Genomic DNA, 144179 nt, shown 5'->3' on the forward strand with positions numbered 1-144179 from the left:
AAATAACTTGAGAATCACTGCTGTAAGTCATGAAACAGTCCAATCTATGCTCAGCTCGGGACTGTTCCCCAGAGGTAACCGTTAAGCCAACATCAATATTGGGTCTTCATTAATAGTGCTATTCATGTACTGCAGGTTACAAGTCAGTAAGGTCGTGATGGAAGTGAGGATTACGTTCCAGGTAGAAAGTTGCCAGGGAACAGATTCAGAAATTTGAGGTCAAAGGAAAGCTCTGAAGTCCTCTCCTCAGAAATCTGTCAGGACAAAGGGAAGTGACATGGGTGAACACAGTTGTCAATGGTTCAGAAGGGGTTTCAAGGTTAGATCAAAAGCTGGAGTGCACCTAAGCCTTCAGGTGAGGCATTCTTTTCTAGTGACTTTGAAAACATTTGTGCAGTTAATATTCATAGTTTCTGAGATCTCCAGGATACATGAAAAAAATGTTAAGAACTTGTGGACTGAGCAGGGTAGATCGTCAGTTCCAACTATGAAGATCCCAGGAAAGATAGGCAAGTTGGCAGGAAATAGATGCCACATGTTGCCCAGTCAATTTAATTCCTTCAGATCAGCAATAAAAGTAAGTTGGAATCATCTGCCAAAACCCAAACACGGCTTTTTCAGTGAACAGTGCAGGGGGCGGGGTAGAATGATCCAGTCCAAGGTGCAGAACCTCTGATCACGTGTTATTTGGGGAAGAGAAAAATTCTGAGGGCAAAGAGGCAAAAGAGATGTTAACTTTCAAGCAGCACTTCAAGGTTACAAGGAAAGTTTTGCATGTTAACACAAGCTGCCATTACTCTAGCTTTCTGAATGGAAAGGATTTTTAAAGTTCCAACACACAAGAAATAATTAATTTGCACAAATACCAAATATCCAACATTCCATAAAAATCTATTTCCAGCCCCCATTGAGGAATTAACAAAATAGGGAAATTGTATTGGATTACATGAAAACTATTACTCATCATTTCAAAGTGTAGTGATAATAGACAAAACTTAGCCACGATAATAGTGTAGTAGTCCAGATAAAGTCTAGGTAAAGAGGTGGGAGTAACAGGAACCATGTTTCTAACACAGAGTTACTCCAGAAACTGCTTCCACCATCGTTCCTCGAGTGGTTTCCCTTTCCCTGCCTGATTTCTCCATTTTCTTTTTCCTTTGTTACTCTTGTCCTCTATGCATTCTGCAAACTCTTTTGTTAATCCTTTAACTCTCTATATCCATAACTTTCTGACTTCTCTTCATTCACCTTTCCATTCTCAACATAACTTGATTCCCTTTCTACTTAATCGTTCTCCTTTAAATAACCATATTATAAAACTAAAAGTGTCTTTTTCCCTCTTACTCTCTCATATAATTGCTTAATCTCTAGATCATTGTTCTAAATGTCTAATTCTGGAAACTTAAATTTCTTTAAATACATTTTGAAAATGTCTTAATTGAAATAACTATGATTCTTTTCCCTACCACCTCCTCCCTCTCCAAGAAGATTTAGATGTTGAATGAAGCCAAATTTTTCCTATCGCTTCCAATTTTCCTTTCACTTAATTTCCCTCATATACTCCAAATCTGATACAAAACTGAATAAGGTCATTTGGGTAAGTGAGCCACCAAATTAATTAGCATGGAAATAATTTCTAGGAATGATCAATTTTATTAACATCACTAAAATAAACCATATTAAGAATCAGAATTGTTTGGCTGATATTCCAAGGGGGTATTTGAACAAATCTCCATCTTTAAAAATGCATCTCTCTGGCAGTCTACTTTGTTTTTCCTATTTGAATCATCATCTTGTAAGTTGCATATAGGAAAAAATAATATACTGTATAATTTATGATATTTCTCTTCCTATTTAACTGACACATTTCCTTACAAAAGACTCCTTGGATTGTTACTCTGTTTTGGATTTGTGCAAATTAAATCTAGATGAGATTAGAATGAAGGCAATGTTCGAAAAACACTTACTAAGGTATTTTAATGCAATTTTATAAAAATAATTTTGCTTCTTCTACTCTTCTGTTTGATTTACTGAAATGGGCCAGATGTCTAAAAATGTGAGTTATTTTCCCAGTATTTTTATACTGATCATCTTGGAAAATATTCAAGCATTGTATAAATAAGACTGGTGGTTATAAGTGAATTCATGTTTCATATTCAGACACATTTCAAAATCTGACATATTTGATATTTTTATGAGCACAAAAATTCATTTTCCAACATGCAAAAGTGCAAATCATGAATTCAGAACAGACAAGCAATTTTTAATTCAGAGTGGTCCAGGTCAGGCCCTATATTTTCATCTCTTTAAGTATCTGGGCTAAGGTTTTGGCACAAAAAAAAATTAAATCAAATTTTTTTTTTTGGTAGTATGAAAAAATAACATGAAAGTATTTTATGGTGAAGAGTTGTAGGATATTTCCCTTTTTTAATAAAAGTTGGTTTATTTGTATTTTTAATTATATTTCCTGCTGCAAAATTTGATATGATAATTTACTCATTTTTTATAGACATGGCTTTCTATGTGCAGAAACATAATGCTAGTCTGTGGATCAAATATTTTTGAGCTATTCCTGGCCAATAACTAATTAAAACACCAATTTTGCAAAGTTTTTCTCAGTGGAATCTTCCATGCTTTTATTGCTCAGATAAAAATATGCTATGCTTAGGAAAATGCATACTGTCACACCCAATTCATTGTTCTCAGGTTTTATTAAACTTTTGTCTTTTGTTCCCTAAGTGAGAGAATTCAACCCAAAGAAAATAATGTATTTTTCTTCTTCTTTTATTTAATTCAAAGAAAGCAATACTAAGTTTATCATATTTACAGTGAAGCCTCTTCCTAGGAAGCCTTCAGGGCCAGCAACAGCAAAACTAGCAGAGGAGAAAAGTCATATTGCTCTAGTAAGAGCCCTTTTGATGTCAGAAAACATTTGGTTGCGTGTACTGACATTTGGTTAAGTAGGTGACTTGCTTTGGCCACTGGAATGTGAGGAGGTTGTTGGTCTTTTATTCTAGACCCAGAATGAAAGACATGGCATGTGAATTAGATTTGAAGTTGATGCACACTCTGGAGCAAAGCTACCACATCAGACCCACAGCCTCTGCTATCATTTATTGCAAGCCACAGATTTGGGGATTTTAATTCATTGCAACATTATGGAAATGGAAGCTGACTACCCAGGCTGAAGCTCTGAGGACACCCTAACTTTTGCACCACAATCTGCTTTACTCTTTGTGTGCTATGAACAGAGTTTTCTATCACTACATATTGGGAATGTTTTCTAACTCAGAACTAAATAATAAAGAATACGATTGGGTCTGCATATTACTAATCCTTGGTACTTCCTTTTAATGTTGGTACAGAATCTGGTCTGACATTAGTAATAAAGGGATAGAAGTTACAGTGGTATCTTTGCCACCACTGTAAGTTATTATGGCAAGTCACTTAGCCCAATATCTCTTGTTTTTATTTTCTTTGCTAGAAAGGGGGTTAAGTTAATGAAATCCTACATCAATGAATTGTGCCCTTTGTATAGTTCAGCCATTCTACTAGACTATTGATAAAATGAAAGGAAATAACTGCATGTCCTGGATGTTCACAGATTAGTTTACAGATTAGTTCACTAGATGCGATAACAGGACAGTTATAAATCTATAAAGGAAGAATTGTGGAACTCTGTAAAAGAAATCTGGAACTATCTATGGAGACGGATGGAGTAAAAGACCCACTTTGCTGAAGCATAGGGAATTGCATCAGCTATCTGGTGGCATTTCTGGGGGAATCAAATGATGACAGAGGAGCTATGTACAAAACCCTGAATTTAAGACAGTCTTTGAACATTTTGGGGACATATATGTAACTGGTTGCTTTTAAAACTGGAAGATATAAGAGGAACTTGAAAGTGATACTGTATGAGACTTCAAGGAAGAGCATCAATTTGTAAAGGGGTTTGTTTTCCTGACAAATGAGGAAATAGGCAAATCAGAGCTATGAAGGCAAAACAATGTTTATTAAAACATGGGGCCAAAATTGAAGAGAGTTTCATTTCACAACAATGATTATGGTGGTGTTTTGAAAGATGATGTAGAGTTGGTGTATATTTGTGTCATCTGTGAAGTTGTCAGGGTAAGTTGTAGCCTGACACTGAAAGTGGAAAAAGGATATAGGAACAGAGAGTGGGAGAACCTAGAGACTCTTCAGAGATGGAGTCAGGAGTACTTCGTAACTAATGAGATGAGGTGCATGAAGAAATACCTGACTCATTGGAGATAATGGCAAGGTTTGTCTCAATGGATGGTAGAATTTGTCTCAATGGATGGTAGAATCACTTAGTACACCCAAAAATAATTAGTCATTACAATATATTAAAATATACTGTGATTCAGGACTCTTTAGTTACACAAATAAAGGTTTCAGATATAACTGGTAGACTGCTATGTACAGCTCTGAAGATCAGGAGCATGGTATGACCTGGGAATAGAGTGGTGTGAGCCATCACCCTAGGTAACTGGGATCTATGGGAATAAAGGCCAATGTCTCATATGAGGGCATCACAGTGCGGCAGGCAGAGAAATTTCAACCACACAGATATGGAATCTGGTTGATACTAAGTTTGGTATGCAGAAAAATTTAGCTGTCAGTAAGCAGCTACAGAATCATTTTTAGAAGGAAAGTGGCTTCATGCTCTATTTTGCATAAGCCATGTCACTTCGATTTCATTATTTTTAATTTGGGATATCACACATTAAGGAGGACACAGAGAGCTTGATAATTTATCTTAAGAATGACATAAAGATGCAAAACACTAATATATTCATTTTCATTCAATCAATAATTATCTAATGTCATTAAAATGATATTTGTACCATGCACTATATTAAGCAGCCAAGTATAATAACTCCAGTTCTCCTGGAGGTTATCATCTAATAGTAGAAGAGTCATTAATCAGAGAGTCCCATACTAAATGTGAAATTATATTGTAAGAAAAACTATGAATATGAAATAGATACAAAGAAAACCTGTAATAGAGGGGTTTATCCTATACAGGGAGATCAGAGAAGGCTTTCCCAAAGAAATGAGAATGGTGCATATATCCTTTATAAGGCATATTGAAGTGAATTAAGGATGTTTCATTTCTGAAGAGACTATTACAAGACACATATAAATTCTGCCTTTAAACAATTGACAAACCCTCCTGAAAGAGGCTTTCTATTTGTTAGTCATATTTCCAAAGGTAAGCTTGATGGCAATTATATGAAAGATGTGAAGAAAGTGCACCTCAATACAATTGGAAAAAGGGCTCCCAAATCTAAAGAGATGGATTTAAGGGCCAAAAACAGAAGGAAAGTATATAGAGAAGCTCATATAAAAAGGGGAGAATTGTCCTAATCCATCAAAAGCTGTAATGCCCTCATTTTTCTGAGATATTCCATTTGTTGTAAAGAAAGGTGACTCTGAGGCATTCTGATGCTTACTTTTTTTCCTGACTTGGATTGGTGAAATATTCTTGATCTTTTCTGAAAACTGTTGGAACCAAACAATCCATGGAAGTTGAATTAAAATGCTAAAAATTAAAAAAATAAAACAAATCTCTGATTGAAAGCATCAGCATTATATCATGTATTTTTCAAAATAAAAGTATGAGCTGTCTGCAATTACTGACAACAGAATCTGCAGTATGTATTGGTGAATGGAATAACATTCTACAGTGTCCTCCCTCTGACATTTTATCAAATGGAGGAAATCTGATTCTTTGGGTTAAAAGAAAAGAGAGGCAAGGAACAGAGGACAACCAGCAAGATGGTGGCAGAGTAGGGTGCTCCTAGAGTAAGCTTGTGCTACAGGGCAGTTAGTAATCACCCAAGCTATTTAAAGCACCTGTTTGGGGGCTCCAGGAGACCAGAAGAGCATCCTGCAACATCCTTGTAAGAATGGAAGGAGGAGTCTGCCCATGTGCAGAGAAGATTCATAAGCACTCCACTCCCCAGAGGACGTGCCCACCCTCCACTGGTGGCATAAGCCTCCTCAGGAGCTCTTCTGCGGTTGAAATTGGAAACTCTGCTTCCCAAAAATGGGGGAGGAAGAGGAGGAAGTTGGATAACAACTTCACCTACTGATTAGTAAATTCAGCTGGCTATTGTATAATCCTAAGTACAGCTTAAGTTTGAACCTATTCAAGTCAAAAAGATGCCAGTAGCTGCCAATTTAGCTCTGGCCCTGGCACAAGGGGAAATGGGGTGGACTGAAAATCACAGGGTTGGTAGGGACTTGCTTCTTCCCATCCAGATCAGACTGCAGCTCTAGCACAAGCCCCATCCCCACCTCTGGCAGGGACCAGCGCCAGCTTCTCTGGGAAAATATAGGCCATGCTGCAGAGACTGGTGATCATCCTATTCTGGTAACACAAGCTGCCTCAGGAGCTATTCTGTGGCTGGGAGTAAAAGCTCCATTTTGCAAGAACAGGGGAGAGAGTGATGGTTGGCCACTGACTTCAGCTACTGATTAGTAAATTTGACTGGCTAAAGTATAACCCTAAGAATAGCTAAAGTTTGAAATTGTCCAAGTTGAAAAGAGGCTGGTAGCCACCATTTTGACTCTGTCCCAGCATGAGGGGAAGCCAGGCTCAATGAAAATCACTGTGACTGTAGAGACAGATTTCTTTCTCCCAGATTGGACTACAGCACTAGCCTAGGCTTCAGTCCCACATCTAGCAGAGAAGAAACTGGTGAACCCTACACCAGCCTATCTAGGTAACTGCAGACTCATGTGGCTGGCATGGACTGAATATACCTGGGCAACAGCAGTCATTTTGGACATGCATGGCATAGATTACTGCCCATACCTGCAGCTCCATCCCCATCCCAAGCAAGGGAGAAGTGGGGAGAAGCTTTGTCAGTCTCTCTGGACAACTACAGTCTAGGACTTCACAACTTGGATTATTCCACACATCTGTGCCTCTGTCCCTAACCCTGACACAGGAGAAAGTTGGGAGAAGCTTTACTGGTCCCTGGGGCAATAAGGGCAGCTTGAGTCTCCACAGCTTATAAAACCAACTTCATCCTTGACTCCACTGTACAACCAGCAGGGGAGAAAAGGCAGGAAGTGCTAAACTAAAAAGGAAACCTGCACCCAGAATAAACATTCTGGAAGTCAGATGCCAAGGTACCAAAAAAAAAATAACAATTCACACAAGAAACAGGAAGATATGGCCCTGGAAAGGAAGAAGATAAGCCTCCAGATGCCATAAAGGAGTTGAGACAGCTAATCATAGATGTTCAAACATATTTCCTCAATATATTCAATGAGATGGCTAAAAGATTAAGGGTATTAAGAAGACATTGTATGAATAGAAAGAAGAATTTGAAAGCATGCATAGAAAAATAGATCTTATGGGAATGAAAGGTGCAATAAATGAAATAAAAAATACATTGAAATCATATAATAGCAGATTTGAGAAGGCAGAAGACAGGATTGTGAACTTGAAGAAATGACCTCTAAAAGTGAACATACAAAAGAACCGATGAAGAAAAGAGTGGAAAAAAATTGAACCAGATCTCAGGGTAGTAAATGATAGTCAGAGACATACAAACATACATGTCATGGGTTTCCCAGAAGGAGAAAAGAAGGGGAAAGGGGCAGAAAGATTATATGAAGAAATAATGGTAGAAAATTTCCCAACCCTATTGAAGGACATAGATATTCAAGTCCAAGAAACACAAAGTACTCCAATCTGAAAAAATTCAAATAGACCTACTCTGAGACACATACTAATCAGAATGTCAAAAGCCAAATACAAAGAGTATTCTGAGAGCAGAAAGAGAAAAGCAATGCATAACATATTAGGGATATCCAATAAGAATAAGTGCTGATTTCTCACCAGAAACCATGGAGGCAAGAAGACAGTGGTATGAGATATTTAAGATACTGCAAGAGAAAAACTTCCAGGCAAGAATATGACATTCAGAAAGATTGTCTTTCAAAAATGAGGGTGAGTTTAGAATATTTACAGATAAGCAGAAATTGAGAAGGTGTGTAACCAAGAGAATGGATTTGCAGGAAATACTAAAGGGTGTGCTACAATCTGAAAAGAAAAGGCAGGAGAAAGAGGCCTGGAAGAAAGTCTAGAAATGAAGATTATATCAACAAATGTAACTGAAAGGGTCAAAAGAGTGGTGAAAATAAAATATGACAGATAAAAGCCAAATATTCAAGAATAAACTTAAGCAATGATGTAAAGCACTTATATTCAGAAAACTACAACTCAAGGTTAAAAAAAATCAACAAAACCCTAAATAATTGGAAGAATATTCCATGCTCATTGTTTGGAAGGCTAAATATAATTAAGATGCCCATTCTACTCAAATTGATATACAGATTCAATGCAATCCTGATAAAAATTCCACCAGCAATTTTTGAATAAGTGGAAAACGCAATTATCAAATTTATTTGGAAGGGTGAGGGGTCCTGAATAGCCAGAAACATCTTTAAAAGGAAAAGCAAAGTTGGAGGACTCTCATTTCTGGATTTTAAATCATATTACCTAGGTAGAGTGGTAAAAACAGCATGGTACTGACATAAAGACAGACACGTAGGCCAATGGAACTGAATTGATAGTTCAGAAGCGGACCTCACATATATGGTCAAATGATTTTTGACTAGTCTGTCAAGTTCACACAGCTTTGGCAGAATAGTTCATTCAACAAATTGTGCTGAGAGAACTGGATATCCATAGCCAAAAGAAAGAAAGAGGACCCCTATCTCACACCTTATCCAAGAATTAACTCAAAATGAATCAAAACCTAAATATAAAAGCAAGAACCATAAATCTTCTAGATGAAAATGTAGGAAAATATCTTCAAGGCCTGGTGGTAGGTAGGGAATTCTTAAAGGAGATAAGAGGAGGACTGAGATGGACTACTGATGTTTGATGTATGTAGAAGTTTTAATTAGCTTTATTGTAAAAGTGTGGAAATACACAGAGTTGATGGTAACACATTATAGTAAGTAATAGCTGGTTTATAAATGGGAATTTGGCTGAAAATGGTAGTCTAGGGATATAAATTCCAGTTGGCAGAAAGCTAGAGAATAATCTAGCAATTGAATAGCACAGTAAACCCAGAGGTGGATGAGAATTTTAGTAGATGGTACAGATCAAGAGTGTCCTTTGTGAGGACATGTATATCACTATTGCAGGATGGTGGGAATGTGGAGAAGCGTGGGAAAAATACAACTGGAGTGACATATTGACTGTGGTTAGCAATAATAATGTAATATTCTTGCATCTATGCCAAAGATGTACTGTGTTGATGATGGAGGAGTATGGAAAATGTGTGCCAACTGTACATGATGGACCTGGTAATAATTGGATGATATTATCTCATAATCTGTAACAAATGTTCCATCACAGTGCAGTGTGTTGATAGATAGGTGTTGTTTGGGAATTCTTTACATGTGCATGATTGTTTTGTAAGTTTACAACTTCTGTCATGAAAGTATATTTTAAAAATAGTAATAGGATGGGTTGGGGGGAAAATACACCAAATGTAAGATAAAGACTATAATTAGTAGGAAGATTTTGACAATATTCTTTCATAATTTGTAAAAAATGTCTCATGACAATGCAAGGTGTTGGTGGAGGGTTGATGTATGGGATCCCTGTATGATGTTATGCATGTTTGCTTTGTAAGTTCACAACTTTTACTATACACTTATTGTTTAACTATATTCATATATAAATGATATAAAACTAATAATAATAAGGTAGATTGAGAGAAAAATACTTTGGTTAGTAGTAATATTTTAAGGATGCTCTTCAACCATTAGTTAAAAATATTCAACAGTGCAAAGTGTTGGTGGTAGGGTGAGGTATGAGAGCGCAGTATGATGTTATGCATGTTTGTTTTAGAAGTTCACAACTATTACTATACAGTTATTGTTCATGTATGTTCATGTATGAGTAATATGCTTCAAAATTTTTTTAAAGAAGAAAAAATGAGAGTTCAAGCCTTTTTTAATAAGGTGCTACTTGTAACTATATGTTACAGATTTTATTAATATAGATATGTATGATGCTTCTATAGATTATACTAATCCATAATTAGAATATAAGATTGTAAAATTTAAGTATTGTTTTCTTTAAAAGACAAATTTTGCTTAAAATTTTCAAAATATTTCGTATATAGTGTATGGAAATCAGGTAAACTGTTTTCATGTTTTCATGACTTCAGGTTAACTTCTGGAGAGGGAGAAGACACCTTAGACTAATTCTGAATCCTAACAAGAACACTACCTGAAATAAAAATTCCATTTTCTTTTCTAATTCTCAACCTTTCACTCATCACTCCAATCCTATAGAATACAACTTTCCTGAAGGGCTCTTGGGTAGCAATGCACACTGAAAACCATTGTATTTGAGATCAAATCTCCTAAGGGCATACTTATCAAAGGAAAACGACTTTGGATCTTTAATAAAACAACTCTTTTTTAATCTGTATGAACACAGTATATTTACAATAGAAACTTAGCTGCTGTCTGGAAAAAGGTTTAGAATATTGAACTAAATACGGTTATAATATCCACTGTTTATTGACAGTTATTAATGATTTCTCAAGTGCCAAAGAACTTTAGATACGTAATGTCTTAGTTTACCAGGACTGCTATGAAAAATATTACACAATGGGTTGGTTTAAATAATAGAAATGTAATGTCTTTTAGTTTTAGAAGCTAGAAGTCCAAAATCAGGTATTGGCAGGATTGCATTTCTCCTGGAATCTGTAGTATTTTGGTCAGGGCAGTCCTCTTTTGCAAACCATATCTTTCTGGCTTCTCCTACTTCTGGTTTCTCTTCACTTCTGACTTCTACTTGATTTCCATTTGGCTTCTTTTGAATGACAACATCCAAATTTCCTTTGTTTAGAAGGACTCCAGTCATATGGATTAAGGCCCAACCTGATTCAATTTGACCTCACCTAACTACAACCTCTGAAAATCCTATTCACAAATGAGTCCAAACTTTAGACAATAATATCTTAGAAGGATTTATTTACAAATGAATTTACACCCACAGGATGCAAGGTTACGGCTTACATAGACCTTTTATGGAGCACATGATTCAATCACAAGCATATAAGAAACTGGCATGTTGACTAACACAATGAACACAATACAATATGAAAACAATAATCTGACCAACTATTTATAAAAATTAAATTATATCTGCTTTTGTTTTACCAATGTGTAATGCACCTTAAGATAATCTTTAGAATGTGAGATTAGATCCACACATTGAGAAAGTACATCTATGGATTAGTTAAAGCCCATGGTGTCCACATATATTCCCTTGCACTGGTATGAGCTAAGGAGAACATGGATGGGTGGAGGTAATAATTTCTTCCAGTGCCTTTCAACTTGATTAGAGAGATAAAACTAATTCTTATAAAAAGATACCATATTTTCATTTTCTCATGCTGTGCTGCAGGGAAATTATTATTCCCATTTTATAGATAACAGTCCTGGGTCTCAGAAAGTTTGAGTAGATAAGCATAAAAATGGAGAATGAAGTTGAAAGCAAAAAGGTAGGTCCAGATAGACCAAACTTTCTATTTTCTACCTGGGATGTAACAGCTATTATAACCATCCCACATGGTGCTATATGCTCAGCATTTAGAAATGAGAGAGAAAGATGGGGAGGGACACTCCACATGCAAAGAAATGGATGTCCTCTTTATTTTTCTCTCTCTATGTGTTCCTTTAATATTTATGACCACGGCCAACATCCTATCCAGCATCCTAGAAGCAGAGCACTGAAATTTCAGGAGAGCTCCATCAGTTTCACTGGAGAAGGCCTAGTGGCTAAGATAGAATTTTTATCCCTGAATTCACCAAAGAGAGACTAAGAGGGAGAAAATAAAACACTAAAGTTAGGAGATAAAACCATGGGTATGAGTTAGAGTACACAAAGTATAAAAAGTGACACAGAGTGGAAACAAAACCGAATTCAAGAGAATGAGTTTTTTTTTTTTTTTTTGCTACAAGGTTCTGGGAACTTTTACTTGCATTTTATTATACTTCTACTTGGCTAGCAATGTCATATAAAATTCTCAGTTCCTACCAATAAAATGTGGAGAGACCCCATTTGTTTTATAGACTTCCTTTAAGAAAGTAAAGAAACTGATATTATCAGGCAATGTACTCAATAGTATAAGAAAGGAAGATGCACAAAAACACACATCATAAATGGTTCTGAAAGTATTTAACATACAATCCCCTAGATTGAAATTGTATCAAAATTTCAGATATAAAAGTTCTGGAAACTTCAATGACTTACTCCTACTTCCTTTCTTCCTGGCAAGTGGCCTCTACTTTTCTGTCATCTCAACTTCTTAGCCTCAAGAGGATAATCTGGTTTTCCAATTTATATTGTACTTTAAAGATGCAGGGAAACTTGGGTAAAATGTTGACTGATTCAAAAAACCTAAACACCTTGACAAGCATAGTTCTTTACTTCTCCTCATGATCTGGATAGCTATACCTTGTTTCCAGGTGGCAATGATGCACAGTATCCTAATTTTCCAGGCTAAGATCATCTTTAGCACAATCAGATTATCAAATATCTTAATACCTAATCAGTACCAGTCTATCAAAAATAATAACTAATATTCTTATTCTGCAAATAAGGCCAATGCCTCATTCCCTGGACACTCTATCTTATGCAGAAATCCCGCCTCCTCAACAGAACAAATTACATCTGAGGAAAAAGGAAAAACAAGGCATTTACTCTCATGACCATCTAGAACAGAGATGCTCATACTAATGTGTCTTTAATGAATACATCTTGTTCTGTTACTAATTGTAATAATTAACTTTTCACACTGATTTCCTGATTTCCAGATATCATTTGTCACAAGGGAGACTATTATTTAATGCCTCAATAATTCTATAAATTGCTTTATTTCTTTTTCTATACAACTCTATGAAAACTCTTTGTTCCCTTTCTAAATACAAGATTTGGGTGTGGAAAAGTTAAGAAATAAAAATAAATGCATTTTCTGGTAAACCTGATAAAAGGTACGAGATATGGGACTCAAAACATACTTTATCAAAGAAATTAGGTTCTACTGAGATATATATGTAATTGTATACTGAAGCTATGCTATACAATACATTATGATGCAAGCCAAATTTGGAATTTTCTAATAGCAATATTTTAAAAAATGATAGCTGATGAAATTAATCCTGGTAATATATTTTATTCATCTAATATATCCAAAGCATTGTCATAACAATAAGTAACCAATATAAAATAATTAGTGAAGACATTAAATTGAAAATGTTCTTTTTTTTTCATACATCCAAATTTCAAGTGCTCAATAGCCCATGTTGCAATTGATTACCATAGTGTTACAACCCACCTCCTGAAGGGCACGAGGTGGTGTGGCCACAAGACCAAAGAATACACTTGGCATTTAGTCAGGCATAAGATTATTGGGACTTACAGATAGGAGAGAATCTCTGACGGTGGCATTTCAGAGAATAAAGATAGAGATAACACTCTACAAAGATATGAGAAAATGATTGTGACATATGAAGAGACTTCAGAGCAAGGACATTCTATAGGGTGTGAGAACAGAGTTCCTGCTAGGGTTAAGTGAAGCGTACACATGGGGTGTGGAGATGTTTTCACTACACTCCTAGGAAGGACATTTACTGCTTTGGAAAGACTGTAGTTTATGATACCATCTATGCATTCTCTCTCCTCTGGGGAGGGTTGTTTAACTTATGTCTAGGTCACGCAGTTGACTATGTGCTGAAGACTTAGGATCCCACATGTAGTGAATAAACCAAAAGAATATGAGACATCCTTTAAAGCAGAAAATATGAAATAGTGGAGAAGGGAGAATAATACCAATTCAAGCAGAGGTCTAATGGAAAAAATAAGCTATTGTCAAGGAATAGAATGAAGGTTATGTTTTTAATATCATTTAAATGGGATAGGTGTGTATTTATCAGATATACTAAGTAGAGATACTAACATGAAAAAATACACACAAAATAAGATGAAATAAATAATATTAACAAGAATTTAAGATCAGTTGAACATGATATCACAAACTTTACAAATAAGATCCTGGTTTTATTTTCTAAACTCTCCTACTGACTAGATAAAGACAATTCAACTGATTAAACCTCATTTTGTTTTCATTTTGAAAATGGTAATTGCTGTATTTACTTCATAAACATAGTGTCTGTGAGAAGAATTTATATAAGATTTTAATTGCATAAAAGCCTAAGGACTTATTTTAATTAATCATTTATAAAAACTTGGTCATAGTGCATAGTAACTTACACTAGGAAACACTATAATGAGATGATTTGTTTAAAAGTCATCTACTATACAAAAATATTAAAGAAATAAAATAATTTATGCTCTTAGATTTGTTAGTTTCTTTTTCTGGAAGCTATATAATTAGAATATTTATATTCAAGCTTGATACATATTCCTCTTAAGTTGTTTTTTTTAAAATAATTAACTCTTTGCCCTAATAATGTTGTTTTCCTTAAATTCTCTTTGCCTGATATTAATATTGCAATCCCAGTTTTATTTTTAAAATTTTTATTAATATCTAAAGCCCATGGTTTATTCTGATTTCCTTAGCATCTAACTAATTCCTTTTTTCTGTTTTGGGATCACAGCCAGGGTGAAAATTTACAGGTAGTTATCATGTCTCCTCAGGCTTCCCTTTAGCTGTGACATTTTCTCAGATTTTTCTTGTTTTCAATGATATTGACTGTTTTGAGTTGTATGGGTCAGGTATTTTGTAAACTTTCCCCCAACTGGGATGTATATGATGTTTCTCTCTGATTAGACTGAAATTCTAGGTTGGGGGAGGAAGATCATAGAGGTAAAGAGCCGTATGTTCAGGTGCTATCGAAGTATATAATATCAAAAGGCAGATCACCGTCGAGGTTGACCTTGATTCCTTGACTGAGGTGGTGTCTGTCAAGCTTCTCCACCATGAAGTTGTCCCACCTCCTTTGCATACTGTATTTTTTGGAAAGAAGTCACTATCTTCAGGAATGGGGAATGGGGAATCATGCATGATATAAAAATATGATTAGCTTAATTTCTCTGTCTTATAAAAACTGAGCTAAATCTCTATTATTTATTTTGATTTTTGATACATTAGGTATTATTCCTGAAACACTGTTTTGTCTCATATTTAGTAAATTTGTCTTTCCTTCTACCCTTTCCCTTTTTGCTGCTTTTCTGTTTTCAATCTTTTTACCTGTTTCTTCTTAGATTGAATTTTCTTTATACCCCTCCCTTTTCCCTTACTGATTTGGAGCTTAAGCAATCCATTTCTACTCTTTTTTTTTGAGGAGGGAGGAAGTAACTCCCACATGCATATTGACTTAAAATGACTAAAAATAAATTGGACCTTAACTTTCACCCTTCAGAGGGAATACATAGCACAAAGATTGGAATCCTGTGGGGGAAGAGACATTATTGGGGATCATCCTGGACATCTGCCTCCCACGTATGCCTAATGGGGTTTTTTAATAGTAACAAACTCATACAATTATGAGAAATAAGTGCATTTACTTCTCTTATATGTTTCTTTTTAAACAGATAGCTGAATCCCTTAAGCTTTGTGGCCACTCATTGGATATTAGTTGTTTACCATTTTTAATTTATTGAGCTTTTCTAAGCCTTTCATGGTATTTCATGTTCCTGGGGCTCCTTGATTTAGATGATTTCTATGCTCCAGTTCCTACTGTGAATGACAACCTCATGGTAAAAATGCCATCACTCGACACAGCAAAGCTGTGACTCCTGCTTCTTTTGGAAATAGACACAGCTCCTCATAATGCATGACTAGCACATGCTGTTCATTTACTATTTGACAATGTATTTGTACTACAATGAAACAGAACAGTTTCTTACTCTCAGCTATTTCAAGTCTTCAACAACAGAGTTTTGGCGGGCTATGTTTGTATATTTACATATGTTTATGCCTTTTACATATTAGGTGAGCATCTTAAAACAGTTAGAATGTGGAGAAACTTTTTCCATTCCTGTTAGCTGTTGAAGAGCAGTCCCATTTCTGTTCTGGGAGGGGCAGCTGGGTTGCACAGGAACTAAAAACATTCTATATTGTTAAAATATACTGGTCACTAATATAGTCTTATAAAGTTCAGCTTACAGCACGCAAATTATGACAAGAAGTTGTAAGGGCACTGGAACATGGGTAGAGAAATGAAGTTTAAAACTTCTGTCAGTGTATTTATTACAAACAAGCTATTTCAGAGGTTTATATCTTAGCTGTAAAATTTGCAGTCAGTTGAATCGTTGCCCCAGGGCTCAGTTCAGAGGTGAATTAATTTTCCAGGACTTTTTTTTAGTTGTAGTAACACAACATGCCATAAATTTTCCAGTTTGCAATGTTTATATTTTTTAAAAAGGCATTAGAACTTTCCATTTTAGAAAATTAAGGTCCATTTTCCTGACACCTTTTGATAAAATTCTCTTAAAGGAAATAGCACCGTTGATCATTCTGAAAATTGCAAATGGAAGTGCTCAAATGGTTGATGAATTGTTCTATTCTAAAACCTTCTTATCACTTTTCAGAAATTATCCAACGAAGCTGAATTAATGGAGCTGTCACGAGAAGAAACACAAGAAAACTCCACAGCTTATTTATCTTTCTAGCTTAAAATAAATTCACAGCATTTTAGAGTTGAAAGAAACTTCAGAGAAAATCCTATTCTCTTCTGTAATTTATAGATGAGGAAACTGAAGTTCTGATATGTAAATTGATGTTCTGTGACAGAGGGATTAATGTGGAAAGATATTACTTCCAACATCTCATTCCTAGGTTTCTGTCCATGCTATCTTCTAGTGTCCACATAGTTCTTTCTGTAGAGAACACAGAGATAAAGTGTCATTTTTACCACAGCATCTAAAGTGTTGACACAATCAACATTATTTATGACTCTTGCTGTTGGTCCTGATCACCTGGTTGAAGTGGAGTTTAAGTTTCTTCCCTCTGAAGTTATCCTTGCCCCCCCTTTTTTAGTTGTACACTTTAGGAAGAAGTCAAGATGTGCAGCCATTACTTATGGAGTAGATAGCTATGCCTCCCTTCTTAAGGGTTGAGTATTTATATAATTTTTTGGAAATTCTTTTGCATGTGAGATTTGTCTCTTCTCCTTTAGTCATTAAACTATTCAGTCATTTATTTATATCAGTATGTACACACGGATTTTTATGTTATAGTTTCGATTATAATTCAATCCTACTTTATTTTGTTCATTCAAATTGTTCTGGCTGTGATCACAGGGAGGTTTTTCAATGAGTTCCTGTGTTCTTTGATATAACCTCATCATTATGTATGCATTTGTGGGGGGTGTTTGTGTATGTCGAGCATTTTCTTACTTTTCTGGCACATTGAAATGCTCCAAGCTCATCTTGTGTATTTCCAGACCTAGTCCTGGAATCAACCATTTATCCCAAAAGCCTGCAATCCTTTTATTTGAAAATAATAGAAACCAATATCTGGGATTTAGGTGTGCTTGTTGCTATTGGTGTGTTGTTTCTTGTAGGCCCTCCTACCTGGTGGGAGAAAAGATATATGTCCTCATATTAGCACATGTATATACATATATTTTATTAAACAGTTTTTATGTAAATAATGTAACTACCTGCATCTATATTAAGCTAAACATGAATTCACACTTATGTTTCTAGCTCTGATCCATTATCACCTGGAATATTCTTGCTCTCCCTTGTTTGAAAACTTGTACTTTAACAATAAGAAACCTGAGTTTCAACCCCAGACATTCATTTTCTTAATTGTTCCAGTCCAGTACACATACATAGCTATACTGGAATTGTCAGCATATAATGCCATGAGAAACAACTTTATCAATTAGAGTACAATATCTACGGTCAGTTCTTTTGCTTTTGGTCTTACAGTATCTACTCATTTAAAAAAATAATTGGGTCAGCACTTTACCCCACTCTCTTCAGAAAGGTTTTTGCATACCTTTTTAATACAGTTAAATACTCTTTTCATAGTCTGCATTCCTTGCTGGAATCCCCCTAAATCCTAAATGAATTTTTTTAAATTTTGCAAGATTAAGGTTCATTCCTTCTGCTGTACAATTCTGTTGGTTTTGACAAATGCGTAATATGTTATATCCATCATTAAAGTATCTTACAGAATAATTTTACTGTATTAAAAATTCCTATGCCTCACTTATTCTTCTCTCATAACTTCCTAAAACCTCTAGAAATCACTGATCATTTTTTCTTTCTCTACAATTTTGTAATTTCTAGAATGTTACATAGTTGGAATCAAAATGTTTATAGCTTTGTCAGGCAGACCTCTTAGCTTAAAATTTCTCCTTGTCTTTTTGTGACTTGATAGCTTATTTCTTTTTATTGCTGAGTAGTATACCAGTGCATGTATGTACAAGTTTGTCCATTCAGCTATTGTAAGACATCTTGATTGCTCCCAATTTTGGAAGTGAAAAATAAAGCTGCTATACACATTCATGTGCAGATTTTTGTTTGAACATAGGTTTTCAAGTCATTTTCATAAATACTTAGGAGCATGGTAGTTGGACATAATATGAAAACATTATATTTAGCTTTGTAAGAGGTTGCCAATTTGCCTTCAAAAGTGATTGCCTATGACAACAGGAATGAACCTTGAAGACATTATGTTGAGTGAAATAAGCCAAACACAAAAGAACGAATACAGTATGGTTTCACTGATATGAATTAAATACAGTGAGTAAACGTATGGAGTTGGACTTCAGAGTATAGGTTAGTAGGTTACAGAATATGGACTAAGAAGGGGGAGCTGATGTTGAATGTATGTAGAAACTTTAATAAATTTAATTGTAAATATTTGGTATATGGATGTAGTTGATAGTAGCACATTATACTGAGTAAAACAAATACTGTTGATTAATAAATGTGATTGTGGTTGAAAGGGGGTAGTCCAGGGAGGTTAATATTAATGGAAATACAAGTAGAGAATAATCTAGGGACTATATAACATAGTGATTTTGATAGTAGATAAGGATTGTGGTTAGTAATATAAATACAAGAATGTTCTTTTACTACAGAGTGCTAAGAAACATGATGATCATGGAAAAAATACCACTAATATAACTTTTAGAATATAGTTAATAATAGCATAATATTTTGCAGCAAAGGCAAAGGAGGTACAATATAAAAAAAGAATATGGGGTTTAGTTTCATGATATGTGAATATGATTAAGCATTTTTTCGTCATTTTCGTCATAAACAAAGAGACCTTGGGCATGTTATTTTACCAGTCTATACTCATCTGCATATCTTTCTGAAGACTAAAGTAGTTTGTTGTCAGGATTAAAGGAGATAAATGTGCTTGTCAGACTTGTCTGGGATAATATGTTAAACTGCCTTTTGTCTATTATCTTTTTTTGAAGTTAAAATAAATTTTACTTTATAAAAAATGTGATTGTGCTGATTGACTTCCAACCATGACAGTAAGAAGAACTTTGATGGCCTGCTTTCCAAGGAAACTGATGAAAAGTATAAGAAAGCAACCATTTAAAGTCTCTGGAAATTATTCAGTTGGTAAATAGCAAATGAAGAGATATCTATTCAAGCACGTCAACTAAAATTAGGTGAGAAAGGTCAAACTTGTGGCATTTGAACCAAGGCTATTCATTTCCTCCCCATTTCTCAGGTTTGTGAGATGGAGAATCCACAAGTGAACTCTATAACCAAGAACACAGAGATCCATCTCTCCCTAGCTCCCAGAGCATTTCTCACTGTGACTCCAGATATCTGTTGATGAAGGTTGATAGCTTGAAATCCTGGATGAGTATAGTTGATAGGGAATATTCCTTCTTCTTTTCAGCCCTGACTCATGGAAGAAGCTTCTACCTTCAAACATGTCACTGCTGAGAATACTGGAGCCCTGTGTCACTTTGCCACATCTTGTGAGGGGATGGTTACATATCAGGAAAAGAGAAGCAAGAGAATCCTGCTCTTATTCTTTTCACTGAAGTCTTTGCTTCTAGATCCGAAGTCACTCAGAGAGAAACTTTTCATTGACCTTAACCCTATCTCCAGAGTCCTGCTTCTAATAGTTTGCCTAAGAGAAGAAACCAGTTATAAAAACAGATATCTCCTAATCTCTTACCAAAGGAACTGACTTCATTTGCAACAAAGAGTGTTGCACAAATAAATAAATAAATAAGGAATAAAACAAAGAGAAAAAAAGAATGAAGAGAAAGGAAATGAACTTCAGAGATTAATGGGACATAAACACACATACATGAATTGGGAGTAGCAGAAGAAGAGAAAAGAGAGAAAGGATCAGTAAAAACATTCCAAGAATTAATAGCTTTAAATGTCCCCAAATTTATTTAAAAAACAATAACCTACACATTCACCACACTCAAAGTGCTTCAAATAGAAAAGTGCAAAGAGATTCACAAACAAGGACACCAAAGAAAAAGTTATGAATGTCAAATGTTTAAGGAAAATATCTTGAAAGGAGCAAGAGTAAATGGTATTGTGTTTTCAAGGGAACTACAATGATATTAACAGCTGAATTCTTAGAAGAATTAAAGCAGGTCAAAGGCAGTGGGATAACATATTCAATGTACTCAATAAGGAAGAAATTATCAACCCAAAAGTCTATATCGGCAGTGGACTTGACCCAATGGTTAGGGCATCCATCTACCATATGGGAGGTCTGCATTTCAAAACCCGGGCCTCCTTGTCCCGTGTGGAGCTGGCCCATGTGCAGTGCTGACGTGCACAAGGAGTGCGGTGCCACGTAGGGGTGTCCCCAGCATAGGGAAGCCCCACACACAAGGAGTGTGCCCCATAAGGAGAGCCACCCAGCGGGAAAGAAAGTGCAGCCTGCCCATAAACAGTGCCCCACACACGGAGAGCTGACACAACAAGATGATGCAACAAAAAGAAATACAGTTTCCTGTGTTGCTGACAACAACAGAAGCAGACAAAGAAGAAGACACAACAAATAGACAGAGAGAACAGACAACCAGGGTTCGGGGGGAAGGGGAGAGAAATAAATAAATAAATAAATCTTTAAAAAAATAAAAAAAAATTATAAAAGCCTATATCTATTAAAGTTATTGTTCAAAAATGAAGGAGAAATAAAGACTTTCCCAGAGAGACAAAAACAGAAAATCTGTTGCTGGCAGACCTACCTTACAAAAAATATTAAATGAAATTCTTCTGCCTGAATGCAAATGATCCTACATGGCAATTCAGAGCCACATGAAAAAACAAAAGTACCAACAATACATATTTCCCCTTTATTCTCTTAATTGATTTAACATCATTGTACAAAATATGTGTATAATATATACGGTCATACAAACACAGAAATTGATATGTGTTCCGAATATATGCTGTTTATAGGGAATACACTTCAGATTCAAACTTAAGAAAATCTTTAAAGTAAAAGTATAGAAAAAGAAATATTATACAAATAGCAACTACAAAAAGCTGGAGTAGCAACACTAATACCAGATGAAATCTATTCTAAAACAAAAGGTGCAGAGAGGTATAGCTCAGTGGTCGAGTGCTTGCTTTGGATTTACTAGTTCTTGGGTTCGTTCCCTGGGGGGGTACTTCCTAAAAATTAATAAACAAATAAACAACTAAAAAGGAAAAATAATAATAAATGGTACCAGAGAAAATGAGGGACATTTTTATAAAATAAAATATAATATAAAATTTTATAAAGGGGTAAATCCATAAGGAAGATATAAATGTGTAAAAACGTATGCATATTGTAGCAGTTTGAAATTGTTTATAAATTCCAAAAATAGACATTGGATTATGTTTTTAAAATGGTCTGTTCTTCTGGGCATATTAGATTATATTGGATTCAGAAGTTTCACTTTTACTTGATTAAATAATTAAGGCTTTGTTTGGGCCACATCAGTAGGATGATGACTCATAGAGAAACCCACCACAGAAAAGGGAGAGAGTTTTGATCCTGCAGCCCAGGAAGTAAACACACAGAGAAGTAAATAAGTGAGAAAGGAAGAAGTCTCGATTAAGCGCAGCAGAGGCCCCAGAAAGAGAGATGGCCTTGTGAGACAGCAGAGAAACTGAGCCAGGAGAAAGGCAAGCCCTGGGAAGAAAGGAACCCAGGAAGCCTGAACCCTGCAGACATGGGCAGCTATCTTGCTCAAATACATGGCAACAGACTTTGATGAGGAAGGTAACTTATGCTTTATGGCCCGTTAACTGTAAGTTGCTATCCCAAATAAAAAGCCAACAGATTAACCGTATTTTGAATCAGCACCCCTTTGAATGACTAATACCCACCTTATAACAGATATAAAAAAATATGTGAAGCCAAACCTGGCAGAAATGAAGTGAGAATCAGAATTCCACAAATATTGTTAGAGATATCAATAACCACTTTCGGTGATGGATAGAAAAACTAGACAGGAGATCAACAAGGAAATAGAAGACTTGAATAACACTATAAATGAACTAGACTTAATGGACATCTGTAAAACACTCTCTACCCAATCACAACAAAACACACATTCTTCTCAAATGCGCATGGAAAAATCTCCAGAATAAGACATATGCTAAGGAAAAACACAAGGCTCAATAAATTTAAAATGATAGAAATAACACTAAGTATATTCTCCATCCAAATTGGAATTAAATTAGAAAAGTAGTAGGAGAAAAATTTGTAAAACTCACAAATATGTTGAAATTAAACCACACACTCCTAAATAACAAATGAATTACAGAAGAAATCTCAGAGATACTTCAAGAGTTATGGAAATTAAGACACAAAGTATTAAAAAAATTTGAATTAGAGCTAATGCAGTGCTTACAGGTAAATTTATAGCTGTAAAATCTACATTAAAAAAGACAGAGGATCACATATTATTAACCTATTCTTCCAACTTTAGACAATGGAAAAGGAAGAGTATACTAAACCAAAACTAGCAGAAGGAAGGGAATAATAAATATTAGAGCAGGAATAATAAGTATTAGAGCAGGAATGAATGAAATAGAGAATAGAAAAAGCAATAGAAACCATAATCAGGAAGAACAAATGAAATAAAAACCTGGCTCTTCAGAAAGATAAATAAAATGGACAAATCTTTAGCTAAATTGACAAAGAAGTAAAGAAAGGAAACTTGATTGATTGGAATAAGCTGAAAGTATGGACATTAAAAATGACTCTACAGAATTAAAAAGATTATAAAGAAATACTGGGAACAATTGTATATCAGAAAATTAGATAATTTAGATGAAATGGAAGAATTCCTAGACACACACTAACAAGCAAAACTGACTCAAAAAAAAAAAAAAAAAATCAACCAAAAACACCCATGAAGTAAAAGTTAGGCATAGATGGCTGGACTGCTGACTTCTACCAAACATTTAAAGATCTAGAATCAATTCTCCACTGATTTGTACAAAAATAGATATGGAAAGAGTACTTCTGAACTCATTTTGTGAGGTCAATGTTACGCTGGTATCAAAAAAGAGAAAAAAAATAATCACAAGGAATGAAAACTATAGACTAAATTCTCCTATCATTATGGGTACAACAATTTTCAACAAAATACCAGCAAATAAGATCCAGCAAAATATAAAAAGAATTTTACACTCTTACCAAATGGAATTTATCCCAGGGGTGCAAGTTGGGGTCAACATCTAAAAATTCAATTAATGTAATGAATAATATCGATGAAATTTAAATATCATGTAAATCATCTCAATAGATGCAGCTGAAAGTTGATAAACGCCAACACTGTTTCATGATTAAAAGAAACATTTAATACACACATTGTATTGTTAAGAACAACACAATGCATTTATGAAGTCAAATTCCTCAACTTCATAAAAAGCATCTACACAAATCCCACAAAAAAAATTATAATTGATTGAGAAAGACTGGATGTTTCACCACAAAGATGAGGAAAATGACAAGGATGTTTGCTCTTGAAACTTCTCTTCAGTGTTGCCCTGGAGGTTCTATCTAGGGCAATAAGAGATGAAAATAATAAAAGACATTTAAACTGAAAAATAAAAATAAAATTATATTTGCATATGATATGGTTTGTTCGTAGAAATTTCTAAGTATGAACTAAAATACTATTGGATTTAACAAAATTTAGCAAGATTGCAGGATAAAAGATGGTTATATAAAGATAAGAATGAAACATTATGTTCATGTTCCTTCATGGAATAGCTAATAGGCCTTATATTAGTAGCTATGTTGATACATTATTTCTGTAAGGATGGCCATTAATGTTCAATGCGGTCACCCCTCGGGCTGAAGCGTGGTTTGCTGGCCTGGCGGGGGAGCAGCCGCGGCAGGCCAAGCCGCTGCCCCCATAATAGGGTGGCTGGTCGAACTCACCGCCACCCCTGAAGGAAGCTTGGCATGGGCGCAGAGTGCCCTCAGGTCTCCCCTTCTCGGCAGCCATGCTTCCGCGGCCGCCCCTCCTCCCGGATGGCGCCACACGATGCCTTCTTTCTCCCTGCGCAGGCGCAGGGCGGAAAAATCCCGTCTGCCCTTTTCCCCTCCCCCGACAGCAGCAACAGCCAGGTGTGGGCGGAAAAATCCAGCCCGCCCTTTTCCCTTCCCCCGACAGCAGCAACAGCCAGGCGTGGGCGGGAAACTCAAGTCTGCCCTCCACCCCAGCAACAGCAGCCACCAATCCCTAAACCCTGTCCCTTCCCCCAGCAACAGCGACAGCCAATCCCTAACCACCACCCCTCCCCCGTCCAGTACCGCCCACTGACCTTTCGCCGGCAACCAATCAGAACGGGGCGTGGCTTCGACCAATCAGCCTTCCCCAGCCCCTATAAAACTGTTGCCTCTCCCTCAATAAAGTGGACTTGCGTGTTTACCTTGTCTCCGCGGTAGTTCTTCTGCCATGCGCCCTCCAGTCCTGAGAGCCCCCGACAAGGGCCTGGCCTCCCTTGTCCCCAGTTCGTCGCCGGCTTCGCCGGGCGACCCCGTCAGCCAAACCGCGCAACCCCTTGTGAGACCGATCCCTCGTCTGCTGCCGGACCGATCCCTCGTCCCAGGTGGGACCGACCCTTTGTCCCAAGCGGGACCGACCCCTCGTCCAGAGCTGGACCGACCCCTCGTCCGCAGCCAGACCCCACCTCTACCGACCGAGCAAACCGTCGCAGTTCAACTCATAAGTAAGTTTTAAACAATTATTTGTGGTTGTCAAAAGAATTATGATGAGTACTATTTTATCCCATTCAGTCAAGCCTACTGTTTTTCTTAAATCACCTTTTGTGTTAAGTGCAGTTTCTTATTGCTATAATACTGTACTACATCTAAAGATTTCATGCTCTTTTGGTTGCTTGCCATTTCTTTTGACTCCCACTGTTCTGAGCTTAGAATGTGCACTCTTTGTTTTCACTGGTTTATTGGTTGGTTGATTTTGTAGGCATATGGGGGCCTACAGTGTGTTTTGGGACATTTATTGAATGTCAAAGAAAAACATTTTTCATTAATTTTACAATTTTCCTTTTGTTGTATGACTCTTACTTTTAATGGTTTGAGGGAAATTACAAGGTATTATTTTAGAATAAATTAGTAAAAGAATTTATATTGAATAAATACATTAGTTTCCTTCATCAAACAACTATTCTAATCAGCTTCTCTCAATTTGGAATAAAATCGGTTGCCTATTTTAGTACCATGTATTTCCTTATTTTGTCTTTACAATATACTTTTAAACATACTTTCTTTTTGTCTAACAATAACTTAGTAAACTAGATAAATAAATTAATGTTCTTATTTTATAAAGGAGCTAGCTGATTATGCATGAGGGTCAAGGGGCTTTTTCAGGACAGTTAAGTTAGTGAACAGCAGATCTAAGTCTTAACGTTAAATCTCACATTTTGCCCCTATCTGTGTGTATGTGTGTGCTTGTGTGTGTGTATGTCAAAAGGAGTAATGGTGATGGTAGTGAAGGAATCCTCTAAAAATCCTCTGAATTAATGCTATAGTTTCTCAATGTGGAAAGCTTACTTTAAATGCCACCAAATATCCAACACTTATAATTTAGAAATGCAAAAACTGAGCCTCAGAAAGAAACACAGATTATATGAGTGTTTAAAGGGTTCTAGTTTTGAATAAGGCAGATCTAGTTTCAGTTTGTTCACACACTATGAGTGTGAGGAAAAGCTGTTTCCTTTAACTTGCTGAGCCTTACTTGTTGCATATGTAAACTGAGGTTAATGAAATAGATCTCACAGTGTTGCTTGTAGGCAATATGTGAGCTAAAGCACAGGGAGGCTTAGCTGGTGCCAGGCTGAAAGTGACAGTCAATGGTATTTGCAGTTATAGCAGTAGGAGTTTCAGTGGCCACTTCTCTCCCTCTTTTCTCTTCTACTCCAGGTCTGCAGTCAGTGCCTAGAGGAACTGATATTTGAATGCAGGTTTTGCTATGAAGACATCTTGCTGCATAGGCTCTCAGGGAGAAAGACACTCCCATAAGAGCGCCAATAAAATGTACTTTTAATAAAACCAAAGCTTTTAATATTGAATGAGCATATTGATCTGTTATGATTCATATTTTGTTCTTGAGGTAAATAGACATGTATCTAAAAAGTTAAAGACTTCCATCATCATGCTCAAAAAAGGCATTAGGGGAAGAAAATAAAATAAAAAATAAAGGGGAAAATATTTACTGTGACTGTCACTGACTTTCTGAAAAATTCCAATTACATATCAGGAGAATTTCCCCCCTTCGGCAAGAAACTGAAATTTCTTTTGCTGAGAAAGCCTTTATCAAGCAGTTGAATAACTCATCTATAAGAAGTGCACCCAAGAGGAAAGCTGCCTGTTTCATTCTATTCATTGTGTTAAAAAAAGACGGAAAGAAAGAAAGCAAAGGGGGAAAAAAACAAAATATTAGTATATTTCGTTACTGTAATGTATTAGATTTGTATTCTTAACTATAGCTTTCCCAGTTTGGAAAATTGCCAAAGTACGGATGTCCTCCCAATGCCAATGCCAGGGAGATGATAACAAGATAGTGACTCTTTTTTAGCCATTCAGCCAAAATCAATAGTGTTTTAGTGGAGCTTCAGTGAGAAAACAGCTTGTCATGCTAGCAGCTAAGCAATATGTGTCAACAGAAAGAAACCACTGCTTAGAGCCGGCAGGCCAGGAGATGACAATTGTAGGCATGATTGCTTATTGCTGGTGGTTTCAGGTCACTGAAGCACAGCATAAACTCTGATTAAAAGAGAAGCCTGCAATGATGGGAAAGCAATGTTTTATTCTGAAAGTTAGAGTTCCTTTGGGTTTGCAATGTGACCAGAGCAAGGCAAGATATACATAATGCTGCTGGGTTTTCGGGACAACAAAACACATACTCAGTTAATATTTTTCACATGATGTCAAATATCCAGATGATTCTGGCTAATGGATAAATGGGTAAATGAATTTTCTGCCAGCTAAGTCACCATAGTGTAAAAAATTAAAGGTGTGACCTTGCTCTGCAGACTGCTGGGGTACAGTTGCAGAACTCTACCAATTCCTAGACATGTGGCCAGAGAGCAAGTCATTAACCTCTCTGTGCCTCCTTTCTTCAATGGTCTAAAGGAGTAATAGTACATATTTCTTTGGGTTATAATAGAAATTAAATAATGAATATATTTCAAGAACTCAGAACACTTCCTGACTCAAAAGATGCAAATAGTATACAATTTACTCATTTAAAGTCTACAGTTTGATGGCCTTTGGTATGTTCACACATACCTTCACCACAATCAATTAAAAATTTTTATATTATCTCAAAAAAAAAACACCCCACATCATGCAGCCATTATGCTCCTAGCCCAAGGCAGCCACTAATCTACTTTCTGTCTCTGTAAATGGAATTGTCCACTATGTGGTCTTTGGCGACTGTTTTTTTTTTACAGGAAGCATAATGTTTTCAAGGTTCACCCATGTTTTAGCCTATATCAGTACCTCATTCTTTTATATTGCTAGATAATATTCCATTGCATGGATATACCACATTCTATTTATCCACTCACCATTTGATGGACATTTGGATTGTTTCCACTTTATGGCTCTTATGAATAATGCTGCAATGAACTTTCATATACAAGTTTTTTATGTGGACTCATAAATTTTTGATAGGTTCCCTTATTTTTTAACTAATTATCCAAAATCCTAAATGTCTGCAAATCAGGCTATATATTCCACTTCATTTTAACCATATTGTTGCAGTAAGGCTGCAATGTGTAGTTTCAATCCTACCTTCCATTACTCCTCTCCAATCCTTTCCATTACAATTATTCAATTGTTTCTTCATTCATAACCTGATGAAAATTATTTTGCTTTCGTTGGTCCTTGTTTTATTCTGATTAAGGATACAGGTACTTGCACACCCTCTCCACCACACCTAAAAGAAGAAAAACATCTCCAGAGTCTGGATTAAAGTAAGAAGCACTTTCAGCTATGAAATTCATCTCTTTAAGATTTAAAAATATACATATGTGTGTGTGTATATATATATATTTATGTCTTATATGTAATATACATACATTAGTGTTTATTATATATAACTGTGTGAGTATATACATATGTATATATTAGTATTTATGCATATGTATACACATTTATACATGTGTGTGTGTCTATATATATGTATATGTGTGTGTGCCAAAATAGAGGCAATTGGTTCATTTAGACAGTTTGAGACAATTTTTAAAGCATTCTTCACAAATAGTCCTTGAAAGAAGATGTGGAATCCTTCTTTTTATTGGACTTATTGACAGAAATGCCAATGAGAACATTTCAAGGTGAGATTCAGATGCAAGTAAATGGCAGGAACTGATACTAAAAAACTTCTCCTCAACATTTCTGGATGCCATTAACTTTGATGAATAAAACCTTCAATTTAAAATAACTATTTGATCACAGAATGAGATGGCAACCCCTCATTTTATTTTTAGATAAAGGCAAGAGTGGAAAATATATTGGTTCTATAAAATAAGTTATGAACATTGTCAATGTAGAAGCTGATTATGCATTGAATCTGCATCCCCACAATACCCATGGAAAGTTTTCATAAAATAAACAAGTCTTTGGTCACCACTATTTTGTGGAGTGCATAAAAAATATTTAATGTTTGCAAGGCTAACCTGGCTGTAAGGGGGAAGACCTACAGTGGTTGCCATATTGTAAGCTCTGTCTCCTGAATGTATGGGACTGGATACAATAAAGATTTTGGTAACTCTAAAGAAAACTGGAGTCAATGGCAAATAAATGCATACCTGTGCTAACATTCTCAGTCAATGTGGCTGAAAGTTGGGAAGAATTGAAAGTTAAAGAACCACCTGTCCCCATCTCTACCCCAATGATGCAAGATACCCCAATTAATTATACAACTATATATTTGCCTTAATTTTTTTCACATTCTGGTGTTCCTTTTCACTCATTTGTTTCTCTTCAGAAAGTCCTGTGACTATGAAAGGCAGTATTTATTCTTCTTCTTTTACAAATGTGAAACCTGGCTCTGGAGTGTCAGTTCATTTGCCTAAAGATACAGGCAGGTCAATGAGTTCATCAATGCCTAGGTTAACTTTATAAAGCCTACTGTATACAGTCTGACCAATTTGGTCTTGAGCACCTGTGGGACTGAATGAAAAATACCACCCCTTTTTCCTTAAATTGTTCTGAAATTCTATTAGTACACAGGTTTGTTTTGTTTTTTTTTCCATAAGAAATAATCACTTAGAATGTAATTTTTTAAAATGATACCAAAATTTAAGATTGCGTTATAATTATACTATCCTGCTAACCTTTTTGCAGTTCTCTCAGATAGTGAATGTGATAGGTAGGAAAATGTTCTCTTGAAAATGCCTGTGTCCTAATCTCCATAATCTATGAACATGTGAGATTACATGACAAAGGGGAATTAAGATTGCTAATCAGATGATCTTGGGATGAAGAAGTTATCCTGGGTTATCTGAGTCTGTTCAATGCAATCAAAGTAACAGTGATGCAATATACAAAGGAAACAATGCACTTTGAAAATTAGAGGAAGAAGGCTGTGAGCTAAGGAATGGAATGAAATAGTCTTCTAGAAGCTGGAAAATGTACAGAAATGGGTTCTTTCAGAATTTTGCCCTGACAACACCGTGATTTTAGCTCAGCAAGTCTTCTGAACTACAGAACTATAAGAAAACAAATTTCTATTGTTTAAGTCAGTAAGTTTGTGGCAGTAATAGGAAACAAATGCAGTGGACTGAATAATTTGCTCTATTGTTTCATTGGTGGCTTCTATTGATTTTAGCAACAAATAGTGGATGAAGGTCCACGACAGGAAATGTCTGCTGTTTCTTTGAGTCAGCATCCTCCTGCCAGCTACACAGTTTTCCATTATATATAATGTACACTGCTCTTGTTAGTAAATATAAAATATTAACTCCCTGGAGCCTAACATAGGTTGCACTGATCCATTTCCACGTCATGGACGTAACCGTATCAAGGATCTCTTGTTTCAGCTAATGGGAGGAGACTGTCCTTTGAAATACCAACAACAGTAGCAGGAGAAACAGCTAATATTTATTGAGTCCTTATTGAATTAGGCCCTTTATATGCCGGATGTACTTAACCTTTGTAGAAACCTCTTCAATTAGCTCTTAGTGCACCTTCCTTTTACACTGGAGAAAGCTGACTTGCATAAGGTAAAGTTACTTCTCCAATGTCATGGAAGTAATAAGAGGTAGAGCCAGGACTCCAGACAAGGTAAACTGCTTAATTCGAGAGCATTTGGTTTAACCACTGCCTTACCAGGCTCCCAAGGACAACATCACAAACACACTTGAGAATAATGTCATCAATAAAGATGATAAAGCTAAGTATATAATGGAGGAAACCACATACCTGGATACAGGACATACACAGATTTGTCATAGTTGAAGTAAATCCAAATTATGATATCAATATGAGTTTTTAGAAAGGTTCACATTATTGCAAAGATTCTTCAATTTTGTTAAACATTTTACTTAGGCCTGGGAAGGGGGAATTAAATGCTCAGTGTCGCTACTCCACATGCTAGCTCATTTAAATCAAAAGCACCTTTATGTTGGTAAATATTATTCTTCAAATATCAAAAATGATAGAAAGTGTGAAATTAGGAATAGCCATTTTAAAGCTAATTGCCCATGTGGTTAGTGAGCATTAGCCCTAAATTCAATTACAGCTATCTTGCAGTCCAAAGGTCATGACTTTTTTCGTTATTATCCTACAAAGAGCTTCCTCTCAACAGTAGCTTGCTTTCTCAATTCCTTGATGTACCATTATCTTGATAGAGAAGTGAGAAGTGGATATGTAAATGCATGGCTTAGCAAACTTAAAATGTGAGACATCTAATGATCATTAACAAATATAGATTTATATAATTATGAATTTTAAAAATATTTACATGATGTTATGCATTTGCATCATTGCATATCATGTATATTTTATGTGTATTGTCTATAAATACACATTTTAAAAGAAAATTCAAATAAATTCAAGTCTTTTGACATTTGACTTTCAAATGTCTAAACAGGTGGCATATACTCTTGAATAATAACTGAATGTGGTTTTTGCACCACCAGGATATCCCTTTTCAGGCTTTAAGTTTAAGCAAAAATGCCACCTCTCAATTCCATGCCTCTTAGGGGCAGATGTTTTATTGACTGTTTTGGGTAGACTGAAGCAATTACTCCTCTGCGCACTTTCTGACTTCATAACCTCCTGATTATATAGTGCCTGTGAAACCGGGTGGATTTTGTTTCCCTGCTCAATGAGAAACAATTCAGGGAAACAAAATATTCTTAAGTAAAGTGGTCAATAATTCATGCTAAAGTACGTTTCAATGTATTTGCATTTGAACCATTCCTTTTCTTCTTATCCTAGTATAACACCTGTGCGGCAAATCCTACCAATTTCTTCTGAGGCATTGATGCATTAATTAGGAAACTTATCCTTTATCTTTCATATGATTTCATCACCTGGCATTTTTCACCCCAGCATCTCGAGATCCAGGCACTAGTAGATTGTATGTTTTGGGGGTCTATTTTGGATAATTATTCTAAGGTGTAGAGTGTGGATTGAAGATACAAATCATATTAGTGTAATGGAAAAGGTGAGATGAAACTGAAAGCAAAGAAACCAGTTTAGGCACTATTGCTAAAGCTCCAGTGAGAAACACTGAATCAGCATTAGGCCTAGTTAGGCAGTGAACACTTTAAGAGGAAGTGGTTTGGCAACAATGAGTGACCAATTAAATGGATAATAGAGTAAGAGTGAAGGAGAAATCTAGAATGACATTAAATTGATCAGTCAAGCAAATGTTCTAATTTAATGTTTTATTAGTAAAAACTCTCTAGAAATATTTACTATTTGCCAATTGTAAAGAACGTTTGCTATCTATGAAGACTTCCTGTTTCGCACTCCGAATTTCTACATATGTTTTTCCTTGCTGGAACCAGCATCACGGGAGAGTTGAAATCCTACAAAGGTCAACTTTTTCTTGCATGTATTTGCGTCAATGTAAATACGACATTTTTTAAAAATTCTCCAATAATAGTAGTCTTACAAGAGCTTTTAAGACCTTTTTGATGTAATTTGAGTCAACATTCAATTTGCATTTCTATGTTTTTGATGAAAGTGATTTGAGTTTTATAAAATGTTCATCTATAATAATTCACATACTATAATAATTTTGATGTTGCAGCACTTCATAAAACATTATACATTTAAAGAATTACATTATCTCAGTTGGATATTGTCCAGAAGGATGAAATCTGATGAGGCTAGGCAAACTTAGCATGACTGATATAAAATCTATTTCAATAAACCAAGTTTTATTTTATTTTTGGGAAAAGGTATTATCTTTTATAGAAAGTTTCCAATAAAATAATATCTCACAACTTATAATTTTATAATGTATACTTTATTTTTCTTTTCACATTTTACAGGATAGATAAATTAGTTTATTCCAATAACAACAGTTGTTCCAGGAATTCTAATTCCAGATACCAGATCCAAAATGTCTATGTCCAATGAATTATTTTTCACCATTACTCTCCTTTTTTTTATAAGAGAAGATCTCACATAAATAAGGAAGTATAAACAGTTAATAGAAATGTCCTATGGAGCTATTTATCTCCCCAAGTTGAACTTTTTGTTGCACATTTCCTTTCCATCTTGTACCTATGCATCTCAAACATATTCACGAAGGCTTATTGCATAGAAAGCCATATTGCATATTGCATATTGCATTTCAATGCAAAGTTTCATTTAACACTATTTTAGACACACATACTAAGCAACAAAATTTGGTGATGAGAAATTAACTTGAACATACTTAGGTCAGTGCAACTTGGATAAATAAACAGAAAAGTCCCGGATGTTTTCTTATTGTGATGACTGTTTCATCATGTTAAAACATGGAATGGTGTCACAGCAAGTCAAAATAACATTCCAAATATCTTCATAAAGTGGGGTAACTTTTTTTTTTCTGTGCAAGACACAATGCAATGATGATGAAGAGAGCCAGAACTGTGGCATGCCTGAAAGTTTCCATGAAAAAATAATTGCTTTCCTTGTCCAAACAAAAATTTATCCTAAGTACTTCCCAGAGGGATGGGAGAGCAGGCTTACCAGAAAAACCGTGAGCAACAATTAATACTTCACATTTACAGTGTTATTTATATTAACAACAATTTAGCAGATTTTTACCCTTGTATGGTAACACAACTAATCTGTAGTGCTCTTTGGGGTTCCTGATAACCTGATCAGAATCAGACATTTCTTCTGCTAGTTGGCCTTACTACATATCTAATACATTTATTTGCTTATTTGTTTATTTGTGTTTTTAGTTATTTATTTACAAAACAGACTTTTCACTGTATTAGGATGAAATACGGTTGGATGCATTAGAGTGGAAACCACTGAGTGACACTTCCATTCCAGATCCCATAACTCTCTGGTTCTTCTGGTTATTATAACCTGATCCTTTTGGTAATAAAAACTTACCTTTGTTCATTTTAAAGCTTCCCTCTCAAGCTTAGTGTAAAATTTTTCTCCACTTCTCTCTAAGTGTGATCTAGATATCCATGAAGTCTTCCTAGCCCAACGTGGCTCCCTCAACTCTGGTCTCCCAGGGAATATATAATATTCATTATCTTTATTTTAAACATTTTATTTTTTTATTTTTAAAGAGGCTTTAGAGTAATGAATGTTGTATCAAGAATGTAGGGGATTCCCCTATATGCCACCACTCCCCTTCCCACCATTTTCCACATTAACAGCATCCTTCATTAGTGCAGTACATTTGCTACAATTGATGAACACATATTGAAGCATTGCCACTAACCATGGTCTCTAGTTTAATTATAGTTTTTACTTTGCCCCACACAATTTTACAGGTTTTCACAAAATATGTAATGGTCTGTATCCACCATTATAATGTCATGCAGGACAATACCAATGTCCCAAAATTTTCTGTCATTTTCAATTAATTTGACTTATAATATCTCATCTCGTTGAACTGAATAGTTATTTTGTAAAAAATTATAATTTATCATGCCCTTGTATTGTTATAAAATTTCCTGAGTCGATTAGATGAATATTATAGAAATTTTCTGCATTGTGTTTTTATTATTCACCAGATACACTTTTTCTTTAAATAAGTCAATTTGTGAGCTTATAAATTGTAAAAGAACTCTTGAATATCTCTTTGTTCTTTGATACTTGACATTTTTTTAAAGTACAATCTTTCAAAGAGAAGGTTGGCAACTACTATTTAAATCCTAGAATAAGAATCAAGTGTAACATGAAAAATATAATTTGCTCTTTTGAAATCTGAAGGCTTGGAGAATAACATTTACCAAAATGAGAGAATTTCATTATCATTAAAAAATAAAACAAATTTCCATAAACAGGGAGATATATTAAAGAACCCACAGGCAAGAGTTAAAATGTGTCTACCAAAAGATAAGCTGTGGTAACTGTTATGTCAGTAGCTTTGTTATTTTCTTCATTTCACCAAGTCATATGGATCTTTAGGGGTTTTTCTCTCATAAGATACTTCATTATTTTGATTTTAGGTTTCTTTTGTCTCTTTTATCTTTGCTTTACATAATTTCTCAGTGTAATAGCTAAACTGAGACTGTGCAGCTATTTTATTGTAATTCCAAAGCTGCAATAAAGAGAACCTTCTTTATAAAGTTTATACTGTGTCTCATTCCCTCTTCCATAGAACTTGGTTTGGGATATGAAATTTTTAAATTTGCTTCCACACAGCATAGACTATGGGATAAGCTTCTTTAAGAAGAAAAGTGGCATAGACAAATTATCCAGGAATTTGTTGCATCCATGGAGGAAAAGAAAAAAATATTTACATCCACATAAAATAAAGAACTTCTAATTAAGATTTAAAAAGACTCTTCCCTTTCACTTTCTTTTAATTGTTGCATTGTATTAGTTGTTTGCTATGTTACTAAAACATGGATCTGATTCCCAGTGATGTCTTTCCCTTTTTCTATTTTCAAGTAAGGTTTTCTAGGCTATCCCAAGTAGACACTCAGTCTTTCTTTAACTGTTATTTTAGAATCAGTCTTTTTTACTTTCTACTCTAAGCTCTCTAAGACCCTCCCTCTGTATCTCTACCTCTCATATTGAAACATTGTTACCAACCTACATACCCACTTAAAAGCATATACTTCACGTTATTGGAGTAATGGTATTATTTCTCCTATCAATAAAAATGTTACAGCTAGTCTTTGCAGAATGCATAATGTTGCACACAAAGCATTTTCCACATCCTGCTCATGGGGAAAAAAAAGAATGGCATGTACTTTTCACTATTTCTTTCATGAATTAGAGCAAAAAGTTGGAGTTATTATATATAAAACAAATATCAAAAGAATATTGAAGATGGAGAGAAGAAGCAGATTTACTAGAGACCTCAGAACCTCAAGAAGAGCACAGTGCCATGTGTTATTTTTGTTGTTGTTGTTGTTTTTATGCCTCTTATATATCCCAGAATAATTATCAGAGAAACCAGCAGGGTAGAAAGATCAACAGGTGAAAAAAAATTAAATTAAAAGCCCCAAGAAAAATGACAGCCTAGCAAAATGGAGAAACCGTACCTAATGTCTATAGAAAAAAAAATTAACCACAACCTTCCCATTACACCCCAATATCAAACAAAGGTCTAACAGATGACTTAGTCTTTCATACACTCCTGGCTCTACGGAGCTGCCCCTAAACCCCAGCTCAGAGTGCTGTCAAAGACGGTTGAGAGAGGAGCTGGGACTTTCATTCTCACTCAAAAATAACAAGCTCCACACCATGCAGTCCAGTGTAGCTGTATGGGGCAACCTCTACTTTCACCCTACCCAGGGGTAATAATATTCCCTTCCCTTTTCCACTAAGGAGCTTTCAGGCAAGGTCTAGAGGAGTTTGGGCATTTTCATGACCAATCTGAACTAGCACAGACACCTCCCACAATATAAGGGGGGCAGTAGCAAAGTTTCTCCCTCCATTCCAGCATAAGAGGGATGAGTGGGGGACCCAAGCAGTAACAGAGAACCCCTCCTTCTCCCAGGGGTCAGCAAACGCCAAGGGGAGATCCTGGAAGGAATTCCTCCCTCACATGCCAGTAACTAGGCAATGCCCTCCATCTCCTGCAAAAATGATATCTAAAGAAGCCTGTTAAGATACAAGATTCAATAAGATACAGAGTCTCCTAACTTTAATACCACAAATGTCCAGGTTTGAAAAAAATCACTTATCATGCCAAGAAGATCTTACTTTCAATAATAACAGGCAGTAAACAGAGGCCCAAACCCAAATAATCCAGATGTTAAACTTATATGACAGAATTTGAAAGCAGACATAAATCAATAGATGATATAAAAGATACAGATGGATATTTTAGAGATAAAAAAACAATATTCTGTGAATAATAATATTCTGCAATAAGAAACTCAATTATGGGAAACAGACTTGGCCCAGTGGTTAGGGCGTCCGTCTACCACATGTGAGGTCCGTGGTTCAAACCCCGGGCCTCCTTGACCCATGTGGAGCTGGCCCATGTGCAGTGCTTATGCGCGCAAGGAGTGCCCTCCACGCAGGGGTGTCCCCTGTATAGGGGAGCCCCACGCACAAGGAGTGCACCCATAAGGAAAGCCGCCCAGGGCTAAAGAAAGTGCAGCCTGCCCAGGAATGGCGCCACCCACACTTCCCGTGCCGCTGATGACAAAACAAGACGTAGCAAATAGACACAGAGAACAGACAACTGGGGGAGGGGGGGATTTAAATAAATAAATAAATCTTTAAAAAAAATTTTAAAAAAAGAAACTCAGTTATGGATCAACAGCAGAATGGAAAGAACAGAGAGAAGTACCAGTGAAATTGAAGATAGAACAATAGAAATTAACCAATCTGAACAAAAAAACGAAAAAAGGAAAAAAAATAATGGCATTTCAGGAACATATTGAACTCTATTATATCAAATATTCAAGCATTCATATTATTGGGGAGGTAGGCCTAAAAAAGTATTTCAAGAAATAGTAGCTGAAAATTTCCCAAATTTGGTAGAAGACGCAGAAACTTACAAATCCGAAAAAGCTGAATAAAGAACTCCAAACAGAATAAACTGAAACGAATCTATGCCATGACACATCATAACTAAAATTCTTGAAACTAAAGAGAAAGAAAGAAATTTCGAAGGTGATGAAAAAGAACCAACACATTATCTAGAGGAGAAAGACAATTGGAATGGTAGCCAGATTACTCATCAGAAACCTTGGATGCTAGAATAAAATAGCACAATATTTTTGAAGTGAAGGAAGAATTGTAAACTCAGAATTCTATATTAAAATATATCTTCTGAAGAAATGAGGGGGAAATCCAGATATTTTCATGTGAAGGAAAACCTAGAGAATTTTTATACGCAAGTGTAGTCTAAAAGAATAGCTAAAGAATGATCCCTAATGATAAAGAAAATAGAAAAGAAAGAATCTTGAGATGTCAGGAAGGAAGAAAGTACAATGGAAAGAGCAAATTTATACGTCAATAAAAACAGACTGTCCTTTTACTTTCAGTTCTTTAAATTATTGATGCCTGATGCAAAAATCATAATATTGTCTGATGTGTTATCAATGTATAGAGAATTATAGCCTCCAAAGGAGGAGTAAAAACATAATGGGAGGTTAGTTTTCTACACTTCACTTGAACTGATATAATATTTGACACTGAAAGACTGATAGTAAGTGATGTTTGAATAATAAATACCTGCAGAAGCCACTAAAAATTCTATATATAGACATAACACTCAAAAACATTATGGATAAATCAAAACAGAATTCTAAAAAAAAATGTTCAAATATCCCACAGGAATGCAGAAAAAGAAAAGAGATAATGATAGAGAAAGATCAAGCAGAAAACAAAAAACAAAGCCATGGCAAAATCATTCCCTAACATATCAATAACTACATTGCATGTAAATATTATAAATGCAACAATTAAAATACAGAAATTGTCAGAATGGACTTTTAAAGCAATTACACAAATACATCCTGCCTACAAGAACCTCAATTCAAATATAACTATATAAGTGGTTAAAAATAAAAGGATGGAAAAAAGTACCACACAAACAATCAAAAGAAAGTAGGAAAGGCTATATTAATATCAGATAAAGCAGACTTCACAACAAATCTCCATGGATCAAGTGGTTTCACTGGAGAATTCTATGACATATTTAAAGAAGAATTAACATCAATTCTATACTGTCTCTTTCAGAAAATAGAAGAGGAAGGAACACTTCCCAATTCATTTTCCTGGTACCAAAATCAGACAAAGGTAATACCAAGAAATAGAAATAATAAAGAAAGAAGGAAAAAAAGAAAAAGAAAATAAATTTAAAGACCAAAAGTCATCATTAATGTAGAAGCAAAATATCTTAACAAAATATTATCAAATAGAGTTCAGAAATATAAAGAATTATATATCACAGAAAAATGGGGTTTATTCAATGTCTGAAATAAAGTCTGTGTAATCCACCATAAAAACAGAGCAATTAAGAAAAATTATATGGTCATATCAATTGTTGCACAAAAATTATTTGACAAAATTCAATATCCATTCATGATAAAATAAAACTCACAAAACTAGAAATGGAGGCAAACTTGTTCAACTTTATTAAAAAAATTTACAAAAAAACTTAAAGATGACATAAAAATTAATGGTGAACTACTGAAACTTTTTCCCCTTAGACTGATAACAAGGCGATGAGGTCTGCTCTCATCACTGTTATCCAACATTACACTGGATGTTCTAGACACTACAAGAAGGAAAGAAAAGTAAAGAAAAGGCAGATGGATTGTAAAGAGAAAAATAAATCCATCCCCATTTGCAGATGATATTGTGGTCTATAGTATAAAATTCCATGGAATGTACAAGAAAAGAATTCCTGAGATTAATAAATGAGAAACAAGGCCAGAGTACACGAAATCAAACCACTTGACATAGATGTGCAATGGACACCACCAATCCAATGTCCACAGAGAAAATGTGGAATGGGTGTGGGAAGGGTAGCCATGGTGGCTGCTGGGTTTGGGGAATGGGAGGAAGAGTTGAGATGTGGAGGCGTTTTCGGGACGAGGAGATGTCCTGGGTGGTGCTTCATGGACAATTACGGGACATTGTAGATCCCCCCAGGGCCCACTGAATGGAACGTGGGAGAGTGTGGGCTATGATGTGGACCATTGACTACGGGGTGCAGTGATGCTCAGAGATGTACTTACCGGGTGCAATGGATGTGTCACGATGATGGGAGAGAGTGTTGCTGTGGGGGGAGCGGGGGGTGGGGGCGGTGGGGTTGAATGGGACTTCATATATTTTGAATGTAATTTTTAAAAATAAATAAATAATTAAAAAATACAATGTCAATTTTATTTCTATGAAAAGCAATGAATATGCAGATATCATATCTCAAAATGCATCATCATTTATAACACCCCCCAAAAAAAGAAACATTTAGGTCTAATTCTAGGAAAATTAGTATAACAATTTTATACTGAAAACTACAAAATTCTGATAAACAATCATAGAAGACCTTAATAAATCAAGGCATACCATGCTTATGGATTGCAAGTCTCAACAAAATACCAAATTTAGTAATTTGCAATTGATATACAGACTGAACACACTTCCTAACAAAGCCCAACACAATTTTGTGGATATGGATATGTTTTTCCACAATGTACATGGTTAGTTAAAATGTCAAGGACATCTAAGATTGAAGTAGAAGAATAAAGTGTAAGGAATCATCTATATTATATCAATATTTACATTTATTATGAAGCTACAATAATTAAAATACATAGTTTTGAGGGAGGGATATACACATCAATCAATGAAATAATGAACCCAGAAATAGACCAATACAAATATGTTCAACTAATATATGAAAGTAAAATAGCAATTACATTAAAAAGACTTTTTTTTTCAAAAAGTGGGCTAAAGCAATGGGACATAAGCATCAAATAAGAGGAAAAAGGAAGAGGAGGAGGAAAAGGAAGAGGAAGAGGTAGAGGAGGAGACCTAAATCCCACACCTTATGCAAAGATTAACTCAAAATAAGTAAAAAATTAAATGCAAAATGCAAAATATAAAACTTTGGGGGGGGGGAAAGGCAACATTCAAGATGTATGCCTCAGAAAATAGTTGTTAGACTTTACAACAAAAACATGGTCTCTAAACGGAAAAATTCACAAATAAAAGGGCATGAAGGCCATTGCTAATAAAAGTAAATATAGCTCTGGAAGACAGAAATAAATGATCATCTCTGATGAGGAATTATAATTATTTGTGAAAAAAATATACAATATGCATTCATGAACCTTTCTAAAACACAAGATGTGAAGTAATTTTTACTTGCTGCACAAATTAACAAACAACAATTAGAATGGAAATACTTCTCTTCAACCTTAATGAATAAGCACTTACCTATTTTTAAAAAAGGTTAATAAGAAAAGGGAAATATTAATTAAAGGATAGATTTACATATATCTCCTAAATAATTGATTGATTAGAGAGAGTATACAATTCAATGAAAAAAATGACATCACAGAAATCCCAAGATAAATCCTATTAAGTTTTTTTTCTTGAAATACAATAGGTATACAGCACCATATAAGCAAGAAATTGTGAAATATGTAATTCATGCCACCTATTGATTCTCTAGATACAGAAAAATGAAAAATCCACAAATTTAAACCTTTTTCACAAAATATTTGTCAGAGCATATTTAATATAGCTGAAAAGAGTCTTCAGTTTAAATAGTAAAGTTGACTTGTGTGATTATGGCAATAAAGAAGAAAATATGAGTTAGAGTTATCAAAAATATGCAATAAGATATCTAATGAAAGAAAAACTAGAATTGTTTTTCCCAGAGTAAATTCATTAACAAAAATAATGCTGGGGGAGTGGGGTAGACAGAGAATAAGACTATGAATAAATTCAATAATTTATCTTTTATATGGAGTACCCAATTACAATATTTCACTTTTGAGGTTGACTAATTTAGAAGGCTAGAATTAAAGTATATAAGCATCTGGGGAGCAGATGTCACTCAGTATATGAATGCCAGCTTCCTACATACCTAAAACAAAAAACAAACAAACAAACAAAAGTATGTAAGACTAGATTAGGGTGTATACAATATACACTGTTGCAGCAAACCCAGGAGTACTAAACCGTAGAAGAAACTCAAGACCGGCACTCCAGAGAGTTAGAGAAACAGTTTTATTACACATGGGCCCAGAGGAGAGTCAATCTCCAAATTCTGAGCCCCTTTTTTTCAGTTTTCATAGGTTTATATAGGATTTCAGGTGGGATCAGCATAACTTTTGCTCATTGGCTAAAATGTTGCAAGGTGAAATTTTGCAAACAGTGTTACAGAAGCAGAATGCAGCTGCAAGGTTGTGCTTTTGCAGGCTGATTTACAGACCAGGGGCAGGAGTTAATTGTTAGATATCTTCCTGCTCAGCCAAGTTTTCACAGGCTAATTTACAGAAGCAGGGGCAGGAGTGATTTTTCGGATATTTTGGTAAGGTTATGCTTTTTTTATTTCTCAACATCACCAGACTCATAAATGAAGTATATAAAGGTAAATATATAGGTTAAGGCATATTATGTGAAGCTCTAAAGTTTAGTACCAGGACAAAAACTCAAAATAACTTTCAAACTATTTGAGAAGGAACAAAATCTAAGTAAACACTGACTATACTACAAAGATAGAAAACATTAGGAATTTTGCAAAAATAACATAACATGGGAAATGAAATCAGCACCTATACATGTAAACAGAATATATATAGAGAACTTTCCAAAGAAATACAATCCCAAAGTTAATCAAAAACAAAAAGAAAGCCATAATTACATACCACGGTTTTCCTTGACCAACCATGGCTCTTCTAGGGCTAGGCTCTATGACATGCCCATCTATAAAATTCTGAATATTATACAGAATAGCTATTTTGCCATTATTGCCAAATAGCAGGAAATATCTTATTGACTGACCATAGATGAGGAATGCATCTCTTCCTCAAAATCTTCCTATGTATTTCCTTCACTAATTATTATTGCCTTAATGCTACAGAATGTGAAGTGTTTCTCAAGCATTGCAATATATTTATTTGGGGAGTAGGCCATAATGTTGCTCTAGTATATTATAAACAGTGATTAAAACGTCATGTACGGTACCCTGAATCAAAGTTGATAGACTGGCAGAACATTATTTAAGTCCAAAGTAACTCCTGGGCACTGATCTAACTGGAAAGCAATTTTAAGGACTAGCCACCTTCCCTGAAATTGATTAGACTGTAGTTTCTGGAAAGCTAATCTAATAACATCTATAATCTATGAGACCAGTCCAGAGCGATCAATAATAATACTAACAAATAGTTATAACAGTAATGACAGTTCAGAAATAACAGAACCAAAGAACTAAAGCACTTGCTATGATCCAGACACTCCTCTAATAACATTACTTGTTACCTTATTTAATGCTTTCAACAGCCCTCCACTGGTTGTCATGTTGGTGGTTCCAACAGAATTACGGTTGTCCATTCTTTGGGCAGAATCAAGAATCTCTCATGTGGGAGCCTGTCTTTGATTGTGAATAGATGCCAGGATATAAATTTCTTCCTTTAGTGCAAGTGCAACTCTTCCCCTACCAGCTACCAAAGATGACAACTCTGAATTATTTCAAAGGGGAAATTGGTAGCCAAGAAGTTCTGTGTAGTAGAGGGTGTGCAGCTCTTTAGTAATTAGCTGGGTTAAGAGCTCCATGCAGGTCAGGGGCCCAGGTAACACAAATAGCATGTGCATTAATCTTACGTGATTTGCTTCTTATACATATTTCTCTCCTCCTGGATGATTTCAGTGTCATTCAATCTGGTGAGTTTGGAGTTAGTAAAAGTTGGTGGGAGGCATGGATGGGTATATAGCTCTAATACCTCATCTTGAAGAAATTTCCTGAGCTTTTTCCCAAACTGGGATTGTAAAAATCAGTGATTCTATTTCAGCTCTTAGGTAAAGAGTCAGAATTATATAGAAGGGCATGTCATAGAGCCTAACCCTGCAAGAGCCTGCAGAAGGCAGGGTTAGACACCCATGGAAGTTAGAGTCAGTCAACATGTGGTATAGAGAAGTTTTGAGGCTCAGGTAATTTTTAAACCATGGGCTTCAAGTCCTCAAGAAATGAACTGATTTCTTCTTTGCTTCTGTTATCAAATATGCAATTCTGAACATGATTAAAACCTCGATGTTTAGTGTGTCCTAATGCAAGTCATTCTAATAGAAGGATGATGCAATGTCTCTGGAGGAGGAATTGTTTCTGGAGCATTGCTATTTTTCTAGTATCTTACAATTCTTTTCTTTTGTGTAACATAAACACCTATTAAATGTTTGGAAGATTTTATGGGTGGTGCCCTGGAATTCACCTTCATCTTTTCCTTTATGACCAACAGTGACTTCTGGAGGAAATGATTCAGTGAAATTACAGAGGTAGGAGAAAAATACTGAAAGTCCCCAACCTGCCGAGCCAGCTACCGAGAACGGCAACCTGCTTGAGAAAGAGCGTGCCCAGGGACACAATGTTAAAATATGGTTCAGGATGCACAAGTATTCTAGGCCTGGATGCTTGGACTCAAGTCATAACTGCCTAATGTCTTTCCCTAGGCAAAGGGCCCCCACAGGCATAGCCACATAGGCCAAGGGCTCATTACAGAAAATCCTGAAGGGAAGAGAATAATACATTTATCACCTTACACTATAGGGATAATCCTGATTAAGCCAAAACAGTGACTAAATCCAACATTAGTGACTTCAATCTTCACATAAGGACAAGTAAATTAGCTGTTCCCTAAGCTTGCTAATTGTAAAATGTTCTTAATACTTAGTTTCAAGGAATCTTCTAGCAGACTGGTGAAACTTATAGAGTCCTACCCAAAATAATATTTTCTAATGCTTCAACTCAAGTACAGAGGCACACAAGAGAAAACAGGTATGTTAAGAAGATATATGTATATTTCCAAATTTAGAGACTAAGCTACCTAAATCAACTAGGGAATAGATAAAGAAGTAGGGGACCTATTAAGAGTCCCCAAAGGGTTCACACATTGTATCAGAGTTGAATACCAGACTAAGACATTTAGAATTCCACTTGTGGGTAAAAGTACAATGATTTAGCAAAAGAAAGTAACTTTTCTTTCTATAAAAGGAAACAAGCTAACTTGGTCTTAACATAAAAAATCCATGTGTTATTAATGGTATTGTGGATATTGTGAGATTTACAACCTATAAGAAAACTTAAAGCATATGAATGAATTAAAATTTTGACATATTTTGGATAAAATATATATTTATATTAAAAGTAACCCTTGGTTTTTAATTTACAAAATCTCGATTCTGACAAAGTGATATATGTAACCTAGAATCACTATACTATGACAAACATTTTTGCAAAAGTGCATGAAAGTTATAAAACTCAATTTCTAAGCAATAAACTAAAGAGAGAATTTTTTCACCAAGTTAGATTAAAATTTTTGACTAAATGAATTCTCTTGCCAAAGGGGTTTGCAGTACTTCATAGAATCTATTTTCTTGACAGAATAAATCATCGCATGTGACAAAATGCAGTACCTTAAAGGATTTAGCTTTTCCCCCCAATCCATTTCCTTTGTAGAAATATATTTTGCAAGACAGCAGCCATTCTAAATCTCAGATTTCTTGAAGAGAAATGTATTTTTACTCAGCAGTCTATGTGTTTATATGTCAGTTTTTACCTTTAGTTAGGATTTAGTGTGTCAGCACTTAAAATGCTAGTGTTGAACCAGAATTTTCTCCTCTCCTGAATAACCAAATGTTAACTAAAAGTGCACACTGACACGTATTTTAAAGCCTATACTCCCATACCTTCCCCAATCTATATTTCTTCACCACAGCTATGACTCTCTAGAACGTTAATGACATTGACAACTATGATGATGAAGATGATGATGAGAATGATGAGGATGATGAGGATGATGTCATTCAGCAAATTTTTAAAATACAGAAAGCCTACATATATCATTGTACATATCCAGTTGATAAATAATGTATATGTTTTTGCATTTGCGTAATCAAAAGAACCTAGTAATGACATGGCTTTCTATTTTACCAGTTATTTTCATATTATACTTGGCTAATTGAAATTTTTTAAAAGTCAGAAAAAAAGTTATAATATGCTGCTAGAAAGAAAAGAATAAAATATAACTTGCAATGATTATATTTGGAAGACCAGGTATTAAAGATAATTAGAGCAAATATAAGAAGTTTTAGAGACAAAATCCTGACAAAATCCTTCCATTTGAATAGATGAGTATATCTTAGCTAGAAAACTAAGAAATTATAGGAGCAAAATGGACTTGACTTTAATTAAAACTAAAAGTTATATAATAAATGAAATCAGTACCTAGACTCAAGTCAGTTAGAGTTATATAGTTATTGTCATATAAATGACTATTGAATTAGCCAGAAATTATCACCACCATAGGAATTTTAGACAGAGGAAGTTTTATCTTTGATGTTGGGGGTGAGGAACAGTTACAGCAGTTAAGTAACTCATGAAATAGCAATCATTGTTTCAAAAATTGTGGTTGTACCATAAACAGTCAAAAATATTGAAAGTGGTACATGAGCTACATAATCAGCTGCCAATTTAGCTGCCGCCACTTCTCCTACCCTCAATTTTTCTTTCCCTCATTCTTACAATGTAGGACTATAAACAAACGATGAAAACTGTGGCTGGGTTCAGAAGGATTAGGGAATTGCTATTTTTATGATATGGTTTATACTCTTCAATTTTAACAAATATGCAAATATCTGTTAAAATATTTTTGAAGAAATAAAGACAAATTCAGATACATTTAAAAAATAGCAGGAGTTGTAAGAGGTAATCAGTATAAAAACTGAAGTAGGGAAACAAACTGTATCAAAAGATTTCCTTGTATCTAATAAAAGCAAATTTCATTTTAAATTTTTAAAAAATGTATTTTTGGTGTGACTTTGGGGGAAAAAACAAAAATGTTGATGAAAAGAATAGGGATATTATGTAAGCCAAGTTAAGAGTTGGGTAGAGAATAGAAAAGAAGGCGTTAAGTATTGTTCTGCTTAATGCCTGGTGGGAAATAGAGAAGGGAGAGAGGATTATTTGACTATTCTCCTCTCTTGAGAAGAGAATGCCCAGCACGTTTGCAGGGGCTGACTGGTCGATAATAGGAGTTTTCTCACTTGACAACATGGAAGGAGCAGAGACATGTTGTGGATGTAAGTAAGGTTGTAGGTGGGAGAGCAAGTCGTTGTGTAAGAACCAGGGAGACATCTTCTACTTCCATTACTTTTCTGGGACATATCATATAGAGCTGTTTTCTGAGCATAAAGGAGGAATTTGCGAGTTATGAACATCCAGGCAGGGAGTAGTCTGAAGACTCCATGACAGCAGATTCTGTGACCATTCTATTTCCTGTTGTATTTCTGGTGTGTTACATTGTGCCTCGTATGTCTGTGCTCAATAAGTGGTTGAAAGAATATATTTATTTTTTTTATTTTTTTATTTTATTGACTTTGCAATAATATTACATTAAAAATATATATATATGAGGTCCCATTGAGCCCTACCACCCCCACCCCACCTCTCCCCTCCCCCAGCAACACTCCCTCCCATCATCATGACACAGCCATTGCATTTGGCAAGTACATCTCTGGGCACCCCCACACCCCATGGTCAACGGTTCACACCATGGCAAACACTCTCCCCCATTCCATCCAGTGGGCCCTGTGAGGATTTACAATGTCCAGTGATTGCCCCTGAAGCACCATCCAGGGCAGCTCCATGTCCCAAAGACGCCTCTACCTCTCATCTCTTCCTGCCTTTCCCCATACCCATCAGCCATCATGTCCACTTTTCTCAATCCAATGCCACCTTTTCTATGTGGACATTGGATTGGTTGTGTCCATTGCACCTCTATGTCAAGAGGAGGCTCAGATTCCACCTGGATGCTGGATGCAATCCTCCCACTTTCAGTTGTAATCACTCTAGGCTCCATGGTGTGGTGGTTGTCCTTCTTCAACTCCATCTTAGCTGAGTGTGGTGAGCCCAATAAGTCAGATTGTAGGTGCTGGAGTCTGTTGAGGCTCAGGACCTGGCTATCACATTGTCAGTCCAGAGATTCAAATCCCCTAAAAATATCTTAAACCCCGACACTAACTGCACCTCCAGCACATTAGCATGAGAGTCTTATGAAGAGAGATCCCATCTGAGTCCAGATTCATCACACATAAACACCAGTTCCAAAGAGGGGCCATCTGACCTGGTAGTTAACCCCATCGGCCATGACCATAACTCCCATGGGTCTCTTTAGCCCTCGAAGGAACCGATATCTGGGGGTTGTATCTGCTTTATCTGTCTCTCAGACTCTGCTCAGTTGTGCATAAGGGCAATCCTTCTGACAGCCTCCAGACTCTTTTTTAGAGACTCGTAGCCATATAAACTCATTTCTCCTTTCCATTTCCCCCTTACATTAGGTCAAACAGCATTTTAAACTCATGTTATTTTATGTAGACAGGGATATTCCGCTGATCCACGTTGAACCTTCCGTATGAGGTCATTTTCCAGTTGCATCATCAGTTGGTAGTTGATAGTGGTCCCTCGGTGCCAGGGAGGCTCATCCCCGGGTGTCATGTCCCACGCTGGGGGGAAGGCATTGCATTTACATGCTGAGTTTGGCTTCGAGACTGGCCACATTTGAGTAACATGAAGGCTGACAGGAGGAAATTCCCAGGCACAATGCTGCTCTAGGCCTTGTTCTTATTTTAGGCTTATCAGCTCACAAGCATAGTCATTAGCGTCAGGGGCTCACTGTTGAACCCTCACTCCCTCCCGGTCCCCGCCGCTGCACCTGGGAGACTGTCGCTGCTCCCCTAGGGACCACGATATATTTAAAGTAAAAACAACCCTGAGGTAAAAGACAAGAAATCGGATCTGTCTATGCAACTTTTAATAGCACTGTTAGTCAATATCACGTGTGGTGATTTAAAGCTGTATGTACCCCAGAAAAAAAAGCATGTTCTTAAAGTTAATCCATTCTTGTGAGTGTGAACCCACTGTGTGTAGAACCTTTTGATAAGGTTAATTCAGTTAAGAAGATGTAGCCCACCTCCATCAGGATGAATCTAAACCCTACTAATGGAATCCTTTACAAGGGGAGTGAATTCAGACAGAGAAAGAGAAAGCCATCAGAAGCAAGAAGCTGAAACAGAACCCAGAAGAGGAAATGCCTGGAAAAGACCGCTATGTGCCTTGCCAGGTGAAAGGGAAACCAAGGATCATGGGCAGCCAGCCCCAGAATGCCATAGTCTTTGGGAAGAAAGTGTTATCCTGATGATGCCCTAATTTGGACATTTTCCCAGCCTCATAACTATGTGTAAATATATGCCCATTGTTTAAGCCAAACAATTTCATGTTATTTGTTTGCACAGCCTAGGAAACTAAAACACCGAGGTTGTATCTTTTTGTTTATTTGCTTCATGGTGTTTTGTTTTGTTTTTCTCTCTTTATATATGTCTTGCTAAAAGTTCTGAAAAGCAGGGGGAGGACTGTATTCATGGACCTGATAGCTGTGCAATCACCTAGGACCTTGGTGGCTGGAACGACCAGTCCATGGTTTAATGCTCCACTGTCACCATTTCTAAATACTTAAGAATTGTCCTTTGCTATGGGTTCTACAAATTATGAAGTCATCCCTTAGTAGCAGACCAGGAACAGAAAAGTGTCTTCCCATTAGAAGCTTCTTTCCTTGTGACTACAACTTTAAAATCAATATTATGAGAAGAAAAGTGTTTAACCATGAATTTTTCTTCCTGTAACATAACTTGTTTCATGTCTTCACATCTCTATAGGTGTTTCACAAGTTCCAAGAATATCAGTGAATTTGTTATGGCATTTACTGTAACCAAAATAAAAAAATCAAACTTTGGAATATTTCTAATCAGATAAATTAATTATGCCTTGTTACCACAGAGTCTTCTCTGCACTCTGCTGGGATCAGTTTCCCCTCTTCGGTTTGATTCTGCATTAAACTGAACACAACTATTAACGTAGAGCCTAATACAAGCAAAATTGATTTCTTTGATTAGAAATTTTTGAAATGTGAAATCTTGATTTCGGTTCAAACAAATGTTATAACAAGTTGTGTATACAGGCCACTTACTTGAATACATATATGTAGAGAGAGGTTCTATAACCTAAATCCTAGTTTCAAAAGGGCTCATGGTACACAAAAAATTAAAAATTCAAGTCTAGAAACACAAAGTCAAACGTTTGGAGGGGAAATGTAGAAAGAAGAAAGGGAGATATTTTCAGTTTTTTTGGACAAGTTTATCTATAGTTTGTTTAATTGAAGAATATTCATCTCCAGTTATCTAACATCACAAAGAAAGAAATGCATTTGATAATAATGGTGCTTGTTATATACATGAATCAGGATGGAATGACATGAAACAGATTATAGTATATGAAGAAAAACTCTTGGCTAAACAATTTTATACTGATAATTTTGATATAAAAATTGGAGTCACTGATAGGGCCAAATGTACAAGGGACATTGCCTCTAGACGGACTCTGTTTCATAGTGCCAAAGGGTGCTCTGCACAAAGCCAGTGAAACACTGGAGCCCACCTTCTCAGCTTCTCTCTAGGATCAATAGTGCTGCAGATGTGGCTCAAGCGGTTGGGTACCCACCTGCCACACGGGAGGGCCTGGGTTTGGTTCCCGGTGCCTCCTAAGGAAGACAGACAAGACAGTGAGTTGAAGTGATGAGCTGATGCAGCAAGATGATGCAATAAGGAGACACAATGAGTAAAGAAAATGAGATATGCAACAAGCAGGGAGTGAGGTGGTTCAAACTACTGGGTGCTTCCCTCCCACATGGGAAGTCACAGGTTCGGTTCCCAGTGCTTCCTAAAAAGATGAGCACATAGCGAACAGGCACAGAGAGCAGACAGTAAGCCCAAATGGTGGGGGTGGGGAATAAATATTTTCATTTTTTTTTAAAGATTTATTTTATTTATCTCTCCTCACCCCACTTCCCATTCGTCCAGTTGCCGGCTCTCTGTGTCCATTTGCTGTGTGTTCTTCTGTGTCTGCTTGTATTCTCATTAGGCAGCTCTGGAAACTGATCCTGGGACCTTCCAGAGTGGGAGAGAGGCGACTACTCTCTCGCACCACCTCAAATCCTTGTTCTGCTACGTCTTCATATTTTCTCTCCTCTGTGTCTTTTGTTGTGTCGTCTTGCTGCACCAGCTCTCCATGTCGGCCGGCACTCCTACATGGGGAGGATTTCCTGCTCTGGGTGGCATTCCCATGCAGGCAGCACTTCCGCATGGGCCAGCACTCCATGTGGTCCAGCTTGCCCTCACCAGGAGGCCCTGGGCATCGAATCCTGGATCTTCTATATGGTAGATGGGAATCCAATTGGTTGAGCCACATCCATTTCCCAAAATAAATCTTTTTAAAAAACATTTGCAAAGCCAGAGTACAGTGTCATCAGAATATTGACATTGTGGACCAGTGCAGCAACAATTACCACAGTATTGTGAGTAGAATTTAAACAACCACAACTGGCATTATGGCCTGCTCCCATGGAGAGACAACATCTATGGTACTGTAAACCGGAGCTTAGAATTATTAATCGCACTTCAAAGGGGAATGTGTGCATTGATTAAGTACTGCACCTATATGCCTGATGATTAGGATGATATATTTTCTTTTCTACATCATATGCTGAGGGATACTGAATATGTGAAAAGTCCTGGTGAACTAAATTCATTTTCTAAGTAGTTAATGAATGTGCTTATGAGATAAAGAAATGGCTCTCTTAAGTGCTCTGTGTTTTGTTTGCCATCTGCCTGTCTTGTTTGTTGCCTATCCTGTCTTTGTGAGTTTATGTCCAGGGCAGTGCCTCTCTTCATACCTCTCCCTGCTGTCCTAACTATAACCACTGCTGTGGAAACTGGGGTTAGTAGTTTATATCCAGACCTAGCAGGTCTACCACAGTCTCTCCCTAGAGTTAACCAACAGCATGAAAGAATGCAAGGCAGAACGCTGTGTCCCCTCCACTTTGGGAGGAGGCGGCCTCTCAAGGCACCTGGCCTTTCTCACTCTCGTGGTCCAGTATGCCATGGCTGGTCCCCCTTCTGGGCCTGCTTACCACCATCTTCTTTATCCTTTTACTTCATAATTCTAATTAAGTTTATTTCTGACAGAATCAACACCTTATTAGTTTTGTGGGAATTTCATCCAATTCCAACCAGGGTGCCAGACCCATTTTCCCTCAATCACAGAGGAGTAGCCAGGGAGTTTTATGCCCTGTCAGGCAGGGATTACTGCCCTAATCAGCAGCAAGTCACTACGGAGGAATGGCCCTCATTCCCTCAGCACCTGCTGAAGAATAAGGGCTTGGACTCTCTGAGGAGGGAACTGAGGTAGGTTGGTAGAGTGAAAGGGGGAAGGAGGCTGGCCGGCAGGCAACATGGCCACGAGACCCTGACAAGACCTTAATCTTGATCTTAAGGTTATTGTTACCAATAACAGTCTGGGCCGCTCCCCTTATCATTAGCAAAGGGGGGAATAATTAATAGCTTAACAAGTGGCCACACCAACCAAAGTATGCTCTCTCTGCCTAGAAGAGCCCACATCAAATCTCGGTGCACATTTTTATCCTTCTCTCCCATTTCACAACAAGCTCTGTTCTTTTGTCCCATTTTCCAAGAAATTTTTTTCACTGGCCTACCTAAAAAATAATAATAATAATTAGAGTCACAAGGAAAGAAGCTTCTAATGGCAAGAAAATTGTCTTTTCTTGATCTCCTTCTCAAGGATGGCTATAAAATTTGTTGAACCAGTGAAAATGAAAAGGTGGAACCCCTTGTTCAAAAACTGGAAACCTACAACTTCTTAAACTAATATATATATATATATATATGTATATGTATATGTATATATGTATATGTGTATATATATATATAGAATTAAAATTAAATCTTTTTAAAAAATATTAAGATTTCAATATGGTGATGGCAGAGAATTAAACCAAGGGGCCATGCAGGCATTTAGGTGACTTCACAAATTTCAGGTCCATAAAGTCAGCCATCCCAATACTTTTCAGAAATTTTAGCAGATTTTTATAAAGATAGGAAAAAATGATAAAGAAAATCCACATTTTTGAAATTGTCCAACCATACTGATAAATTCTTTAGAGTTAAGTCCTTTTTTATTTGCTATTTATCTCAGGGTGTTTAGCTTTTCATATATTCGTTCAACACTTCATGCATGGCACAATGTAACACATCAGAAACACAATAGGGAAGAGAATGGCCACTAAATCTGCTGTCCTGGAGTCTTCAGACTATTTCCCCTCTCGTCAATCATAACTCACATGTTCCTCCTTTACTCTCAGAAAGCAGCACTCCATACCAGGGGTCCCAGAAAAGAAACAGAAAATGTCTGCTTGGTTCTTACATGACAACTTTAAATCAGTAACAATGTTAAATACAGAGTCATATCACAATCAGTTTAAAGAAATACAGTTTGTCTTAGGGCAAAGTCCTGTCTGCTGTAGCCCTCTGGAACTTAAAAAACCATTTGTCTGCTCCCAATACACAAATGGACAGACAAAGGAGAAACATTTTCATTATCATAAGGAGAAATTGGGAGGGAAACATGAATCAGGGGTCCTTTATATTTCAGTAAACCTGCAGGACATACTGAGTCACTCTTTAGACAACGATTTCTTCTCCCTGGGGCCACCCTTTCCACAGGCTTGCCCAATGGTCCTTTTCTGGGTTCTACCCTCATCAAGCATCTGGGTGGCAACCAAGATCCAGACCTCACCCACCAAGAGCATTGGGGAGATGGCCACACTGTACCTAATCTTTGGGTTAGAGTCTTAACTCCCCTGGCACAGTAAGGTGAAGGCAACATCTTTCCTAACCTTTGGCATACAAGCTCAACCCTTTCAGAGAAAGAAGTTGATGACCTAGCCTTCCCTAATCCATGGGAGACAGGCTCGCCCCTCTTAGACATGTGAGGCATTGACCTCAACCTCCATCCTTGAGGAATGTGCTCCACCCTCTCTGTACACGTGGGTGGGGTTCCTCTTTTGGCCCAAGGTGGTATCTTAATTCCACATCTCAGCTTCCATGGTTTTCATCATAAAGCTCTTTACCCTTCCATCTCTCCCATTGATATCCTTTTTAGTACAAGCTGATAGCGGTTTTGTTCAAAAAGCTTGTTGGCTTAACATCCAAGAAGCAGCGATCCAAGCCACCAGACAGTAAGACTTTCCAGAGGTCTTTCCCAGATAACTGCATCTTCAATCCTGATTTCCAAGTTCCAAGTTTAGGTAAGTCCTCAAATGGGGCACTATCATCTGGGAGCTTGATTTCCAGAGGCTTGGAAGTTTCAGAATCAGTTTCTGGTTTTCTTGTACCCAAGAATTCAGTCCTCTGCTTTTCTCTGTCATCTAGCATTTTGCTATAAGCTGCAAGGGAAAGCTAAGCCGCATTCTCCAAGTTTACTTTGGAAATTTCTTCAGATAAATGCCCAGCCTCTCCATTTTCAAATTCTGCCTTCCATAAAACATCAGGAGTCATTCTTGCTAAGTTCTCTGCAACTTTAAAACATGGATTGCCTTTCCTCCAGTTTCCAATAATAGTTTCATTATTTCTTTCTATGGCCTCATAAAAAGTCTCTTTAGAGTCCATATTACTATCAACAGTCTCTTTAAAGCACTGTAGGTCTTTTCTACCAAGCACTTCACAATTCCTCCAAATAATTCCCCTTAACCATTTAAAAAACTGTTCCAGCATTTTGGTAATTGCAAAAGGATGACCCCACTCTCTGGTGCTAAATTTTGTATTAGTCAACCAGATGGGTACTGATGCAAAATACCAGAAATCCGTTTGCTTTTAAAAAGGGTATTTATTTGAGGTAGAAGCTAGGTAGAAGCTTATAGTTACCAGGCCATAAAGTATAAGTTACTTCCCTCACCAAAGTCTACTGCCACTTGTAAGAGCAAGATGTCTGCCAACGTCGGTGAGGATTCAGGCTTTCTGGAGTCCTCTCTTCCCAGGGCTTGCCTCTCTGCTGGCTCAGCTTCTCTGCTATCTCCACAAGGCCAGCTGTAGACTATCAGGTGAATGGCTCATCTCTCTTCCCAGGGCCTTTGTTGTGTCTAATCAAGCCTTTTCTAGCTCTTCGGTGTGTTCACTTCCTGGGCTCCAGCATTAATACTCCAACCCTCTTCTCTGTGGTGTGGTTTCTCTGTGAGTCCCTGCCCTCAACATCCTACAGCATTATTTAATCAAGTAAAAGTGAAACCTCTGAATCCAATATAATCTAATATGCCCAGAGGAGAAGATCAGTTCACAAACTTAATCCAATATCTATTTTTGGAATTCATAAGCAGTGTCAAACTACTATACTTGGTATTGCCCAGCAATCCTGTTAAGTGTTACATATGTAGCCCCACCTCCCACTTTTTTTGCCTTTACCTCAGGGGTATTTTGTCTTTTCATATATTCATTCGACCACTTATTGAGCATCCGCATTTGAGGCACCTTCATTTTGTCAAGTGAGCCAGTGAACAGTATCTTCATGTTATTAAGCAATCAGCTGCTGCAAATGTGCTGGGCATTTGAGTTTCATCAGAGAATTTCTGTGCCAAATAGACCTCTTCCTTCTTTATTTCTTACCAGATCTACATGTTCTTTTCCCACTCACTCCTCACACTGCAACTTGACTTATTTCATCCCTCTATTCTTTTTATCAATGGATTTTTCCAAAGTAGAGAAAATTCTTCTTTATAAATGCTATTTTAAGTGACAACAAGGAAGTCTTTTGATTCAAAGTTTGATTTCCCTTCTGCAGCTTTTACACAGATTACCTCTTCCAAATTCGTGTTTTGTTTTGTTTTTTTTTTTATTTGGGTTGACTTTTGTCTTTATTTCTTAAATTATTTCATATTTGTTTCTTGGTTAATACTGAAGAGTCAAAAGCATATCATGAAAATAACAATTCATTGATTCTTCCAGTCCATTCACAGCCATTAGCATGGGTTTGTTTATACACTTATGTATGAAGAATGGGAGAAAAAAAAATTGAGGGTAGGAAAAATAAAGTCAGTGAAGGTGGCAGCTAAACCATCATATGCCACTTTCACTGTTTTGATTGTTTATGGTTCAACTGCAATATTTTGAAAAACAAACATGTTTTCAATTCATGAGTTACTTAACTGGTGTAATTGTTCCTCTGCCCAAAAAATAAAACTTCCTCACTCTCAAAATTTCTTATGGAGATAATAATTTCTGGTTAATTCAATAATCAGTTTATAAGACCATAACTTTGTAACTATTACCCACTTGAGTATAGGTACTAAGTCTAGTTTTTCTTAGGTTTTAATTGAAATCAATGTATTTGTTCCTTGAATTTTAGGCTTTTAGAAGTTTCTATTCTGTTATCCAACTATTCAAATAAAAGGATTTAAACCAGCATTTTAACTTTAAAACTGAGTATTATTTTGCTACAATTTTATTTTTAATACCTGGTCTTCCAGATACAATCATTGCCTGATATATTTTATTATTTTTTTCTAGTAGCCAATTCTGAAAGTGAAAAATGAAGATAACTGGTAGAAATAGAAAACTACATCATTACTAGGATCCTTTGATTACACAAATGCAAAATCATGAACATCATTTGTCAGCTGGATATGTAAATTATATATGTAGACCTTTTGGATTTTGAAAACTTGCTTTGTAATTTTGCATAATATCATCATTTTCTTCATCTTCTTTGTCATTAAACCAATTAAAGTTTAGTGTGCTCAGGATGGTGGCAGCATTTGCAAAAGGAAAATTACACTTTAACTAGTACTGTTCCCTAGAAGATGTTAACAAATGAGCTCATATTTTAATATCAAACAATAACATTTTATTTGGACTTAATTACTACTATAAAAGTAATTAGTAGAATGACTAGTGTCTGGACTGCTCCCTGATTTTCCAGAAACAATTAAAGCATGGATATTAAATACCAGACAATAACCTTGGCCTTGTCTGATATTTCAGAGGCCAAACATTTTATTTCTGACAAGTTTATGTCAGTGGAATGCAACAGATGTACCGCTATTAGCTATAATGGAATGTATAGATAACTCAGCTGAATAATCACAATAACAGATTTCTGCTCTCCCAAAACTAGAACAGCTATGTTTCCCTTCTGTATTTTTCTTGATAAATGTCTAACCTATCCTTTGAACTGCCTGGCCTGGCATGGAGAGGAAAGATATAGTGCAGGATATGCAGAACTACCAAGCATTTTACCTTTTCTATGCAGTACCTGTAATCTTTCTCCAGTAGCTTTTGGGTGGTACAATTCAGTAATTCTATTCCAAACCCATTCAATTTGGAATCTCTGAAAATATAAAATTTTATTATTATTCTAACTTACAAATGCACAATTTTAAATTATTGACTTCTGCATACCATGGACACATTGTCCGAAAGACATTTGTCAGAATTATAGAACATAAATCTATATTGATGGACATATTTTTCATTCATGACTGTGCTTTGGAACAAGATATTTGGGATGCAGGAAGGATGATCAGAAGCTATGTATGCTTTTATGTCCTCGCATTTGATAGAAGGAGGTGATAAATAGGGTAATAGTATCCCCAAGCCATGTAAATTTCCTCAAGATGGGATTATACATGTGTGCAGCATCTCCTGTTGTGAATATATTTTAACATTAGCTTTTATTTTCTTTTACTCCTTATGTATAATGGAAAAAAATAAGGAATTCTCCCTGAAGTTATTTAATTTCTTCAAATGAATTTTAGTTTTAATAGCAGCATTTATTTTTTAAGGATGTGTGCTGTATACAAAAATCTAAAAAATGAATTCCTGCATGATTATAGCTCTAAAGACAATGCAATGTTTGTACAAGAATGTGTAGTATCTCTGATAACAGAAAATAAATACCACATGAAAGTATATTTCCCTTAGCATTAGGATTCTAATCTGTCAGGCTCTGAATCTATGGCCCGCTTCAAGGACTCTTTAACTGTTCACAACAACATATTTGAAATTTTTATAAAATCATTTACATATTTAATAAATTAATTAATCATTTTAAAACTCATAATAGATTCATGTAAATAACTGAACTGATTTTTCAAGAGATAGATGAATCGCCACTTCAGATATCTGCTCACCAGGAAAACTTTGTCAGGATTGAGCAAAACTCTCAATTTGCCCCTGCATTCATTCTTCCTGCGTGGATTACAGACAAAGCCCATGCTGATTATCTTGGGTACTTCAATGTGATGTCCTCAAAACACCTTCTCCTCTGCTGATCTCATAAACACAGGGGCCTTTGCTTCTTGTGCTGATGCAGCTCACACCAGTTTGCTCTTATTCACATATTGTATGATAGCTCCTCAAACAAGGACAAAGGAAGGGGAATGATCTCTTTACTGCTATCAAAAATCCATTAATCTAGTTTTGAGGTTGTCTACAATTTGCCACTTTATTCAGATATTGAGATTCTGTTCCCTACTCAAAGAGGTTGGCCTATATTGATTCATTTAATACCTTCAAAACCTATGATATAGATACTGTTAGCATCCTTGTTTTACAAATGAGAAGAAAAAGGTTAGAGTAGGTAAGAAACTCCCACAGTCAATGAACTAGCAGCCAGGCAGTATGGCTCCAGAATCCATATTCTCAAACACTGCACTATGCTACCTCAGTAAATTTTCCACACTATCAATTTTTTTTTAAACCTCTCAGTCACTTTAGAAGTTCTCTTGTTTTGGTGGCCAGCATTATAATTTCACATATACGTATAACTATATTTTTGACTGGAATTCTAATGATATCCAGTGCTTATAATTCTCTTCCTGATAGGATGAAATTGCTTCAACTCCTAATTTAACATTTCTTTCTTCCTCATTATTCTTGTCAAGGACAGTGCATTCCAGTAGATCTTTCTACAAACAGGCAAATATTCTGTATCTTCACTGGCCTATACAGTAGCCATTATCTATGTGTGGCTACCAACCACTTGAAATGGGACTCGCATGACTGAATAACAGAATTTTTCATTTTAGTTTCTTTAATTGTAATTAGCTTCAATATAAACACTTACTACTCTCTAGTGACTCCCATAGCAGATAGTACCTTCTTTAGAGTAAAAAATGAATTTTATATTTTACCTACATGCCAATAATTTCTTATGGCCTATGCAACTATTTGGATCAATTGTATCTTGTTGATAGGTGAGGATACAAAAAAAAAAAAAACACAAAGATACTTTAAAAGAAAATTGCATCATGTGTTGAAAATGTTAAGTGTCAATGATAAAATAAAACAGGATGGGAGATTGATAGGGTCAGGTTATAGAACTATATGTATATATACATATATATATATATATATATATGTAAATCTGATGGATCAATTAGGATAAGCTAAGTCATGTTTTACTACTAATAACAAGTTCCCAGTGCCAAATACATTATAAAATGTATTTCTAACTCATATTGCTACTCAGAAAATGGTTGGCTGGCCATGTTGCTCTGCTCGTTTTTCTCCTTTACAGATCAAGGCTAGTGGAGTTTCCATAATGACCATAGCATTAGGAAATAAGAGGACACAAAAGTGAGAGCAAGAGCAGGAATAAGGTAAAGAGTACACCAGCTCTTAAAGCATTTTCCTGGAAATAACACATCATACATCCTTTCAAATTTCATCTACCAAAGCAAAATCACATGGAAATATAGAAACAACCAGTATCTCTTTTTATTATTAACAAACGCACTTTCCTTCCCCCTCCCCAAGCAACTAAATATCCCATCCTGTATAAGCATGCTATAGTCTCCATTAACTCTGTATGTGGCTACTTTGTTCTAGAGACCTAAACACTTAATAGACAATTGATCTGCCCTCCAAATACCTAATATATAATTGTACGTAGGCACAAGTAACTCCAGTGAATATTCTCATTCAAAAAGGAAGGAATAGGATACATAAATTAGTAATTCCTTCTCAGTAAATTTTGAATCCCATTGGACAGAGTTTGTGAGTAACTGTACACTGGGGTAAGGAACTTCTTTGAATAGGCTCAGATTATTTTCTTTGGAAGGGACACGTCAATAATTTATGTGATGCCCCAGGATTTACATTCTGGGAGGTGTTTATTTTCCCATTATTTTCCTTGACTTGGAGAACATTTAATGTGGGCACTGGAGAATCATCATCCTTGGAGGTGTACAGTTTCTTAAACCCAACATCTTATTGTTTTTGCAATTACACATTTTATTTTAATTCCCATTTTTCTAGATGTTCTTTATTCAAGCAATGGAGGAAGAGACATGATTGTCACAAAGTTAAGGACAAATATGCATAGCATATTAATAGTGCAGACCCAAGGTATGATTGGTATCTAAAGACAAAAATAAAATAATATTTAGCAAGTTTTGCAGTTCAAAACTAATTTTAAATGCAGATCTTATTTTTAACTCACTATATATCTCATTAGATTTTTTTATATAGTTAAATAAACCCAAGTAACAGACAAAAGAAAGAAATGATGCTTCAGATATTAAGCATGAAAATGTCAGAGAAATATAGATTAAATCATTTGCCAAACATTCATTTATCCTTTGAAATATGTCTTGTATTTTTCCAGGCAAAACAAATACAAAGTAAGGGAAATGCTCCTCATATTATGGAGCAGACGTTCATAAAGGTGATGGATGACCTGTGTAATTGAAGAATGGTAGCGTTTTATCAAGTGATGAAAAATAAAGAAACAGAGAAGGAATCTTTCAGTTTATTATGTCTAGAAGTCTAGAATATATTGTCTATATAACTATAGGAATTTGAGTTTAAACATGAATATTAGAAGAAGATATGTAAAATATAGGAAGGACAACTTTTGTTTTTTCTCATATTACATGATAGTGAGCTATTGGATTATTGGAGATAAATCATACCTCACAAAATAATTGATAAGTCAAGTAATGCCAATACAATGATAGGAAATCTTTTTGCATCCCTAAGTTATTTTGCAAACCATACCCTACTCCATAGAATTGAATAGCTTTTTTTAAAAAAAAAGATTTATTCATTTATTTATTTCTCTCCCTTCCCCCTCCCCAACCCCTCTTGTCTATTTTGCTGTTAGTCTTCTTTGTCCGCTTCTGTTGTTGTCAGCGGCACAGGAATCTGTGTTTCTTTTTGTTGCGTCATCTTGTTGTGTCAGCTCTCCGTGTGTGCAGCACCATTCCTGGGCAGGCTGCACTTTCTTTCGCGTTGGGCAGCTCTCCTCACGGGGCGCACTTCTTGTGCGTGAGGCTCCCCTACACGGGGGACACCCCTGCGTGGCAGGGTACTCCTTGCGCACATCAGCACTGCACATGGGCCAGCTCCACACGGATCAAGGAGGCCCGGGGTTTGAACCGCAGACCTCCCATGTGGTAGGCGGACACCTTAACCACTGGGCCAAGTCCGCCACCATGAATAGCTTTTTAAGCTAATATTTTCCACTGCAATGAATAATTCCTTGGCCACAGATAGGGTCATTGAATTACATACCTCAACAGTTGTCCATTTAAAAGCCATGTGTTTTCTCAGACAAATGAGACCACATACTCTACGTTGAACTCATGGTAATTTTAACAGAAGGCATATTAATTAAATGACTAGAGTATTATGTGACTTCATTAAATGGCAACAGTAATTACATGACTTTTAATTTAACATAGGTATTAGTGTCTAATCTAATGGCCCAAATGACCACACACTAATTTTGCATTTGTTTTATGAGTAGAGATAAGAGTGGTGTTGTCAAGTGTAGATCTCTTTAAATAAAAAGTTACTACATTATTATATTTAAAAAAATAAGTAAAAGCTTCAAAATTTTCTTTCTACTCTCAAATGAAAATATTGATTATTTCAGTAGTCAAGTTTTATTTCTTCATATTCCCATTATGTGTATTACAAGAAGAAAAATCAACTATTAGGGGAAAAATAATCTCTAATATCTTTTTATCCTGTTTTGTTTTCTGATGTAATAACCATTGAAATTACAATGTATACTCCTATTTCTCTAATTCCCCTTTTGTTAATCACCCAGGAGCCTTCAGTGTCCTATCCCCATAGTTCCTTGCCAGAATCCTTGTGTTTACTTCTCTTCACGGGACTCCATCTCAGTAATGGATCTCTATCAATTATTTCCAACTTAGTGTGCAATTATCTGTATGCACCCTCTCCCAGGAAAATTTAAATTTTGTATCATCTTTGAAAGATATCTTTATGACTTTTAATAGAATTTTAGTCCACACCGAACAGCAAATTAGAGGGATTGAAAAGATTCCAGGTATTCTTGAATATGTGCCATGTAGTAATATACGGTATTAACCAACACCTAAAAAACATATTCTGACATTGACATATTTTATCCAGTTGTCTTACTGAGACTGTTGAGAGAGTATTTCCTCCAATATAATTCCAGAAAAGAGAATGTAACAGATATTAGGAGCAATTTTTCTTCTACAATCTCATTCTCATATTGAAAGAAGTGAAAGTCAACATTTAATGAAGAGCTGACTTATATGAAAAACAGTGGAACTGTTCCAAAGATAAGTGGAATATAGTCCCTCAATGAAATAAAGTAAGGGAAATAAAACAAGGGCTCACTTTACTGCAGGGTATATATTTTTTGAGTATTTTAAATATCAGAAAAAGGGAGTACCTTACCTACTCTAAGAAGAAACTGATTAGGGGAGTCCCATTCTACAAATGAAGGAATATTTGAGCTGGTTCTTCAGTGATGAAATTGAACAGTTCAACAAGAAGACAACAGAAGAGATTTCTAAGTGCCAGTGTTACCATATGAAATGTCACAGAAATGCAAAAGGTGAGATTGATCAGTAAGTTATGATTGGTTCATTGAAGAGTATGTGATGCATGCCAGTGGAAAATAACATTGAAATAGTGAGTTAGAAAGTATTGTAAAAAAATGCCATAAAAACCTTGTTAGTACCATAAATATGTGTCATAAATACCATAGAAAAAACATAAGTAAAGAAAATAAATTCATATTGATAACCAAAACAAATTCCATATAAAAAGCTATCAAGGAATATCACAAATACTGTATGTGTTAGTTAGGGTTCTATAGGGAAGCAGAAATGACAGGAGATATATACTATAGGAATTTGCTCATGTGACTTTAGGGATGGGCAAATTTGAATTCCATGGGGCAGGCTGCAATTTGGGAACTCTGATGAAAGTTTTGAATGAATTCCTCAGGAAAAGCTGGCTAACTGAAATACAGATGGAACATCTTCCTTCTGACTGCTGAAATCTCCGTTTTCCTTTTAAGACCTTCAACTGATTGGATGAGACTTCTCTCCTTGTTAAAAATAATATAGTAAAACATAGGGGTAATCAATTTATTGATTATTTAAATTCACAACATACCCTCACATTAATAATCAGGCTGTGCTTGCCTGCTCAAACAACTGGACACTATACCCTAGTCAAATTGACACATGTACTTCACCCATCAAGCTATGTAAAGGCATGGGATATTGATACAAGTTGTAGATAATTCGCCAGAACAATTCTAGCAAGAATATTTCACAATAAGAAAAGCATTTAACCAAAACAACAACGACAACAACAAAAAACGCAAGGGGCAGGGAAATACATTTAAGACAACATTTTACAGTAATGTTGAAGATATTCTTGAATAATAAGGCAAAGGTGACAAGTTTTATCAGTCAGAAAATGAATAAAATTTTTGATTTAATATTATGTGTTCAAAGAGTAGGAATATAACTTGCTTAACTTCTTGAAGAATACCTTTCAGCTGCTGGAAAGCACACCCAGGGGTTAAAATTATTTTAAATTATTAATTTAAATAATGAAATAGGAGCTTTGACTCACTTTGAAAAACAGTAGCATAAAAATCAATCCATTCCATCAAGGGAGAAATCAACCTTCCATTATCAATATAAACACTCTTTATTCCCCACAATATTTAACACGTCAAATTATAACAATTTTTAAAATCCAGTGAAGAAGAGCAAGTTAAACCTAAATTCAATTTAAATTAAAGCAAGAGGAAGAAAAAAATTATAAAAATTACAGCAGAAATCAATGAAATCAAAGCAAGAAGCAATATAAATATTAAGAGAATGAAAAGATGGCTTTGTGTAAAGATCAATAAGTTTGAGAGTCCTCTACTCAAAAAAAAATAAAAAATAAAAATAAAAAAAGAAGACACAGTCCCTGAATATAAGAAACAAAAGAGGGTATTACTCCTGATAGCATGGTAAAAATAGTAAAAATAATAAATAAAGGAATTTTATTAACAACTCTGTATCCAAAATTTGATAACCTAGATTTAATGAACCAAAATCTTTAAAGAAAAATGACCAAAATCCATGCAAGAGGAAATAGATAACTTGATTATCATTGCATCTATTTAAAAAATTTTACATATAATTAAAAACCACCCATAAAAGAAAATACTATGCCCAGATGCTTTCTCTGATGAATTCAAGCCAACATTTAAAGAGGAAATAGTACCAATTATTTATAATCTGACTCAGAAAATAAAAACAGCAGAAACCTATCCTAACTCATTTTATGAGACCAGCTTTGCTCTAATACCTAAACCAGATAGAAACATCACCAGAAAGAAAAACTACAGACCAGGGGAGCAGATGTGGCTCAAGCTGTTGAGTGTCTGCTTCCCACACGGGATGTCTTGGGTTCAGTTCCCAATGCCTCCTAAAAACAAACAAACAAAAAATAAACAACAAGCAAACCAACAAAAAAACCAACCCAGGGTAACTGATGTGGCTCAGTGGTTGAGCTCTGGTTTCCCTCATAAGAGATCTCAGTTTCAATTCCCAGCCTCAGTAAATCAAAAAACAAACAAAACACACTACAGACCAATATCTTTCATGAATATAGATGCACAAATCCTCACGAAGGTGGCCTCTCTAAATCCAGCTCAGCACATAAACTCACTACCTTCCCCTCCAGAATGGGACATGACTCCCAGGGATGGAGGGATTATTACAAAGTGACAATTAATGATGCATTTGGAAAAAGACATTGACCAAAAGGGGGAAATATTAAATACAAAAGACTCTTTATGGGTAAGGAATTTCAAAGTGAGTTGGGTGATTATTCTAGCTCTTACTCTTATCCACCTATTAGGAGCATCTCACTGTCTGCAGTAGTGAACAGTGCCTCGAGCAGGGGTTCCCCTGAGGCCTCTAGAGACAACTGGACACTATAGGCAGGACAGGCAACCCCTCATCAGTGGACCTACCTGGAATATATGATAATCTATTCCCCCAGTGAATTGGAGTTCTACTCATTTATAATTTCCCTGCACATGGTTTGTATGCCCCCTTTTATTTGAACCTATAATTATGTGTCCTTTAAATATTGTCCAAGAGACTAAAATCATCCAGCTATTCATATGCCAGTTTAGCCCTCAATCTCAGCAAAGTTGTAGCCAATACCTACTAAACAGTTCATTGGACTCGCCCAGACAACTAACAAAAAGATAATGACAGACAATGCCCTTCCTAAAAACAGCAAGTCTATAACCACAATCAATACAGTTCCATTCATCTGTCCCATGGGATCTAAGCCCCTCTCAACAGGAAGCAGTGTGGGCATAACCATCCCAAAATCCTTAACATTGAGGAATAAACAAAAATAAGGGGTTGGGGGAAATGCAACTATGGACTAAAGTAGACTTATTATTATTCTAGTAATGGAAGAACTTGTTACAGTGATACAAAGGCAGTGGCCACCAGAGGTTCTGAGAAAAGGGAGGGAGAAGAATAGGTATAACATGGGGTATTTTTGGGACATTGGAATTGTTTTGCATAACATTGCAATGACAGATATAAACGATTGTATATTTTGTCAAAACCAATAATTGTGCATTGCAAAATGTAAATAACAATGTAAACTACAGACCATGGTTAGAAGCAATTCTTCAATATGTGTTCATCAGTTATAATAAATGTACCTCACTAATGAAAGATTTTAAAGGGAAAATGTGTGGGAGGGGGAGGGGTTGAGATATACGGGAATTCCCTATATTTTTGATGTAATGCTTACATAATCTAAAGCTTCTTTATAAAGTATAATAGTACTAAAAATCTAAGGTGATCAGCATGAATGGAGAGAAATACTATGTCTATGTATTGTGAGAGTCACCACTGATAGGACATTATTTTCTCAAATTGATGGATATACTCAATACATCTCAATCAGAATCTCAGCAAGCTAGTCTGTAGATACCAAAACATGTATTATAAAATTTATATGAAAAGGCAAAAGTCCTAGTAGAGCCAACAACTTTGGGACATAGAAAAAGCCTGTTAGAAGTCTTATACTACACAATTTTAGTATAATGATAAAGCTACAGTAATCAAGAAAGTGTTTTATTGGTAAAGGAATGGACATATGGTTGAAGCATAATAGATAGACATAAAAAAGATCCACACAAATGCAACTAACTGGTTATTTTTAAAGGAGCCAATCCAATTCAATGGCGATAGGACTGTCTTCAACAAATGATGCTGGAACAATTGAAAATTCATATGCAAAATATGAATTTAGGTACAGACCTCATATCTTTCAAAAAATTATCTCAGGGAGTGGAGATAGCTCAATGGTTGAGTACCTGCCTCCCACGCATGATGGCCTGGTTTCAATCCTGGGTACCAACAACAAAAAAAAAAAAAAGAAAAGAAATTATCTCAAAATGTATCATAGACCTAAATTTAAAATGCAAATGTATAAATATCTATAAAAAAATCTTAGAAGGAAAATCAAGGTCTTGAATTTTTAAGTACAACAGTAAAAGCTTGATGAAGGAACACAAGACACAATAAATTTGAATTTTATTAAAATTTAAAGTTATTGCTCTGTGAAAGACAATTTAAGAGAGTGAAAATTTAAGTCACAAACTAGGAGAAAATATTTGCAAACCTATATCAGATAAATGATGTATTCAAAACCTACAAAGCATTCTTGAAAATCTGCAATAATAAAACAAAGAAACAAAAAAGAATGAAAAAATTGGTGAAGATCTGAAGAGACACATTGCTAAAGAAGATATGTAGATGGCAAATAAGCATATTCAAATATGCTCAACAAGATTTGCCATTGGGAGAGTACAAACTAAATCAGTGAGATACCACAGCATACTTACTAGGGTGGAAAATGTAAATAATTATGAATAACTTTTGGTGAAGATGTGGTACAATAGGAATCCTGTTGGAAATGAAAAATGGAACAGACATATTAGGAGACATTTTTCTATTATAAAGCTAAACAAAGTTTTACCATATGATCCAGCAATTATACTCCTAGGTATTTACCCAAATAAACTAGAAACTTATGTCCACATAAAAACCTGCAAACAGATATCTATAGCAGATCTATTTCATAACCTCAAGCAACCAAAATTGTCATCAATAATGAATTTATAAAATCTGTGGTATATCCATACAGCTGAATATTATTCTACTGTACAAAGGAATATACTTTTAAGCCAGATAAATCTTAGATGTTTATTGCTAAGTGAAAGAAGGCAGCTCTAAATGTTCCTATTTATGATTGTATGATTCATAAATGACATACTGTATTAGTCCATTTATGTGGCATTCTGGAAAAGGAAAAACTATAGAGCTCTTAAAATGATCAGTGATCGCCAATGCTTTGAGTTGGAATGGTGCTGAAATGGTAAAGCCCTGGGAATTAATCAACAGTAGTGAAATTGTGATAAACTATGTAGCCATAGAACATTATCTGCTTCCTCTAAGGTTTCTCTTGTTGAGCCTTAGAACATGTTCTTATTGTTATTGCAATACATTCCCTAATTCCTTCACCATCAAAACTATGCAAGAACATTGTCCTTTAGAGATCTATGCTTTCACCATTGTAAATTTTTTGGTCTTACTATTATGTCATCATGAAAATACAGCAAAACTTGATTGCATTTCACTTAGCTTTTTTTTTCAGTTTTTTTTTTCATTTATTGAAGTATATCACTCATACATAAACATACAAGAACAATAAGTGTGTAGTAATAGTTATGAACTTACAGAAATCATACATAAAATCATACAGGGCTCTCATACCTCACCCTGACACCAATGGTTTGCATTGTTGTGAAACATTTTTAACTAATGATTAAAGAACATCCTCAAGATACTACTGCTAACGCAAGTATCTTACATTTATGTATTTTCCCCCAACCCACCCTATTTTTATTATTATTTTTATATCATTTATATATGAATATTCCTAAGCAATAAGTGTATAGTGAAAGTTGTGAACTTACAAAGCAAACATGCATGACATCACACAGGGGTCTCATACATCAACTCAACACCAACACCTTGAATTGCTATGAGTCATTTGTTAGAAATTATGAAAAATGTCATCAAAATCTTACTACTAATTATAGTCCTTATTTTACATTGGGTGTATTTTCCCCAACCTACCCTATTATTATCTTTTAAATGTATTTTTATGACCATGAATGTAAACTTACAAAACAATCATGCACATATCCAGAATCCCCATACAACTCCCCTCTATCAACACACCACACTGTGGTGGCACATTTGTTACAGATTATGAGATAACATCATTAGATTGTTACCAGGCCTATAGTGTACACCTGACACACTTTTTCCATACTCCTCCATTATCAACACAGTATACCTTGGCATAGATGCCTGAATATTACTGTTAACCACAGTCCATACATCATACCAGTTGTATTTTTCCCATGCTTCTCCACATGTCCACCACCCTGCAACAGTGATGTTTACATCTGCTCTAGCTCACAAAGGACACTCTTGCATCTGTACTACCAACCACAATTCTCATTCTCCTCTGGGTTTACTATGTTATTTAGTCCCTAGATTATTCCCTAGCTTCTGTCAATTGGCATTTACATTCCTAGACTACCCTTTTCAGTCATATTTCCATTTATAAACCAGCTGTTGGTCACAATAATGTGTTATCATCAACTCTATATATTTCCACATTTTTACAGTAAAGTTAATTAAAACTTCTGTATACATTAAGCATCAGCAGTTCATCTCAGTCCTCCTCTTACCTGCTTTAAGAATACACCACCTACCACCAGGGCTTGAAGATATTTTCCTATATTTTCTTCTAGAAGCTTTATGGTCCTTGCTTTTATATTTACATTTTTGTTCCATTTTGAGTTAATTTTTGGATAAGGTGTGACATAGGGTTCCTCTTTCCTTCTTTTGGCTATGGATATCCATTTCTCTCAGCACCATTTGTTGAATGGCTTGTTAAAAGTCTCTTGAACCTAGATGTGAGGGTCTGTTTCTGAACCATCATTTTGGTTCCATTGGTCTAAGTGTCTGTCATTATGACACTGTGTCTGTCATTATGACAGTACCATGCTGTTTTTACCACTGTAGCTAGGTAATATAATTTAAAAGAAATGAGAGTCCTCCAACTTCACTTTTCCTTTTTAAGATGTTTCTGACTATTCAGGACCCCTAGCCCTTCCAAATAAATTTGATAATCATTCTTTACATTTACTTAAAAAATGCCAGTGGAATTTTTTATCAAGATTGCCTTGAATCAGTATATCAATTTTAGTAGAATTGGTATCCTAATGATATTTAGTCTTCCACTCCTTAAGCATGGAATGTTCTTCCAATTATTTGTCTTTTTTAAATTTCTTTTAACAATGAGTTGTAGTTTTCTGAATACAAGGGTTTTACATCATTGGTTAAGTTTATCTGTAAATATTTGGGTTTTATCTGTCATATTTTATTTTAACCACTCTTTTGACTCTTTTAGTTATTTTTACTGATAAAATCTTCATTTCTAGACTTCTTTCAATCTACTCTCTCCTGTTTATTCTTTTTAGGCTGTAGCATACCCTTTAGTATTTCCTTCAGAGCTGGTCCCTTGGTTATAAACTCTCTCAGTTTCTATTTGTCTGTGAATATTCAAAACCTTCATTTTTGAAAGACAATCTTGCTGGCTATAAAATTTTCACTGGAAGTTTTTCTTTTACAGTATCCTAAATATATTACACCACTGTCTTCTTGCTTTCATGGTTTCTGATGAGAAATCAGCACTTAATTCTTATTGGGTATCCTTATATGTTATATATTGCTTTTCTCTTGCTGCTTTCATCATTCTCTGTTTGTGTTTGGCATTTGACATTCTGATTAGTATGTGTCTCAGAGTTGGTCCATTTGGATTTGCTCAAATGGGAGTATGTTGTGCTTCTTGGACATGGATATCTATGTCCTTCAATAGGGGTGGGAAATTTTCTACCATTATTTCTTGAAATATTCCTTCTGCCCCATTTCCCTTCTCTTCTCCTTCTGGGACACACATGACACATATTTTTGCACATTTCTGGCTGTCATTTAGTTCCCTGAGACCTAGTTCAATATTTTCCATTCTTTTCTTCATCTGTTCCTTTGTATGTTCAGTTTCAGAGGCCATTTCTTCAAGCTCACCAATCCTTTCTTCTGCCTCCTCAAATTTGCTATTATATGATTCCAATGTATTTTTTCACTTATTGCATCTTTCATTCCCATAAGATCTATTTTTCTATGTATGCTTTCAAATTCTTCTTTCTGTTCATACAGTGTCTTCTTAATATTCTTAATCTCTTTAGCCATCTCATTGAATTTATTGAGGAGATTTGTTTGAACATCTATGATTAGTTGTATCAACTCCTTTATGGCATCTGGAGGCTTATCTTATTCCTTTAACTGGGCCATAGCTTCCTTTTTCTTGGTGTGAATTGTAATTTTTTCTTGATGTCTTGGCATCTGGCTTACTAGATGTATTTTCTTCTGGGTGCAGTCTCTTTCTTTCATTCATGGCCTTCTTGCTCTCTCTCCCTTGCTGGTTGTATAGTAGGAGCCAAGGATGTAGTTGGTGCTGGAAGTCTGGAGGCTCAAGCTGCCCTCATTTCCCCAGGGACTGGTAATGTTGTTACCAACTTTCTCCTTTGCCAAGGGTAGGGACAGAGCCACAGCTGTGTGTAATAATCCAAGTCTCACAGGCCTAGACTGTAGTTCTGCAGAAAGATTGATGAAGCATCAATCCCCTTTTTCCCCTGCCTAGAGCAGGGATGAAACTGCAGGTATGGGCAGAAATCTATGCTGTGCAAGTCAAAAAATGACCAGTTACCCCAGTCAGACTGACCATTCAGTCTATGCCAATGAATTGTACCTGCAGTTACCTGGAGAGGTAACTGCCAGCTTCTTCCCCGCAAGAGGCTGGGATGAAACCTGGGCTAAGACTGCAGGCCCATATGGTTGCATGAAGCCCATCCCCACCAGCACTGTGATTTTCAGTCAGCCTGGCTTCCCCTCATGCTGGGGGTGGAGTCAAACTGGCACTTCCTTCTGACTTGGACAGGTTCAAACTTTAGCTGTTCTTGGGATTATACATTCGTTTGCCAAATTTACTAATCAGTATCTGAAGTTGGTGCCCAGTTGTCTCTTTCTCCCCCATTTTTGGAAAGTGGAACTTCCAATTCCAGCCACAGAATAGCTCCCAAGGTGGCTTGTGCCACCAGTGGAAGATGGGCACTGGAATCCTGGCCAGGGATTGCTCTACTTAGGAATCTTTTCTGCAGATGGGCAGTTTCCTCCTTCTCTTTTTTCAAGGGTGTTGCAGGATGCTCTTTGGGTGCACCCCCAAACAGGTGTTTTAGACAGCTCTGGGTGATTATTAATTGCCCAGTAGCACAAGCTGACTCTAGGAGCTCCTTATTCTGCCACCATCTTGCAGGATGTGTCTCACTTAGTTTTAATACCTTCTTTATCCAGCTGAAATATGTCCTTTAAAATTCATCTCACTAATTATTCCTTTGGTTGACCCTGATCAGAACAAACTAGGATTTGAGAGATTTCTCAGAGCTTCTTTCAGTAAGTTAAGTAATTATTCATTGAATAATTCATTAATTGAATGAATAAATGATCTCATTACAATCTCTGCTTCCCTTATAAATTTACTTTGCAAAATTTCATTTTCTTCATCTGTTATATGAAAAGGGAGAGCTTGAAACTAGATCAATCATATGGGAACTTCTAGATCTAAAAGTTTATAAGCAATTTCAGGCAGATTTATGAATGTTTTTTTATTATAATATTTCATATTGAAAACATATGGAAATAGATTTATAATTTAGCTTTATTTTTTCAGTTAAATTATAAGTCTCTTTACAGCATCTTTAATATAATAGCATATATTAAACATTTATGCATTTTAATGCTTATTAGGTATTAGTCTTCTCCTGAGTGTTGGACATAGAGCATTAAAGTTTATTTTATAATATCACTGTGCATACACAATTTTATTACATTACTTATTTCCATTTTTGGTTCATCTAGAGTTGAGATGTCCAATATAGTTTCATGAGCTATATGGTCTATTTGAATTTAGATTTTAAATTAAATATATTCATTAAAATTTAAAATATATTCTTTAGCACCAAAAGCCAAATTTCAAGTGCTCAATTGCCATCTGTGTCTTGGCTAATGTATTGAACAGCACATATATAAAAATATTAGACAGTGCTGATGATGAGCTTCTCATCTCACAGAGGCAAAATGTTCAACCTTTATTCTCTCTTTGCTTAACAAAGTTTACTCTGACTTTTATGACTTTATGGAATTCAAAACCAAAGTCTCAGGAATCAGAATTGGCACAGTGGTTAGGGCATCTGTCTACCACATGGGAGGTCCACGGTTCAAACCCCAGGCCTCCTTGACCTATATGGAGCTGGCCAATTCACAGTGCTGATGCGCACAAGGAGTGCTGTGCTATGCAAGGGTACCCCCTGCACAGGGGAGCCCCACGCGCAAAGAGTGCGCCCTGTAAGGAGAGTTGCCCTGTGAGGACAGTGCAGCCTGCCCAGAAATGGCACCACTCACAAGGAGAGTAGATGCAGCAAGATGACGCAAAAAAAAAAAAAAAAAAGAAAAGAAAAGAAAAGAAACACAGATTCCTGTGCCACTAACAACAGAAGTGGGTAAAAAGAAGAACACACAGCAAATGGACACAGAGAACAGACAACGGGGTGGGTGGGGGTGGGGGAGAGGAGAGAAATAAATAAAAATAAATCTTAAAAAAAGTAAAATAAAATCAATGTCTCAGCTATGCTGCTCTTTCTGCTCTCTTTCTATCTGACAGAAGATGAAGTACCATTCACACTCACACATACATAATTACATGGTTTTTGCCTTATAGGGGAAGCATACATTAATATGAACAAAAAATTCAGTTAACTTTTTTTTTTCCAAAAACTGGGGATGTAAAGTAAGAACATAAATATTTGGAAAGCTCTGACTCAAATTAGTAAAAAAGGTACAAGGAAAAATGGTCTCTGTGAATTCAGTCTACCTCTTCCAATTCATGAACCTATGAATGCTGCACACCAGGTACCTGTTCCCTTTCGTTTTTCTTAAACTCAATCTTGTTCTTCTTAAAACTATTACCTATTAAATATTACCCAGGCTTCATACTTCCTTCAAATTCAAGTTCATTCCATGGAATCCAATGCAAACATACTTTCAGGAGGACATAAAGAAAATTCCTACAGAAAGCTGACAGACCAGTAGGAAGGAGTTTTCATTGCCTAGGCTGATCAAGCAAATACCGTGAAATTGGGCAGCTTAAACAATGGGAATTTAGTCACTCATGGTTTGAGACTAGGAAAAAAGTCCAAATCAAGGTGTCACCAAAGTAATTCTTTCTTCCCAAAGACTGTAGCATTCTGGGGTTGCCTGTTGGTGATCCTTGATCATTAGCTTGTCCCATGGCAAGACACATGTGGCATCTCCTGTTCTCTCCCTTCTCTTCCAGGTGCCATTGATGTGCAATTTCATGTTCCCTATGGCTTTCTTTCTGTCTGAATTTAATTCTGTTTATAAAGGGTTTCAGTAATAGGATTAAGACCTATCTTCACTGAGGTGGGTCACACCTTAACTGAAGTAGCCTCATCGATAGGTCCTGTTACAATGGGTCCACACACACAGGAAAGGATCAAATTTAACAATGTGGGTTTGTTTGTTTTTTTGTGGGGTGGGGGAGATACATAGAGATTCAAACTACCACAGAAGGTTTGAGAGTAAGAATCACAATTTGAAATGTTGAAATCATATATATGTATATATGTATGGATTATTGAAATCATATATAAGTATGCGTATGTATATGTGTAAGTTTATTTGTGTAGAAGGATATATGGATATATGCGTATGTATACTGCAATGACTGAATATATTTTCTATGTGTAAAAACAAACCCCACTGAGAGTAGCCCGCTTTTGTCATGATGGCAAAAGCAGGGGTTTGGTTATAAAGCTTTATGTAGGTGTAATTTTTAAACTGATAATACACTAATTCAGAGACAGATCTTAATTCACCTCCTTTGCATTTCTTATGACACAGTGAAAATACCCCCTGTAAAGAAATTGAGTTATCTTCTTTTCAATCAACCACTACATACTTATTTATAACAAATTATGTGGGAGTAAACAGTGGCCAAAAGCAAACAAGCCCAAGGCCTGCTTTCATCAAGCTCACAATGACCATGTGAATTATTTGACCATCACAGCATATTAAGCAATATACTTACCAAAAGGGAAAGGTCAACCAGATATTTCCAGAGGATGTGAATGCTTGGTCACATAGGATGATGTGCATACTTTTTGTTAGACATGTCATTTCTTTGATGTTGCATAGACAGGACAGGGTTCTTTTGTGAGCATAATGTCAAATAGTTTGAAAATTTTAACCTGGACATGCAGCGCATATTATTACATGAGAAAATGATGAAATCATGAGGGAATTATGCAGGGAAAGTAGAATCATTTTTTAGCTCATTTATTCCTTACACACAGTAAAGGATTAGGAGTATAAGGTATGACTTGAGTATGAAAAATCACTTACATTACATAAAACTTTATTTTCATATCCATAAAACAATAAACGCAAAGATAGAGGGAGAAATAATTATTTTTCTACTTAATTCATAGAAAATAAAAAGTTAGGCATATTAGTATGACTGGATTCTTTTTGAGCAGTAGTGGCTCTTAGAATTTTTGTTGTGATTTAAATGTGCTAAAGACCAACATACTTTCCATTATATCACATACAAAATAAATATTACCTTTTCATAGTAATTAAGAGAAAAACATTTCTTAATTATTTGTTCTAATCAAGAAAATACAAGAACAAGAGGATAGAGTAAACAAACTTTCCAAATTCCTCTGAATATAATATTTCACATTGTACATTTATCCCCCAATTTCAACTAGACACATTTTCCCAAACTATTCTTGTCCATTTGATTACCAGGAGAGATTTAAAGAGCAAATCTTTGCTATCTTATCTCTTTAATTGGAGATATATATTCTTGAAAGTATTAGTCTGATTCTTTCTTGGGTGTTCTTGATATATTGTGATAGACACTTCATAAGCACTGGTGGATACAGCTTTAACTGAACACTTGGCAGCTGGAAACCGCCTTCACGTTGAGCATCAATAGATCAAATGAATTCCCAGAATTACATTTGGTTAAGTATAAACTACGAGAAAAGTGAATCATTTTAAGACAAATGGTATAATAATTTGATTCCACAAAGGCTCTCTTTAAATTAAATATCTATGCATGTATACTTAAGAAATATGAAAGGGTACAAATTACTTCATCCAGGAGAGAAGCTTAAAATGGAGGCAAGAACTCACACATCCATAAAGGCAAATAACATGTATCAAATGAGAATTTTATATTTAATTGCTTACAAATGTCAGAGCACTTGTTTCACAAACTCACTTATTTTATTATTTTTATTATAATGCCATATTTGTTTATTATAAAACACACAGCATTTAATTACCATGATGAAGTTTTCTTTAAAGTCCAGTCGGTAAATCCACTGTTTGATGCATATTTTCTTCTAATATTTTATGTGTGTTGGTAGGTAGAGGGTATTGCCTGCTAATCTGATATTCTCTAATACAATTCAAAAAATGACTGATTCAAGTGATATTGAAATTTGGGTTAAAAGGACTAAAACCAGAAAATGTGGATAGTACATAACAAAATTGTAGGAACCTAAACGCTCTCTAGAGTTTTGGTACACAATCTCTTAACTGTCTATATTTAAGATTCTTCCTTGTGTATACCCTCTTAATATACCTACTCAATTTTTGTATGTCCCAAATGAAATTGATTAAGAAAGAATTATACCCACAGTTTAAAATACCTGGTTTTCATTTTATAGAGGAAAATGTTACTGGCTGATTGGAGAAGAAAATTTTAGCATGCAAAAAAAGGTGCTTGCTTTTGTTCCCATATGATAATGGAAATTGCCTAAATCTTTAGTTTTATTTTTCTCCAAAAATCATGAACATCAATCAGGAGAACAAGTTAAAAATTAAACCCATAACTCCCACCTTCAGCATAGATAAAGAACAGAATACTACAGATTCATTTTACATGTAAGTAAGAAAGTAAACATCCTAACAAAGAAAAGAGCTGTGGAGCTCAGATTCCAGTATAGAATCAAATGGAAAACTGAACAGGAAAGAAAACGATGTAGAGGGACCAGGTAGGGGTAGAATTTATGTAACAATTACAGCCACTCTCTCACCCTAAGAATAGAAAATAAGAAAAAAAAAACAAAAAACAAAGAATTACCTAGTGTCCAACAAAAAGAACACAAAAGCATGAAACATGAAAAATATATTTTAAAAAATACCTGAGTTAGATTTCCCTGTTATGTATATTAATCTATGAAAAAAATATAAATCAGCTAATGTAAATCTCAGAAAAGGAAAATAAATCAAACACAAATAATGAACATGCAAAATTAGACGTGACCAAAATCAAGAGATTAAAGGTGAAGATAAAATCATCTAAGAGATGAACCCTAAATTAAGAGATATTATGGGAAAATGAAACACCCAATAAAATACAATTTTTAAAAGATTAAAGGACTAAAAAAGGATGAAATAAAAACTATAGCTATAGAAGATAGGCAAAAAATATCAAAATACTTGTAACTGGGACCCCTGAAACAGGAAAACATCACAATGGAATAAAATTAATTTTTAGAAATATGGTTAAAGTAAATTGAAAATAATGGAAAGCCTGAAACTAGGTATTAAAAGGACCCACCAAGTCCCTGGACAACTTGACTCAAAATAGTCAATATTGAGATACAATAAAATTTTCTAAGACCTTTAACATAAAGAAAATATTCCTCTGGACCTCAATGCAGTGGCACAAAAAGGAAGAAAAATCAATATGATGTCAGATTTCTCAATAGCAACATGCAAAGCTGGACAGTGGTAGAGCAGGTTTCTGAGAAAATGAAAGCAAAGCTGGACATAAACGCAAGTTTTAAAAATGTAAGAATTCAAGACCTGCTGTAGAGACATTTCCTGGGGAATCTCAAGTGGATGAGAATTATTAAACAAGGAAATAACTAGGATATTACTGGAAAAAAGAACTGATAGTAAGCATTGAATATATTTAATCGTGTGACTCAAGCTAAAATAGAGGTAGAGGCAAGTGTGGATGAATAATATGTACATTTTATATGGGCACTCATATGTATGTTAATAACTGTATATATGCAATGAGTAGATGAATACTCAAAACTTTATCTGCTATAGCTTGGATAAAATTTACAATTTCTGTGTTGATGTTACATGTCTAATGCAATGGGATTTTAGGGAATACTATTTTATTACTTTTAAATTGAAGTATTTATTTAGTTATTTAAGCACTGTAAATTCTCTGGTCATATGGCCTTATACTACATATATAGCTCATGTAGTATAATCATAATACTTGATGGAAAATCAATACTTTTGTGCCAATAATTTATTTGATAATGTGGAGAATAAAAGCACATCACATAAATTTTATTAAAGTGCACATGAAAATATTCAGAATATCCAGAATAATATTTTCTCTTGTCTAAGTGTCTAAAGAGAAAATTACAGTTTTATGTTCTAATCATTGTTGCTTTGGAGACCCCTAAGCACAGGTAATGTATTTCCTATATTAGAATGTCTGAAGAGAACTATTCATGTTTGATTATTTTTAATGATTTCTGATTATGCTTATGAATTAATTAACATTTTATAGAACTAGATGAAATTTTCAAAAATAAACTTTTTAAGATACTCTAACTCTAATGGAGTTTATTATATTTTCCTAAACCCCTGCAGAATCCAAGTATGAAAGCTGAACAAAATACATAAAACAAATCTTTGACATTGGAGAAGACCTAACAGGTTGACTTAGAGGCACTCCATTCCTAAGAGTAGCAAAGTAAGTATCATGTTAATCCAAGATTTTCTCCTGGCAGCATTTGCTAATTAAAGTCATGGCAGTATAGACTCCTGGAAGAAAGCAAAAGTTAAGAGTTTGGAGATATCATATTAGTTGGTAATTTAAAGGTAAGATGTTGGAGACAATGGACTACAGGAAAGTAAACCCAATATGTATGCAATCTATGATTGAGATTTATGCAGAAAAAGAGCTAAATAGGGATTTCAGTAACCATATGATTCTGGGAAGACAGAGATGGGAGTTCACAATTTACAGCCTGTGCCATGCTTTCAGTAGAAATCTTAGTTGTCACATGCTGGTGGTAAGGGTAGAACTCAAAGAGAACGGCTTTTTATGAGAAAGGCTATCTGTACCCTATCAACCTTTCAGAAGGAAATTCAAATCTCTTATAAGAATGATAAGATCATCCAGAGTTTTTACAATTTCAATATAAAATACCAATCAATTACCCCCAAATCTTATATAAATGTTACTTAAGAGACATACTTCAAATATAATTTCACAGGTTAACTATCAATGAATACAAAACTATACCATGAACATATTACTAAACGAACTGTGTTAGAGCTATATTAATATCATATATTAGGGACTTTAAGGTAGGAATCAAAAGATAAAAGGGTACACTCAAAGGGAATATATGAAAATTGTAAATGTGAATGTACATGATTATATGACTTCACAGTATATAAAGGAAAACCAGAAGAACTAAAAGGAGGGTGGCAGACTTGGCTCAGTGGTTAGGGAGTCCGTCTACCACATGGGAGGTCTGCAGTTCAAACCCGGGGCCACCTTGACCCGTGTGGAGCTGGCCTATGCGCAGTGTTGATGCGTGCAAGGAGTGCCCTGCCACCCAGGGGTGTCCCCCGAGTAGGGGAGCCCCATGAACAAGGAGTGCGCCCTGTAAGGAGAGCCACTCAGCGTGAAAGAAAGTGCAGCCTGCCCAGGAATGGTGCTGCACACACGAAGAGCTGACACGACAAGATGACGCAACAAAAAGAAACACAGATTCCTGTGCTGCTGACAAAAACAGAAGCGGACAAAGAAGACGCATCAAATAGACACAGAGAACAGACAACTGGGGTGAGGGGGATAGCGAGAGAAATAAATAAATAAATAAATCTTAAAAAAAAAAGAGAAATAGATAGAATCCATAATCAAAGTTGAAGAATTAACATGTTTAACTAATTTGAATATAAATATATGTATGCACTGCATGGAACATATGCTTTTCAATTACATGTTTCTACATGATATATTTATCATGAAGACCCAACTAGGCCATAAATTAAGTTAAATCAAATTACGTAAGATTGAAGTCGTAACATGCATATTACCTGATTAAAGTGGAATAAAAGTAGAAATCAGTATCAGAATTTTTAATAGTACTTAAAACCATCAAGTGGAAAAGTTTGACAAAATGATTTATATAACTCCATTTTAAAAATCAATATGAAAATTAGAAAATATTTGAATTAAATAACAAAATAAAAAAAACTTTAAAATTTATATTATGCAGGTAAAGCTGCTCCTAGAAAAAAATATTAGAGCTTTAAATAAATATATTAGAAATAAACATGCACAATATTCTCACTCCTGGTACCAAAATCTGTTTTAGTTTGCTAAAATTTGCCAAAAGCAATATATAATAAATGGGCTAGCTTTTAAAATGGGGGTTTATTGGACTGCGAGTTTATAGTCCTGAGGCAATGAAAGAGGTCGCTGAAAGACCACACATGGAGGAATCTGCTGTTCCTCCCTTCTCTTCCGGATTCCGTTGATTTCAGCTTCTGGCTTCCTCTCGCCCAGGTTCCATTGATTTCAGCTTCTTGCTCTTTTAGTTTTCTCTCTCTGCTCCTGTGGCTTTCTCTTTACTTCTCTGTGTTTTCATCAAGTTTATAAAGGACTACAGTAAGAGGATTAAGACCCACCGTAGGTCATGCCTTACTGAAGTAATCTAATCAAAAGAAATTCCTACCTACGATAGGTTTATACCCACAAGAATGGATTAATCCTAAGGGCATGATTTTCTGCTGTCCATAAAACCCTCAAACTACCACACTCCACTCTTCGGAAGCTTGAAAGACATGTTCCTTCCAAACGCAAATATATTCATCTCCAATGCTTAAATCCTTCTTGTAACAATATTAAGTACAAAACTCATCAAAATTCGTTGCAGGCATTGTATGTCCTGGAGCAAAATTCCCCTCAGGCTATGGACCTTTGACACTGAGAATGACTTGTCTATTTCCAATAAACAAAGGAGATTCAGTCTTAAAAGACACGTTCCCATTTTCATAGGGAGAAATTGGAAGGAAAACAGAGTTCACAGATCCCAAACTGTTCTGAAACCATATAAGGCAATTGCCATTAGATTTCAAGGTATTTGAGCCATCTTTAGAAAGATGATTTCTTGTCCTTGGGGCCTGATGGAATGAGAACCCCAAGGGTTTGCCCAATGGCCATGCTCTCAGCTCCACTCTCAGCAAGCATGGTGTGGGGGCCAAACTCTCTCTCCCACCCTCCAAGAACACTGGAGTAACTGCCAGAATCTTCCCAATCCCCAGGGAACAGGCTCAGCCATCTTGGACAATGAAGCAGTCCTACAAATCAATAAGAAAAAGACAGGCACAATAATTTAAAAATGGGCAAACCATTTAAATAGGAATTTCAAAATGAATATCAAAAGTCTAATGTATTTGGCCCTCAGGACAGTGATAAAAAAACAACTACAATGATGTACTCTATGGGGGAAAAAACCCAGAATGGCTAAATTAATTATATGACCCAAATCTATTCTTGCTTTGGTAGTCCAACTTTAATTAATCGAGTCCTGTAAGATGTTTTATTTAATAAAATTCATGCTTAACTGTTATTTACTACATGTAATTTGTTAATTCGTTCCTTTGAGCATTTATTTCAAGAAGAGTATATATATCTTGGTCTATCTAAGAAACTCACTTCTATTAATTTCATTATTAAAGAAAGTATTGCTCGATGAAAAATGTTGACACAGAAATTATCTTCTCCCTGCATCTGTTGCAATTGGCTTTCTGTTTCCTGGTGTGGAGTGAGAATCAGATGTCTGGCATCAACCAGATTTTTTTTTTTCTCTTCTAGTATTTTTTAAAGAAACTTTAGATTTAATAAATGTTACATCAAAAATATAGGTGATTCTCATGTGTGTGATTGTTTTGCAAGTTCATTACCTCTGTAATAAAAATATATTTTAAAAAAATAGGTGGATTGGAGGAAAACACACCAAATGTAAATAGGGACTATAGTTGGTAGTAATAGTTTGAGGATGATGCTCTTGGATAGTTTGTAACAAATGACTCATAACAACGCAAAGCGTTGGTAGAGGGATGATGTATGAGACCCCTGTATGATGTTAAGCATGTTTATTTTGTAAGTTCACAATCTTTACTGCACACTTATTATTTATGCATGTTCATGTATGAATGCTATACTTCAATAAAAAATATATTAAAAAAATATATAGGTGATTCCCATATACCCCAAACCCTCCTACTCCCACACTTTTCCACATTAACAACATCTTTCATCAGTGTGGTACATCTGTTACAATTGGTGTTCACATATTGAAGCACTGTACTATCCAAGGACTATAGATTACATCAGAGTTTACACTTTGCATCACACAATTTTATGGATTTTGACAAGATGTGTGGTGGCCTGTATCCGTCATTGCAATGTCTTACAGGACAATTCCAAAGTCCCCAAAATGCCCCATGTTGAACCTATTCTTCCCTTCCCTCCACTCAGAAGCTGTGGTGGCCACCACCTTTATATTAATAATAGAAGTTCTTCCATTGATAGAATAATCATAAGTCCACTATTTTTATTTATTTGTAGGTAACATGATCTTATTATTTTTAATGCCTATATATCACAAGGCATTTATTTTTTAGTAGTATTAACTTTTTTAAAGCACAGCCAGTGATATGTCAAGATATAGTTACCTTATTGTTCCTTTACCCATTTTAGTCTCTTTAATCAGGTTGTCTTTCAATTTAAGAAAATGTTAGTAATACTACTGTTGATGATGATGATGATGATTTTAATTGATTTCTTTATCCCCATATCAAACACATTTGCAATATTTTTCTTAATTTCCCTATTTTGAAAGATTTTCTGGAGACTTCCCTCTCCATATCAAGGCTGGTTCTACTCTTTTTCTATATTGAAAATGGATTTAAATATTGCGGTTATTTTGTTTTGTGTTTGAATTTCTTGTTATTCCTCTCTTGCCCATCTCCAATTTTCTCCTCTTACTTTTTTATTTACTTATGACATTTTCCAAAAGTCATGCCTTCACAGATACTTCCATTGATACCTAAATGTTTTCAAAATTCTTCTCATTTTTGCAGTAAATAATTTTTAGTTACCTACTCTTACTTGGTTGTATTTGCTCACAGTGAGGTCATTTTTTTCTCAATATATATTGTTTTTTCATAAGACTTATATTGCTGGCCTTTTTCATTCAATAAGATGAGCCTTCTGAGTTAATATTATCTAACAAATGGAATATGAGTGTGGACCTTGACACAAATCCCTGATCATTAAGTAATGGTCAAATCTCTGTTAGATCCATAAAAATGATAAACAGATATTCAATGACCCTATGTCAGTTGCAAGTTCCTGTGGCAGTCCTGAGTTAATATAATTTCTGTTAGTTTTAATTTGGTTCTCTCACTGTTTATTTCTGAACAGATAGATAAATGAATAATTAATGTCACCATAATTATCTTCCATAATTCTCATTACTTTTCCTTTTTGTAGAAATTACCCAAATTGTGATACATCTGTAGTTCCTGCAAGGACTCATACATATTATCAAGGGCTCATACATATTTCATACATATTACTTCCAGTAAGGTTCTGAATATTTCTCTGTCTCCATAGAAGATAGATAAGTGAGACGATAAGGGAGATGGTTTACTGGTGGGCAAAGCCAAGGCCATTTAGTGTTACAGTAACAGATTCCAAGGCAATGAATGGACTTGGAGTAAAATTGTATTTCTGATCCACATGGTGGACAGAGGAGAAATAGAAATGATTTCTTACTACCTTCTGAAGACAATTTCACTCAGTTTATGAGGTAAGTACACAACTAGCCGCATCCTGCTGAACTTTGTTATTAGGTGTACAACCAGTCTTAATTTAAGCTTTTGGTATGATTTTTCTTCATTTACATAAAATAAGGTAAAAAATTAGCAAAGAATATATTATAGGTGCCTAGTGAGAAACCAGACAGTATTTTAAAAGGGGAGTCAATTTTTCATTTATTAACTTATTCCTTTATCATTTGATTTTCTTTCAAATAGTTGTCTCAAGTAATTTTTTTTACCTCTGTTATCATATGTGACACTTTTATGCAATACATTTTGGGATAAGTGAACTTAAATTTCAGACTCCTTTATACTCCAGATCATGTGCTATAGTCTAATTTACTTAAATGATACTTACTTATACATCTGAATTCATGAATTCTGGATGACACTCATTTGACAACTAATAACAAAGGTCAATATATTGTTCTTCAGACACATTTGCCACAGCACTTATACTATGTAAGCAATTTGGGAACGAGTTCGACCAACTAATTTCTTGGATCTTCATGCTGCCTCCCCAACATTGGTCAAAGTAATGACTTGAACATAGTAGGTCTGCAACAAATATTTGCTCTTTGGTTGATTGCACACAAAGTGTTCATTCAATGATAAGTCACAATTCTCTCTGCCACTCTGTCGTTATTGTTTAAATGTTTGCATTGATTTTTGAATGCCATTTAAGTACAACAAATAAACAATAAGGTGAGCCACTCTCTTTTAGATCTAACCATCCTCACCAAAATTGTATTTTTAAAATCTTTCTCTAGGTGCTCTCCATCTAACAATCAAATGGAGATCTTCAGGGTGTTTGTCAAGAGGCACTGTCAAAGTTTATTAAAATTCTGCTGATGATAGATTCCAAAGCAACTACTCTTCTGCCTTTGGTAACTATAATTCCTTCCATTTTGGCCACCTTTCATGCCAAAGCTGCTCCAATTATCCATGTTTGTGTTTTTTTTTTACCTTTAAAACTGAATCTACTATACAAATGTCTTGCAGAGAAAGAAATAGGAAAAATAGTTGAGAAAACTCTGTACAAAATTGAGGCCAGATTATTAGCTGTTTTATCCACTTGCCTATTTCAAGAGGTATATATTGCTGTAAGACTTTCACTTAACAAGGTGTTTGTTTTCTAAGGAAGAGATAACAATAATGGAAGCTTAATATCTAATGAATCCTGCCCTGTTGAGAAATAAAAAAAGCATAACCTTGCAGGAAAAATATCTAACAAGCCACTCCTGCCCCTACTTCTATAAATCAGCCTGTGTGAGAACATGGCCTTGCAGGAGAATATCAAATGAATGACTCCTGCCCCCTGCTTCTGTAAATCAGCCCACAAAAGTACGACCTTGCACCTGCATTCTGCTTCTGTAACTCTGCTTGCAAAATTTCAACTAGCAACGCATTAGCCAATGAGCAAAAGTCATGCTGATCTTACATAAAATCCTATGAAAACTGAAAAACAGCTCACAGAATTTGGAAATTGACTGCTCTGGGCCTGTGCATAATAAATCTGTTCCTCTGCCTCTCCAAGTGCCCTTGGGTTACTCTGCCATTTAGAACTCCTGGCCTTACTACATTATTTTCCCTGGCTGGGAAACCCAACCATGCTGGCCCTTTGAGCCTCTGGTTTGGGACTGGCAGGCACGACCGGCAGAGATCTCCACATGAGCAAGGTGAAGCCACCTTGATGGGGTCTCCTTCGGGGGAAGGATCCCTGTGGGTCTCGTCCTCCACACGGGCCTGACTTGATGGAGAGGTGGATTGAACAACATCAGTAGACACTGGAAAGGTAAAACCCAGGGTTCTGAGTCCCAGTCAGGCCCATCTCTGGATGGAAGGGGAGACTGATCACTTCCTCTCTGGACTCTGCACAAAGTGGAGTGGCCCACGTTTGGTATTACCTGGTCCTCAGAGAGAACCCTAGAGGTGGCCAAGGTTCGTGCAGCTTGGCAGGCAGTCACTGGGACCCCCGGCCACCCTGATCAGTTTCCCTACATCAATTCCTGATTAAAAATTGCACAAACCCTGCCTCCTTAGGTTAAAGTCTTTGTTGAAAAGAAGTGGCAAAATAGGGCCCTAGGGACCTTGAAAACCTATTATTCTACAAAACCCTCCAGAAAAAGACCCATTGCCCCTGCCATATGTTCCAGCCATTCCAGGACATCTCTCTGCCCTGGAGCCTCCACAGGCAGATCTCCCAGAGACTCCTTCACCTTCAGTCTCCCTGGGCCTGAGGGGGATTCTGAGACCCCTTTGGTGAGAAGACTTCAGTCCTCACAGCTGACACTTCAGGTGCCCCTCCATGAAACACACTGTCCAGCCCTGATCAGTCCAACCCAGAAGGCCAACCCTGTTTGATCAGCCTTTCACAACTACAGATCTCTTAAACTGGAAGCTCCACAGCCCTGCACACTCAGAAAAGCCTCAGGCTCTTATCAGCCTCATGGAGTCCATTTGCCAAACTCACCAACCCACTTGGGATGATTGCCACCAACTTCTCCTAACCCTGTCCAATATGGAAAAGAAACACCAAATCCTCATGGAAGTCAGAAAGTGATTGTGGAAACATGCCCCCGTAGGTGTCTTGGAGCCAGAAAAATGGACCTGAAAAGTGGCACTGAAAGCTCAACTGGCCTGGGACTTCAACACAAATCAGGGATGGGCTGCCCTTCAGTGGTATCAATAAACCTTCCTCAGGGGGGTGGGTACAGGAGGAAGCGAGGCAGCCCACAAGCATGTCCAAAATGGCCTCCATCACTCAAAAGCCTGAAAAACCTCCCCCAAATTTTTTTATTAGGCAGTCTGCAAAGTCTTCAGGATCTACACCCACTTCAAACCAGAAGCCAAGCCTGAAAATGGTTAATGCAGCTTTCATCACCCAGGCAGCACCAGACATCAAACAAAAACTTCAGAAGCTAAACGGGTTCACAAAGATAAACATCTCCCAGCTCCTCAAAGTTGCAAACAAAGTATTCATCAATCAGAACAAAACTGCTGAGAAGGAAGCAAAAAAGCAAATAAAACAGCAGGTCTTCCTGTTAGCAACAGGCTTATAAAATCCAGACCCAATCAACTGAGGGGGGCCACCCCAAAAAGGGGGAATACTTCACCCAGAAACACTCTGCCGCTGCCACTACTACCTGTGGCCACCTGATTTATACGACTGGATTTGAAGAATGCTTTTTTCTGCCTGCAGATAGCTCCCCAGAGCCAGTCTCTATTTGCTTTTAAATAGGAGAATTCCAGGACAAAACAAAAAACTCAATTAACTTGGACTTGACTACTGCAGGGCTTCGAAAACTCCCTCACTCTTTTCAGAGAAGCCCTTGTGGTGGATCTGACTTCTTACCCATGGGGAAACTTAAATTGTACTCTCCTTTAGTACACAGATTACCTCTTGCTGGCTAATATAACAGAAAAAGTGTATGCCAGCTGCCCTGACCTCCAGGACAGGCCATTTCTTTGCCCAGATCAAACCTTATTCACAAATGGCAACAATTTTATTGGAAATGGAGAGAAGTTTGCTGAATACATAGTCACCACAGCCAAACAAATAGTAAAAGCAGCTTCCCTACCTAAAGGGTAGTCTGCACAGTGAGCAAAACTCTGGGCACTGATTTCGAACCCTATGACTGGCTGCCAGGCAAATGGGAAACATTTACACTAATTCTAAGTATGCATCCACTACTGTGCATATCCATAGAGCAATTTATAAGGAAAGGAAACTTGTAACTGCAGGGGGAAAGGAAATATTAAAAAAAAAAGAAAATCCTTCAACTACTGGATGCAGTCTGAAGCCAAGCAGGATCACCATCATTCACTGTCAGGGACATCAGATGCAATTACTAAAGGAAATACACTAGCTGATGAAGTGGCTCAACAGGCAGCCACGAAAGCTGCAGGCCTCACTACTGGTGCCTCATGTGTCCCTTTTAGGGCAACACATTGAAAAACTAAACTATGTCTGGGAGGAACAGAAGTGGGCAAAGAGAGAGGAAAGGCACCAGACCCCAGAGGGAAACTGGCTACTCCCAGATGGCTGAGTCTTCATCCCAAAGCGGGTTGCCTACACCCTTGTTCAACAATACCACAAGCTCACCCACTTGAAAAAGACTGGTTTAGGAGCCCTGCTCAGAAAACATTACTACATTGCCCAGATGGCCTTGCTCTGCCCCACCATTAGCAGCTGATGCCAAACCTGCCCTAAAAACAAACGTCCCAAGGTCCCCAGGCCCTGGCTGGCATTGAACACACAGCAACTGCCCCTTTTGAAAACCTAACAACAGACTCTACAGAAATAAAACCAAGTTGAGGGTACAAGCACTTATTAGTAATAATTTGCACCTTCTCAGGCTGGGTCAAAGACTTTCCCACCTGCACTGAAAAAGCAAGAGAAGTAACTAAAGCTTTGCTCCAAGAAATAGTTCCCTGGCACAGGATACCTTTACCCATAGACAGCAACATTGGCCCAGCTTTCATGGTAGCCATCATCCTAGAGCTAGCAAAACATTAGGAATTAAGTGAAAACTCTACACAGCATATAAGCCCCAGAGCTCAGGGAAAGTAAAACACATAAATCAAACCCTCAAAACCACCCTAGCCAATTTCTGTAAAAAAAAAAAAAAAAAAGAAAAAAAAAGGGCCTCCTGTGATAAATCTGCTCCCATTAGCCCTTCTTCAAGTCAGATGCACCCCCTAGGCGTTCAGGCTATTCACCTTTTGAAATTCTGTTTAAACAACCACCCCCAATTATTCAAGCCTTCAAGGGAAATCTCAGGCTCCTAAGAAAAACTGGCCAGGATTCTACCCTCTAGCAGTTAAAAAAAAAAAAAAACCAAGCCCAAATGCACAAAACAGTCCTGTCTCAGGATCCCATCCTGAGGCCACCCAGTACACCCACTCTTATCTGGAAGCCTAGTTTGTATAAAAGAAAGAAGGACACCCTCCAGCCCACCTGGACAGGCCCACATACTGTTATCCTTATAACCCCCACTGCTCTCGAAGTTTCAGGTATTGCCTCTTGGATACATTATACTGGAGCTAAAATAGCACACTGCAATGAAAAAAAAAAGACAACTGGACAATTTGTTCCTTGAAAATCTGAATTGCCCAGAACCACCAAGAATCACCATCACCTGACTAGATGGACTCCTGTTCCCTATAGTTCCTGCTCCTCTTCAAACTGCTTGGCTTACTGTTTGAGACTGAACTAAAAACTACAGCTCTCAGAGACTGGAATGTAGTTAAAAGAATACTAAACTTAATGACCTACTAGTGTTTTGTAAAATGCTTTACTACCTTAAGTTGTTTTTCCACTTAGCTCGAACAACATCCTATAAAAATTACAAGGGCATTAAAGGGGGGAATTTTTGAGAAATAAAAAGCATAACCTTGCAAAAAAAAAATCTAACAAGCCACTCCTGCTCCCGTTTCTGTAAATCAGCCTGTGAGAATATGACTTTGCAGGAGAATATCAAATGAATGACTCCTGCTCCCTGATCTGTAATCTAACAAACCACTCCTGTCCCCTGCTTCTGTAAATTAGCCTGCAAAAGCACAACCTTGCACCTGCATTCAGCTTCTGTAACCCCAATTGCAAAATTTTGCCTAGCAACACATTAGCCAATGAGCAAAAGTCATGCTGATTCCACATAAAATCCTATATAAACCTATGAAACTGAAAAATGGGGCTCAGAATTTGGAGATTGAGTCTCCTCTGGGTCTGTTATACTAAATTTGTTCCTCTGCCTCTCTGAGTGCCATTTGGGTTACTCTGCTGTTCAGAACTCCTGGTTTTGCTACAACAGCCTGACTATGCCAAATGTTTCACTAAGGAAAAGGCAGGAACTCTAAATAGTATATAAAAGCTACTTTATTCATTTAGATGCATTTCAGGTTCTATCAAATGATTGTAATAATTGGGTAATCACAGTAGAAAATAATCAATTAGAGATACAGAAAAGAATGAAAATATATATAAGCACTCACCAAATTGGGGGAAAACACAACATCTGATCTTTTATGAGGTCAGGAAGTTCCTTTGGTGGCCAATCAGAGTCCCAATTGTAAAAACAGTCTCAGAGAGAGCATCCCTTCCTGGATAAGACTTCATTCGGCAGCCAAAAAGGGCCCTACTTTTATAAAAGACCAATTCTATGATCTCAGGGTGGTCATGCAACTCGGGATTTGTCAGCTCCCCCAGAACAACAAAGCCTGTCACCAGGGGAATGGCCATTCCCCCAAGGAGGGACATTGTGCCCCAAAGTGCTTTATTCTACACATAGTACACTGAGCAGGAGAATGGAGGTTTTCAGCTTTTAGTTTTACAGGGGATTACCTGCAAATGCCATGTCTGGTAACTTGTTCCTTTTAAACCTCTGTTTTTTGGTTACGAGGTGAGGGGGTTGCCTGCATAGCAGCATTACAACTTTCCAAAGGACAATGGACAAGTTAATCTCTCACAATTCTAGGCTAAAACAGCAGGCACTATTGATTAGAAAGCATAAGAATTCACAATTCTTAATAATTTTCTTATAGGACATCAGTGTTACTATAAATTCATAATATATACAACATTGGATATGCTGTGAATTAGAATGGCCTAACAGTTTTGGGGCAAATTGTAGAATTCCGCTCTTCTCTTTTAAAGTAGAATAAACCAGCAATTCTCAATCAGGGGATTATTTGGCTATTTGGCAATGTCTAGAGAAATTTTTTATTGTTACAACTGGGGTAAGGGCTGCTACTGGCATCTAGTAGTTCTTGGCTAGGAATGCTGCTAAAATCCTAGAAACATAGGACAGCCCCCACAACAGAGTTAGTAAGCCAAAACAACATTAGTGATGAGAATAGGAGGCACTGGATTAAACTGGATCCCACTATTTTACTAGCATAACTGCTTCAGTGGTTTAAACATTTATTCATAATCTGATATCATACTATCCCTGGCACTTGAACATATTGATTCTTGCTGTAAATTTTTTAAGCTGCTCAGGACAAAATTTAAAGACCAACATTCTCTACACTCAGGAATTCATGTCCTTCTTTGTACCAAGGTAGATACAGGTTCACAGCATTTCAAATTATTTGAAATTTGAAATTTCTAAGCATATGACTTTTGGTTAGACACTATCAACAAACTTAAAAATTTGTTAGCTTTCTATTTCTTGGAACCCCCAAATATATATTAGAATACGTATTGATGGAATTCAATGTCTATTGTATACTAAGGAAGCTGAAATGGAAAAAAAAATATCTTCCTATCCCCATTCCATTTGGCAGGAGGCACATAAATTCTGTTCAGTCTGAGATGTAGACTTTGGAACAGGTGACTAGAAATAAAAAGAAAGTTTTGTTGTTGTTTTTTTATAGTTTGATTGTGAAGTTGTCCACTGGTGACTCTTGTAGTGATCAGCAGTGGAAGGTAGATTGGGGAAAACATAGTTTGATAAATCAATGGCAGAAATGTGAAGTATTCTAGTTTGGAAGATATCACAGTGAATCTATTTAATGTTAAAAGTTATATAATATTAATTCCAACAATTTTACTCCTGGGAATCACCACCACAGAAATAAAGGAATCAATTAGTACGAACATATGTGCAGGGATGTTTAGTGTAGATATTTTGTAGATGCCAAAAAGCAAATGAACGAGCATTGAAGTGGATTAATACATTATGGTGTGTGAAAGTAGCCATTGGAAAATGAAAGAATTAGAGCTGTGTCAGAAGACCTCAAGGAAAGTAATTTCTATAAGGTATAATATAGCGAGAAAAGTATAATAAAGGTTATTAAAGATGATCCTCCTTACATAAATAATCAGTGATATAGATGTTCTGTGTTTGTGTGTGTATGTATTTAGGCCTGAGTCGGAGTGCATAAATGGTTGTTTCCCTTACAAGGTAGTTATTCTGCAAGTTACACCTATAAGTTAGTTACAAAGTAGTTAAATGCTTAGCCTTCTAGGGCAGCCTTGGCTCCCACCTGTTTTCTATGTGTGGTTCTCTAGGCATCTACCAGTTCTGCAAGGACCTGGTTGGCTGTATTAGTTGTTTGTTTCTGTGTTTATTATTTTGTTTAGAATAACCAGAATGGGTTCTAAAGCTTATATTCGATAAATCCGATGAACACAAGTAGGCAACTCTTTCTGACTTGTCATATCAACCACCAAATTGCTCCTGATAAATTCTTCGGTCTTCAGTCTTGGATTCATATCCCCACCTTAAGTTCCATCTTTAGGTGTCCTGTCAACTGTGTCTGCTGCTCATTACGAGGAGGACAAACTGTGTTAGACAATGTCCCTCCTGAAAGTTAAGGGAAGTGCTTTCCTGTGCTGTGAAATATTTGGCACATGAGTTCATTTTACAACTCATATATATCTTAACTTTAAATGCTGCCTGTATATTGTAGTCATAATGAGAAAAATCTGAAGAATCAAACTCTTCATCATACAGAATGGATATTTCTTTAGAATTTGAGCATGCTAAAGAAATTCTTAATGTTAATAGGAAGTTCTTTAAAGAGTAAAGTTCTTCAAAGTCCTCACACCTTTGCTCGATAGGGGCCACACTTGAGAATGTTTGAATATTTTGGGAACCTTTCAACATGTTAAAAACCGTGGCATATCTTTTCATGATAAAATTTGTTTTCACTTACTTTCCAATTTGCTCCACTAATAGGTATTAGGGGTGGCCTTATTTCCAGAGACTCTTGTTCAACAATACAAATTATTCCTAATCAATTGTTTTCTAACTCAGTCATAATAGTGCACTCATTTGCTAGTAAGATCTTGGGTTGAACAATTTTCTTATCAGGACGGCTACATTTTAAGCTGTTGTCAAGTCCCAGATAGTGCCTTTGTAACATTACATATATAAGAAAAAAAAAATGCAAGTAGGAATGTTGTTGGTACACATAGCATAAATTAAAAATCAAAGATCACAGTATCTGTTCATTTTTTAATTCTTCCCCTTCCATGTACAACTCATATACCCATATGCCCATTCATTATTTCAGCTCTCTTTGCAGTAATAAACTATGTTTTTCTTGGGTTAAGTAATTCTAAAAGCTAGATTTAGTATTAGGAAAAGCTGCAACAAGTTTTCCCCTTCATTTAACAGCTATTAAAAAGTAATTGTTCATGGTTGCTTCAGCAGCATATGTACTAAATTTGGAATGATATAGATGAAGCAAATTCTTCAAATGTTCCATAATTTTTTCAGTATCCCACAACTTTTCTAATTCAAAAAAAACAGAAACAAAACAATGCAAACAATTGTATATAAGTAAATTTAAATGTAAATATTAATAATTGCTATAAAATTCTATGAAATGTGGCAGGCAGGACAGTTATGCTTCATAATTAAACAGAAGTAATATTTGCTATATCATAACAAGATTGTTAGTGTCTTTTTTCATCTATCCAAGAATGGCTATGTCCTAAAGAATTAATTTTAGCAAAAATATAAACATCCTTTGTAGACTATATAGAGTCAAGCATGATTGTGCTTAACACCACTTTGCAATGTATTTTCAGTTAAGAGGAATTCACCAACAAATAACAGAATTCCTGCATATTAGAAATTAAATTGATTGGACATATGGATTTGCTACCATGATTTTTAAATACATGAGAGGGGTGAAATCAACAAAGAAAGTAACAGATCCTTGATGGCAAGTCATTCAAGAAGTTGCATGGTGTCCTTGGATCAGAAATTTTAATTTAAAAGTAAGGTACCTAAATTTTATCTGTGTAACACATGGATCTATTTTCATGATGATAAAATGTTTTAAATGGGAAAAAGTGATTTTGTAGGTGACTCATGCTATAGATAGAATATAATGCCTACCACGTGTTCAAAGGAGACAATAACTGTAAGTTGCTGAAAAACCTGCTATGTCAAAGCTGGCCTCAATGCATGAGGCAGTAAGAAAGAGGTACTATCTTGACAAAATTTTACTATCAGTGGGTGATATTTATGAGGTTTGGGGGACTGGTTAAGGCAGGTCTTTCAGCTCAGGGATTCAATCAGAATTGGTAGATACAGAGAGGCAACCATTTCCAAAGTTTTGTAGAGTAAATAGTGGTCTGATGTTATATACTATACTAAAAAACAAATAATCATATGTATGTTTTGAATGGGTTATTCAGGAAGTCCTGGAAGCAAAAATAATGTTATTTTCAACTTTTACCTTCGGGCAAGAGTTTCCTGGAATAATAGAGTCATATCAATGCAGAGAGCAGAATCGTGTTTGTGAAGACAGCAGAGAGTCAAGTTATGTTAATGTCAACTGTGAGTTGCCTGTGTGTAGATTGTTTCAGTTTTCACTATATAATCATAAGACTCAAATCAAAACCTATAGTAGGTTTATGCATACACACTACTTTCCTAGTAAAAGGAATCATATATACATCCAGATCTTTCCTAAAGACAATGTGAATCCCTAATCTTTTCCCCCTTAAAATGATTTGAAGCCAACCCAACTTAAAGAATAGACAATTGGGAAAATGCCAGAGTAGTAGAAAGAGTAAGGGATCTGGGAATTTGGGCACTGACTTGCCCGTGTTAAGGAGAAATGCCTTTATTACCATCCATGTCATACCACACAGGTCTTGGAAGATGACAGGACCAAGATTCAGAAAAATGGCTTTTTATTATTTATTTCTTTTACTGTGCAAATGTATGTCATCTTAGGCAAAGAGTAACTATCTTTTTTAAAAAAGTGTGTAGATAAGAATATTACAATAAAATTTCTCTAGTGGTCCTAACAGTAGAGAAAACCAGAAACAGAAACTTCCATTAGAACATAGTCAAGATATTCCTTTTTAAAATATAACTGCCTTTTCTTTGTTTTTTTGGCATGTTTTTATTTTTATATTTTGGTAAATATGATTATCATGGCGTAAAAACAAACAAACAATTGCTATTCATTGTACTGCTATTCATAGTTTATTTTAATCTCCACAAAATGATTACAGACTTCATCCACATTTCACAGATGAGGGGACCAAACAGCACAGAAGTTTTAAAAAATGTGTTTCAGTCCGTGTAGTAGATACATGTCTGGGCTAACACTTATTCTAGAATTATTTCACTCTAAAATTTATGTTGTTGATTATCACCCTAAAAAGGACACTCCTGCTAATTTTCCAGTTAAATAATATGCCATAAACATTCCACCTGCCTTTCCTCTAAACAGGGTTACCAAATTGCCTTGCAGATAGAAAGACCAGATTAGACTGCATTCTTTAGCTCTTCCTATGTATCTTCCAAGTTTGTCTTAGTATTCATTTGTTCCCAATTTCTTAAAGTTCTGTCCCCAGAGTATAATATTAAAATCCACTAACTAGGGCAGGGAATAGCCAAGAGGACACAAAGGTAAGAATTCCAAGTAAATAAGAAAAAGCCATAATTTGGGGAGCCATACTGGTCTGAGGGTACAGCTGGGAAATGTGTCCCAATAAAAGTAATAGATGAAACGTCACTGCAGCAGTGAAAGCAATGGTACAATATTGAACGTCTTTTGCATGTGCTACCAAAGGGTCATTTTATTCCTCCTTCATGATAAACTGATGGCTGTCATTCCCCCTGGGTTTACCACTCAGCTCTTTGACCGCTGAATTGATACAGTCTCATAAGGCTGACCCTTCGGGCTTTGATGCATAAGATCTCTACCCAGAGGGTCGCAGCTCCACTTCCAACAACACTGGTTGTCTTTTCCAGTCAACTCCACCTAAATCAAGTGAAAATATTTCTCCTCTAGTATAAAGGTAATTTTGCTGGTTTCCTATGTTAGATTGGTTTTGAGCTGTATTAAACAGCTCTGGCAATTTATTGCAGGGTTGAGGGGAAAGGGAGAATGGTCACTTATCTTGAGTCTCACCTCCATGAAGCACCTCAAGTGAAGATTACAGAGTTATTTCCAAAGTCATTATCACCTACTCACTGGAAAACACTATGTTTCTGAAAAATGCTCATGATATATCTTTAAAACATTTCCCATGAAAGATGCATTACATACCCTGCACTATGCTGATTTATTATAAACAATTCCTGTAATTTTCTTATGGATGACACAATTATATTACACTGCATTTTTGAGTTAAATTTTTAAGTTATTGAATTAACAAACATACATGAGTGTTATAGATTTGTAAACTTCTTGAATTTGCTTTTATTTATACTCTTATTTGGGGGAAGAATGAAAAGAAGGAGGAGAAAGAGAAGAAAGAGGAGGGGAGGGGATGGAAGGAAAAGGAGAGGGAGAGAAAGAAGAGAAGGGAGGAAGGAGATGGGGAATAAGGGAGGCAGCAGCTGGAAAGGCAGCCAGGGTATTTTCAGGCTCCACATTATCCTATCTGCACAAGCCCCGGCATCTTTGTTAGTTTTCAACAATTGAAAAAACAAACAAAAGTAATTGATGGAAGAGGTAAAAGAGAAGAGGAGAGGGAAGGAAGAAAGAAAGAAAAAACAAAAAAGGTGAGAGATAGGGAAAGAAAAAAGTAAGAAAGAAAAAGGAAAGATAAAGAGGAAATGAAAGAAAAAGAAATCGGGATACTCAAAGAGCACTTTTTTATCTTTGGGTGAAAAAAAAGCACATTTGAGCCAAGGACTAATAGAGAAAGTGAAACAATTATTCCAATGAGCCTGTATCCAACCATCATTATCTTCAGGTCAAAGTAAGTCTCTGTGATGTTCTGCATAGTGCAAATAATTTTTTTAAAATACAAAACTGCCTTGCTGTGCAGCTTTTTAATAAAATAACATTTAAGCATTTTTTCTTTCACTTCAAATGAATTAAACATTTTGCAGAACCAGTCCCAAGAAAAGTAATGCAGTAGATGGATGTTTAAACCAAAATAAAACAAAATCAATGGAAAAGCAAACATTTGAAAACAATTTTAAAAACGTACTTTTCAGCAGTCAGAATGAATGTAAATTATGCAAAAATATAACCAAATGCATTCAATATTTCTATGTAGATAAGTATGATATATTATTAATTAAAATTGAAGAACTATATAATTGAATAGACATACAGTGTTCACTCTAGGAACAAAAACTTGTATAGATGTCATTTTACCTCAAATTCATATAATGATTCATCATAAGTCTAACAATAATTGCAAAAGATTTTTCATAGAACTTGATAAGATGATTCTAAAACCTTATATGAGAACAAAAACCCAACCCAATCAAGAAATTTTTAAAGAAGAAAAGAAAGATTTGCCCCACGAGACATATTATGAAATTATAGTTATTAAAATAATGTGCTATTAATGCATTTATCAACGACATTGATGAGTGTGATTGAAGAACAGTCCAGAACCAGGGCCATGTATTTATAGAACTTTGGTACATGGACAAAGGGGTAAATAAGATCAAGGGGGGAAAAGGAACTTTTCCAAAAAATGGAATTACATGAATTATATAAAAACATGAAATTGGAATCCCTCCTTAAATAAGTTTAGGAAATCATTGTCAAAACGAACACTGGGAAGCTCTCAGAAAATTTAGGTTATTATCTTTTATTACCTATAGTACACAAAGATTTCTTAAACATGACACAAGTGTACTGACTGCTCAAGATAAGACAGAAGTTAGGCGTTCTTGCTCATCTAGGGACACCTCAAGGAAAGTGGGAAAACGCTAAAAGCAAACACTGGAAAAAATATTTCCAATAATTCCCATAATTAATAAAGAATAGTATTAAGAAGCAATTCAGAAATCCTGCCAATCACTAGCACAAACACATACAATTAATTAAAAAATGGGCAAGAAACCTAAAGAAACATTAAACACATGATGCAAATATATACTTAAAATATAAGACAAAATTTTGAACACTTTCTGTAAGTAGAGAAATGCAAATCAATACAACAAAGAGGGAAACGGACTTGGCCCAGTGGTTAAGGCATCTGTGTACCACATGGGAGGTCTGTGGTTCAAACCCCGGGCCTCCTTGACCCATGTGGAGCATTTTTTGGGAAATGTTTTATAATTTATATATAAAATCTCAGTAAGAAACCATGTAAAATGACAGAAATATCCACCTTACAATAAGAGCCAAAAACAAAACAACCAAAAATCACACACTGAATGTAAATTTTAATTATAAAACAAGAATATGAATAAAACATTTTTAAAATAATCTCAATTATTTGGCAACTCATCACATTATTGAGACAAATTTGATCTTAAGAAAAGTTTAATCTTATGAAAACTTAAGTTGGACAGTTTGCTCATATGGGAGTTAAAACATGTTTAAAAAAGAATCTGCCAATAAAGCCAGTTTCTATCTTGAAATAATTATGTATAAAATAACATAAAATCCTAAAGCACAATAGATAGGAGTGACCTAATCTTCAATGCATTTCTCATCACTGCAGAAGACACATATGAAAGAATGTTGGCGGAAGCCTCGGAAGAGCCCAGAGGAGAGGGGGAACACCAGTGGGGGTCTCCACAGCACGTGACCTCACGGACTTTACCTGAACCACAAACACTTATGTTATTGGGGCTGGCGGTAAAGCCACAGATGCAATTACAATCTAAAAGCAAGTTACATTCTTATTAAGAGTCATAATTGTGAACAGTAGAGCAAAGAAGACCCTTCCTTTAGCTACACTACTTTACTTGGATATATGCGAGAGTATTCCGTATTTACTGCCCAACGTGCAAGGAGTGCACCCCCTATGGAGAGTCACCCAGCACGAAAGCAAATGCAGCCTGCCCAAGAATGGTGCCGCACACACGGAGAGTTGACAGCAAGATGACGCAACAAAAAGAAACACAGATCCCCATGCCGCTGACAACAACAGAAGCGGACAAAGAAGAACACAGAGCAAATAGACACACAGAACAGACAACTGGGGCGGGAGGGTGGAAGGGGAGAGAAATAAATAAATAAATAAATAAATCTCAAAAAAAAATACAATAAAGAAATGCAATTTGAGTCTGATTACATGGGGAACATTAAAAATTTGGGATCTCTTGTATATGTTATATATTCTTGATGGTAGTGTACATTTGTGTAACTTCCTTAGAATGTGCACGGTATATCATCTTAGAGCTGACTGTTTTATATATCTCATGACCTTAAATAATCTCTTGTCATGTGCAAGGGGAGATATTTACAAGAATGTTAATCTCATCACTGTTTACAATAGCAAAAACAGGGTCTAAACCTGTATTAGTTATCTAATGCTGTGTAACAAATTAGCCAAACATGTAATGACTTGAAACAACCAACTTCTATGATCTCACACTTTTAGATACTTAAAAGGCCACAGTCAAGATGATGGTCCAAGGCAGCAGTGCTTTAAGGCTCACCTATGCGTGAATCTGCTTCCAATATCACCCCTCAGGCTCTTGGGCTGTTCTCAGGTCCTTGCTGGTTGTTGGATGGAGAAAATTGTTTATTATCTCGTAAATCTTTCCATAGGGCTTCTCACAATATGGTAGTGTGCTTCCCCCAGGGAGAGGATTCTGAAAAAGAGGGCAAGCAAAGGATTAGGCATAGTCCTTTTATAACTTATTCCTAAAAGTGATATCCCACAACTTTTGCCCTATTCTATTATTTTTAGGAAAGCCACTCTTCCGGGAGTAGATAACCCAGTGGTATGAATGTTATGATTCTGAAACCGTGGGGAACCATATTTTAGGCTACAGACAACTTAAATGCCTATCAAAAGGAGAGCAGACAAATTAACTATGGTATATTCACATGATGGAATGCTGGGCAACACTCAAAAATGAATAACCTACAGAGTCAATATTTTTAATTCATAGCAATACAGTATTTAAGTGAAAAAAGGAAATCAACAAAAAATCGCGTAGAACAAGATACCCCTTAAAATATTACAAACAAAAAATTATACTTTTTAAAGTCTTTCATATGTATGGAATAACAAGAAGAAAGTATTCAAGATGAAGATTAACTTAGGGGACTAGAAGCAAGATGGGTTAGTACAGAGTACTATATGCTTAGATGTAGAATATTATTGAAGTTTCAGCTTTTATTTGGTTGATGGATTTTCAGGACTTAATACTTAGGCATACCAGGACCTAAGGAATATATGTGCTGATTTTGTGTTTCACAGTCCCATTAAATGAACAAACAATAACATTCACAACTACAAAATGTAGTGGTCAGGTTTGATCTAATATAAAAATAGAAAAAATAATATTGGATAAAAAAGGAAAAATTACCTACTTTTATTTTCTTTTGGGTCACCATCTTTGAAAGAAATATACGAGTTCCTGGTTTATTTCTAGATTAAAAGGTATCATAACAGACAGAATTAGGTCCAACACAAGCAGGTTATGAGCAACACTGACCAATGACAAAGAAAGACTCAAGAGCTGATTATTAGGTGGCTGTTGGGACTGACCCAGCCACAGCATCTGGTTGTTATACTCTGGATTCAAGGGAACATCTATAGGCCAAAATGATGATAAAAGCTATCTAATCTAGCATATGAGACATGGTAGTAACCAGGGGAAATTTTTGAAGAAAGCAACAAAGTTAGACAGATGAAACTATTGTCTTTCTGGACTGCAAGTCTGTGAAGTAAAGGACAATTGCCAGGAACCAGAGCAATGAGGAGAAATTTTGTTACTTTAGGGACAAGGTTGGCAAGACAAATGCAAACTCATTCTTGAAGTTCCTGATCCAGCATTTATTGCAAAGAAAACTACTTTCAACTCAACTGGCTGGTGTGCCCTAAGCTGCTGATGTTCTCCCAGCCTTGGCCTGGAAAGCTTCTGGAATTGAGTCTGCAATGGGAAGCCATCAGCATTTCTAGCTGCTGTGCTATCCCCATGCTCTTTTATCTAGTTATTCAAACACATAAAACTGTGAGTGTTTATCTGAGTTTTAGCTTCCCTGCAAGGTAATGTCTGTATACCTCCCCAAGGAAAAAAATGACATTGGAAAAAGGGGAAATCACCAGTCCATTCCATTTGTTTAGGAACCAACTGCAAGGGGTGGGAGAAGGCAAGTGCTGACACTATGATACAATTAATTTCTACCTTAAGTGAGGATCTGTCAAAATGCTTATATTTTCTCTCGATCGAAAACCAAATAAAAATGTTCTTTCCTTGTATTAGTCAGGCAAAGGGGTGCTGATAACAGAAATTAGTTGGTTTTTATAAAGGGTATTTATTTGGGGTAGGAGCTTACAGATACCAGGCCATAAGGCATAAGTTACTTCCCTCACCAAAGTCTATTTTCATGTGTTGGAGCAAAACGGTTGCTGACATCTCGAGGGTTCAGGCTTCCTGGGTTCCTCCTTTCCAGGGTCTTGCTTCTCTTTTCTCTTGGAGCTTACTTCCTGGAGTTCCAGCTTAAGTCTTCAGCATTAAACTCCAACATCAAAACTCCAACATTGAGAACCTTCAACTCTGTCCTTTGCCATGCTTTTTATCTTCAAGTCCCCACGCACCAAGGGGTGGGTACTAAACATCCTATTGACACAAGAGGTTTACTTGATTAAGCAAACTTCTGAGTCAAATGTAATCTAAAATGTCCAGAGGAAAAGATCAGTTTACAAAGAATCCAATATTTCCTTTTTGGAATTTATCAATAATATCAAACTGCTGCACTCTTGTATAATAATTATGGGTTTAATATATAATTGTGTTATTTTCCTATTTATAAAAGTGGATTAGTAAGAACTTATCTAATACTAACCTTCAGATATTCTTAATATTAACACCAATGGCACTAGAAAAAGTGGCATGGATATAGACTAATATAATCACTCAAAAAAATACGTCATCTTAAAGATGTGTGTTCACAGTTCTTGAAAGCATCAAAGAAGGATATATTTAATTCTACCTGTAAGGATAGGGACGGAATTCATCAAGGAAACAAATGGGCCCACAAAGAATTCACAAAGAAAAATAAAATTGAGTAATGTAGTAATTAAATATATGGCTTTGATACAAAATAAGCAGGAAAAAGTTATGAAAATATCTCGTATCCCCTCCCAGTCAAGTAGTCCATAAGATAGATTGAACTGTGCCATATACTGCATCTGTATCATACACCAAAAACCACAGTGATCTTAATGTTAATTTAGGATTCTCTACTAAGAGCAATTATAAATCACCCCTTGAACCTTTGAACTTTAATCTGTAAAGTAATTTGAAAATCCAATTTTTAAAGCTATTCATAAATACCTGGCGATATTTATTTATTTATTTATTTATTTGTTTGTTTGTTTATTTATTTATTTATCTATTTATTTATTATTTGTTTATGTGTATTTTATTTTATTTTTTTCTTCTTCTTTATTTTCTTTTAAATTTTACATTAAAAAAATATGAGGTCCCTATATACCCCCGATCCCACCCACACCACCCCTCCCACATCAACAAACTCTTCCATCATTATGGCACATCCACCACACCTGGCGAATACATTCTGGAGAACCACTGCAACACATGGACAATGGTCCACATTGTAGTCCACACTCTCCCCCAGTCCACCCAGTGGGCCATGGCAAAACACACAATGTCCAGCATCCATCCCTGCAGCACCACCTAGGACAAATCCAAATCCTGAAAATGTCCCCAAGCCATATCTCTTCCTCCCTCTCCTGACCATCAGCAGCCACTGTGGCCACTCTCTACAGCACTACTATAATTTCTTCCCTTACTAATCACAATAGTTCCCCAGCAGAACACCAGTAAGACTTACTCTATTCCTCAATCTTGTGGACCTGGGATGACTATGTCCACTGTTGTGGTCCCTAAGGGAGCAGCGACAGTCTCCCAGGTACAGCGGCGGGGACCGGGAGGGAGTGAGGGTTCAACAGTGAGCCCCTGATGCTAATGACTATGCTTGTGAGCTGATAAACCTAAAATAAGAACAAGGCCTAGAGCAACATTGTGCCTGGGAATTTCCTCCTATCAGCCTTCATGTTACTCAAATGTGGCCAGTCTCGAAGCCAAACTCAGCATGTAAATGCAATGCCTTCCCCCCAGCGTGGGACACGACACCCGGGGATGAGCCTCCCTGGCAACGAGGGACCACTATCAACTACCAACTGATGATGCAACTGGAAAATGACCTTATACGGAAGGTTCAATGCGGATCAGCAGAATATCCATGTCTACATAAAATAACATGACTTTAAAATGCTGTTTGACCTAAAGTAAGGGGGAAATGGAAAGGAGAAATGAGTTTATATGGCTATGAGTTTCTAAAAAAGAGTCTGGAGGCTGGCAGAAGGATTGCCCTCATGCACAACTGAGCAGAGTCAGAGAGACAGATAAAGCAGATACAACCCCCAGATATTGGTTCCTTTGAGGGCTAAAGAGACCCATGGGAGTTATGGTCATGGCCGATGGGGTTAACTACCAGGGCAGATGGCCCCTCTTTGGAAATGGTGTTTATGTGTGATGAATCTGGACTCAGATGGGATCTCCCTTCATAAGACTTTCATGCTAATGTGCTGGAGGTGCAGTTAATGTTCGGGTTTAAGATATATTTAGGGGATTTGAATCTCTGGACTGACAATGTGATAGCCAGGTCCTGAGCCTCAACAGACTCCAGCACCTACAATCTGATCTATTGGACTTACCACACTCAGCTAAGATGGAGTTGAAGAAGGACAACCACCACACCATGGAGCCTAGAGTGATTAACAACTGAAAATGGGAGGATTGCATCCAGCATCCAGGTGGAATCTGAGCCTCCTCTTGACATAGAGGTGCAATGGACACAACCAATCCAATGTCCACATAGAAGAGGTGGCATTGGATTGGGAAAAGTGGACATGGTGGACGATGGGTATGGGGAAAGGCAGGAAGAGATGAGAGGTGGAGGCGTCTTTGGGACATGGAGCTGCCCCGGATGGTGCTTCAGAGGTAATCACCGGACATTGTAAATCCTCACAGGGCCCACTGGATGGAATGGAGGAGAGTATGGGCCATGATGTGGACCATTGTCTATGAGGTGCAGAGGTGCCCAAAGATGTACTTACCAAATCCAATGGATGTGTCATGATGATGGGAACGAGTGTTGCTGGGGGGGGGGGGGGAGAGGTGGGGTGGGGGGGTGGGGTTGAATGGGACCTCACATATATATTTTTAATGTAATATTATTACAAAGTCAATAAAAAAAAATATGAATGGAAAAAAAAAAAAAAAAAAAGAAGGGGTTTAGGTTCCACATGGATGGTGGATGCAATTCTCCTGCTGGCAGCTGCAGGCACTCTTGACTCCCTGCTGTGGTTGTTGAGCCTCTTCATCTCCCTGTCAGCTGGCCAGGGCAAGTCCAAGAAACCAGAGAGTAAGAGTCACAAGTCTGCTGAAGTCCAGGGCCTGGCCGTCACTTGGAGAGTTCAGAGATTCATGTCTCCTGAGTATACACCAACCCAAATGCCAGCCACAGGTCCAGTAAGAGTAACAGAAGAGGCATGTGAAGATAGGTTATATCTGAATCCAACTTCATCACACTCAGGAACACAAACTCCTGGTGATATTTAGATAATATGGACATATTTGAGAGGAAATTCAGAAGTCTTTCTTGAAAGTGAAAAAAGGAATATTGACCAAGATGCAAACAAATACACTTTTATACAAAGAAAAAGAAAAACCAAAAACAGGTATTTACCATGTCTTTAAAGAAAGTGAGCAAGGAATTCACTGCCTGATTAAAATGAGGTAACATGATAGCAAATAGAATCTAGATCCAGTTTACATATTGGTCTGATAGAAGTATGTTCCTGGGTGGGATTATTCAACTCAAGAAAGTATAAGTGGATGGGGCTTTTTGAATCACAGGTTGATATGGGTTGAACCAGAATTTACTGAAGTCCTAAATCTTGAACTCTGGGATACTCCTAAGACAAAAAATTTAGTAAAATATGTTAGAAAACAAAAGTAATGTCTGAGTCAGAAAGTAAAGAGATTCAAAAGGAAATAATTACTCAATTCTAGGAAACAATGCAAGTCATATTTGTGGTAGAAGACCAAGGAAGTAATTTAAAAATTGAAATAAAAATTTAGTATATTAAATAATTTTTCTAGTCAAATAGCAGAGCATCATAGGAAAAGAGAACACTGGGGGAATACTGCACAACTTCAATAAAATGTTTAGCAGCAATGACATTTAACATTGAGAACATTTAAAATCTTAAAAGTTTCAAAGAATGTAATGTTTCTAGTTGGGACCTCAACAGACCCTTGAGAACATATACTTAGAAATATCAGTAGAGTGCTTCAGTTCATATATTGCTTAAGGAGTGAGTGGTCTCCTTCTCCAAGAAGCAAATTCTATAGGCATAAGAAATTCCATTGTAATAGCAGATAACAATGGCTGTACTTGTTCAAAGGAAGACATGATATGATGTTAGGTAAAACTCACATTTAGCAGTAGCATCTGAGTACCAGAAATAGTGAGTTTTCTAAATAAATAAATATTTGAATATACTGAATGAGAAAGAAAAACACCACAATAACACATGTTGAATAGAATTGCTATCTCTGCAAATTCTTTAATTTTGCAGAAAAAAAATATTAAAACACACTCTCTGATATAGGATTCATGTTCTGGAGGATTTTCATTCCAGATTTGGTAAATCATAGTGTCTTTATTTAACCTTAGGATGAAAGGGATAACCTAATTGAAGTGTAGCTGATAGGTTATTTTGGCAAAAATTGATCCACTTCAAATAATTTTCTTTTTCTCCCAGTGTACAAGTAACCTGCATTTTGCAGTTGGCCTTGTGTTTACAGTGGCTGCATGACTCTTCTTTGATCTGTAGATCATGGGCAGAAATTGGGTATACTACTGTCAGGCCTAGTCCGTAAAAAGCCCTCTCATGACACACAACTCTTTCTCTTCACTCTTTGGCCAACTAGAAATCTACACTATGGGTGACTTTGGGTGCCTTGGAACAGTGGAATAGAGATGGCAAAGTATCCCTAGGAGACTTCATAGAACAGAGGTTCCCTCTTCCATCCCATACAATTTTATATGAACATGAAATAAACTTCTTTCGTGTAAGGCTACTAACATTTCAATGTTTATCTGGTGCAATAACTATTGTTATATTAATAGATATTATCATAGATTGACTATCAGTCTAGCACGGTTGAAACCAAGAAAGCTATTTTTACTTACTGTCACTTAGGCATGACTGCTTTTCTGTCTTTGGTTTTGATATCATTAACCAGAATCTCTAATAAATCAACCACTGTATTAATGATGAGAACATCCCTTTGCTCAAGGTAGCTACTGTTCTGGTCAGAAGTTAGTTTGAGCTATGATCTTATGTGCTCTCTGATATCTTTGAACTCTAATAGAAGAGCTCTTAAAGACTAGCTCAGCTTGTGAAGACCCATAAGAGGCAAACCCATTTTATGGAAAAGTATACAAGTTGAAGTTGCAGAAAACAATAACAAATCCCAACAAGCATTGGGATATTTCTTTGGCTAAATTAGAGAAGGTGAATTTCAGAATTTAATTTTTTAATTTAAAATTTTGAAATTTAAGTTGCAAAATAGTGCCATATTTTGACATTTTATTTCTACATAAGAATTTGATAATAGATGGGGCTTAAATTAAAAAGTGAGCCTTCTATCTGATGCATTGTATCAACAGACAATGCTACCCTTGAGTCTATTTTCAGGTCATTGGATAAGCTCTATTGGATGGCATGATGACAATTAAGGATGCAGAATTCAATAGGAAGTAAATTTTTAGCCTTGGAAACAGAGAGAACTGGAAGTTAATTTGTTAAAGGACTTTCTTATCCAATTTCAGAACCTTGTTTGGATGACGTCTACACCGAGCCTAATGGACCCCATATGACATCAAGTGGAGCAGTTACTAGTCTACGAGCTCTGTTGAGTGTAAGAGCATCGTGATAGTCCGTTTACCTGTAATAAAGTAAAAGTATATTCTCTTCCTCTGACTTTTGCATCAATTAAGTAGTTGATTTTGAACTGTTAGGATAGAAGTGATGCAATTTTCTGAAACACTAAGATCCCACCTACTAATATGTCTCAGGCACTCTGACACCAAGACACATAAGATGAGTAAGGGACTAGAGGAGAATAACAGCAAGGAAAGGGGAAGGACACTTCCATTTTAACTTTTACTCTTCTGTTAACTGGAAGAGTATAAGAAAGTCACTTTCAAAACTTCAGTTATCTAAAAATCAATATGCACAAAATGTATATATTTTTTTCCTTCATTCATACTTTTCACTTGGGAAAATCCATGACCAAAGTTAAATGTTTGTTATATCACTATATGTATGTATCAGTTCATAAAGGTATTTTGCATAGAAATCAGGATCTCCTCTTATTTTGCCCATGACAGTTTATCCTAATAAATTTCTTAAGATCAAGCATCTAATCTTTACACAATCTCATGTGATGTGCCCATAAATCAGGAGTGTTTAATGGATATCATATATTATTTCCTGTGTCTGATTTGCAAACTAAGGTAAAGTCGGGGATTTCATACCAACATCCACATCTATAGCTGTGAAAGACATCAGAAAGTTGGATCTATTATTGCCATAGTTTTCAAATTTATGGACACAAATATTTGTGGAAGATATTAAAGTGATACAATGTCATTTGGGCAAGATAACTGTAATGTTGTCACCTAGTTCAATTTCTCCATGTTATATTCAAAAAGACAAATGATTCACATAATTCTTAAGTCTTTTGCCTTGCACATAAAATATGGGCAATGGATATTTTTAGGTAAGAAATACATTTAAAGGAAATGATTGTGACTATTTATTATAAGACTTGGGGAAAATTATGTTCATTAATTCACTCATTTATTCATTCATTTAATACATACTTTGTGGAGAACTTAGCTTCTGTCAGGACTTATTCTTAGGTCTGGGGCTAGAGAAATAAACAGAAGTAAATAAGTTAAAATTTTCAACTTCATTAGCTTCACATTCTAGTAGAAGTAGACACATATGAAACAAAAAAGTATATGACATTTGGTTTAGTGAATAAATAAAAATATTTTCTTAAAACTGGAATTTAAGGAAAATGGCTTTTATCCTGATGAGTATGTCTAAAAATACTGTTTTCTGTGAAGAAATATCCTTTCTGGACTTATTTCTTAAAGACAGTGATGATGAGAAGATAATGAACTGCATGGAAGTTTATCTTCCTTTTTTCCCCATTCTGCACCTTAAATCCCCCAGACTCTTTCAATGGCTATGCATTTAACCACTCTCCAGAGTGAATGCTTTTTTTTTTAATCTCTGTGTAAATTTGTGGAGATTTGAGTTGAATTGATGGAAACTTTAAATATTAGTACCCAGATGACTGGGCAATAAATACGCCTTAAAATTGAATGATTTCATAATTAATATACATGTTATAATTTTATGTAGAGACTTAAGACCTCAAATCATTTAAATCTAGGCAACGAATGCATTCAACTGAGCCATCATAAGCTAAATTTATATAGGTGTGTGTGTATTCTAATGACTTGCCAAGCCATTTCTTGATAACTGCATGACATATGAGGAATAATTTCTAGTATCTTTTTCTATCCTTCTCCTGCAATTTAACTTTCCATACCGTTTCTTATTCAATTTTTCTTCAAGATTTCTTCTGTAGGTATAAAATCAAAGTACTACAAATGCACTATGGACATGTTTGTCCTTTGTTTTTTGTAGGCAGGAGGTGCCTGAAAGATTACCACCAATCTCTCCATTTCTAGAGATCAGGATTTAAATTTCAAAGCAATTACTTCCAGAAATAGACCTAAAATCTTGGTCTTATGATACTCAGGTCAGTAGAATGATACTCATTCCACTAGACTGCACTGCATTGTTTGTCACATGTTTCTTTTGATATGCAACACTACTGGAGCAAGAAAAATAGGTTATACCATCATAGTACATTAATAATTCAGAATATAATGTGGTCAGAGAAAGCTCACTTCTTGACACAGGATATCTCTTGGGCAATAAAATATGTACCACTCCTCTATATATCATTGCTTTGTTTTGTCTTTTAATCATAGACATCAGGAATTAAAAATCCTAGCACACTACCAGAGTATATGCTCTAATTCTGACTTTACTTGTCATTTTCTTATAGTCATATGATCAAAGGCTTTAGCAAAAGAGCAAAGACTTGCTTATTTTGAGATAAGCTCAAATGAAAATTAGATTCTTCATTTTGGTGTAAGTTGTTTCTCTGAAGTAGAAAACAATATGAGATTAACTATAATGGATCTTGGCTGAGCATTGAAATAAATTGATTCTGTTTCAAAATAACAATTTTTTATACTAAATTTAGGAGGGAGGAACAAAGGTGCTCACAATTATACTACATTCCCATTCATACATAAAAAACTCTTTCAAAACTTATTACTGAATATTTTATTTCATTGATTTTTCTTCTCTGTTTATATAAATAATTAATTCATTCATCGATCAACTACATATATTGTGTCTCCTATGCATTAGACCCTGGCTAGACTTTGGTGATCTGCACATGTAGCTGTCTAAATCTTTCTGCTCAAGGAAACTCATAGTCAATGATTGTGGAGGTGGTATTGATTATGATGTCACAGATTCAGTGAAATGGAAAAAGAGAAGTGATTATAGTTGTAGTGGAGTCTAAAGGATCAAGTAAACAGACATAGGGACTTGCCTTTGTGATGGAGAATGCATGGCAGTCAAGAGTCAAAGAAATTCCAGACTGCAAGCTTCTACACCAATGCTATCTAATAGAAATGAAAGCTACAGACTTAAGCCACATATGTAATTTCAAATTTTCCTGTAGTCACATTCAAAAGTAAGATAAATTGGTGAAATTAATTGTAGTAATATATTTTATTTGGCACAATATATCTTAAATATGATTATTTCAATATATAATCAATATAAAATTATTAATGAGCTATTTCACTTTTTTTTTTACTAAGTCATTGTCATCTATTATATTTTACAAATATATGACACTTCAATTTGGGTGCCTCTCCCGACTTAGCACCTTTGCTCTCTCCACAAAGCCAGCTGTAGACTTTCAAGCAAATGACTCGTCTCTCTTCCCAGGGACTCTGCTGTGTCCAACTGAGCATTCCCTTCTTCCTCTTGTATCTGCTTCTCTCTGTGTTTACATCCCAGGCTCCAGGATCAAAACTCCAAACTCTGTTCTCTGCAGTGCAGTTTCTCTGAGTCCCCGCCCAACAATGGGGCAGGGACTCAATGTCCTACTGATGTGCTCCAATCAAAGCCTCAATCATTTAATCAAGTGAAAGTGAAACCTCTGAATCCAATACAATCTAATATGCCCAGAGGAGCAAAGCAGTTTACAAACATAATCCAAAATCTATTTTTGGAATTCATAAGCAATATCAAACTGCTAAAAAGAATAAAACTGTCATTATTTGCAGATGACATAGCCCTATATGTAGAAAGCCACAAAAAACCTACAGTAAAGCATCTACAACTAATAAATGAGTTCAGTAGAGTGGCTTCATATAAGATCAACGTGCAAAAATCAGTAACACCTCTGTACACTAATAATAACCAATCTTAGAAGGAAATCAGGCAGAAAATTCAATTTACAATAGCAACTAGAAGCATCAAAAAATTAGGAATAAACTTAACTAAAGATGTAAGTAATTTGTACACACACAACTACACAAAATTACTAAAAGAAATCAAAGAAGACCAAAATAAATGGAAGAATATTCAAGGTTTATGGCTTGGAAGGCTAAACATTATTAAAATCTCTATCATAACTAAATGATTTACAAATTCTATGCAATCCCAGTAAAAGTTCCAAGAGAATTTTTTACACAAATGGAAAAGTCAATTATCAAATTTATTTGGAAAGGTGAGGGGTCCCTAATAGTAAAACATATATTGAAAATTAAACCAAAATTGGAGGAATCATGCTAACCACTTTAATGACTATTACAATACCACAGTGGTCAAAACTGCATGGCATTGGCAAAAGTATAGACATATCGAAAAATGGCACTGAATCATGAATTCAGATATAAACCTATGCATTTTTGACTGATTGATATTTGATAAGGACACCAAGCCCACTCAAATGGGGCAGAATATTCTCTTCAACAAATGGTGTTGGGAGAACTGGGTATCCATATCCAAAAGAAGAAAAAAGGATCACCATCTCATGCCCTATCCAAAAATTAACTCAAGATGGATCAGAGATTTAAATTTACAATCCATGACTATAAAGCTCTAGATGATAATGTAGGGAAGTATCTATGAAATCTGGTTATAGGAAATGGTTTCTTAAACTTTATACACAATGTGCAAACGATGAAAGAAAAAATAGAAAAATGTGACTTTTCTAAATTTAAAAAAAAATCTGCTTCAAAGGAGTTTGTCAAGAAAGTGAAAAACCAACTACTCAATGAAAAAAATATTTTGGAACCACTTATTCAATAAGGGTCTAATAGCCAGCATATATAAATAAATTGTACATCTCAGTAATAAAAAGACAACCTATTTAAAAATGGGCAAGAGATGTGAATAGGTACTTTTCCAAAGAGGAAAAGATACTTTTCCAATGAGGAAAAGGAATGACTTAAAAGCACATCAAATGATGCTCTATATCACTACCTATCAGGTAAATAAAAAAACAAAATTACAAAGAGATATCATCTTACATTCCTAGGCTGGCTACTATTTTCTTAAAAATCAGAAAACTACAAATATTGAAGATGTGGAAGACTAGAAATACTTATCACTGCTTATGATAGTGTAGGACGGTTCAGCTACCATGGAAGATATTTTGGCATTTCCTCAGGAAACTAAGTATAAACTTGCCTATGATCCAGCAGTCCCACTACTAGGAATATATGCAGAAGAATTTAAAGGAGGGACACAAAGAGATATATGCACACCAGTGTTCATGGTGGCATTATTCACAATTGCCAAAAGTTGGAATCAACCCATGTCTATTGTAGTTTGATATGGTTATGAATTCCAAAAATAGATATTGGATTATGTTTGTAATCTGGTCTGTACCTGGGTGTGATTAAGTTATGACTAGGGCTTTGATTGGGCCACATCATTAGGGCAATGAGTCCCCAGCCCTTGGTGGGTGGGGACTCACAGATAAAAGGCATGACAAAGGACAGAGTTGAGGGTTTTTGATGTTGGAGTTTGATGCTAAAGCCTTAAGCCGGAGCCCCAGGAAATAAGCTAACAGAAGAAACAGAAGCAAGTCCCAGGAAGAGAGGAACACTGAGCCCAGGAAGAAGCAAGCCCTGGGAAGAGAGGAAGCCTGAACCCAGAGAGAAGCAAGACCCTGGAAGAAAGGAACCCAGGAAACCTGAACCCTCACAGATGTTGGTAGCCATCTTGCTCCAACACATGAAAACAGACTTTGGTGAGGGAAGTAACTTATGCATTATGGCCTGGTAACTAAGCTCCTACTCCAAATAAATACTCTTTATGAAAACCAACAGATTTTTGGTATTTTGCATCAGTACCCCTTTGGCTGTCTAATACATCTATCAATGAATGAATGGATAAACAAATTATGGTATATACATGGATAGAATTTTAGTCACTCTAAGAAGAAATGAAGTGTGGACACATGCAACAATATAGATAACCTTGAGGACATTATGTTAAGTAAGCCAGTCACTAAAGGATAAAGATTACATAATTTCACTGATATGAACTAAGGATATTAAGCAGGCTGATGGATGTAGAGTCTGTAAGGTAGGTTACCAGGAGATAGAAAGGGAGTATAGTGGTGAGCCAATGCTTAGTCTGAGCAGAATCTATGATACCGTTGGTGGTTTGTATTTGGCATTGGACAGGGATGACAGTAGTGCAGCAATGTGATTGGGGTCACCAGTGTTGGAGTGTGAGTGTGAGCAGGGTTGGGAGTGTTGAGCCATCCGTAGAGCTGTGTGGAGGGCTGGAGGAAGGAGCAAATGAATTCTAGGAAGGCCAAGGACTGTGGTTGAGAATATAATTGTGAGCTATTCTTTCGGTATCTATGTCAGGAGAGGCTGACTAGTGAAGCATGTCGGTGGTGGGGCAATATGTGGGATGGGTGCACCTGGGGCATGTTTCTGTGTAATATGAATGTATTTATATTGTCATAGGGTGTTTTCTTAATGAGTGGAAATCCACACAATAATGAACAAAATATTAAATTACCATTCTGGGGAGTCCTGCTACATTCTCAAATAGAGTGGCAAGAATCTCTGGAGTATATAGGCAGTGCCTAATAAAAGAAAACAGACCAGTATACCAACTCTTTGAAATTAACGCTTGCACTTAAGTACCTTATTCTTGTAAAATTGAAACTTAGCTCAATATTAACTAATACCTAAGAGTTAATTCCTAAAACTTCCTTGTTACTCAAACATGGTCTATCTCTAAGTCAAACTCAGCAAAAAAACACACCATCTTCCCCAACATAGGGCATGACTCCCAGGGATAAGCCTTCCTGACATCTAGACACTCTAGATAAGGCACACACCCCAAGAAATTAGCACCCTTTTGGTGGGCCTTACCTTGAATGTGTGATAAACTATTGTGCCAATGTAACAGGTTTAGACTCATTTATAATTTCCCTACATGTTGCTCTTCAGGCCCTATTATTTGAACCTATAACTAGAACTAGACCCATTATATATATTTATATATATGTCCCAGAAACTTAAATCTTTGGTCTGTTCATATTCCAGTCGAGCCCTGAATATCAGCAAAGTTGAGGCCAACACTTACTCTCCAGTTAAGTTATTCGGATGGACAATCCCATCCCCCCCCCCCAAAAACAAAAAGTATCAACAACTACAAGCAAAACAGTTCCTTCCATCTGCCCCTTAAAATCTAAGCTTCCTCTCAGTTGAAGTAGAATGGGTATCACCATCCCCAAATCCTTAGGATTGAGGACTGAACAAACAAAAGAAGGGGAATGCAACCACGGACTAAAGACTTATTACTGTAGTGACAGAAGAACGTGTAACCCTGATATAAAGAGAATTGTTACCAGAGGTACTGAGGGAAGAGGGAGGGAAATATAAGCTGGGACACAGGACATATTCAGGGCATTGGAATTGTTCCTCATGATGTGGCAATTATGGATACAGGCCATTATACCTCTTTTCAAAATGTATAAAACCTGTACAATGCAAAGTGTAAACCATAATGTAAATTACAGATCTTGGTTAATAGAAATGCTTCAATATTTACCATTTATAACAATTGTAACACACTAATGTAAGATGTTATTAACAGGAGAAACTATAGCAGGCAAGAGGATGGCTATATGGGAATCATCTAAACTTTCAATTTATGTTTTCTGTCATCTAAAACTTCTCTAACAACAAAATTTTTTATAAGAAAATAAAAGCCATGGCTTCTTATGCAAGGGAATATCTGTGGAGGGACAAAGGAAGACATCCTCTGCCTCACCAATGATCTAAAATATAGTTTTGCTTACCCCTTTTGGATGTCCATGGGGCAGCTAGGCTACTGTGAGGGCCAGTTAATCATAATACATAGCCTGTGATGTTTAGATATACATTTTAACAATTGAATACTAACCTTAATTATTTTTATTATGCTTCTTTCTGTCATTCTCTTTCTATTCCTGCTAAAATGTAAATTCATTTAGGGCAGGGATTTTGGTGTTGTATGTTGTTGTTTTACCGGCAAAAAGAATGACCAGAGTAGGTACTCAATTAACATGTATTGAATGAATGAATTTTCACACCTAATCTTTCAGTCTTAAGACAACTCAGTTAGAGCTGAGTATTACAAAATTAAGGTGTCACCAACTGCAGGAATGTTTAAGTTTCCCTAAATGATTAGGTATCGACTTTGGAGGACTATCTCTGGACAAGAAATTGGTGGGCCAAGAAGATGTTGGAGGCAAGAAGGAAATTGATAACAATGCAACAAAAAATAGGACTCAAATATAATTGTTAGACCAAATTGAATGATTATTTTCCCAGATGAAATGTCCCAACAGCAAACCCAATCAAATTGTATGCTGCTAAGTTTATTATGTAATAATTGAACTCTATAGCAAACTTATACTAGATCATTTGTCTCATAACTCTCAGTTGGAGACCATTTTCGCTATCAAAAAAGTGTTTACATCTTTCAATTTGTCAGGTATCCAACTTTCTTAATTTATCTTGCTTTAAAAATACTCTGTGACAATTTCTATGGGACTCGCCCTCTTTAATGTTTTCATTAAAAATATTCCTGCTGTTGTTTATTCTGTAATACCCATTGCAATCATAAACCTTCTACTCTTATATCAAAAAGAAAATAAAGTAATTTAGTTACAGGAATAATGACTAGAAAAGTTTCCTATAATTATCAAATTTTCCAGGTTCCCAGAGGGGAACCTCATTTACTAGTCAAAATTTTCAAGTGAAGGTTTATTCTGTCAAAGTATAAATTTATAAAAGTTAAAATCTTCTGACTCATGAACAACTAGGAAGTGAATACATGCCAAAAATGCATTTAAATCCTTACAAGATTATAAGATGTACATAAGTGCTGGAGAAAGACATGTATTTATGTTGGTGAAGGAAAGAATGCTTGACTCAGATTGCTAATTTATGTACAATACTGATTAAGGACCTCTGGGACCTGTGGGATTACCTCTGTTTTGGAACTGAACACACTTGCACCTGTAACTAGGCAAAACTTTTTTGAATGGCTATCACAAAAGAATCATTAATATTGCTATCTATTTCCCACAAGATAAAATACTTAGACTTGTGAAATATTTTAATCAATAGTCAATAACAAGTCAAACAAGATACACATTCCTAGAAAATCAGTTAATCTTTAGGTGGGCAGGCTATTCAATCCTCAGTTCATCACTTGCCTAGCTTTAAGTTTTTCTTAAAAATTTTCTCACAACAAATGTATCAGGGCAAGTGGTAGAATTACTAGTCCTGTGCACACTCTAACATCATCTCCAGGTAAACAAAGCTCTACCAAATTTTATATCTTCCTGTTACTCCACTGAAGTTAATCCATATGCTTATAAAACTCTACCCTTGTTATTTATCAATCTTGTGGAAAGACATCTACTCAGGAAGGCTTTGGCACGTGGTTAATAGTTTTTCCACCACACTCTCACACAATCCGGGGCGACTGCATGTTCCACATACACGTGTAACCTGACTCAAGTGTTGATCTTGCTGTTTCTCATCTTTCCAATCTTCAATAAAATCTTGCTCCTTCCTTTAGTTTCCCACTTGCTGTTACGTATTCTTTATCACTGATCAGAAAGTTTCGCTTCTGATATCGAATCTCCTGTATGATGACTATCCTTCCGGTTTGCTTGTGCCTTTATTCTCACATCAGCTTCATGAAAATATCTAGTGAACTGGCATATATTCAGCTTCCTTATCTACATTATCTCTGGCCTTTACCTCATGTACTTACAATCCATTCTTATAATTAAAATCTTCTTTTCAAAAAATAACTCAAACTCATTGCCTTTATGATATTTTATTTCATATCATAGAAGAGCACTGACCCTAGAAGACACAATGCTCCTCTATTTCTATTCATGGTATTGGATAGTCATGCTGCTATCGATATCACGTATTAACCAGATTGTTACCATTATATGGCATGAATTCCCAAACCCAGCTGGGTTGAGAACTAATATGTATTTAACCAGATCTTTTATTTTTACAAACAATTTATTAAACCCCTCTATTCTACTCAAGTTACTAACTTCCTTCCCACATGCCCATCTCCCCATTCTTCTCTTAATTGCTGAACATGATACTACTTAAAATGGTAAAGAAAAAATAGATGTCATCTGACAATAAATCTCTCCATTTCTTACCAGACCAGTTCTACAAATATATCTGCATTTGTGTCATAAGTTTGCTCTTTCTCTTTGGTTATTAAGGAGGTGGTGTAAAGGTTCTTTTACAAGGTTAATTGTTAAGTGGTATGTTGAATCCCCATGGACACCTGAAACTGATAACTTTTGCTTATGTCCTCTCTCATACACCTATTCCTCCTTCTCTACTGGCCAATTGTCATTAACATTTAAATGTTTTTTTCAAATATATTGAAATACATCACTCATACATAAACATACATAAACAACAAGTGCATAGTACTAGTGAACTTATAAAACAAGTATATATAACATACATCACTCTCATAACTCACCCTACCACCAGTACCTTACATTGTTGTTAAACCTTTTTAACTAATGATTAAAGAGCATTGTCAAAATATTTCTACTAACCAAAGTATTTCCCCCCAACACTCCCTGGTATTATTATTATCTTTATATCATTTATGTATGAACATACATAAACAATAAGTATACAGTGAAAGTTGTGAACTTACAAAGCAAACATGCATAACATCATACAGGTGTCCCGTACATCAACCCTCCACTAACACCTTGCATTGTCATGAGATGTTTGTTGCAAATTATGAAAGAATATTGTCAAAATCTTACTACTAATTATAGTCCTTATCTTACATTTGGTGCATTTTTCCCCCAACACACCTATTACTATTTTTTAAAATATATTTTTGATGACAGAAATTGTAAACTTACAAAACAATCATGCACATGTGCAGAATTCCCAAACAACATCCCTCTATCAACATACCACACTGTGGTGGAACATTTGTTACAGATAAGATAGTATCATCTGATTGTCACCACATTCATAGTGTACATTTAGCTCACATTTTCCATACTGTTCCATTATCAACAAAATACATCTTTGACATAAATGCAAGAATATTACATTATTACTGCTAACCACAGTTCCATAGGTCACTCCAGTTGTGTTTTTCCCATGCTCATCCACATTCCCATCACCCTGCAGCACTGCTATACATTTGCTGTAGCTAACAAAGGACACTCATGCACCTGTACCATCAACCACAATTCTCATCCACCTCTTGTTTACTGTGGCATTCAGTTCCTAGATAATTCTCTAACATTCTGTGATTTGGCATTTACAAAACTAGACTACCATTTTCAGCCACATCCCCATTTATAAAATAGCTGTCAAACACTATGTGTTACCATCCACCCTATACATTTCCACACTTTTACTGGAAAGTTATTTAAAACTTCTAAATACATTAAACATCAGTAGTCCATCTCAGTCCTCCTCTTATCTCCTTTAAGAATCCCCCACTTACCACCGGTCTTAAAGATATTTTCCTACATTTTCTTCTAGAAGCTTTATGATTTTTGCTTTTATTTTTAGGTTTTTGATCCATTTAGAGTTAATTTTTGGATAAGCTGTGAGATAGGGGTCCTCTTTCATTCTTTAGCTATGGATATCCAGTTCTTTCTGCACCATTTGTTGAATGGACTCTTCTACCCAGCTGGGTGGGTTTGACAGGCTAGTCAGAAATCACTTGACCATACATGTGAGGGTCTGTTTCTGAACAATCAGTTTGATTCCATTGTTCTATGTGTCTGTCTGTATGCTAGTACCATGCAGTTTTTACCACTATAGCTAGGTAATATGACTTAAAGCCTGGAGATGAGGGTTTGCTTTTCCTTTTTATGATGTTTCTGACTATTCAGAACACCTTATCCTTCCGAATAAATTTGATAATCATGTTTTCAATTTTTTTAATGTTGGTGGAATTTTTATCAGGATTACAATGAACCTATATATCAATTTGAGTATAATTGACATCTTAATGATATTTAGTCTTCCAATCCATGAGCATGGAATGTTCTTCCATCTATTTAGGCCTTTTTTGATTTAACATTGAGATGCAGTTTTCTGAATACAAGTGCTTTACATTGTTGGTTAAGTTTATTCCTGACTATTGAAGTTTTATCTGTCATAATTTATTTTCACCATTCTTTTGACACTTTTAGTTACTTTTATTGATCTAATCTTCATTTCTAGACTCCTTCCAGACCTCTCTCTCCTGTCTTTTCTTTTCAGGCTCTAGCACATATGTAACACATATATTTAAGATACTACAAGAGAAAAACTTCAAGCCAAGAATCTTATATCCAGCAAGACTGTCTTTCAAAATGAGGACAAGATTAGAATGTTCACAGGTAAACAGAACCTGAGAGGATTTCTAAGAAACAGACCGGATTTTCAGGAAATACTAAAGAGTATACTAATACTTAAATTTACTTAACAATTCTACTTAAAAACAGTCTTAGTCTCCTTTCTCCCAGTAGTTACTTCCTCTTTGCCTTCCTTTCACAATCAGTTTTTTCGTTTGTAATCTATTATCAGTTTCTATTTTCTCACCTTCCACTACCATCTCAATCTCTTCCCATCACCTCTTGAAATTTGATCTTAATTGCTCTCATTGGTAAAATGGAATTGACAATTGAAGAGCGGGAATATTTAAAATAGAGACGTTGGAAAATTGGAGAGATCTGATTAGGGAAAATAAGAAGGACATTATGAGATGGTAGACCCAGTTGAAGTTGGAGATCTAAATTTCACAGGGGTGGGAGAAGTACATTTTATCTGGAATTCTCACAGTCTGTGAAATGGAGAAGGTAAATTAGGGCTGGACTACACTGCATGGATTTTTAGGATTATTCTTCTGCACATGGCACTGACTTTATCTTTCCTTTTAAAGAAAAAGAGCCTGAGCCTGCTAGAAAATTTACCCTGCCCTAGGGAAAGCCAGGACATCAACACTAAGTGTAGTATATCTGTTCTTAGAGATGGAAGTAGTTTTATTTTTTTCCTACTTGTCTAAATTCTCAACGAACAAATATTAATATATTTACATCTATCTTACTTCTTTGGAACACAGTGAAAATATCTCTTATCTAGAAATGTAGAGCCTACCCCTTCTCTTTAAACATATCAGATCTAGTGCCTTGGCTTGGTCCTGGAACAATTTCCCTGTAGCCCTTTGCTTCTGAATATTTTTGCCTCTCAACTTTACATAGCATGTTCCTTTTCTCAGACCTCCTTCTTCATGAAATTCTTTTATGCACAATGTTATTCACAAAATACCACAAAATACATTTTCTGGAGGGGACCTTAGACCTCCAATAATCCTATCCCATAATTTTGCAAAAGAGGAAACTGAAACATAGGATGGATACATTACTAAAAATTTAAAAATAGATTAGTCTTGGGTCAGTCCAGGTTTAGTATGCAGGTTTCCTTCTATTTTGATGTGAGAGTTATTTGTTTTCATTGCAAATAATTCCACAAGTTAATGTGACCTCAAGAGTCACTGAACACTATCAATGGTGGATGTACATTTAGAATCCCAATGCTAGATGTTTTTGCTGATGATCTTACTTTGATAATTAGGCAGTTTTCAGTACCCTATACTCTGGATCTTATTTGGCCTGAAGAAATCAAATTTGGTCCAATTATTTACTTGGTCATAAATTAAATGCCATTTATTGCACTTTATTTTCTAGAGTCAAAGAGTTTCCTACAGTTTCTTAGCTGTTTTCATGAAGTTAAAATGTCAAGATCTTTACTATGCATAGTGCACTTTATTGTAGATCTATGATCTAATTAATCATTTGGATTAATTACTGTGTTCTTTACATGTATAAGTGCATGTGTATGTATATGTCCATATGTGTAAATGGAATTAAAGTAAATGCCATGGATCAATAATGAAAAATATAACAATATTCAAATTTCCATCTTTTTGAAATAAAATTGTAGTGATTATGTCATTATTACTTATAATATTTTAAAATAAGTAGATAGACTATCATAACAAATAACTACACTTATATCACTTGGTAGATTTTAAGAAATTTTTGGCATGGATGATTTCTAATTCATGATTATGTTTTTTATCAATTACGTGTACTGTAAATTTTTTAAAAAATCTTGAAAACATTATCAATCGAATATTTTTCGAAGATGCATAAACTTTCAGGACTCTGAGATAAGTTTTGCAAATTTCTATGATCTGCTGAAAATTTTTCTTTCTAGGTCTAGCACTACTTCTCTCCTCATCAAGTTCAGGATAAAATAAATATTTCTTTGAAGGCATTCATGTAACTGTTCCTACCAACAAAACTAGAAAAAAAATCTCTGTACTCTATCTCATTGCTTATAATCTGCAGGGCCAAGTTATTTTTCAGGTTTAGTAGGCATACATCTCTGTGCTCAACATTAGACTATATATAAATGTATGATGTCTTCAAATCTGAGTCCACTCTATAATGATGGTTCTAAGCATAGTAGGTAGATAATGAATATTTGTTGGAGTGATTCTTTGAAGGAGATTCTGAAGAATTGGCCACAATTGATAAGAATATGGGTTTAATCCTCGAATGCAAGTCCAGTGTTTCAAAACATAACCGACCATTTCCTCCACAAAAAGTCATATTGTTTTCAGTGATTGCTCAACATCCCCGGTGAAATGAACCACGCACAACCCAGGCTGTAAGGGATAGGTTCACCTATTATGGCTGGCATTTCTTGATATCCTATTGTAAATTCCAAAGAGGAAGATTCGATTTTGTGATAAATGATCATTTTGGATAATATGTAGAAATTACTTTCAAAGCAACTGAGAGGCAAACATAAGAAATAATGCACCACCCTCATGGGCTAGAAAGGTAAGACAGAAGAGAGTTTTTAAAGCTCCTAATCAAGCATAACACCAGCTCAATTTTATTATTCTTAGAATAGATATTTGTATATTTCTTGTTGTGTGTTTCTTTTTAAATCAATTGCCCTGCCAAGACAATTAACACATGCAAAAAAAGCTAATCATTAATTCAAGAAAATTTATTATAATTATTCAGACAATCATTGAGTCATTTATGAATTTAACTAAGCAATCTTAAAAAGGTGAAGTTAGCCATCATCCTTTAATTATGAACAAAACTATTATAGCAGTTTGATATTAATGAATTTCCAAAAGAAATATTGGATTATGTTTGTGAGTTGGTCTTTTCCTCTTGCTGTGATTAAATTATGACTAGGGCCTTGATTGGGTCATGTCAGTAGGACATTGAGTCCCTGCACCCTTATTGGGAAGGGACTCACAGAGAAAAGGACATGGCAGAAGAGTTATTGAGAGTTTTGGATGCTGGATCCTGGGAAGCAAGGACACAGAGAAGCAGAGAAAAGGCTCCATTAGACACAGCAGAGGCCCCAAGAAGAAAGACAAGCCATTTGCCTGATAGTCTATGGCTGGAGAAAGCAGAGCAACTGAGCTCAGAGAGAAATGAGCCCTGGGAAGAGAGGAACCCAGGAAGTAGAACCCTTGCAGATGTTGGCAGCCATCTTGCTCCAACATGTGGTAAGAGGTTTTGATGAGGGAAGTAACTTATGTTTTATGGCCTGGTAACTGTAAGCTCCTACCCCAAATAAATACCCTTTATAAAAACCAACTGATTTCTGTTATTTTGCATCAGCACCTTTTTAGTTGACTAAAACAGCTATTGTTGCTAAAATAGAGATATTTTGGGACAACGGTCAGGCACAAGGCCTCAAAAATGATGTTGAATCATTTCTGACCCTACTATAACTTCAGGATGTTGTTAAACTTTCCATGTAAGTGGAAAATTCATCGTGGGGTAGAATTACCTATAAAGGTTTATTTTGTCTGTTGTTATCACTGAGATTGAGGTTCAACTACTGTTCCTTTGACATCAGGAATATACCAGCTCTTATCTTCATTTTATGTCTGAAATTCAGACCCTACAGAAGGAAAAGTACCTGCCACTGCACCAGCTTTCTCCACATCCATTAGATCCTCATTAGATTCATGTTTACTCTGTACTGTTCTTTGACAGATGGATGAACAACCCTTGTATGCTAATAAACACTTATTTCCATACGTTTTTTAAACAAGTGGAAAATCATCTAGATCACCGTCATATAGATTTTAGAACAATGTTTATTGAGTGTCACTTGCATACCCAACTCGTACAAGTCCTGAAGATACAGAGATCAACAGAATGGAGATGGTCCCTGACAGCACTACTGATGTTTATAATTTAAGAGCATACAGTTGTTCATAGTATGCTTTTATGAGCTCTCTTATTTCTGTGCAGTCAGTTGTAATGTCTGCCCTATCATTTCTGACTTTATTTGGATCTTCTCTCCTTTTTCCTTTGTCAGTCTAGCTAAGCATTTGTCAATTTTGTTGATCTTCTTGAAGCATGAACTTTGGTATTGTTGATTCCCTCTGTTATTTTTCCTTGACTTCACTTATTTTTCCTCTCATCTTGACTATTTTTTCTTCAGCTTGGTTTGTGATTAGTGCGCTCTTCTTTTTTAGTTCCTTCAAGTGTGCAGTTAGATCTTCAATTTTAGCTCACCCTTTTAATGTAAACATTGAAGGCTATAAATTTCCCTCTCAGAAATGCCTTTACAGAGTCCCATAGATTTGATATGCTGTGCTCTCATTTTCAATCAAATTATTTGCTAAATTCTTATGCAATTTCTTCTTTGACTCACTGACTATTTAAGAATATGTTGTTTAATCTCCATATATTTATGATTTTTCTCTTTTTCCATCCATTATTGATTCCCAGCTTCATTCTGTTATGATCAGAGAAGATGTTTTCTATAATTTCAATCTTTTTAAATTTTATTAAGACTTGTTTTGTGAGTTGACATATGGACTATCTTGAAGAAGGATCCATGAGCACTTGAGAAAAATGTATATCCTGCTGTTTTGGGGTGCAATGCTCTATAGATGTTTGTTAGGTCTAGTTCATTTATAAGATTCAAGTTCATTCTTTATTTATCCTCTGTCCAGATGTTCTATCCAGTACTGAGAGTAGTGTATTGGAGACTCCAAATATTACTGTAGAGATATACATTTCTCCCTTCAGTTTTGCCAGTGTATACCTCATGAATCTTGAACACTCAGATTAGGTGCATAAATATTTAATAGTTATTCTTGGTGGATTTTCCCTTTTATTAATATATGATGATCTTCTTCACCCCTTATAAAAATTTTGCATTAAAAATCTATTTTGTTATATTAGTATTGCTACACCAGCTCTTTTTTGGTTAAAATTTGCATGGAATATCTTTTGTCAACTTTTAACCTGGTTTTGTCCTTATACCTGAAGTGGATCTCTTATAGATAACATATAGACAAGTCATAATTTTTTGTCCATTCTATCAGTCTATTTCTTTTGATTGGGGAATTCAATCCTTTAACATTCAATGTTATTACTGTAAAGACATTGTTTCATCCATTTTGTCCTTCAGCTTTCTGTTGTTATATCCTTCTATTGTCTGTCTTCTGACCCTTTAGTTTATCCTTCTTAATAATTTTGATTTCTACACTCTTCACCAAATCTCTTGCCCTTGTTATTTCCTTTCAGGCTGTAGTGCTCCCTTTAGTACTTTTTGTAATTCTGGTGTTTCGATAATATCAGTTTTTGCTTGTCTGTGAAGACTTTGAACTCACCCTCATTATTGAAGGACAGTTTGCTGGATACAGAATTCTTGGTCAGCAGTTTTTCCCTTTCAGTTCCTTAAATGCATCATGCCAATTTCTTTGCACTCCATGATTTCTGGTGAGAGATCAGCATTTAATCTTATTGAGGCTTCCTTGTGTGTAATGTTTTTTTCTTTTCCCTTCCTGCTTTCAGAATTCTCTCTTTACCTCTGATATTTGTCATTCTAAATTGTATGTGTCTTGGGGTAGTTCTATTCAGATTTATTCTGTTTAGGGTGTATTGTCTTCTTGGATATTTATATTTATGTCTTTCATAATGGTTGGGAGTTTTTCAGTCATTATTTCCTCAAATATTCTTTCTTCCCTTTTTCCCTTCTCTTCTCCACCTGGGACAATGATAATGTGAATGTTTGTGCATTTCACATTGTCATTCAATTCCCTCAGACACTGTTCTATTTCTTCCATTCTCTTTTCTTTCTGTTCTCCTGTTTTTTTTTTTCCAGTTCAGATGTTCTATCTTCAAAATCACTAATTCTGTTTTCAAGCAATTCAAATTTGCTCTTATGCACCTCTAACGTTTTTTTAATCCCATCCCTTGTGTCTCTCATTCCCCTAAGGTCTGTTACTTTTCTTTGCAGACTTTCAAATTGTTCTTTATGCTCTCCCAGTAATTTCTTAATATCCTTTATTTCTTTAGAGATATTTTCTTTAAATTCTTTGAAGTGATTTGGAGAGTTATATGATTATCACTGATTAATTTTCTTAAATCCTATATCTCTTCAGGATATTTGGCTGTTTCCTAGTGTAACTTGTAATGTTTGATGATGCATAGGCATCTGAATATATTGGTGAATTTACTCTGATGGCCAATTTATCTTTCTTGCATATTGTTGTTGTTTTTTTTTTCCCAAGCTCTTCTTTGAAATTTAGTTCAACCTTTTCTCAAGCTTTAAAATTGCCCAGCTTAAGTTATCAAAATAGTCCAGGAACTCTCTAATGGAGCTCAGATTTTCTCCCAGGGTTTAAGATATTGTGAAAACTGGGAACAGTTTTTGTCATGCAATTTCCACACTGGCCAGAAGATGGCACATCTTTCTGCAGAGTGTGTCGGTCTCAGCTTTCCTGTATTCCTGTGCTGAATCTCAAGAGCAGAGATTCAAAATGGACACCACTGACCAAATTCTCTGAAGAAAAGCCCCCCAACCTCCACTCCCTTTTCCCTTGAATCAGCTGACAAGGAGAAGATATCTGTTCCCCTCTCAGTTAGCTGCAGTGATCCAGGGGTTTTACCCTAGTTTAATCTCTTGGGGATGGGGAAGGGGAGCCTTCCTGGCTGCCACAACTCATGTTTGTGGTAACTCATGTTTGTCTTTTTATCTTCTTCATCTTTCTGTCCATCACCGTGCTGGGGAGTTGTATGGCACTGTCCTGGTTTACTGACCCCCAAAACAGGTCCCTCAGAGAGTTTCCAGGTCTTTCTCCATTGTCTTCATGAGAACTCTGCCTGTTAGTTCAATGCCATCTTCCCACAATATATTTTTTTCATTCTCATATCACACAACTTTCCAACTCTGTTCCCCTCAATGAGAACATCGGCTTTATTGTAGTTGAAATGGTATATGTCAGTTACTGGAAAATGTCAAAGAATATAATGGAACCCCACTTCCCCCATGGTCCTGGTTTTAGATACAACTTATTATAATCTTTTTTATTTTGTCTATTGCTATTATTCTGATGGTATTTATGCTCATAATTCTAAATATTATTTCCACTGTTTTGTGGATAATCTTCTTGACAGACTTACTGCCATTTTCTTGCCATAAAGCAGGGATCAGCAGCCACCAAATTTGTAAATTAATATTTATTTGAAAACAGCCAAATCTACTCACTTATCTGTTCTCTAGAGATGCTTTCCCTCTGCAAGGGCAGAATTAAGTGCTGAGTTGTGTCTACAAAGGTCTTTGGCCTACCTACATACACTCTACAAAGATTTAGGTAAAGGTTTACAGACTCCTGCTCTAAAGGATAAGGCTCTACCACACTTCTACCATCTTCTACCTCTTCTTCCACATCTATTTATAATAAACTGTTAATAAAATTGGCAATACAATTTTTCTACTATCAATTATCTTTGAAATAATTTATGTCAGATTTTGAGCAGTCTAGTTTGAACCCCTAATAAATAAAATGCTTCATGCCATACCTCCTGTCATGTCTCTCTCCTTTTCTGTGTCTCACAAGGCTGTTATCTGCGTGGGTGTTCATGCCAATTCACCCAGCTCACTGCTCACTGAGCCATTTTAAGTCAAAATGTTTGGCACACGCCTCATACTCATCAATAATTCTCTTCTCTTATTCCTGGGGGAACATATTACTGCATTTTTCTGCTTTCTTGTAATTAGATGGGACCATATGACTAAGTTCTGGCCAATGGACTATGGGTACAACTTCTAGCTTGGACCCATAATAACCTCCTGGACTCAGTTTTGGCATTTTCCCATCTACAAGCTAAATATGGCCTGTGTCAGGAACCTAGAGGACAGGGAAGCCACAAGATAAAATAGTGCATAAACCTTCCAGCAAAAAGCACTCTGGTACGTATGAAGGAGAAACAAGTTGACTCTCAACTCTCCTTAAGAAAAACAATTCTCTCTCAAAAATTTTGTTTAATTTCTATTGATACCTTTAACTTCTTCCTAGAAAACTTATGAACATTAAACATTTTAGTGTTATTAAAACATCCTTTGGCTTTTTGTGTATATGTTTGCTTAAAAGCTGCCAAAAGCAATATACCAGAAATGGGTTGGCTTTACAATGAAGCTTTATTAGATTGCCAGTTTACAGTGCTGAAGTTGTGAAAATTTCCAAATCAAAGCACCAAGCATCTTCTGGTCTCAATGTTTTCACCTTCCTAACTTCTGTGGTTTCCTCTCTTAGCTTCCAGGAGCTTCTCTCTGTGCCTCTGTGCTCAGCCAGGTCAAGTCTCAGGCCTTCAGGACCCTCCCACTCAGCCTCTGGGGTTTTCTCTTCGAGATCCTGGGTGTCTCTGTGGCACTTCCTTTGTATTCATCTGTTTATAAAGGAATCCAGTAAAAAGATTAAGACCCACCCTGGGTTGTATCACTGAAGTAATCTAATCAAATGACCTTTAATTGAATCTAGTCTAATCAAAGGGCTCCACCTACAGTATGTTCACCCCCAAAGGAATAGAACATTTTGTAATTATCTGTGGTCCACAAAAGCCTCAAACCACCACGATGTGAGTCTGAAAAACGGCTTCATAATGTCACAGAGTTTCCTAAATATAAAATTCTAAACCAGAATTTGTATTTTTCATCACCCTAAATATACTTTTGCACTCCCTTTTAATTACAATATTGCTTCTGAGAAGATGGATGTCAGGCTAATTGTCATACCTTTGAATATAATGTGAGCTTTTTCCTGACTGTATTTTATTTTAAGGCTTGTCTTTGGCTTGTATAATCTTTATATTTATATTCTGTAGTTTCATTATAATTCATTAAGATGGATTATTTTATTTAACATTTATCAGTTTTATAAGTTTTCTTAAAACATGTATCTCATAAGTTCTGGTAAATATTTAAACTATCACTTCAAATATAGACACAGTTTCATTCTTTCTAATTTCAGCTTGGGATTCCAATCAAATTTAAGGTAGACCTTCTCACAATATCCTCCAGCTCTCCTATATTTTTCTCTAGATATGTTTTTTTTTTCTTTTTGCACTTCAATCTGAATAGTTTTTAAAATTATTCTTCTATTTAATAATTTTCTCTTCAGTTCTGTTTGCCTACATAATTGTTTCAATTATATAATGTATATTTTCCAATTACATTTTGTAGCTGATTTTTTCCAAATTTTTAAGGATATATTAAAATAAATATCCAGTACATTATTATATTTGAAAGCTCACTTTTTATTCCTATGTGCATACTAACCATGATTATTTTATGTAACTTGAAATTCTTATATCTGGTTTCACTATGGGTCAGTTTCATTGACTTTCATTTTTTCTTTTGAGTCTGGCACTTTATATTTTTCTCTCTATGAATATTTAATAATAATATCTTTGAAATATATTTCTTCAGGATTACTTCTTTATTCTTACAGAGAGTAATTTTTTTCTTTGCTGAGAATCCACATGTGTTAGTAGACCAGATTCAAGAATTAAGTCCTCCAATTTATTCTACTTTTGCAAGAGGTTTTGGCTATTCAGAACACCTTACCTTCCAAATAATTTTAATAATTGGCTTTTAAATTTCTGCAAAGTAGGCTGTAGGGATTTTGGTTGTATTGCATTGAATCTGTAAATAATTTTGGGTAGAATTGATATCTTAACAATATTTAGCCTTCCAATCCATGAACATGGAATGTGCTTCCATTTATTAGATCACCATTGATTACTTTGAGCAATATTTTGTAGTCTTTGATGTAAAGGTCTTTTACATTCTTGGTTAAACTTATATCTAGATATTTCATTCTACTTGTTGCTATTATAAATGCAATCTTTCTCTTGATTTCTTCCTTAGGTTGATTATTATTAGTATATAAAAGCATTACTTGTTTTTGCATGTTGCTCTTGCATGTTGACTTTTGAATGTTGAACTGCTGCTGATTTTTGCAAAAACAAATAGATCAAGATTTCTGGATGAAGAACAGAGGAAAGGAAGCTCTCTCCTGAGGTAAACAATTGCAAAAAAAAAAAAAAGCTCAATCTTAAAAATTGTACCACATGTCCAGGGTAAGAATCAAATGAGAAGCTGACAAAATTTGAACAGTTAAACATGGACTATTCTAAAGGTCTAATATAAGCTATATCAAGCATTAGAGAAAAACATAACACAAAGCCAATCAACAATAAAAATCTAGACAAGAGGGAGAAATGGACTTTCAGCATTAACTCATTAAGATTATCAGATGCTTAGACATCACCAAAAAAAATCACAAGCCATAATAAAAAACAGGAAGATATAGTTCAGTTGAGGGAACAAATTAAAACTTCAAAGGATATTCAGAAACTGGAACAACTGAAGATGTTCAAACACATCCCCTAAAAGAATTCAAAGAGATGAGATAAAATATGCAAAAGAGATAAGGGATATTAAAAATGCATTTGTGAACATTAAGAAAAATTTGATAATGTTAAAAGAAACAAACGGAACTATGGAGATTAAAAACACAATAATGGAGATTGAAAATATGCTAGAAGCACACAGCAGCAGATATGAACAGGCTTAAGAAGGAATCATTGAACTAGAAGACAATTTTTAAGATTGCACTTTTTATTTTTTTGCAATTTTTTCACCCCAGGAGAGCGTTTCTGTTCCTCTGTTCTTTATCCTGAAATCTTGATAGATTTTGTTTTTGTGCAGACTGTTTCTTCAAAGTCATTTGTGCCTCACATTTATCTGGATTTTTCTTTCTGCTCCAGATTTTTAATTATCTGGTATTTCTTCATTTCCTCTTCAAACATAAGACTCTCAATCAAAAGGCTTGGGCATAAGGTAAATGGATAGAAAGAGAATGAACTGTAATGCTGAGTGCTGTTTCACACAGCTGAAACACAAACATTTCAGTTGTTTTGTAAAGCACATTAATAATTTTCATTCTGTAACTGTCATTGTGGTATGATTTAGACCATTTTTGGACAAAGAACTAGAGCACATAGAATTAATTTCCACAGCACATACTATGAAGTAATGAGAAATGCTTTGAAATAAATGAGAAAAGCCCCTCAAAAGTAATAATTGAGGAAGAAGATTATTCTATCTTTCAGTGTTTGACATCACAAAGTTAACTTAGAATCTAAGTATTGAAATAACCATTTTTGGCAACCTAGTAAAATATTTCTTTTGTGAAGTCTTACTTTTCAAAATACGGTAGCCTTTCCTACATTATAACAAAACTCCCACATTACAGCAGAAAGCTTGTAATTTGACAAAATACCACCATTCATATTTATCAAATCTAACTGCTAAAAAGTTCTTCCAGTGAAAAGAATGTGCCAATTTGTGATATAAATTGAGCATGACATAGCTTATGTCCTTATGGAAGGCATTTCGTTGTGTAGTCTGTAAATATAAGCATATATTAATAATTGATGTAGTCTGCAATAAGAGAAAGTGGCAGTTTCCATTTGTTTGGGGTGTGAATAAAGAAGATTGGAAAATTCATGGATAGAATAAATGGAGCTTCAGGCATGACTTTAGTGAAAAAAAGAAAAAAATATTTCCTTTCAAATATCTAAATGTATAGCTGAAATACAATGCAAATGCAACAATCATCAATCTTTTTCAGGCTAAATAGAGTAAAATAGCTCCCATAACATAATGCACATAGTTATGACTCTACAAATATTTGCCGATATATATTTAATTTTCATTAATTCTTTTTTATCTCAAAACCAAAGTAATATGTCCACTCAGCATACCTTATGCAGTAAAATTCTGCAATTTAGATTTGTTAAAAATCTATGTATCTTCCTTTCTCTTTTTTACTTTCTTTTTTAACTTCTTCCTTTTCTTCTTTTAGTGCATTCAGACTGACTTGTATAAATTAACTGAATAAGTTTTAATACTCTAATCATAGGAATTCATTAACATTATCAAATTAAGTCTAAAACCATTTCCAAGAGGTCATCTGTCGAGCTCTGAAAATTAGTTCTTGCCAAAAAGAATATCAAGCATTACATGGAATCACATCACTAGGACAATGAAGACAATGGGATCATCATACTTCTTGTGTGCTGACATATAACTTTTGGTTTACTTATTGATCATGATTATTTAATAATATTATTTTAGTTAGCAATGAAAGAAATAATTGAAAGCAGAAAATATGATAATTCTATATTGAAGACATACTAAATAGTAAAAATTTAAAAATTTTCAAATTATGAAAGTGGCTTCATAATTTTTTTAGTTAGAAAGAAAATTAGAAAAATTTAAAGACTAAGATATCTATGTCGATAGGTTCTTAATAGAATAAAAACAGATTTACTCTCAACTCGGAATATGTGAAACCGATCCTGTATGTCTTACTAGCAACTACACCTAAATAAAAATTTATATTTGTAGCAAAATATAGCATTATGAATCTGGAAAGTATGCACCTCTCATACATACACACATTAAGAAATAAAGTTTTTTAACTTAAAAAGAAAAAAACAACCAACAAAAGAAACCTTTTGGTGTTTATGACATCAATACCTGTTTATTGTTTTTGTTCAGTAAATGAAAAAGAAATGAAAGGTTAGATTTCCTCAGATATATAATACCTTGATTGGGGATAGGGACAAAATGGATATCAGGAATATCAGTTATTAGTACATTTAGCAACAAGGGCAAACACTCAACAAGAGTAATTTAAATTTGTTTTCTCTGGAATAAGTATGGAGGCAGGTAAGTGAGGGATGGTGATTCTTTCTTCTTGGACAGTTACAATTAGCATGCATCATCTGTCCTCATAGCTGAAGGCGACATTCACACTTCCAGTTATTGAACCTGGATTTTAGGCAGGAGGAGAGGATAAGGGCAAAGGTGCATGCCATGTCAGCCTGGATGTTTTGTCGGAAAAGTCTATCTTTCTCATAGACCCTGTCCAATAGCATTCAATAAAGATATCACTGGCCAGAATTTCATCTCACGGATAGCCCAAATTGTAAGAGCAACTTGGAAGTTGTTTAATAAGTCATATTGTCACTCCCAAAAATATAAATAAATATAAGTAAATAGGGCATATTGTCATCCCCCAAAAAACAGAGTTCTATTAGTTAAAAATAGATTTTGCATAGAAAGGTACTGTTTGGAGATACATATATATAAAGGTAAGGAATGTCATCTTCAACACATCGTCATGAACACCTAATTGAGGAAGTGCTTGTCAGGATACAACAGACTGAAGTTATCCTTTTCCCCCTGTTTCCCATACTGTACTCCCTGAATGGAAGTTACTACACTCAAGCCCACATTTAAGGGGTTGAATTATTTTTCATCACCTCAAGGAAGGATATCTATTTTGAATTCTTCTATATAGGAGAATTGTTTATTTTTCCCTATTATGTATGTATTTATGCATGTATGTATATGAATGAAGGTTTTCTGTAATCTATTTAAATCATTGTGGACTCATTGATATTTGTTTTATAATTTGGATTATAGACCAATACCGTTATTTATTTTCTTATCAAAACTGTTGAAGTTCAGCTATTGGGAGGTCCATCACTTGGCTCCTTTGTTCTTTGATCCCCATCACTGCTACCTTTGACACTGCAAATGCAGGGTCTAGACAAGGAATAGAATATCTTGTCTATTCCCTGCTTCGGTTCTAGAATCAGGCATTTCTCAAGTATACCTTTTCCCTTTTATGTGAGAATGGCATTAGAAACCAAGCTTTGGGTGCTGGTTGTGTTAATTGCTACTGGGATGTCTTTGCTTTGCTTTAGGTCTTCTCAGTGGACAGAATCTGCAGCATTCATTGATATAAACTAACTCATGAATATGCATATATCTATAATTATTCTATATTTATTCAATTGCATTTTTATCTCCAACTCTAACCCAGTAGCAAATGACTAATTCTAGTCTAACCCACTTGCTTATTTGTAACCTCCCATTCCCACAGTGAGAAACCTGACACCCAATATCGACATCCATATACTTGTTCGATCCCACTGTTTTAGACTGCCAAAGGGCTGCTGACACAAAGTACCAGAAATGGATTGGTTCTTACAAAGGGGATTTATTTAGGGTTAAAGCTTAAAGTTTCAAGGCTGTGAAAAGTCCAACTCAATGCACAGTAAGAGGTGCCTTCTTACAAAAGTCTGCAATCACATGTTGAAGCAAGATGGTGGGCAATCTCTCCCTGTTCACTGCCTTCGCCTCCAGGCTGTACCATCTCTTAGCTCAGCTGTGGGCAACCAGGCATAAGCCTTGTCTCTTACCAGGCCTCGTCTCTCAGGGTTGGCTGCTCCACTTTCTTCCCAATTCCAGCTGCAAGCTCTTAGGCAAAGACTCAACTCTCTCTGGGCCCTCATCTCCTTGGGCCTTTCTGCCACATGGTACCGTAAAAAATGGCAAAGCTCTCTTTTCCCATTTGTCTCACTGTTCTGATAGATACAGCAATAAGGTGGAGACTCAATCCGAGTCATGGCACACTGAGGGAATCCAATAGAAAGAAGGTCTCACACCCACAGTAGTGGACCAGTCAACAAATACAAATTTTCTCCTTTTGGGAGTCTTAAAATGATTTCAAACTGCCACAGTGATAAAATCCTCATTAAATGAGTTGAAAATTATTCCCCCCTCTTTTAGTTTCTGGAAGGGATTGTGTAACATTTCTATTATTTCTTCCTTAAATAATTAGTATAATTCACTAGTGAAACTATCTGGGCTTGGAATTTTTTCCAGTTGTTTTATTTATTTTTCCTCCTACATCATGAAGTGGGCATGAAGAGCTTCCATCTCTTGTCCTCAACCCATGCAGTATGGCCTCCTTGGGGGACTAACTGTAATGGGATCTCTTCATCTGCTTCTTTTGACATTCCGTGCTATGTAAAGTAATACATTTGTAAATTATTTATTGTGTCTGTTTGTGTTTCCACGACATACTGTATAGCAATTTGCTCGCCCATCCTAAAGTTAGCAAAGACCAAAATTATATAAAGCTTTTAACAAAAAGTGTGTGTGTGTGTTTATATCTCTATGTATCTATATATATATCATATATGTATATGTATAACTGTTTGTGAGCTATTTATGTTCTTCTACAACATTGGCTGTTTGGACTTTTCTAATACATCATCTACTCGTCAGATTCTTGCCCCATTCCTAATAAAATGGAGAGAAATTATAGTCTAAGGAGATGCAGTACAGAGAACAAAAAATTTATGAACAATTGACAGAATACCTAATATCTAATCTGAAATTAAACTTGCTCTCAACATTTTTCTCTATCTTTAAGTATAAGTATCAAAACTCTCATGGAAGGATTTGTAGTCTCATTCTTTTTAAAGAAGAGTCACAAGCCCTTGTGAACTTCAAAGGCTCTATCAGAGCATGTGGGTTCTCCAGCAAAGTCTGCACTGCTTAGAAGACCCTATTACTAAAGACCAGTCTACTGGAAAGTATGGCCTGATTCAAATGCTTTATGTTCTCTTAATTCTTTACTACCTTTGAGTTTTATTTTTTAAAAATTGAATATCTCTCCTAATTCTAGCCAACTGTTCTGCGATATTTTCATAACTAAAGAGGTCAAATGCCATGCGTACAGCATAAGTTAGTAAACTGATTTTATTGAGTTAAAAATCACAGATCCCTAAAATTTTCTCAGTAGTAAGAATTATTTATTCTCATGCAAGTATTCTTTTATGGGAAAATTTCCCTATAAAAGTATTCACATTGAGTACTTATTACTCCATTCATATTAAATGTCTAAAGATGTTACAGTACAAGGTTTTTATCCTTTTCAACCATTTTAAAGTGTTGAAGCATATCCCCAAACATTTTGTGCATCACTGACTTATGATAAACCATAAAAAATAAGATATGTATCAGTAAGACTAGAAAAAAGTAGACTTCTACATTAGCCTGTATAGTTATTTATAAACCCACGACTTTTTTTTTTTCATAGCACATGTAAAGTGGAATTACTAAACAGAATAATTCAATTTAACTTGTTAAAATGAAAGGAAAGTGGGTCAAACAGTTGGGCACCCACTTACCACATGGGAGGTCCGGACTTCATTCTCAGGGCCTCCTAAAGAAGATGAACAAGACAGTGAGCTGACAAGAAGGATGGATATGGTGAGCTGACACGACAATATAATGTAACAACATGATACAATGAAGAGACACAATGAGGAAACACAATGAGAGACACAACAAGCAGGGAGCAGAGGTGGCCCATGTGATTGGGTGACTCCCTCCCACATGGGAGGTCTCCGATTAGGTTCTTTGTGTCTCCTTAAAAGAAGACAAACAGACACGGAGAGCAGACAAAGAGTAAAACAATGAGGGGGGTGGGGGTGGAAGGTGAGGGTGAGAAATAAATAAAATATTTTTAAAAAAGAAAGGAAAAATTTAAATAAAATATCAGAAATGGAAAATCATTAATACAAAAAAAAAGGTAAAACTGAACACTAAAAAGGGTCAACTTTATCAAATGAAACTTTTGTTTGTCTCATAGAATTTTCCTTCTGAATTTAATCTGACCACTCCTCCCCCCCAGAGATGTGGAATAGTACTAAGTGGACCCAATTTACTGAGTGCCTTGAGGTAGGCAGGGTAAATAGTAGAAATAAAAAGCCTAGGAGAGAATTGCTCTTCCAAGTTAGACAGACTAAGATCCTACTGTATGAAGCCCACAGAAAAACAAGTGCAAAATCCAGACACAATACAAAACATAGCTATCTGGCTGAATTAGAAAGAGAGGAGAATGCATACACTGGTGAGGAGATGAGGCTCTCTTGGAAAAAAGTACACAGGGAGCTACACAAGCAAATTCCATTTCCTACAGGTTTTATCCTATGGATAAATAATTTTGTGAACCCCATAATGCAAAGGTCTGGGCATTTGTGGACAAAACTCAGTGTTTTAAGAATGGAAAAAACAGAAAAGTGAAGTCAGGAAAAGATGAATGTGAAAAGAATAAGGGGGTGATATTCAAGCTCTCTAACACACTGGAGTCACACATTTGTGGAACAGAGTCAAAGCAGTTGAGCTGGAAATAAAAGGATTGGAGTTGTCACCAAATAAATAGGGTCAAGAATTCAAACCCTGCCAAAAAAATTGCATAACAGAATAGCAAGTGCCTATAATATGATGCTGGTGATATCCAGAACAAAAATCAAAATTCAAAAGAGCAGCTCACAACAGAACGTATTTTCAAGACAAAAGAAAACCAATTAAATTCAACCCTTAGATGTACAAGGATAACAAATAAGGATTTTAAATCAGCAATACAGCAATCATCAATGGAGTAAAGCATGAACATGCTTTCAATCAATAAAAACTTAAGGAATGAAATATAAAAATTAACAAAAGGATTAAGAGCAAATTATAGAGGGTTTTCTTTTTTCTTTTTTTTGATAATTTCTTAATTAAAAAGATTCCACTGGATGGATTTAACAGTCAGTTTAAGATAACAGAAGATGAGTAAATTACTTTGAAACCAGAATAATAGAAATTATGAAAGTTGAAGACATAAAAGACATATTTAAAAAAATAATGGCAGGACTTCAAAAAACACCTGTTAGATGTTATCAAGCAGTCCATCAGAGATGGATTTGAACGCAAGAAAAAGAGAAATAGAAAATAGGACAGAATCAATATTGTAGAAATAATGCCTGGGAATTTTCAAAATGTTAATAAAAAATATTGCAGATAAATGATACACAATGAATAGAAAACAATAAGTACAAAGAAATCATATGACAATATAAATAACTCATTGACAGCAGCAAGAAATGCAGTACATTACATAGAGAAAAATGATGAGTTTATCAATTGACTTCTCAGCAAAAACCACAGTGGCCAGAATAATGGAATGACATCTTTAAAGTGCTAAAAGAGAAAATACATATGGTAACCCAGAATCTAAATTCAAAGAACCTACTTTTGAAGAATGAAAAAGCAATAAAGACATTATTGGATAAAACAAAACTCAAAAGAATCATTCATTAGCTGACTGCCATTACAAGAAAGGCTAAAAGGAATTCTTTGGGCTTAGATTAAATGATACCTGGGGATAATCTGTAACTTCACAAATGAAAGAACAGTAGAAATGAAAATACCCAGGTAAATACAAAAGACAGTTCCTTTAGTTTTTCCTTTTCTTTTTAATTTCCTTATGAGTTTTACGACTGTTTACACCAGGGGTTCTTAACAAGGGGTCCCTGAGCTTGAATTCAAATTTTAAAAAAAACACCATTATTCTTGCGGGGATGTGTTGGCATGGGTGTGATAAATTCATTAAATAATACACAGTAGAGTGTAGACTTAGAAAGGGGTCCGTGGTTTTCACCTGACTGGCAAATTGGCCCATGGAGCAAAAAGGTTAAGAATACCTGTTTCAACCAAAAATTATAATGTTTTATTGTGGTGTTTATATGATATGCACATGTAATACATGAAGCAAATATAAAGGATAGCAGAATTTGCAAGATTTCTATAATGTACATGAAGTAGTACATTATTAAGTTTAAGAGTGACAAGGCAAGAATCTATCTTGTCCTTAGTTACAAAAAAATACAAAAATTATAAGTAAAAAGCCAAAAGGAAAATAAAATGAAATTTTTAAAACCAGAAAGGTAAGAAGTAAAGAGGTAAAACAATAAACATAGTTGATAAATAGAAAACAAATAAGTAAATAAAATGTAGAAACAAACCCAAACACATTAATAATTACAATAAAAGTTATTTGACTACAAATGCAAATTAAAAGATAGAGATTTTATATTAGAAAAAATTAAGACCAACTGTATGCTGTCTACAAGGGGCATATTTTAAATATAAAGATACAAAGTTAAATAGTTACATAATGCAAACAGTAAATATAAGAAAGCTAGAGTATCTATTAATATCAAATAAAATATATTTCAAGATAAATATATTGCCAGGAATAAAAAGAGATATTTCACAATGGTAAGAAGGTACTTTCATTAAGATATATAGCATAACTAATTATATAGTGCCCAATAAAAAAATTACAATTATGAAACAAAAATCAAGTGGATTAAAAATATTCTTTTCAAATGCACATGGTACATTATACATAGTACATGATCATTAAAAAAGTCTCAAAGAATTTCCATAGATTAAAGTCACATAGAGCATTTTCTTTCAATTCAATGGAACTAAAATAGAAATTAATAAAGATAAGATTACCAAGTAACTCCCTAATATTTGAAAATTAAAGAAAAATTTATAAATTATCATTAAATCACAGTAGAAATTAGACAGGAAATTTTTAAAAACTCAGCAAAAAAAAATTTGTAGAATGAAGATAAAGGGGTGGTTAGAAATTTATAACATTAAATACTTGATTAGAAAAGATGAAAAATCTCACATTTTTAATCTATGTTTCCCTATTAAATTTTAAATAGTTGAGAAAATTAACCCCAAAGAAAAGGAAGTCATTAATAAGGTGAAAAACAGAATTATTAAAAGAGAAAACAGAAAAAAAATAGAGAAAATCAATGAAAAAAGGAAGAGAAAGACAATAGCAAAAATAAATAAAATCGAAGCTAGTTCTTCATAGAATTTAAATCACTTAAGTTTTAAAAATTAAGAGTTGATCAAGTAAAACAAAAAAGAGAGATAAGACAAAACATCAGAAATGACACAAATAATAAATGATCATTTATCATAAGTAATAGCTAAAGAATACACTGAACAACTATATTCAAATAAATATGACAAGGCTGATAAATCGACATTTGGAAAGAGAGAAATTATCAAATTAACCCAAGAGGAGACAGCAGAAAATGTGAATAGTCCTTTATCAGTTAATGAATTTGAATTCTTAATTATAAACCTACAGTTATAGAAAAGAATGACACCAGATGGCTTCATAGGTTAATCCTTGTGAAGATTAACATAAAAAATGCATATATATATTATATATATATATATATATCCATTCTACATAATTTTTTTTCAGAAAGTAAGAAGGAGAAAATCTTTTTCACAGCTTTTAGGCCAAGTACATTTTATTCTGGGAATGCAAGTTTGGTTTCATATCAGAAGCTGTATTATTATAGTGAAATTAACTATTTCACTATAATAATAGACTGGAGAGACAAAACTTGATTCTTTCAATAGGTATTAAAAAACAGAAAAAAAAACATCCTTTTAGCTAACTAGTAATAAAATCTCTCAGCAAACTAGGAATAGAAGAACACTTAATTGAGTTGTATAAGCTGTCTACAAAAAATCTGCAGCTAACATCACATCAATAATAAATGGATCAATTCTTTCTACCTATGATCTACCAGGAACAAGAAAAGAATGGCCATTCTTATGTATTTTTTTCCAGTCTTCATCAGAAAATATAGTTATTATTGATATTAAGTGCAGTACAGATGTCATTATTCATGATAGAGAAGAGGTTGTATAAGCCAAGGTTGCCTTTTTGTTGATTAAAAATGCTTTATTTCACTTCTAATCATAAACATTATCCCAGTACAAGAGGTACATTTTCTCTCCTTTTTTCTTGTTTGCATGACACAATAAGTAAAAGAAAATAGCTCTTATATAATAAAAGAAGAACATAAAAAGAGAGAAAATCCACATGCCACAGCCTCCACGATTCCATCCAGCCTTGGTACCCTGAGCTGGACAAGTTTTGGCCGTTCCTCTTCAGTTAGCTTAGCCCTCTCCCACCTTATTAGAGTGGAGGTTCACCAGTGGATAGAGCTTTGCTGGAAGGGAAAGATTTAGGGTCAGCAGAAGGTGCATGAAAAGTACAAAAAGGTGGGGAGGTCTGAGCTTCTCTTTTAAATCATCGTAAATGTGTTTTAGTAACACCAAAGAGGGTTCAGTATTACCAGACAGATCCCTACTCCAGGCCTTGGCTTTTTAAATTGTTGCCAATCAAACTGTGATATGCTTCTGTCGAATCTGCTCTTTGGTGTTCTCTTTAATGTTCTTCTCTTAAAATAGGTTATTTTCTTACTAGGGGTGGGGAAATGTTCCACCTCTGGAATTAATGTTGATGGGGTTTTGCTTGTCTTAAAAGCTGGTTGTATCCTGGCTTCTCAAACACGCTCTGTTTAGCATGATTGACACTGAACGGGGCAGCTGAGGGTCTGCTGGGTGTTCTGGTGGTAAAACTGGAGAACCTAGCCTGCAGATAGGCACAGACTGGACAAAACTCATACCGCCCTCTCCTCCAGGCTAGCCAGCTGCTCTTGGTAGGACACATCCCGCGTCTTCATCACTCGAACTCTCACCCAGATGTTTAGCCAGGTTCTATACCTTAGAGCTTTTCTCCTCACCTGATATTCCCTCTCAAGGAATAGCTCTGGTTAAATGCTCACTGGCAGCAGCCTCTAGGACTCTAGGTCCAGTTCCTTGCTTTGCCTTAGGCGTTTTTTATTTTCAGATTCTTTCTTGGCTTGCTCCAATGCCAGCTCCTCAGCTACTCTTCAATTCTTCAGAAACTGAGGCACCATAACCACTACAATACCACTGAGGCTTAGAATCAGATGAAGAGGACTCTTTCATTCAATCAATCATGTTTTCTGAAAGCCAGAAGCCCTTTACCATGGTGATGGTCTCATTCTCGTTCTGGTCAGCCTCAAAGGTGACCTGTGGGTCCTGCCCATCCCACCCATGGCTCCCGCTTCTGCTCTAGCACCTGAAGGACCCACAGGCACTTCACGCGCCCCACACCTTGCACAGTGGGAGCCTCCTCACTATTCATGAGGCAAATAGAAACACTGAAGTTTTACACATTGTAAAGGTAGGTGCAAAACTATCTTTGCTTGTAGACAACATGATCATGTCTGTAGAAAAACCTAAAGAATTTCTAAAAACATAATTGAATTAAGCAATTTGAGAAATGTTACATGATACAGGGCAATAGTGAAAAGTTAAGTATATGTCTATATGCAAACGATCAACAATTAGAAAATGAAATTATAAAACTCCATTTTCTATAGCTTCATAAGTATTGAGAAATAAATTTATCATCACGTGTACATGAGCTGCGCAGTTAAGATCAGAAGATAGTGTAAAGGGAAATCAGACAGTATAAATAAATGAATGTAGAGATGTATAATATTTTTAAAGTGGCAATCCTTCTCAAATTGATCTATAGACTTAATGCAATGTCATTCCTTGTGGAGAAGGCATTTGTGCCCAATGCTAAATGTACCCTGACATAAGGCTTTTCCCCCACTGCTTTGGTAAATGTTACAGGAGGACAACAAGCTGAAAGATGAAAGTGAAAATTCTAAAGGCAAACTGTGTACCTCGAAATATTTCATATGGCTGGGAGACAAAAAAGATGTGGAACCTGAAAGTACCATTCCAAGTAGATTCCATGGTTTCATCAAATTAAATATGGTTTAAATGAACACTTCACATCTTTAATCCAAAAGCTGTTCCGAATGTAGTTGATATACTGTAGAACTATAGCTAGTTTTGCTTTTTTTTTTTCCCCCACTGTTGTTTTAGGTACAAGTACATTGATCTTGAATACTAAGCTTTCCTCCTTGGTAATCCCCCCAGTACTGTCAACAACAAAGCAATTCACTTTCCTTCTCTCCTGGGCATAACAAAAAGATAAATCTGATAGTGGATCTCCATGCATATTAAGAAAAATGTTAGGAAGTAGAGAAGTACCCAGAATATGGACAATGACTTGTTTATGCACGTTTGAAATCTGAATTGGACAAGAATTGCAGATGCATCTTAGGCTTCAGAATTGCACTGATGGTTATTTTAAGAGACAAGTCTAACTTCAAATGATGAGTACCATACTGGAATTGGAGAGGCAAAGAGAGATGGAAGAGGACAATGAAGACATAAAAATATGCCAAAGAAGAAATGCTTCATGTAGTAGTAAGAAAAATTTGGAATTAACACTACAGATTCTGAAGAGATATTGAAGGTTATTAAACTGGGTGACACTAATAACACTGCTGAAATTTTACTGAATGATATGCAAGAGAGATTGAAGTGGTAAGAAGAGGCGTGGGGTGACTGGGCCTTAGGCAAGCACAGTGCCTTTATATTTATGCTTCTGTATTACTTTCCTGTAAAGCAATAGTAATATAACCTCTCTTTTATAATTTAATGTTATTTCTATGTATACATTTTAAATTAATCCTCATCTAAAAACAAAAACACTGAGGTGCACAATTAATTAATTTACTCATTCCTTTCATTTTTCTGTCTTTTTTAATCTATAACTCCTTTTTATTCATAAAATTTCTGAAACATGAACAATTAACAATCCAAGTATCTACACCATTAAGGCCATATTTTTTTTCCCTCCAGATTCACTTTGAAAAAGGAGAGTTGCATCCCACACAATAGAGATGATAAAGCTGTGTTGTATTGCTTGCTGGTATTTTTATGAAAAATAATAAGCACATTATTTCGTATATTACCTTTGTGTTTTGTGGGGCCTAGATAATAAGGGGAAGAATTTTAAATGTATACAGGAAGTCTGTAAGGAGTATAATAACATCAGACTTTAAATTTCCCTCACTCTTCTGAGATGGAAAATAGAAGGTGATGTGGCAGAGAGAGCACGGGTCCTCGCTGAGTTACTGATTGGCATCTGATGATCATCAGCTGTGAGATGATGACCAACCCCTTTTACCTCTGAAGGCATCATTTCCTCTTCTGTAAAACTGGGAGATTGCAATTTCTCTCAACCTTGAATAGTTCCCAATCTCCCATGGCGTGGGATGGTTTTGTTCTTGGTTTTTTATTCATGTTAGATACAAGTCTCCCAAGATTATTCTTGAGCTTTCCTTGCTTATCCAAGTACTTACTATATTGCAAGCCTTAACTTAGTGTTTCCAGAATGAAAGTGTGAATGTTGTTATGCAAAACAGTGCTGTCTTCATTACAATGCAAAATAGCAAGTGTTTCTATTAGCAAGCAGTTTACCCATATAACATAATTGTTTCTAACTGTAGAGAACACATGGCTTGGGGATCATGAATCTTTAATGGTTTTTGAGTTTTACAGGCACTGGGATAAAAATAGCCCTTGGAACTGTCATGTAATGTTGATTATGCATTAAATTTTGCCATGCGACAAGAAGATAATATTTCTCTATGAATTCCATTTCTATTTCTCATTATCTGTATCCTACATCATTAACTCTTAATGAATCTTGCTTTTATTTGCTGTCCCAATATTGGAAAGGTTCATTTTTCTTCTCCAAACGCCTAGCTCTTTTGAAGCAAGAAAGAGCATTTTCATTTGATATGCAATTCATATCTATAGTTGGGCTTTAATTTTCTTCCTTTTTGTTATAGCTAAAAATAGAGGGACATAGATTCCTTGGTAGAAAGTTTCTTCCAAAATTTGATACTAATCCATCATATCACCACCTCACCACAACAGCAAAATTTTATCTTTTACCATGAAAGACAGGGAGAGTATACCTGGATATAAATCTCCTAATGTCCCCGAAATAGGGTAGAGCAATGTTTTCAAATGTTATAAGTTGATGGAATTATTTTCAGACACCACGCCATCAGCCAATATGGTGGAGAAGGTGTCCTTTTCATTTATTCTTACCTTATGTATAGAAAGGCTTCTTTAGAGCAGATGTGATGAGATGGTATTGCCTTGGTTTGACTGGTAGACAAAGAGCAGCCTGATTCAAACTGGAGATTACCATGTTGTAGGAAAAGTTAAATTAGCAAATAATACTTGTGTCTCTTCAATTTAAGTATGAGGGGTTTTATACAAGGATATAGAGGCTGGGGCTTGATTCCATATACGAAGGTAATTGCCATGTCCATAGAATAGCCTCTCACAACCCAGACCCAATTATGTAATGCTGGCTCTTTTTCTCAGAGTGGGAAATTCATAGAAATTTAGTTAAGTGTTTCATCTTGAGGTAGCCTGGGAAGCACGTTTCTGTTAATACAAGTCCTTAGCTGACTTTGGAGTTATTTAACCATGGCTCTTAAGAATGCACTAAGTTTTTCCTCCCACATAACTTAGCTCCTTAAAGAAAGTTCTAAACCCAGTCTTTGAAGTTAAGTTTCTCATTTTCACTTAGATTCTTCACACTTTGGCCCATGCAATATGGATGCTTCTTCATAGAACCATCAGACATATCTAGGGACGTGAGGGCAGAGTTAAAAGAGCCTACCCCCACTGAAGCAAGGCAGCTCTCTCTCATTAGTATCCATTTCACATATTAAGATCTCTTAAGATTAAAACTCAAGAAAGATTAACTGCAAAAACCTGGATAGCAACTCTTCTAACTTGATGTTCTCCCTTGCTTCTGTGAAAGACCTCTGTCCATTAAGTTATACTGTCTCTCTCTTCAGAATACACATGCATCTCATCGTGGCCTTGCTTTAATTTAATATAAGTCCTCAGGATGGGGAAGCTAAGGAAAGAAAATTTCTGACTTGGGGCCGCTCTCAATCTTTCTTCTTGTCAGACACCTCAGGCCTACTTTAAAAATATTTTCCATGTGTTGCAGCCATGCTCCAAAATGTATTCACCAAATGCAATGAATGTGCCACAATGATGAAAGAGGTTGTTGATGTGGAAAGAGTGGGGTGAAGGGGGGTGGTGGGTATATCAGAACCTCTTATATTTTTTTAATGCAACATTTTTTGTGATCTATGTATCTTCAAAAAAATACAATTAAAAAAATTGGTGGGGGTGGGGAATGGGGAGTGGGGTATATGGGAATCTCATGTTTTTTAATATAACGTTTTGTGTGATCTATTAACTTTAAAAAAAGATA

The 144179-nt window shown here is 35.6% G+C and overlaps 1 long non-coding RNA gene and 1 pseudogene across 2 annotated transcripts; both read right to left on the reverse strand.

Annotated features, from left to right (window-relative positions):
- Positions 1-17447: 17447 nt before the first annotated feature.
- Positions 17448-69150, reverse strand: LOC131273870 (uncharacterized). 2 transcript variants are annotated; one of them, XR_009181040.1, is made up of 3 exons: positions 68920-69150; positions 28323-28467; positions 17448-17614 (listed from the first exon to the last, which is right to left on the reverse strand). It is a non-coding gene; the product is annotated as an uncharacterized lncRNA (long non-coding RNA). The 2 variants fall into 2 exon arrangements; XR_009181039.2 differs by lacking the exons at positions 17448-17614; positions 28323-28467 and adding exons at positions 66487-66501; positions 67000-67061.
- Positions 69151-139494: 70344 nt separating this feature from the next.
- LOC111766886 (MICOS complex subunit MIC19 pseudogene) overlaps positions 139495-144179 on the reverse strand; it is a 14229-nt pseudogene continuing 9544 nt past the window's right edge.

Source organism: Dasypus novemcinctus, chromosome 17, assembly GCF_030445035.2.
Source record: "Dasypus novemcinctus isolate mDasNov1 chromosome 17, mDasNov1.1.hap2, whole genome shotgun sequence".
NCBI lineage: Eukaryota > Metazoa > Chordata > Mammalia > Cingulata > Dasypodidae > Dasypus > Dasypus novemcinctus.